Below are 144,179 nucleotides of genomic sequence, written 5' to 3'. Positions count from 1 at the left end.
CTTTGTCACCTCATGGCTCAGGCTGAGTAATTGCAACCTGAGATCCTATAAGTAGAGAGATCCTATAAGGCTCACAATGCCTAAAATATATACTATTTGGCCCTTTTAAAGAAAAGTGGGATGACTCCTGATCTAGACCATAAAGGAACTTCAACAAATCAACAAAACTAAGTCTAGGGCCTAACTAGAAAAACAGGCATCTGACAAGTCACACAATAGGTGAACTACAAAGAAGCAAACCAAACAGCTACAAAGCAATTGTAGAGATACTCCAACCTACTAAGGATTAGAGAAAATATTTCCAAACCAAAAAAGATATTACATTTGTCAGCTTGACAAAATTTAATTTAAAGCTATTATTTAAAACAGAATTTGGAGAAAATTAGTTATAATATTAATCTGACTCAGATACTAACTTATTTGGCTTATTTTTACTTTAACATGGGAAAAGAAAAGAAGGAGATAAACTTGGTTGCAATTATTACTTTCAGAATGAAGAAAACCCCACATATTACAAATTCTAAGAGCACATTTCCTTATCAGATGAATATAACCTTTAGGGATTTGTAAATCTGTCAGAACTGATTTTGCAAACCTAAATAGCTAAATGAAACTTGAAACAATAAAATTCTATCTGAATTCATGTCAACAAGATATCAGATAAATGCTTTGGTAAAGAATCAGCTTGCATATATTTTCAGAGATGATATCAGAGATGATAGTGTATTAAGTCAGGGCTTAATCCACCTGCTAAAACTTGTTATAAGACTCTTCTGACCCAGTTCTATCTAGCTTCACCCATCATCACCCACTCCCACCATATTGCTCTACTCTAGCCTAGGAAGGGAAGTTTTGATTCAATAAGAATATAATGTATACCTGTGGCGGATTCATTTTGATATTTGGCAAAACCAATACAATATTGTAAAGTTTAAAAATAAAATAAATAAATAAGTTCCAGGGAACAGAAAAAAAAAAAAGAATATAATGATGCTGCTGTTGCCTTTATCTATGTTCTATAAGTCATCTTTATAAACAATAAATAAAATTATAGAGCAAGGACAAAACCCTCTACTATTAGATTATCCACTCATTTATTCATATCACACACATTTATTTTATGCCAGTATCCTCAATTTGGATCGTAGAAAAGGCAAAAGAATTTCAGAAAAATATCTACTTCTGCTTCATTGACTATGCTAAAGACTTTGACTGTGTGGATCACAACAAACTATGGAAAATTCTTAAAGAGATGGGAATACCAGACCATCTTACCTGCCTCCTGAGAAATCTGTGTGCAGGTCAAGAAACAACAGTTAGACTGGACATGGAAAAAGAGACTGGTTCCAAATTGGGAAAGGAGTACGTCAAGGCTGTATATTGTCACCCTGCTTATTTAACTTATATGCAGAGAACATCACGTGAAATGTCAGGCTGAAGGAAGCACAAGCTGGAATCAAGATTGCCGGGAGAAATATCAATAACCTCAGATATGCAAATGACACCAGCCTTATGGCAGAACGCAAAGAGGAACTAAAGAGCCTCTTGATGAAAGTGAAAGAGAAGAGTGAAAATGTTAGCTTAAAACTCAACATTCAAAAAACGAAGATCATGGCATCTGGTCCCATCATTTCATGGCAGATAGATGGGGAAACAGTGGAAACAGTGTCAGACTTTATTTTCTTGGGCTCCAAAATGCCTGGAGATAATGACTGCAGCCATGAAATTAGAAGATCCTTGCTCCTTGGAAGAAAAGCTATGAAAAACCTAGATAGCATATTAAAAAACAGAGACATTACTTTGCCAATAAAGGTCTGTCTAGTCAAAGCATGGTTTTTCCAGTAGTCATGTATGGATGTGAGAGTTGGACTGTAAAGGAAGCTGAGTGCCAAAGAATTGTTGCTTTTGAACTGTAGTGTTGGAAGATTCTTGAGAATCCCGTAGACTGCAATGCGATCCAACCAGTCAATTCTACAGGAAATCAGTCCTGAATATTCATTGGAAGGTCTGATGCTGAAGCTGAAGCTCTAATACTTTGGCCACCTGATGTGAAGAACTGACTCATTGGAAAATACCCTGATGCTGGGAAAGATTGAAGGCAGGAGGACAAGGGGACAACAGAGGATGAGATGGTTGGATGTCATCCCTGACTCGATGGACATGAGTTTGAGCAAGATCCGGAAGTTGGTGATGGACAGGGAAGCCTGGCATGCTGCAGTCCATGGGGTCACAAAGAGTCAGACACAACTAAGCTACTGAACAGAACAGACCCCCAACTTATAAAAACACTCCTTGACCACAAAGAAATGTGTAATCTTATTAACCAGTAATTACAGGATAGCCTGTACTCAGAGAGGAGTATAAAAAAAAATGCTACTGAAGCATAGAAAAAAGATATCTAGACCAGCCAGGTTTTGAGAAGGGAGAATATCAAAGAAAACTAAAGTGGTGCCTGAGGTAAGACCTGAAACATGTGGAATTGTCTCTGATACAAGTGTCCAGGAAGTAGAGAGGTGAGTCAATGGTGGCATGAGATAAATAGATGCATTCAATTAATAAGTTAAATGTGTATGTCACTTATGCTAATAGCTCATTGACTAGTGGCATATAAATACATCTTTTGTTACATGAATGTCATTGACTGGAAATGTTTCAACATTCACTTACACAATAATTCGCCAGCCATAGGTATTAGTGTCTGCAAGAAAACCCCAGTCAATAAGGTGTTAAGGTGGTAGGGGGAAGAAGGAGAGAGTGAGATGTATGCAGAGAGTAACATGGAAAATTACATTACCATATGTAAAATAGATAGCCAATGGAAATTTGTCGTATGACTCAGGGAACTCAAACAGGGACTCTGCCACAACCTAGAGGGGTGGGATGAGGAAGGAGATGGGAAGGAGTTTCAAGAGGGAGGGGACATATGTATATCTATGGCTGATTCATGTTGATGTTTGGCAGAAACCAACAAAATTTTGTAAAGCAATTATCCTTCAATTAAAAAGTAAATAAATTTTTAAAAATAATAATAATGTATTAAAACTTCTACACAGGTCAGGTACAGCTAGTATAGATCATTATCATATAAAAATGGTAGTGTATTCCATATATCTGGGAGGAGAAATGCCTGCTGTCTCTTCTCTGTTGTGGTAGAAGGCACCCAATTATCACACAGATGGAAACCTCTTTAAGGAGGCTCTTTCCAAACTTTCTCAAATGGCTTAAACCTTATGTTACTCAGGATGCCTTTTCTCATACCAAAGCTTATAAACAAAAGAAAATATGAAGGACTCTAGCAACAGCAACAAAATGTCTAAGACCTTTACGATATTTTGAGAGTTAGTTTTAACCTATTCAGATACACTTTGGAGAATTATGAACTACTTGGGTATAGGTCATGTAATGTGACCTATTATTTAATTATTTAAATTATATTATATTATAATTTATTTAATTATAATTTAATTATTTAATTATAATTATTATAATTATAGTTTGGTCATATGAAGATTAGAATGTCAGGTAGAATTAGGAACATCTGTTGCATTTGTTGGTTTTCTCTTTGCAATGACTCTCTAATAAATACAAATGTGCAGTCATATTGAAAGTGAAAAGTGAAAGTGAAGTCTCTAAGTCATGTCCATCTCTTTGCTACCCTATGGACTGTAACCTGCAAGTCTCCTGCGTCCATGGGATTCTCCAGGCAAGAATACTGGAGTGGGTTGCCATTTCCTTCTCCAGGGGCTCTTCCGACCCAGAGATTGAACCAGGTCTCCCACATTGCAGGCAGACTCTTTGCCTTCTGAGCCACCAGGGAATATCCAAGTTATATTGGTAGCTATAAATAAAGTAAGGAAACAAAGATGATTTTGTATTTCAGTTGATGATATTAATTCTGTTTTGAATAAATCTGAAAATTTGAAATATGAACAATTCATCACTTCCTTCCTATTTTTCCCCCATTTCAGTAGATGGCCCACTTTCCACCTACTTGTTCAATCTAAAAACCTGGAAGTGACACATGTTTCTTTGCTTTTCTTCCCCTCCTTCCCCTATGCTCTCATTCCCCATCTCTCACCCCCACAAATGGCAGTGTACATGTTTACACATACAGCTATAGTTACTTCTTCATCTGCACTGTCACCTCTCCTGTGGACTGTTAGAATAACTGCCTCTCTGCTTTACTCTTTAATTTTCCTTTCCTTCCACCAGTTTCCATACTGTAGGTTGTATCTTTTAAATACATGCATTATCTCATATCACTTCTTGGCTGAACTCTTTCTGAGGCTTTCTATTGCATGGATAATAAAATCCAGTCATTTTACCATCATCAAAAAGTCCCAAATAATCTGATACGTGCATACTTTTCCAATTACTTTCTCACTTGTCAGTTCATGTGCCTGCTTTCAGCAACTTGAAATTGCAAGTTTTTCTAGTCTTAATATATGTAGTTTCCTTTGCCTGGGAAGTTCATTCATCTCTGCATGGCTGACTTTTAATTCTTTATGTCTAAATTTCCATGTCACCTCTTGAGTCCTTGCTGACAACTCTATCTCCTGGCTCCTGTTCATCTCTATCACAAAGGCTTTTATTTCTTTCATAACTTGTCACATTTTGTAACTACTCATTTCATGTTGATATGTTATCTATTTAGCTCTGACTTAGTATTATAAGATCTATGAGGGCAGAGACTATATTTGTTTAATTCATCATTGCATACTATGATGACAGATTTGGTACAATCTTGCTGAGTGAGTAAGTGGATGAATCAGTTGATGAATGGACCTGTGTCCTTTGCTTGGCCTGTACTGATAATAGAAACGATGGAATAAAATATCTATTAAGTTAATCTATCATCCATGCCTGTATGGATAAGAGAGTTTGAATAGCAACAAATGTCTTGAATAAAGGGAAGTAGCATAACACTTTTAGTGCTAATCCCTAGGAGGTTTGGATATTATTTTTAGCGTAGGGATTTTAAGTAAAAAAATAAAAGCATAAAGGATAGAACAGAAGAGAAATAAAATGCCATGCTCTTCTTTCAATTATATAAACCAAATACTTTAATTTGGACCAAACTAACAACTGAGATAGAGTTGGCAGAGACGTTCCAGATAGTTTAGGTATCAGATGAATTGTTCAGAAATGGTGACATAGATGTTTTAATTTTAGTTGTCATGTTTACTGTCTTCCAGCCTGAAAAATAAGTACTTCAAGATGCCTATCCTATAGGGGATAGACAAGAACTGTAACACAAGGGAAACTAAAGAAGATATCATGTATTTAGAGCTTCTGAAATGAAAAATCTATGTAGCTAAATAAAAATAGTGGACCAAGCTACAAATTTTCAGAAGTTGGTGTGACTAAGAATAAAACATCTATGCAGAACAAACACCCCTTCTTGGACAATTGAACTTCTTAAAGAAATGAAAGTGATGCCCTCAGAAAAAATTGTCACAATACTTAAGCTTATAAATCTAGAAACTCATTTAGGTTTCTGAAGAATATACAGACAAGATAAAAAATATGTACTCAGCACCAAACAGCTTTTAGTGCATCATGTTTGAACTAAAACTAGTCTAGTTTTGAAGAATTTATGTCTAGTTATTTTAAATAATTGATCTCACCTTGAGTCTTTTCAAATTTTCCCTTCTTTTCTGAATTTCTCTTTAACACTATAACATATTTAAGATTTTTCCAAAATGTGGGTTCTAATTAACAATCTAGAAGGCAATGGAGAATCCCGACTAACACAGACATGCAGGACCTTAAGGTCTACCACAGGCTTAAGGCAAAGAGATTATTTCTAGATCCATCTACTGTTAGGAATGGAACTGGAGGAAAGAAGCCAGAAAAGGCTGATGGTAGGTGAAGAGGGGCTCTTCCATTCAGGTAGATCTCATTCTACCTGAATGAGATCAAACAGGGGCTGACACCTGAAGTCATGCAAACTCTGCTGTGTCACTGAGGACAATTTGAAAAACACAAGGGGCAACAGCATCTGGAATTACTTGCAGGGTTTTCTGGTGACATACATGCAGGTAGCATCATTCTGAAGTCAGCAAGTACTAGTCTGTCTAGTTTTTCTCAGCTGAAAGAAAGAAAAAGAACATATATTGGACTTACTGTAGGCCATCTGGGCTTCCCTAGTGGCCCAGTGATAAAGAATCCACCTGCAACACAGGAGACATGGGTGTGATCCCTAGGTCATGTTCAACTCATAACACATTGAGTCAGACATGATTGAAGCGACTGAGCACAGCACAGCACAGCACAAAGGCCATCTATAGGCACTTTGTTTCTATTTCATCTTATCTTTACTTATTGTTCATGTTTTCATAACAAGAAATCATGAAACGGAAGCTCAGAAAAATTGGCACTTACAGCTCATAGACTTAGTCATCAGAGTTAAGAATTAAACTTGGGTCTTTTTCCAACAATGGTATTCTTTCTAGAATTCTGCAAGGCAATGGGGCAGTTTTTCTGAGTACATAAAAAATTGATTAAAGCTTTAAGGACAGATTCATACTAATAAAATTCATGGGGGACTGATTTATTTAAAGATTTCTAATTGATAAATATACAATGAGATATAAAACTGATGAGAAAGACTAGAGTGCTTGAATCAAAAATTCAGTGCATTCTCTCACAGAATTGGAAGCAAATTTATATTTGCTGGAAAGCAAAATTAAATTCAAAATATAGCTGGGACAGTATAAGTAAGAAATAAAGGACTGGCATGTTCATCTTTAGTATGAAATGCCTCTTTTAAGAGAGATGGAGACAGTCCTCCTCCCTAGTTTAGAACTGTGATTGCTATTAGTGATGTCCCTTGGTCATTACTCACTATCCAATGGGCAGTGCTGAGAACAGACTACCACTGCCATATTACACACTGTACACACCACATGAAAATGTTTGTTTCAAAATCTTTTACATTCATTCATTCAATATACATTGTGCGTCTCTAATGGTCGGACTGTTTCAGGCACTCCAAATTTAATAGTATAGAAATAAAAAGAGTTAAAATCCTTGCCTTTGATGGAAGGAGTATTAAAGTAGTTCTCAGGCAGCTTTTATCTTGTAACATTCACGAGTGTTTCTATAGCTCTTCTTTACTCATCGGCCACTGAATTTTTGCAGAGTTACTAAATCTCTGAAGAAGCCTTGTAAGCCAGAGGCACAGTCGCATTTATTGTACTCATATAGCAAATGTCATCCATTGTGTGTGCTATCTATTCCTGGGAGATCGCTAGCTTGGTTCTCAACTACCTTTAATGCTTGGACCTTTCAGAGACTCTGTCTCTACAGTGATTAATATCAATGAAAATTCTTCTATAAATTCACACCAGGTCATCTGGGGATTTCATATGGCATTATTATCCTCATCACTAAGAGGACTCCATGCCCTTGATTCTGTCTTATTTACTTTTTATTCTAGGATTGAGTTACATAAAATACCAGGAGAAATAAGTGGGCTGGTGGCTAAAAATGGAAACTCTTATGATTATACAAGAATTTTGATTCAAATGCTACTTGTAAAAGAATTTATTCTAAGTATGAAAACAGCCTTTTTTCTCTGCTCCCTAACCCCTGCCAAAGTAAAATCTACAAAACCAATCTGTAATATAATAGAAAGTTTTGCTTCTACTAGTGATTAGGTAGATTTCATACATAGGTTTAAATCGAACAGCTTTCAGCTTGAAGCAGCTTTCACTCAAGGCTGAATGGTGTGCAGCAATGCCTCAGTCATGTCCTGGGGAATGGTTTACATCCTGCCTCTCTCATTAACTGCCTATGCGAAAGCTCTGTTATGACAGAGGAGCACAGGGGTTGAGTGTGTGGCATCCTCAGGCAGCCTGCAGGTTTTACACCCCAGCATGGCAGTTATGGGGCTTCTCAAATGGCTCAGAAAGTAAAGAATCCATCTGCAATACAGAAGACCTGTGTTCGATCCCAGAGTCAGGAAGCTCCCCTGGAGAAGGGAATGGCTACCCACTCGCATATACATTCCATGGATAGAGGAGCCTGGCAGGCTAGTCCATGGGGGTCACAAAAAGTCAAACATGACTGAGCGACTAACATGGCAGTTACTACCTGGATGATCACCAGTAAGTTATTTAACCCCTCTATGCCTCAGTTGTCTTGTTTATATAAACTAAGGGGTCGTCATCCATTCAGGCTGCTGTGAAAGGAAACTACAGACTGGATAACTTCCATAACAAAGCCTTTTATTTCTCACAGTTCTGGAAGCTATAAAGTCTAAGATCAAGGTGCCAACAGATTCTATACTTGGTGAGAGCCTGTTTCCTGGCTCATAGAGAGCCGTCTTCTTTTGTCCTTATTTGGAGGAAGCGCTCTTGGAGGAGCTCTCTTGCCATCTGAATTAGCGTGCTTATCACACTCATGACCTAATCACCTTCCAGTCCTCACCTCCAAATACAATCCCACTGGGGATTAGGTTTCAACATACGAGTGGGGGGGGCATTGTGTATTGTGTGTTAGTATGTATTGTGCATTAGTGTACTGCATGAGAATAATAACAATACATATCTCATGGGATTTTTGCAAGGGTGAAGGGAGTTATTACTCCTAAAATCCTTAGTGCCTGGCAAAGAAGATGCTCTCAATAAATGTCAGGTTGCTACACAGCAGTGGCTGACTCAGTAACATATTCAATAGTTCTCGTCACTCTTCTTTCTAACTTTCCTTTCCCTCCCTCTTGCTTCCCTGTGATGAAACCTTACACATGCACCATTGCCTGAGGTTTGCTTTCTGGATGCTGTGCAGGATGACCTCTAAAATTCTTTAACAATAAGAAGATCACATGCAGTGAGGTGAAGAGTGGACTCGCAATCAGAGGACCTAGTTTTCTGTCCTGGTTTTAACCATGATATCTGTGTGACCTTGGGTTAGCCATTTAACCTCCTCAAATGATGGTTTTCTTTTTAATAAATGGAGATAAAATGTACTAGATTCTGTGAAAAACAGCTTCCTTCACCAAATGATTGCAAGGGTTGACTGGAATGTTTATTTGAAAACAGTTCGAAAATGTGATGCTATATAAATCTACTGTTGGGGTCAGTTCTTATCCATCTGCCTTACGTTTGCCTAACCAAGACTTCTGTCCCAACCTACAAGGGGTGAGTATTGGGGGGACCTCTTTGAGCCCCTATTCTTCCTCCCTGTAGGAAGCAGAATGGCCCAGGTTTTCAGTGAGTAGAAGATACAGTTCCTGACTTCTAGACATTTCCAGGAAATTAGAGGAGGTTCATGCTCATTTACTCTAGTCCTCCTCTTAATTTCCTGTTACCCTGTTACCATAAGCATATCTATCCTCCACATGTACAGGCTTATTATTTGTTATTCTCTCCCTGTTCTACAGGTGACCAGGTACAATGGAGCCATCCTGCTAATTTTTTTTGCAGCAGGTAAGAATATACAAGTGTACTTGATATCTTCCCTACAAGTTCAGCTGTCCTCACAGCCAGTCTAAATATGGGGAGTAAGGTCTTATTAGTCTAACCTACATATACCACCACAGTCTACAGAAGCCATAAAGTCTAGAGCTACAGTCCATGGGGGTAGCAGGGAGTCAGATATGGCTGAATGACTAAGCACAGCACCCAACCACTAATGGAGCTGACAGTTTGTGAACTTATCCTCTGATTGCAATTTGGAAAGGAAGAGGGGTGTTTCTTCATGGCTCCACTATTCATTCAACTTCTAGCAATATCTTTAACATGGGATCAACCTTGTCTTCAAATATTCACCACTCTTATCTTTTTACTGATGCTAAATCTTCACAAAGGAAGAGTAAATTGAGGAAGGTAAGTTTACAATCACTTTCCCTTTGAAAATGAAACAAGAGAGAAAAAATATCTGCTTAGAGAGCTAGATATAAAAACCTTTACCAAGAAACAGATCCTATCAGCATAGGACTATATTTAGATGGAAAGCCAGCTGGCCACAGTCCGACTGCATTTCCATGTTCTGTACAAAACTCAGCATACTCTGTTCCACAAAATATACCACAAGCCATAGACACTGGTTATTTAATATATTTTTACTGCTCAAAAATAGCAGTTTTTAAAATAATCAAGAATTCAGTGTACCTCAATGACTATTTGTAGGATAGAAGAAGTGCTAAATAGGACAGAAAAGAGTGAAACCAGCATACCCTTCCTATCTCAAAGTTCAGAAAGACTGCTGTAATTGTTTCCTGGGGTCAGTTTCTGTTCACAGTGTTACCTACAATGATTACATATTCTGATGAATTTGTATTATTCCAAAAGTGGAGCTGTATCTCCCAATTCTCCTGCCTTGAATAGTTCCATGTTAGCATAGGCCATAAGAAATACTTTGATATTTGGGAGGTAGTTATGGAGCAGCAGCCATATTCTTTTATGCTGGGAGATTTGTGGGACCAAGCTCTTGCATATAATAACTTACCTACTGGCTCCCCTTGTAGGTTTGGGGCCTGTAGCTACTCCAACTCCTGCAAGATCCTCCTTTAGCATCTCTGACTTCTGAGGCAAGTGTATGTTTAGCTCCCATGGTACACCCATGTCACTTAAGTTGGAGGCTTACAGTCAGTTAAAGACCATCACAGTTTCTAATCTAACCTTGTAGGGTCTGTGTTTTCTTCTCTCCCTCCCTCTTCACAGTCATTTTCCCTTCTCACTGGCCTCAAACTCTAGTTCAGTTCAGTTCAGTCGCTCAGTCATGTCCGACTCTTTGCGACCCCATGAACCACAGCAGTTCAGGCCTCCCTGTCCATCACCAACTCCCGGAATCTACCCAAACCCATGTCCATTGAGTCAGTGATGCCATCCAACTATCTCATCCTCTGTCATTCCCTTCTCCTGCCCTCAATCTTTTCTATCCTCAGGGTCTTTTCAAATGAGTCAGCTATTCGCATCAGGTGGCCAAAGTATTGGAGTTTCAGCTTCAACATCAGTCCTTCCAATGAACAGCCAGGACTGATTTTCTTTAGGATGGACTTGTTGGATCTCCTTGCAGTCCAAGGGACTCTCAAGAGTCTTCTCCAACACCACAGTGCAAAAGCATCAATTCTTTGGTGCTCAACTTTCTTTATAGTGCAACTCTCACATCCATACATGACCACTGGAAAAACCATAATCTTGACTAGACAGACCTTTGTTGGCAAAGTAATGTCTCTGCTTTTGAATATGCTATCTAGGTTGGTCATAACTTTCCTTCCAAGGAGTAAGCATCTTTTAATTTCATGGCTGCAATCACCATCTGCAGTGATTTTTGAGCCCAGAAAAATAAAGTCAGCCACTGTTTCCACTGTTTCCCCTTCTATTTCCCATGAAGTGATGGGACCGGATGCCATGATCTTCGTTTTCTGAATGTTGAGCTTTAAGCCAACTTTTTCACTTTCCTCTTTCACTTTCATCAAGAGGCTCTTTAGTTCTTTTTTGCTTTCTGCCATAAGGGTGGGTCATCTGCATATCTGAGGTTATTGACATTTCTCCCGGAAATCTTGATTCCAGCTTGTGCTTCCTCCAGCCCAGCATTTCTCATGATGTACTTTGCATAGAAGTTAAATAAGCAGGGTGACAATATACAGCCTTCATGCCCTTCTTTTCCTATTTGGAACCAGTCTGTTGTTCCATGTCCAGTTCTAACTGTTGCTTCCTGACCTGCATACAGATTTCTCAAGAGGCAGGTCAGGTGGTCTGGTATTCCCATCTCTTTCAGAATTTTCCACAGTTTCTTGTGATCCACACAGTCAAAGGCTTTGGCATAGTCAATAAAGCAGAAATAGATGTTTTTCTGGAACTCTCTTGCTTTTTCCATGATCCAGTGGATGTTGGCAATTTGTTCTCTGGTTCCTCTGCCTTTTCTAAAACCAGCTTGAACATCAGGAAGTTCACGGTTCACATATTGCTAAAACCTGGCTTGGAGAATTTTGAGCATTACTTTACTAGCATGTGAGATGAGTGCAATTGTGTGGTAATTTGAGCATTCTTTGGCATTACCTTTCTTTGGGATTGGAATGAAAACTGACCTTTTCCAGTCCTGTGGCCACTGCTGAGTTTTCCAAGTTTGCTGGCATATTGAGTGCAGCACTTTCACAGCATCATCTTTCAGGATTTGAAATAGCTCAACTGGAATTTGACCTTACATAACCTTATTTAACAAGGTCCCAGAAATATGTAGTGTTGAATGGTTTTAATAAATTCCAATGCTGTTCCTTTGATTGAAACTTGACTGATATAGATGTTGGTACTAGAAGTGCTTCCATAGGAACAGAACCTTACGGGTAGTTTCTCTGAATTGGTTTTGCATTATCTGGGGTTGATTCTCTGATTTGATTTGATTTGAAGTCATTGGGGCTTCCATGATAGTTTATTTGGTAAATAATCCTCCTGCAATGCAGGAGACCCTGGTTCAATTTCTGGGTCAGGAAGATCCATTGAAGAAGGGATAGGCTATCCACTCCAGTATTCTTGGGCTTCCCTTGTGACTCAGCTGGTAAAGAATCTGCATGCAATGTGGGAGAACTAGGTTCAATCCCTGGGTTGGGAAGATCCTCTGGAGTAGGAAATGGCAACCCACTACAGTATTCTTGCCTGGAGAATCCCAAGGACTGAGGAGCCTGGTGAGCTATAGTCCATGGGGTCACAAAGAGTCAGACATGACCAAGCAATAAAGAAAGAGGGCCACTTACATACACCTCAGTTTCCAGACTTTTTTTTTTTCTTTACTGACATCCAGTCTATTACATACAAAGAAAAACAGAAACTTTGCAGGAAGATTTAAAGACAAACTACACAGCATGAGCCACTGGTGGGAGAATTAAAAAATTTAAAAGCAGCTGTAATATCCTGCTGCCATTACCCATCAGAGGTCTCCTCCAAACTCAGAATTTAATAGCAATGGTCAAATTCTATCTTTTCCAAACCAGAGGCTATCAATGCTGATAACTGAGTCTATAAAGCGAGACGTGTTTAATACATTTTTAGGAATTAAAATAGAGTAAGTTAATTAAAAACATAATTGCAAAATGAATTAATCATATTGCAGGTACTAGATTTTTCCACTATGGCAGACATGCACAGAAGCTTCAATTTTCTTGCTTTGTGCATTTCAATAACTCAAAATCAATTGTGCTGTTTCAGCAAAGGGCCACTGGTAACAATTGTCTCCTCTTAACTATATATTTTGGAAGCTAAATATAGCACAATTCTCTCTGATCTACAGCCCACACAGATCACACACATGGACCATATAAAAGGCTTTTGTGCCCCCCGCATCACTTACACTTGGACTTGTCACATGACCCATTCTCTTAATCGTCAGAGAAATCAACTGAAAATGTCTTTGTATTTTTTGCTAATAAATCTTATTGTTTTATGACTCAGAAAAATTTCAATGACTTCTATTAATAGTAAGAAACCAGGAAGAGCTTCACCCAGGACTAAAAACAGGAAGTGATCTGCTGAATTAAACATAAAATCATGAGGTGTTTTCACAGCTTGTGAGAACATTCCATGTCATTTACCCATTAATGGAAGGACTGATGATGGGCAGGGAGCAGGGTCTTCAGCCACAGGCAAGCTCATTCTCCCCCAGCTCCTCATTATCACTTCCAACACTCTGGCCCAGGTCCTCATTACCTCTCATCCAGACTGCAGGAAGAGCCCTTTAACTGGTTTCCTCCAGTTTTCTCCTTCTGGACCTGTGCCTTCAAAGATTTATTTTCCTTAAGCCCTTAGCTGACCATTTCACCACTGTGCTGACCATGTCACCTCTCTGCTCAGTAGCCCCACTACTTATTAGATTAAATCCCAGCCCCCCATCTAAGTACCTTCCTCTTCTAGAATCCTCTCTCACTCCTCACTTAACTCTCCTCCAAATATCCACCAGATTCAATCTTCTTCCCATTCACTGAACAACCCCCATCCCTTTCTTGCCTCTGTAACTTTATATCTTCCATATGAATCGTTTTCCCTTTTTGATTTGTGCCAATTTTATGCCATTTTTGTGGAAAAAAAAAAAAAAATGCCACCAGCCTTGCAAAATCTCTCTCCATAGAAACCTCTTTAATTAAGATTTTTTTTTTCTGACCACTACCTTCCCCTTGTTGAACTGGAAGAGATCTTCTGTTCGTGCATTCTTCGTGACATTTATTTTATTCTGTTTTGTATTATAGTCATTTGTTACTTCAGAACAATCTGTCCCAGATTCATTATTCCATGCTCCCCTAGGGAAAAAAATCCCCCCAAATTAATGTTTTGGGGATTTCACAAGATATGAGTTATCATGACTGAAGTACACATTTACAAAACAAATAAGTGAGGGAGTGTCCTGTAATCCAAGCTTGAGATATTGTGTGAACTTACAAACAGCAGAAATTTACAAAGATGCCTTTTTCCTAAAGCTGAGAATTAAATGATACCAATAAACCTTATTTTTAAACAAGAAGAAAATAAATTATCATGATTAATAAAGAAATAAAATTAATTATAGTACTGATTATGCTTAATAAAATTCTAATAGCCCTGACAGAATCTCTCCACTAGTTGATAATCATAGCCCTAGTGGATTATGCTGGAAATATTTGTAAAAGCTAAGCATAGTACCTGTCACATGATAGGTGTACAATAAAGGTTCAGTTCAGTTCAGTCGCTCAGTCGTGTCCGACTCTTTGCGACCCCATGAATTGCAGCACTCCAGGCTTCCCTGTCCATCACCAACTCCCGGAGTTCGCCCAAACTCATCTGTCTTATAATTATGATTAGCTCCTTGTGAGTAGGACTGTCAACTTTTGTGATATTCATAACAAGTTGGTCCTTTAAATGATACAATTTTTACTTCACAGCAAATTTAAAATTATGTCTTCTCAGTAATGATAATGGTAACAATCACTTCACATTTTATATGACACAACTTATGTGCTTGAAGAATAAATGAAATGGTGGCACAGAGAAGACAATGTATGTTAGTGCTGAGTGAGTAAGTGGTAAGTTGACTGCACCTTTCAGGGCATCACTGTGGGTACAGGATTGGATTGTTTTCACATTGAAAGACATACACAAGATACTTTGATCAATAGTTCAGCAAATCAGGTGAATAACCATTTCAGAACTTTAAATTGATCAACTGTAATCCCCGATGTGTCATCTTGTAGGAAACATGTCGTATGATTCAAATGACTTGTTGAGTTCACACGAGAGAAAAATCTTCAATGTTTCTAACTCAGTGACATTAAATGGGGGTTATGTAACAAAATGACTAATTAATGATGTCAAACACCCACTTAAAATTAGTGAAAAATCATCTATGGTAAAATATTTATGAACCTTGAATCACCAAAAATGAGACTTTTCTGAAGTTTTTCAGTTATCAGTTCAGTTCAGTTCACTTGCTCAGTAGTGTCCGACTCTTTGCGACCCCATGAATTGCAGCATGCCAGGCCTCCCTGTCCATCACCAACTCTTGAAATTCACTCAAACTCATGTCCATCGAGTTGGTGATGCTATCCAGCCATCTCATCCTCTGTCGTCCCCTTCTCCTCTTGCCCCCAATCCCTCCCAGCATCAGAGTCTTTTCCAATGAGTCAATTCTTCGCATGAGGTGGCCAAAGTACTGGAGTTTCAGCTTCAACATCAGTCCTTCCAATGAACATCCAGGACTGATCTCCTTTAGAATGGACTGGTTGGATCTCCTTGCAGTCCAAGGGACTCTCAAGAGTCTTCTCCAACACCACAGTTCAAAAGCATCAATTCTTTGGTGCTCAACTTTCTTTATAGTGCAACTCTCACATCCATACATGACCATTAGAAAAACCATAGCCTTGACTAGACGGACCTTTGTTGGCAAAGTAATGTCTCTGCTTTTGAATATGCTATCTAGGTTGGTCATACCTTTCCTTCCAAGGAGTAAGCATCTTTTAATTTCATGGCGGCAGTCACCATCTGCAGTGATTTTGGAGCCCAAAAAAATTAAGTCTGACGCTGTTTCCCCAACTATTTCCCATGAAGTGATGGGACCAGATGCCATGATCTTCGTTTTCTGAATGTTGAGCTTTAAGCCAACTTTTTCACTCTCCTCTTTCACTTTCATCAAGAGGCTTTTGAGTTCCTCTTCACTTTCTGCCATAATGGTGGTGTCATCTGCATATCTGAGGTTATTGATATTTCTCCTGGCAATCTTGATTCCAGCTTGTGCTTCCTCCAGCCCAGTGTTTCTCATCATGTACTCTACATAGAAGTTAAATAAGCAGCATGACAATATACAGCCTTGATGTACTCCTTTTCCTGTTTGGAACCAGTCTGTTATTCCATGTCCAGTTCTAACTGTTGCTTCCTGACCTGCATATAGGTTTCTCAAGAGGCAGGTCAGGTTTTCAGTTATAATTATTAGGAAATGAGGCTCAGAAATTGAGTCAACATCCAAAGATAAAGTTGAAGACTAAATTCAATCACCTATGTTTAGAAAACATTACAAACACTTCCTTGTCAGATGCCTTAGAAGGATAGATACAAACAAGAAAGCATTGTCACATAGTATAATGTCATTAAAGACTGATGAAAGTATCACCAAATAGTGCAGAAAACATTGCACTGTTCCTTAAAATTAATCTTATTGTCTGTTATTAACAAAAACAAACTGCATTCTACAAAAAAATGAGGCAGCCCATCCATGAATATTTTTTTAATTAATGCAGGTATATATATGGCTGTAGCCCTGGATAAAGAACTAAGGAGTTCATTGTAACCCATTAACTTAGTTTTGAATCTTACAAAAAAAAAAGAATGAGGTCTTGACATAATTTTTCACTCTCTTATCTTTAAATTGTAACATACTTTTCATTAACGTAAGACTTTTAAGCTAATTCCCAAGCTGTTTCCCAGGCATTTACCAGTGTCATCTATATTTATGCTTGGCCCACGTAATTACAGATGGTAGGTGATGTCTTTATGACAACAGGCTGAAGTTGAAGTAAAGAGTCCCCATCCTATCTGCTAATGGAAGAGACAGTCTAAAGGTATCCACCCGATCTTTAGTTAGAAAGACCTAGCCTGAGATCTGCAAGATCAAGGAGTGCTTCCAAGGGGAGCGGACCCATGAGCTGATGCCTCAGTGATGTGGAGGTGCTGGGGGAGGGGAAGCAGTGAAGAATACCTTTAGACTGTCTCCTGGAGCTAAAAGATGTTAGCCATGATTGGCATGACCAGTTATAGAACTCTCCCTTGCATTGTAGGGATATTTGCAGTCACTCCAGCAGCCCCACCTGAGACTGGTGTGGAGCTCTCCGAGGAGAGGAGGCAGGACAGTTCTTACTCAAAGGACAATTGATATTCCCAGGTTCTGTTTTAAGATATGATAACATGAACATATTAGTTTGAGAAAGCACCTTTCTAACTGCAAGTCTAGTACCTGGTGGTTGCAGAGGGTAGGTAAAACACAATGTGACCACATAGTAAAACCACGGAGGACCACGAACACTTTAGGCGGAATAGATTCATTGAGGTTAGAGGAATAAAAACATTTGTCAAGAAAAAAAAATTAACAAAAGAGATAAGTTTTGGGTAAAGAAAGGTACAAGATGTTCCATAGTGTGAAACCATAAATAGTTAGGAAATGAAAGCCTGCAGGTATGTGAAGTGAGAGTTGGGTCCCCTGACAATGGACTCCAGAGAGGAGAGGAAACAAGAGTCTGCAAGAACCAGGTAAAAAGTGGGGCATGCATCTGTTAACTGAATCACAGGACGGCATGCCCCCATGAGATTGATTTCAGTGTCTCAGAGAAGCCTTGGAATTATCTCACTCCCTTCTAGCACATTACTTTAGCTTTGTTTGCAGGACAAATAAATCCACTTATATGGCTTCCCTTCCGCTTTTCAGAAGAACACTTGCCAGTAAATTTTCTTTGATGTTTGCAATTTGCCTCCAAAACATAAGTACGCCTTCTCACTACTAGACTTAACTCTCCAATAACTTTTTTTCTGATTTAAAAAAACCAGTGGTTCCTTACCTTATACTCTGTAAGATTTTCCCAGTCTCTGTAGAGTTGTGGGATATTGCTTTGCCATTAAACATCAGCTAATTGGCAGAGCAGGCACAATTTCTAGCATGAAACTTAGGTAAGCCTCTGGAGGGAAGCATTTTGCTTCATGATTTGGCTGCCAGCTCCCTTGAGATCTTTTTTCTGATTTTGGTTATGCTATGTTATCTTGCTCCATAAGTGTTTGAAAACAGGGTTGAAATTTGACAGGTGGGAAGATGAATCGTGTCTGACAATGTCTTTCCAATGAGCGCTGGAGGCATTTTAAGAAAATTGAGCTGGATGCTCTTACGTACTCTCTATCTATGACTAACCATGATAATGACAACAAACAAAAGGACTCGCTGTCCTGTAGATACAAGCCAATATTATATTATAACAGCTAAAAAGCACAGTTCCTTCTGTTATATAAAAACGAGCTATAATCAAGGCCCCCTGGTGTAGTCATCACACAGACACAGGTATTTTTAAAAGCTGGAAAACTAGGCAGGATAACAAACATCATACGGATTTTTTTCCCTCCCACTACTTTTTCTGTGGGTGGCAATCAGCAGTGGATATTATGTGGCAATTGACCTTTATATAAATGAATGAGCATTAGGCTAAAGCATCGATTGGTAAGAATTTTGCTTTCATTAAGCAGTAGGAATCATCCCTTAGCTATTTGGGTTAGAAGAGCTTGACGCAATTAGAGTTTTAATTAGAAACATGCTAGACTTAATTACCTGTTTGTCACCCTTATTTGATGTCAGTGGGAATGGTCTTACTTTTGATTCATAGTCTCTCATTCCACCTCCAACCTACCCTCTATGACCAGTTAAATTGGTTTGACTAAAACCTAGAAAATGTGAAAAATCACCCTAACAGTGGAGAAAGGCCATCAGAGGCTAAGAACAAAAGTAATTATGCTGTGGACTTCTGAACACCATCTCCTTTTGTGGGCGCATCTGCGGTGTCCTTTGTGGTCCCATGGTGAAGTGAAGTGAAGTCACTCAGTCATGTCTGACTCTGAAATCCCATGAACTGCAGCCCTCCAGGCTCCTCCATCCATGGGATTTTCTAGGCAAGAGTACTGGAGTGGGCTGCCATTTCCTTCTCCAGGGGATCTTCCCAACCCAGGAATCGAACCCAGGTCTCCCACATTGCAGGCAGACACTTTACCACCTGAGCCACCAAGGGAGCCCCCGTCCCATGGTAGGTAGGTGATAAAACTGATTTGCACAAAGCAGACCCAGTTCTGTTCCTGCCATCGAGTTCCAAATGTAGTAGGTTGCTTCCCAGCTGCCTCACTGCAGCCTGAATGATCATCTTCCCTCACCCCCCTACCCAGGCCACTAGATGATCTAGCAGACAGGACAACCCTGGCGGAAGAAGCCCAGATGGCCTGTGACACAGTAAACTCCCAGAGAGATGTTCTTATTCATCTGTGCTTCCTCGCCACACACACACACACACACACACACACACACACACACACACACAAATACAAACACTTACAGGGCTTACTACATCAGTAAGCACATTGAAGATGCCTAATGCACAACCTAGATAGCATTTTCAAAAGCAGAGACATTACTTTGCCAACAAAGGTCTGTCTAGTTAAGGCTATGGTTTTTCCAGTGGTTATGTATAGATGTGAGAGTTGGACTGTGAAGAAAGCTGAGCGCCGAAGAATTGATGTTTTTGAACTGTGGTGTTGGAGAAGACTCTTGAGAGTCCCTTGGACTGCAAGGAGATCCAATCAGTCCATCCTAAAGATTAATCCTGGGTGTTCATTGGAAGGACTGATGCTGATGCTGAAACTCCAATACTTTGGCCACCTCATGCAAAGAGTAGACTCATTGGAAAAGACCCTGATGCTGGGAAGGATTGGGGGAAAGAGGAGAAGGGGACGACAGAGGATGAGATGGCTGGATGGCATCACCGACTCAATGGACATGAGTTTGGGTAAACTCCAGGAGTTGGTGGTGGACAGGGAGGCCTGGTGTGCTGTGGTTCATGGGGTCTCAAAGAGTCGGGCACGACTGAGTGACTGAACTAAACTGAACTGAACTGAAATCATAGTTACAGATTGTCCAGTTGATGAGATGGGCCACAGAACACCTTCCTGGGCCCCAATATCACCCAAACTAATGTGTTGTAATAAGGGAAATTTTGTAATAAAAAATGAAATGATTTGTGTTAAGGTGTTATTCTTGAAAAAGCCCTTTTTAAACTCCAAATGACTTTGAATGAAATAACCCTAAGTCATCAACATTCATTGCTAATGTTTGCTGAGAGTTACTATGTGCCCTAGACACTTCACAAATATTCAAACCTCCACCCTATCCCTGTAAGGTATTTGTTCTTATAACTGTTTAATAACAGTTATAAGAAATCAGTTAGAAGAAAACTACTGCATTACACAAGCCCACATGCTAGTAAATCTTAGCAGTCAAATTTCCAAGCTGGGATTCCTCACCTTACCTTATATTAGAGAATTCATTTATGACAAGTGTACAAGAGGAGGCTAAATTATCTGAGGAAATGGGGCAGAGAACACATGTTAAGAGGGAAGAAAAAGAAACCTGAGACACAGAGAGTAGGCGAGAAAGGCCAGGGACATCTGGGGTACCTGCGGAGAGAAAGGGTAGGACGCAGGTAAAGGGAGACTTCTGAAACAAGCCCACCTGCCTTGCACTTTAAAACTGCCTGATTATTCACAACAGCCCCAATGTGGAAACAACCTATGTGCCCATCATTGTCTTTATCCATCCATTTTCACACAGTGGCATATTATTCAACCAAGAAGAAGGAAATCCTGTCTTCTGTGACAGCATGGATGAGCCTTGAGGTGTTATGCTATTTGAAATATATCAGACAGAGGAAGACGAATATCGTATTTTCTCACATCTCTCTAGAATCTAATAAAAGTTGAATAGATAGAGAAGATGGTTGCAGGGGCTGGTGGGGTGGAAGAAATGAGGTGATGTTGGTCAAACAGTTCAAACTCCCAGCTATAATACAAATAGAATCTGAGGATCCAATGCATAGTATGATTGTAATCAACAATACTGTATTATATTCTTGAGAGTTGTTAAGAGAATAGATCTTCAGTGTTATCACCCAAATTGTAACTATGTGAGGAGACCACGGTGTTAACTAACTTTATTGTGATAATCATTTTGTAATATATGCATATATCCAATAATCACAATATACATCTTAAACTTATGTATGTCATATGTCAATAATATCTCAAAAGTGGGAAAACAAAACAAAAATGCAAATTTTATCCCAAGTATTTCTCAACCCACCCACCTCCACCCCCCCCCCCCACAAAAAAACCTGTCTGAGCTTCACCATGGAGATCACTTATTGCCAGCTTGCTATGGTCAAGTAGACTCTTCTGAGGTGCAAAAGTCCTGTGTATTCATTTCCTACTACTACCGTAACAAATGCCTACAAATTTAATGGCTTGAAACAATACAGATTTGCTATCTTATAGTTCTGGAGGTCACAAGTACTAAAATCAAGGTGTTGGCAGGGCTTGATTCTTCTTGTTTCCTCTTCCATTAGTTTGCCTGTTCTAGCTTGGTAAGGATGCCTGCATTCCTTGGCTTATGGCCCCATCTTTCATCTTCAAAACCAGCAACATAGCATCACCCACTCTCTGCTTATGTCATAACACGGACTTTTTATGACTCTGAACCTTTTGTCTCTCTCTTATAAGGACCCTTGTGATTACATTGAGCTTATGCAGATAACCTGGAGAAGGCAATGGCACCCCACTCCAGTACTCTTGCCTGGAAAATCCCATGGATGGAGAAGTCTGGTAGGCTGCAGTCCATGGGGTCGCTAAGAGTCGGGCACGACTGAGTGACTTCACTTTCACTTTTCACTTTCATGCATTGGAGAAGGAGATGGCAACCCACTCCAGTATTCTTGCCTGGAGAATCCCAGGGACAGAGGAGCCTAGTGGGCTGCCGTCTATGGGGTCGCACAGAGTCGGACACGACTGAAGCAACTTAGCAGCAGCAGCAGCATGCAGATAACCTAGGTAGGAAGTAACCCATCTTAAGTTCCTTCTTCCAAGATCCTGAACTTGGTCATATCTGTAAAGTTCATTTTACTAGGGAACATTTACTAGGTTCTAAGGGTTAGAATCTGGAGAAGGCAACGGCACCCCACTCCAGTACTCTTGCCTGGAAAATCCCATGGGCAGAGGAGCCTGGTAGACTGCAGTAAGTCCATGGGGTCGCTAAGAGTCGAACATGACTGAGCAACTTCACTTTCACTTTTCACTTTCATGCATTGGAGAAGGAAATGGCAACCCACTCCAGTATTCTTGCCTGGAGAATCCCAGGGACAGAGGAGCCTAGTGGGCTGCCGTCTATGGGGTTGCACAGAGTCGGACACGACTGAAGCGACTTAGCAGCAGCAGCAGCATGCAGATAACCTAGGTAGGAAGTAACCCATCTTAAGTTCCTTCTTCCAAGATCCTGAACTTGGTCATATCTGTAAAGTTCATTTTACTAGGGAACATTTACTAGGTTCTAAGGGTTAGAATCTGGAGAAGGCAATGGCACCCCACAGAGCCTGGTAGGCTGCAGTAAGCCCATGGGGTCGCTAAGAGTCAAACACGACTGAGCGACTTCACTTTCACTTTTCACTTTTCACTTTCATGCATTGGAGAAGGAAATGGCAACCCACTCCACTGTTCTTGCCTGGAGAATCCCAGGGATGAGGGAGCCTGGTGGGCTGTCGCACAGAGTCAGACACGACTGAAGCGACTTAGCAGCAGTAGCAGCAGCAAGGGTTAGAATGTGAACGTCTTTGAGGCCTATCATAGTGAATAAAAATCTAAGGTGCTGGTTGGAAAAAAAAAAACCCACAATGATTGGAAATCATCTGTGTTGTTGAGAATGTGGAGATATGAGAATTATCCTACACAACCCATAAGTAGTGATGGATAGAGAGGAAATGTTATAATCAGTCTTAAAAACTTGTATTCCCTTTCAACCAACAATTTAAAAACACATTCCTCTGACTGTTCTGCCATTTTAGGTGCATGGAAGGGAAGGAAGAGCAAGACCATTTTCCTCACTTCTCTCAGGAGGCACCTCATCATTGTTTTCCTTCACTTCTCTTGTGGCTTTGTGGCTTTGCTCCTCATCTTCTCTAAAAAGCAGTGGCATTCTCTGCAGTTCTGTTTGTGACTGTTCTTGCTCTCACCATGTATACCTAAAAATCTGTGGTTTTGGATAATAGCACTGTGTGTAGTGGTCCAAATTTCTTTGTCCCTTTTCTCCACTTTAAGCCATACAAGTTAGAGCCCTGTTTTGACACTGTCCACAGAGTCCATATGTACTAGTTAGACTGTATTTGGCTACAAGCGATAGGACACTGAAAGCTTCAACCAATCAGGATTTTATTACCCCCAACAAGGAATCTGGGGTAGATTAATTTGGATAATAGCTCAGAGATACTATCTGGCCCAGATTCCTATTGGCTGCTCCTCCCTCCTCAGCATGTGGCCTTAGCCTTATGGTGGCTGGAGGACTACCGCACTTCTCAGCTTCTGAGTCCAGGTCTCAGGTGGGAGGGACATGAGCCAAAGGACAAAAGAGAGAACCAGCTTGCCTGTCTCTTCTGTAAGTGTCCCCAAAGCTCTTCTCAGTGATTTCTTTCTGATTTTCACTGGCCAGAACTGGATCATATTGTCAGTTCGGATAGAAGAAAGCCTGGCTAGGTGAATGTTTGGCTTTCTGGATTCTCATGTGGTGGTTAGTCACTAAGTCATGTCCCTTGGTAACCATAAGTTTGTTTTCTATGTCTGTGAATCTTTTTCTATTTTTTAAATGTTTATTTCTATTGTTTTTAAAGATTCAACATACAAGTGATATCATATGATATTTCTCTCTGTCTTATTTCACTTAGTATGATAATCTTTAGGTCCATCCATATTACTGAAAATGGCATTTTTTCATTCTGAAATTTTATTATTATTATTTTTATTATTATAATTTTATTTTATATTATTATTAGGGCTATTGTACTGGTATAGATATACTCCTCTAATTTATGTAATTATAATTCTGACATATTTCTAGATACTTTGGCAATGATTATCAAAAACTGATTTTTTTCTAGGCATCTATGATGGAGGCAGGATGACCATCAGAGTAGCCTTTGGTCTAAGATAAATTTAGCTGCATTTCAGAAAAAGTTGTAGAGCATGCTGATGCAGATGCTATGATTTGGCTACCCACAGCCATTCACAGCCCACTGCCCTTTCCTTTTTACCCTCTATCATGAGAATCCAGGAGACCCAGGTTCGATTCCTGGGTCAGCAAGATCCCCTGGAGAAGGAAATGGCAACCCACTCCAGTATTCTTGCCTGGAAAATCCCATGGACAGAGCAGCCTGGCAGGCTACAGTCCATGGGGCTGCAAAAGAATTGGGCACGACTTGGTGACTGAACAACAACAAGATAAGGAAAAAGAATCTGATGTATATGTATATATACATACATATATATATGACATATATATATGAGAGAGAGGACTGAATCACAGTGCTGTATACCTGAAACTAACACAACATTGTAAACTATAAGTTTTAAAAATTCATTTATACCATTATGCTATGTCTTGGCACAACACAAAAATGAGATTTAAGGAGAGAAAGGTGTTTCAGAGGTTATCCAGATGTACTCTCTTCTTTTGCAGATGAGGAAACAGATTAGAATTTGAAGGGGGGACATGATTTTCCCAGGATCACCTCAGGGTGGGTAGCCGGAGCTCCTTCTCCTAGTCATGAGTCGCCTGAGAATAAGCCGCACATACCAATGTGGAGGACGCTGGGCTCCACATCTTATCTGGGAGTTGTACAAACAATGTGTTGCATGAACTCTGTCTTTCTTTTCTTTCATACCCAGGAAATAATTTCATGCAACTACCGCCATTTCAATCAAGACATATCCTATTTATATTTTCATCAATGCAAATTTTGTCTTAAGGGGGAAATTTCAAAGCTAGAAGTGAGGAAATTCCACTGTTAGTGACTCTCTTAATGACAGCTAAAATATGCTCCATAGACTACATATCTACTTGCTAAAAATATAAATAGGAACATCTTGAGACTGTTTATTTTTAAATATTGAAGATGCTAATGTCTTCCGTGAACCACAAAGTTAATACATATAATTTTTCTAAGCAATGTTTCCATAGTTACTTTAGATTCAGGATCAACTTTGATGTTCTCATATGCTCAATTTTTTTTTCACTCTAATAACTTTTATTATTGTTTTTTTAAATTAGATTCAGCACCTGTATGATATGCCATCTAGCTTCCTGTCAGTTATTAAGCAGAATAATCATTACAGTTCTCTGTTTTCTAAAAGAATGATCCAAGCAGTGTCAAAGTACTAATTTGTGCTTTGACACATCTTTTTTTCTTTTTTTTTTAAGCAAACTGACTCAATAGTCATTTATTTAAAATATGGCTATAGTCACTGTTGAGAAAAGAATCGAAACTGTATAAATCGGTAATCTGAGTTCTGTTCCCATGTCTGCCAGTGTAGCTGTGACCTCGATGGATGATGGTTGTAACTTCATATCACTGGGTTTCAGTATTTCATCAGTAAATGAGATTGGCAGATAGATTGACTCAACTGTGCCCACAATCAGTGTTTCAAAGAGAATGATTTGTGTCATCTTTTGATCTTGAACACTGTTCTCATGGTGTCAATCCCAGAAGCTGAACCTCTTAAGAATTAAGGGACAGTAGACTTATTACCTGAATTAGAGCTTTCACGGGGATCCCCAGGTGGCACTAGTGGTAAAGAATCTGCCTGCTAATGCAGGTGACGTGGGAGATGGATCCCTGTGTCAGAAGATTCCCCTGGAGAAGGGAATGACAACCCATTCCAGTATTCTTGCCTATAAAATCCCACGGACAGAGGAGTCTGGCGGCATACAGTCCTTGGGATTGCAAAGAATCAGATGTGACTGAGTGACTGAGCACACAGACCTTTCACAATTGTGGAAAGGGAGAGGGCACTGGGTAAGTGATGGTCTCAAAGGGAAGCAGAAGATGACAGAGTGCCTGACCTGTTTACTTGAGAAGCCAAACACAGGCAGGCACAGAAGAAGCCAGCAGAGGGGGAGCTGTTGGAGGAGTCTATGGGAGAAGTCGATGGGGCGCAGCAAGTGCCTGGAGATAGACTTGGGCCGCAGGGTGAAAAGTTGGTCAACAGGGTGAAAAGTCAGGAAGGACAGTTGAAGAAGAAGCAGAAAAGAGTGAGTTGAAACTGGAACTGGCTGCCACCTCTGATCACAAAACATCCAGAGAGGGAGGCTGTTGCTAAAGCCTACCCCTCATATTTTATACCCAGTTCTCTTACAGCCAATTCTAACCTGGAACCATCAAACAATGGGAGTTCTAGGAAATACAGCTGCAGTTTAATTAAGCTGATAGCAGAATGATTTAATACAAACCCAGCCCAATAAAGTGATGGGATCTTTGTTCTGACTCTCTCAACTATTTATTCAATCTTGCTATAGTCTACATGTTTTTATAATTACTCTCAAATCCTTGGTGCAGAAAGTTAGGTAATGAACACTTTAAAGAAGTATGGCTATGAAAACATCTGAGGATTTGGGGACCATGTGGACAATCTCAAAGTGAAGCTTTTGGTCTAGAATTAACCTGACTGCCTGCTCACACCAGCCCCTCCCTCCTCACAGATGCCCAGGCTGTGGGAGGAAAGAGTAGGAGGTTCTGCAGAAATGGGACACAGAGCCAGACGGGGAGAGGAGGCAGTGGGAGGAAGTGGCAGGTGGGGATACAGGATTGAGAACGACAGAGAGGGAGTTCAGGAGCAGGGAAAAGGAGGTAGAGGAACAGGAAGAAGCAGAGAAGAAGGATGAATGTTGGAGAAATGACACTGAATGTACATCTGGCTGATTGTAAGATTTACCTTGGGAACTTCTGTTTTCCATTACAATGAAATAGTTTATATATCCCAAGGAATATGAGTCACAAATATTTTTTAAAAATGATGCACTACACTACACTAAATGTCCACCACCCAGCTTAAAAAAAAGAATACTGCCCACAGTTGAAGCTCCATGGGTACCCTCCTCAGGCTGCCTTTCTTGACCTGGAAAAGAAGCTTCTATCCTGAACCTAGAGCCCAGAAACATGAACCTTTCAAAAACTGCAAAGGAGAGTAAATGATGTGACTGAAAGTGGAATGGGTGGGGTTTCATTGAACCCTTCTTTCTCAAAAATTGTCATGGAGGTTTTGTATAGTCTGACCATAGCCCACTGGGTGGGCTGGCAGGGGTCATTCTTCTCACGCTGACTCCAGTATATTACACTTCAATGTCTTTTGCATTTTTCCCTCAGCAAAACTCAAGTCCTAGGGTTATTCCACATAAGCAAGCAGAGTAACCTTATTTGCAAATAGAAACTGTCTAGAAATTAGAGACATTTGCTGAGATAGTTCTTGTATATAGAAACTCAGTATTTAATAGCCCCATTGAAGGCTGTTTATTTGTTAATGATAAATTGCCAGAACCTTCCTATAAAGAGGGATATTTTTCTGTTGCCCTTTCTGGGACTTCTAGATTAGTCTCTTTGGGTCATTTTTAGCTTCTTAGGTCTTAAGCAGCCCATAAATAGAAGTCCGTCATAAGAAAAGGCTTTTCAGGTGTTTGAGGGGGAAGGTAAACCACAGAGAGAAGAGAGACAGAGGGAGCTGAGGCTGTGACTCCTTGAGGAAGGAACAATATTATGCAATTTTCAATCCTTCCCTGTGTCTTACACTTTGTCTGGCACAGAACCCTTTGTTGAATTGTTGAGCTGAAATGAAACAGACTTAATTGGTCAGCAAAGCCTCCACAGCTTCCTTGTTTAACCATGCTTTTCGATCATCTACTTTGATTCCACACTATTTCCGAACTGCAAGTGGAGTTGAAATCCACAGAGAAGTCTTCCCAGCATCACTGTGTCCGCCAACGGCAGCGATGGCTCAGGAGTGGCTGCAGAGGGGGCCCCTCGTCCTTCAAGCCTCTGAAGATAGTTGCCTCCACAGGGTCAGAGTTGGGCCAGCATTTCCACCCTACATCTTTGTACCCAGGTTGTCAGAATGCTCTGTAGTAAACTCCTAAGACTAAGTGGACACGGAGGAAAGTGGAGCGAGTGATGAGCAACCACCAACACCAGCTTGACTTGTAGGGAAACCGCAAACTGAAAGCAGAATATTCTAAGTTTGGGCCCCAAGTCTGCCGAGGTCAGTGTGGTTATAGAGCAGAGCCAGTATCATTTTGAATCGTAACTCTTTGTTGTGGGGAACAGGGCTGTGCGTTGTAGCATGTATAGCAGCATCTTTGACTTGCATCCAGTAGACGCCAGTAGTGCTGCTCCCCACTCCCACCTCACCAAGTTGTGACAATCAAAAATACCTCTGCATGTGTGCATGCTAAGTTGCTTCAGTCACGTCCGACTCTTTGCATCCCAATGGACTGTATGTAGCCTGCCAGGCTCCTCTGTCCATGGGATTCTCCAGACAAGAATACTGGACTGGGTTCCCATGCCCTCCTCCAGGGGATCTTCCCGACCCAGGGATAGAACCCAGGTCTCTTATGTCTCCTGCATTGGTGGGCAGGTTCTTTACCACTAGCCCCACCTGGGAAGCCCAAAATAGCTCTGCTGCTGCTGCTAAGTCGCTTCAGTCGTGTCTGACTCTGTGCAACCCCATGGACAGCAGCCCACCAGGCTTCCCCGTCCCTGGGATTCTCTAGGCAAGAACACTGGAGTGAATTGCCATTTTCTTCTCCAATGCATGAAAGTGAAAAGTGAAAGTGAAGTCGGTCAGTTGTGTCTGACTCTTCGCGACCCCATGGACTGCAGCCCACCAGGCTCCTCCGTCCATGGGATTTTCCAGGCAAGAGTACTGGAGTGGGGTGCCATAGCCTTCTCCCAAAATAGCTCTTCTGCTGCTGCTGCTAAGTCACTTCAGTCGTATCCGACTCTGTGTGACCCCATAGACGGCAGCCACCAGGCTCCCCCATCCCTGGGATTCTCCAGGCAAGAACACTGGAGTGAGTTGCCATTTCCTTCTCCAATGCAGGGAAGTGAAAAGTGAAAGTGAAGTTGCTCAGTTGTGTCCGACTCTTTGCGACCCCATGGACTGCAGCCCACCAGGCTCCTCCATCCATGGGATTTTCCAGGCAAGAGTACTGGAGTGGGGTGCCATCGCCTTCTCCCAAAATAGCTCTGGACATTGTCAAATGTTCCCTGAGGGAAAAATTCACCTCCAATTGAGAATGCCTGAGTATAGAATGTGTCTACAGCAGTGTTTCTCAAAACATTTTTCTAACCCATTTTTCTCAGAAACACCTGGTATGCTCATTAGAATACAGAGTCCCACAGACCATTCCAGAATCACTGGGACGGTAGCATTTGTATGTTTGATGAGTGTTCTAAGAAATTCTTATACACATGAAATTTGTACTGTGTGGTTTTCACTAATATTTGAAATGGGGATTTGTTTTGATAATTCAATAATATATGGCCTGTAACTAAAACTGGCTTAATGAATTTCTTTTAAATATAGGATTTTGGTTAAGAAGACATTTCCATGTCTCAAGGTCAGGGCTTGTTGATATCATAACTAATCCTTGCACAGTCCCTTAACATATTTTCTAAAATAAAATGCTGCTATCTGGCTCTAACATTCCTTACCGCACTAGTCAACATCTCTCCTACTCTAGTTGCCCATCATAGCCTGCAAATCCCCTACCACTGGACTCATGTCTGTGAATTTGGGCAGGGAAATTCCCTGTTATTATGAAAGAAACTCTGTAAAACTTAGTCCCATTTCGTTTTAAGGCTGCAGTCCATGGGGTCACTAAGAGACGGACACGACTGAACAATTTCACTTTCACTTTTCACTTTCATGCATTGGAGAAGGAAATGGCAACCCCCTCCAGTGTTCTTGCATGGAGAATCCCAGGGACAGGGGAGCCTGGTGGGTTGCTGTCTATGGGGTCGCACAGAGTCGGACACGACGGAAGTGACTTAGCAGCAGCAGCAGTGCATGGAAGGATATAAAAACAGATCTTTAAATCTAGATGAGATGTTTTCTGAGCTTTGAACAAAACTTAAACTTTGGAGACTTAGACAATCTCTGGAGATACTTCTGTGGAGACCACTTCAGTCTGAACCTTCTTTGATTCATGGAGGCCGGGTGCTGTGTGCCTAATTAACTCGGGGAAGGAGCTTATGTTATGAGGCTTGGATGTGGCGGTTACTGGGAACGTAGTATACAGACATTCTTCTGGACATCGGAGGTTAAAAGCTGCCTACTAAGGTGTGGGAGAACTGAAAGTAGAACAAAAAGGCTCTAAAAGTTAACAGAGCCTGCCTTCCTTTTTTGCTTAAGGCTGACTCTGCCAATAATAACAGGTAACATTTGTGATGCCTTTACTGCATGTTTAATGGGTATCATCTCATTTAATCTTCTCAACAGCCCTAGGAGGCAGGCACTCTTCTTATTTCCTATGGCAGATGAGAAAACTCCAATTTAGAGGTGGAACCATGACCTGGATGCAGACCTCTCTTATCAAATCAGTCCTCTCACTAGACATCAAAGAATTAGACTTGAAAAACACCCTGGAGGGAAGAGAGGTTCACAGGCTTCTGTGGATCCAGCAGTCACTCTAGTATATGAGCCTGGCTTTTGATTTGGTTCACAATCGGGGTTTCTATTGTATCTGCATCATATCTGCCTGCCCAGATTGCCGTGGGTGGTGGGATGAAGGAGCAGAGCAGTCCCAGGGCTGAGGCAGGGACTGGAGGAATGCGAATGGGGTCAGCTGGACCATCCCCCAGGGATGGTCAGCAAGTCAGGCACCCCAGGGCCTGTGGAACAGAAGGCAGTTCTCCCAGAGGCTGCAAGCATAGGTTGGAGCTCTTCACACAATTCAGAGTCCTCCAATTGCTTTTTTTGTGCTCTGCCTTTCTGCTGGAGGCTTCATTTTGTGCGTTCTTTTCCCCTCTAAGACACCCTCTTTCATTTGAATTCACTCAGTTAAAAATGAAAAGGAAATGAGGATGATTCCAACTGATTTTTCTAGCTCTGTGTCCCCACAGGGAAAGCTGTGTCTCTGGTTCTATGGAGACCCCAGAGGAGTCTGTGAGCCGCCAGTCACCACTGGGGAGAGATTAGGTGAGGGCTGAAAGGGAGTCAGCTGTCAGAGCCGAGTGTCTGAACAGAAGTGACTGCAGGCTTAGCTGTATTTAAAACGGGAGCCAGAGAGAGAACATGTGATGTTCTTATGAGACCACAGAATCTTAAACTCCATGAAGTGGATTAACATTAGAATTTATTTGTGTTGGTATACTCTGTGCCTCCCTGATTCGGTTATCTTTTCTGTCCTTTGTGTTCGTTCTCTCTTCTCACTTGGTCTGAGAAACTGGTCTGGAAAACTGGTACCTCCAGAGGCAGGAACTTAAGACCTTGACAAGGGGACTTTTCCAGTTACCAGCACAGAGTTACCTGGTTATCCTGCCTGCAGTCCCTCAAGTCCCATCTCCTCAAGTCGTGTAGGGAATGTCAGTCAGAACATAAAATTGAGATATATCTGTCTTCAGAACCTATTGTGCCCCTAAAGTAGGACATAGGGCTTTCTGGGTGGCTCAGTGGTAAAGAACCTGCCTGCCAGTGCAGGTGACGCAGGAGATGCGGATTTGATTCTTGGGTCAGGAAGATCCCCCTCCGGAGGAAATGACAACCCACTCCGATACTCTTGCCTAGGAAATCCCATGGACAGGGCTGTAGTCCATGGGGTCGCTAAGGAGTCAGACAGGACTTAGTGACTAAACAAGACAAAAGTAGGACACACCCCAGAGAGGACCAGCACTGGCCAGAGGTCACAGACAGACCTGCCGAGGAAGAGGGCCACCCAAAGGCTCCTTTTCTCCTTCATCCTGTAAGCCACCTGCAAAATCCAAAATGCTGCGATTGAAGGCTTTTCTAGCACTTCCTTCAGGGTCTCTTGACACTTCAGGCTGGTGCACTTATGTTTATTGTTGGGGAGGATTTAGCTCAAAATAAACCACTAATACCTGTTTTCCTTTGCAAAGTGCCAATTGGTGGGAAGGATAAGCTTTCATGCCAAGGCTCTTATGTCCTGTGCTGTGTGAGCTCTTTACTCCAATGTCAAGTATATTCATGCTTCCATGTTTGGGATGCAGAATGCCCGTTACACAAGGAGAAAAATGCTTAAAGTCGAAGAGAAATATAGGAGGCAAAACCTGACTTCCACACAGGAAGTGACTTGTTTTCTGTGTGTGTGCGCGCACACACACACACAAATGAAAGTAGAAACCTTAGTTTCCATTCATCCAGAAGAGAGCAGCCACTACCAGGAACCCAGACACTGAAGCTTGCATTCATAAAACAACATGCTTTTAAAGAATCATATCAATCTTGTTTATTGCAAAGGCTTTGCTCAGGGAGTGTCCACTCTGAATAGCCACTTCAAAGATAAAGTGCTCCCTCTAAGAGAACTGAGCTAATTACATGCATGTCTAATTCAAATGATTTCTTTTATCATGATGACAGAAGACTTTGAAATCAGTTTGAGATTCTATGGGGATTTTCCATAATGTGAGCACAAAAACATCACAGAGAAGCAGACCTAATTACTGTATCCCAACACTGGCAGTGTTTTCTTGTCCTCCCCATGTCCCCTTATTGTGGAAGCACTGAAAGACAAAATAGAGTCTCTTAATTGTTGAGCTCCCAATTTTGGAGGAAGGAGCAGGGACTCAGTATGGAATTCATTTTGTATGGCCCTATTTTCATATTTGGAGATATCCACTGTATCTGAATTATGGAATACAGTAGAAAAATTCAAAAGTTTGAATATATGCCACCTAGGAGATCGCTCTTTGTTTTGTTTTTTTGTTTCCAGTTTTTTTTTAATTGTTGCTGTTTCTGCTATGTTTTAGCTAGTTCTTTGGGATCACTTTTCTTTTTTAAAACTTTTTATTGTAGTTGATTTACAGTGTTGTTAGTTTCAGGTGTACAGCAAAGATAACCAGTTATAAGTATACATATATCCTCTCTTTTTTAGATTCTTTCTCCATGTAGCCCATTACAGGGTATTGAGCAGAGTTCCCTGTGCTGTACAGTAGGTTATTATTAGTTATCCATTGCATATATAGTAGTGTGTATATGTCAATCCCAATATTCCAATTTAAAAGCTCTCTGTTTAAAACTGTGCCGTTCGGCTGGACTAAAGTTTTCCTTTGATATTGCACAGTGTCCTCTGAGCACCTGGTGTGTAAAGACTCTCTTCCGAGTGCTCAACTTCACTAAACTTTGTCTCCTCAGCCGCCAGGCATGAGGTATGGACACTTCTGAACTTAGTGGAGGTACCGCTAGTTAGAGGACAGTCTAGGAGTCCTGGTGCACACAGCAGTGAGACCCCACAAAGTGACTCAATGTTAATGGTTCATTCTCTGTCCTCATCCTTTCCCCTCTCTGCCCCCCACCCCCTGCAGCTTTCCCTGCCTCCTATCCCAGAGATGATAAAAACAGGTTTCTAGGAGGATAGTGCATCATTCTGTGGTACCATTGACATCCTTTGGCCAAAGAAAGAGACGGGGCCAATTTTGTGCATGATCAGGATGGAAGATGCTTCCATGGCATGATTTTTTTTAAAGCCTAAGAGAACTATTATTTTAAAATTTATCAGTCTAATGGGTTAATCGTATATTTTAGAAGACATGCAGGATGAAAAGAACTTGAAGAAAGGATGCAGGGATACTGACATCATTAATTCAAGGGACCAAGAATCTATAATTTTGCTCCAGGCCATCTTTCAGAAAAGACTTTCTCCCACCCTTGAATCCCCCTAGGTGTAAGACAGTCTGCTTGATTTCATTGTTCTGAAAACTCTTTCTAGGAAAATCCTGATAACTGATACAATATTTATGATTTCTGATGAAGGCAGGAAAGATCAGAGACTTTTTCTCGTGGACAATTCACTCTTGATTCTTTTTAATTTTGACATAATTCAGAAACTTTAATTCACTGTCTGTTGGGCTTAATTGATATCTCTGTTTTAAAGAATATATAAAGTTATACTTAATATTTATTTTCTTTTCCCTTTAGGGAGTTATACTAGACCTACTCAATCTATTTCCATAGATTATATATGTATATATTCTAAATATTATATATTTCCATAATGATATATTATGTATGTTTAAAGTTATCATGAAAATATGGATGAAAATACCAGGAACTTATTTAGTCAGCAAAAACCCATTGGACCGAAAAGCCTAGTAACATAGAAAAAAAGGACAGAGTTGTCTCAGAACACTTTTGTTTGTAATTCACTTATCTGAATACAGATCAGTAATAATACTTGAAAGTGGTGAACTGGTTTTCTAATAACAGCAATGAGAAATTTATGACTGAGACTTACTGTTTCAGGATTACCCTGCCCTTCCAACCATTGGAGACCAGCCAGTGCTACAGCGAAAACATAAATATTACAGTTGCCATGGAAACCGAGATCACCTAGGAGATGATTAATACCCATAGGGCTAACAGTGGAGGCTGCAATCACATCATTTCTGGCCAAATTAATCATGATCAAACAAAGAGCAACAAACACTTTTATAAAGGCACATAAGCCCAAATCCTCTTTTCCAGACCACTTAAGTATTATTGAAACGGAGCAAGACCCTATAGTCCTTGTCCCCTGTGTCCTCTGCTTGCCTTTTGTCTATGGAAAAACTTTAGCCAAAGAATAAGTTTAATCAGAGAAGTGATAAAATGCAGAAACAAAGAAAAACAGTCCAACAGACTAAATAATAATCATTTAATCATTAAGCATAGTCAAGGACCTTTAGTTCCTTCTCAAGGGCTTTAGATAATATTCTGAGCTAATCCTCTGAGCCGTGTTATACATACTGAAACCTCTATCCTGTAGAAGTTAACTACATGATGACCAGACTGTAGCTATGACAGAAGCTGCCACAATTCCAAGATCTGACCTCAAGAATATGGGAACAAACTGATCCTAGAACTGAAGAGTAACTATACCTAAAACAATCAGAATGATGCTGATCAGATCACCGAAGAACAACTTCAAGATGACTGTCAGAGTTAACTGTTCTGTTTCTAGACATAATCCCCCCACCCCAGCAACCAACTGGCTAGAAAAGCTCTTGACCCCTGATTTCTAGGGCAGCATAGAGGGTTGATCTTTTGACAGGCGTCTGTCCTTTCTCCCCCACCCTCAGTTGCCCACATCCAAAATAAAGCAAATTTCCCTTTCCACTAACCTTAAGTGGCAAGGGGCTGGACCCCACTTTTGATTACATTATCAAATTTTGTTCTCTATAAGTAAAGAAGTCTCCTGGTAAACAATTATATTTCCATCGACTGAACAACTATTTTCTAGTTCAAATGTAGGGGGTATTTATTAAATGGTGCAGAAAAGGAAGTCCACCTCATAAAGGAAAACTCTCAAGCTTATTTTTCCTATTATTGTTTTCCTTTTGCTATGAAACCTCATCTTTTGAGAATCAGGTGAATTTAAATTATTATGATCCTTGAGGTTTTAAAAAATTTCTGACTTTTCCAGAGGTCGCCCTGCTTGAGAGAACTTTACCAGAACCATCAAATACATGATGATGTTATCAAGAAAGTTTATTATGGAAATTATTATTGTGTAATAGTAATGTTCAAAATTCTCCAAGCCTGGCTTCAGCAATAAGTGAACTGTGAACTTCTACATGTTCAAGCTGCTTTTAGAAAAGGCAGAGGAACCAGAGATCAAATTGCCAACACTCACTGGATCATGGAAAAAGCAAGAGAGTTCCAGAAAAACATCTATTTCTGCTTTATTGACTATGCCAAAGCCTTTGACTGTGTGGATCACAATCAACTGTGGAAAATTCTTCAAGAGATGGGAATACCAGACCACCTGACCTGCCTCTTGAGAAATCTGTATGCAGGTCAAGAAGCAACAGTTAGAACTGGACATGGAACAACAGACTGGTTCCAAATAGGAAAAGAAGGGCATGAAGGCTGTATATTGTCACCCTGCTTATTTAACTTCTATGCAGAGTACATCATGAGAAATGCTGGGCTGGAGGAAGCACAAGCTGGAATCAAGATTGCCGGGAGAAATGTCAATAACCTCAGATATGCAGATGACCCACCCTTATGGCAGAAAGCAAAAAAGAACTAAAGAGCCTCTTGATGAAAGTGAAAGAGGAAAGTGAAAAAGTTGGCTTAAGTCTCAACATTCAGAAAACGAAGATCATGGCATCTGGTCCCACCACTTCATGGGAGATAGATGGGGAAACAGTGGAAACAGTGGCTGACTTTATTTTTCTGGGCTCCAAAATCACTGCAGATGGTGACTGCAGCCATGAAATTAAAAGATGCTTACTCCTTGGAAGGAAAGTTATGACCAACCTAGATAGCATATTCAAAAGCAGAGACATTACTTTGCCAACAAAGTTCTATCTAGTCAAAGCTATGGTTTTTCCAGTAGTCATGTATGTATGTGAAAGTTGGACTATAAAGAAAGCTGAGTGCCTAAGAACTGATGCTTTTGAACTATGGTGTTGGAGAAGACTCTTGAGAATCTCTTGGACTGCAAGGAGATCCAATCAGTCCATCCTAAAGGAGATCAGTCCTGGGTGTTCATTGGAAGGACTGATGCTGAAGCTGAAACTCCAATACTTTGGCCACCTGATGGGAAGAAGTGACTCACTGGAAAAGACCCTGATGCTGGGAAAGATTGATGGTGGGAGGAGAAGGGGATGACAGAGGACAAGATGGCTGGATGGCATCACCGACTCAATGGACATGAGTTTGAGTAAGCTCCGGGAGATGGTGATGGACAGGGAGGCCTGGCGTGCTGCAGTCCATGGGATCACAGAGTCAAACACAACTGAGTGACTGAACTGAACTAAACTGAAATAAAAAAATTCTTAACAGGATGTTGAGACAAAAAAAAAAAGTCTTTGTCACTGGGCATCAGGGGTTGAATATTAGAATGTCCTAACTTTAGAGGACATTAAAGTCATTATCAATAATGTTTCAGTCATATATTCCTCTCAGAAATTTAAATATCAGAAAGAGAAATAATAACAGAAATAGTTGTGCTTTTCAGGCAAAGAAGGCTACATTAGGAAAATAGTATTAAAATTGATAATGTCAAAGATGATTATTGAGATGCCTGTAATTTACTTTATAGTACTTTCTCCTGGACAAAGTGATATTACTATAGGTATATTAATAGTGGTAAGTAACATGGCTTCTGTAGCAGATAATCCGATCAATCACAGAGTTTAATTCAATGAAGATTTTTTCTCAATCCCTACACAATCCAATTTTAACTGTTCACTTCATCTTAAAGTCACTATTTGGCTAAAACTCAGTTTTTTCCCTGTCTATGTAAGGAAAAACTGAGTTCTTCCCTGCAGTGTTTCTCTCCCCTGTGAGTTGACTTTTATGACTTAATAAAACACTTTACTCCTGATTAACAAATCTGTGGAGGTTTTCCCCACACCAATAATTCTCTGCAACAACAGCCAAGTGTACTACAGTTTAACATAATTCCGAACCTATCTACCTGGAGATGGTGTCAGATACCACAGGTAATATCTCAGTCTTACAAGACCTCCATCACCTCCCCCATACACATTTTGGATGCCTGTGTTTCTAACCAACCAGCTGTAGGTCAGAGGTTCCAAAGACCCCCCTGGGGCTCGACTAATTTGCTAGAGAAATTCGCAGAACTCAGGGAAACACTCAAGCTTACCAGTTTTTGTAAAGAAATGATAAAAGACACAGATGAACAGCCAGATGAAGTGATATATAGGAAGACATCTGGGAAGGTCCTGAGTGCAGGAGTTTCTGTCTTCCTGGAGTCAGGATGTGTCCCCTTGGTGCGGATGTGTTCAACCAACCTGGAAGCTCTGAATGCCCCACTATGGGAATTTTATAGAGGTTTCTTCATGCAGCCCTGATCGATTATTACCTCCATTTTCACCTCCTTCTTTCCTCTCTAGAAAATGAGGATTGGGGTTGAAAATTCCAAGCTTCTGATCATGACTTGGTCTTTCTGGTGACCAGTCCCCACCCAGGAGTCATCCAGGAACCCACCCAGAGTTGCATCATTAGAACAAAAGATGCTTTTAGTGTTCTTATCACTTGGGAAATCGTAACACTTTAAGGAGCCCTGTGTCAGGAATGAGGTCAAGTCAAAGATAAATATTAGACTAAGAGATGCTCTTAGTACTCTTATCACTTAGGAAATGATAAGGGTTTCAGGAGCTTGCTGCCAGGAACTGGGAGTAAAGATCATTACCTATATTTCTTGTTATTGCAATTCACAAAAAAGTGTCCATGCATTTCATGTGCCTCCTTAAGGGGATCCAAGAAAAACCTCACTCCTAACAACCCATACACAGGGCATATGGGGCAGAGAAACTTGTCAAATAACGCCAGAGGGATGTAGTCAGCTAAATCCAGAATGTGGAAAACAATATGGGACAAATGGTTTATTTCTTTCAACAAAGAAATTGCAAGAGGGGAAAAAAGGAGAAATCTAAAGATTAAAGGAAACTTAAAAGACACTATTCACTTGTAAGGTGTGGATCTTATTTGGATCCTGATATGAGGAAATTGACAGAAAAATCTATGAAACAACTGGTGAAATTTTAATATCAAGTGAGCATTTGATAATATTAAGACATTCCTGTTACGCTTTTGGTTATGATAATGATGTTATCAGATTAAGATGAGATAAGACTCCTTTAGAGATAGATGCTGAAACATTTACAGAAGAACTGGTGTATCTGGGATCCTCTCCAAGGTAGTATAGAGGTGGGGTAGTTGCGGTGAGACCTTTGCCTTTTTGTTTTTTCAGTCTCTAGCAACAACAGAGACTTTGTTAACTAGTATTATGATATTAGAAAGGAGCTTCCATTGTTAAAATCAGTGACTTTCTAAAAGCAAAATGGCTGTGAAAGATGAGCTCTTATTTACGAAATCTGTGATATTCAAGACAAGGAGATTGGCTAAAACATTTTGGAGTTTCTCCTACACTTTTATGAACAGGTTCTAAAGACTTGAGATACCTTTTATCTCATTCTTCATCTTTTACTCATAGGGATGGTGCCTGAGAATTTTATTTTTCAACATCCAAGATATTGATTCAGAAGATTCTAGCTGCATCTGTTCTTTTACTGAACTGTAACCGCAGATGAGTGATTCTGAAAGTATAGTTCATGGGCTTGCCTGGTGTTCCTGTAGTTAAGAGTTCACCTTGCAATGCAGGGGACACACGTGTTCGATCCCTGGTCTGGAAAGATCCTACATGCCATGTAGCAAATAAGCCTGTGAGCCACAACTTCTGAGGCCTTGCATTGCAACTACTGAAGCTGGAGCAGTGTAGAGCCTGTGCTCTGCAATAAGAGAAGCCACTGTAATGAGGAGCCTGTGCCCGTGACAATGAAGAGTAGCCCCTTCTCACTGCAACTGTGAAGACTCACCACAGCCAAAAAACAAAAATACATAAATAATAAATACATAAACCTTTTTTTTAGGAAAAAAAAGTACAGTTTGGGGACTTCTGGCGGCTCTAGAGACTGGAAAGAGGTCCATGAGGTCAAAATTATTTCCCTCATAATAAGGTTCTATTTGCTTTTCTCATTCTCATTCTTTGATGAGTACACAGTGGAGTTTTCCAGAGACTCCATATGTGAAAGCATCATTGCTCTGACAACTAGAGGGAGATGTTTTTATATTTATTTAAGTTCTCAGTTTTATCTTCCAATGCAACAAATAGCCACAAATATAAGACACATAAACAAAATGTCTTTGGAGTGTTCAATAAATTTAGAGAATGTAAAGGATTCTTGAACCCCAAAAGTTTTGGAACCCCTTCTTTAGATAACCACGTCTGCCTTGAGTGAAATTGTCATGGAGGATATTGAGGGGGTTCAGGACATGCTACCCCAAAATATGGCACCTTGGTGTTTTAAATATCTTAAGATGGAGAAATTTGAGAAAATGGCAGAAACAGGCAGGTCACTATGATATTCCCCACTCACATTATTTTCCCTGTAAGCAAGAGATAAATGTCCCATGTGAAACACATCCTCCTTGTTTCTGGAGGAAGGGGGAAGGATAGGGAATACTGAGCTGAGAAAGCTAAATAAACAAACTTGTTACTTTATCATTTACTACCCCAGTCCAAACCCCTTTGTCGTGTCAATTTTTCACACATTCATTGTTTCTTTGTCTAATAGGCTATGAAGGCTTCTTGCTCTGATCAGATCTTCAGGTGCCTTCATTTTCTGGTGAAGGTTCCCATGCATATATAAAAATGTATTAAAACGTCTGTGCTTTTCTCCTGCTTGTCTGCCTTTGTCAGTTTAATTTCAGACCCAACCAAGGACTCTCAGAAAATGGAGGGACACTTATTTTCTGCTATGGTGTAATAGGAACATATATATTTTGGAAAAAATTTGAACTTTATCCAACTTACAGAACAGTTTTTCCTCTTATTTGCTAATTAATGTCTATCTTGTCACACAACTTGGTAAGAGACTTGCCTTCATTATAACTTGGTAGCAAGAAAGAGACTAGTTGCTTGGATCTGTAGCTGTTGGTGAGAACTTCATGGTTATTTGTTCCCATAGCGGCTCAGATCCGCTATGTAGGAATAATGAAAACCATAAAGCTAATGCTCAGGAGACTTGGAATAGAGACTTAGGAAGTTGGAGGAAAAAATAAGGCGAAAGGATGAGAAGAAAGAATGGAGTCCAAACTCAAGAAGAGAGGAGGAGGAGTTCAGGGAGGGGCAGTTCTAGGTCCTAGAGGGAATGCGGAGGCTGTTCTAGATCCTAGAAATAGCACATATTCTGGGACTTCAGCTCTTTCATTCCCAGGAATTCCTGGACAAGTTCTCTGGTAGCTAGCCAGCCTGGCTTTTTCTTCTTGAGAAAGAAGTTTCCATAAGAAGAATAGAGCCTGCAGAAGTATTATTTTCCTCTGCCCCAACTTCTTGCAAAGACTGGGATACTTCAACTGTAGAACCAAGACATTCATCCTACAGTTCATCAAAGTGTCATCAATTATTAATAGTTAAATAGCATGAATTGTCATTTTAGATCTTCTCCTCTTTGAAGCTCAGAGGCTGGAGGAAGTTGTTCCAAAGAGCCATGTGTAGAGATAGGAAGAGGAGAGTCACAAAGGCTGAATTGCAAACAGACATATACTACAAATTTCCTAGGATCCTCTTGGGTTGGGTCAAATAGCCCTCCTTGCCTGGCTTCTTTTTCAAGTGTAGTTAAGACAATGCATTCCTCTTCTTCTCAAGTTTTGAGAATATTTTGCTTGAGACTAAGGGACTTAAAAAATATAATTTTAAAAGTTCTGAGAAGATCTGTCACTGAGAAAGAAACAAACAGGGTATACTCAAATCCATTTAAGCGTAGGTGACATGACAATAATTTTTCAGTTTCTGGATCATCTCAGAAACAGTCTTTTCAAAACTGTTTGCATTTGGTCTTCCTGGTCTCATCCAGCTTCTTCACTCTGGGTCCATTGTTTCCACCTCCTCAGCCTTCATGCTGTCCGCAGGGGGTTCTGTGCATCTGCAGGGCCAGAGCAGGCATCCAGAGTGGATGGTTAGTGTCCAGAGCAAGGTATGAGCTAAAGGTCACAGCGCAGTGGCTATTCCTATGCAGCAAAGAGGTATTTGGTTATTTGAGCTTGTAAACTCCTTGAAGGTCAGACCATGCTTATTTTGCTTTGTTTCCATAGTACTTATCACAATGCCTGGTGCCCAGTAGGCTCTCTAAAAGTGATTTTTGCTGTGGCTATCTGAGGATAGGATCATGGGAGACATTTCACTTTCTATTTATACAGTTTCTTCTTTTGGGGATATGTGTGTTTTTTACCACAATGACTGCAGATTATTTCCAAACCAGTAATGTCATGCAAATAATTTTAGATGTATGAATAATAGTTGAAGAAAGTCTTGAAAGCAAAGGTGAAGCAGTAGCTTGGGGTGCTCAAAGCTAAGGGAAAAACCTTAGACAATGTTGAGAGATTAAATAGACAGAAACTAATAAGTGGCAGAAAGAGTAAGAGAAAGAGATGTGGAAGACAGAGCTCTGGTTGGAATCAGCATCCATTGTAAAATGAGTCAGAGAGGTAAATTCAAGTTATGCCTTGCGGGGCAGAAAAGGAAGAGAGCATGAGACAAGTTCAGTTCAGTTCAGTTCAGTTCAGTCACTCAGTCGTGTCCGACTCTTTGGGACTCCATGAATCGCAGCAAGCCAGGCCTCCCTGTTCATCACCAAATCCCGGAGTTCACTCAGACTCACGTCCATCGAGTCAGTGATGCCATCCAGCCATCTCATCCTCTGTCGTCCCCTTCTCCTCCTGCCCCCAATCCCTCCCAGCATCAGAGTCCTTTCCAGTGAGTCAACTCTTCGCATGAGGCAGCCAAAGTACTGGAGTTTCAGCTTTAGCATCATTTCTTCCAAAGAAATCCCAGGGCTGATCTCCTTCAGAATGGACTGGTTGGATCTCCTGGCAGTCCAAGGGACTCTCAAGAGTCTTCTCCAACAACACAGTTCAAAAGCATCAATTCTTCAGTGCTCAGCTTTCTTCACAGTCCAACTCTCACATCCAAACATGACCACTGGAAAAACCATAGCCTTGACTAGATGGACCTTTGTTGGCAAAGTAATGTCTCTGCTTTTGAATATGCTATCTAGGTTGGTCATAACTTTCCTTCCAAGGAGTAAGCGTCTTTTAATTTCATGGCTGCAATCACCATCTGCCGTGATTTTGGAGCCCAAAAAAATAAAGCCTGACACTGTTTCCACTGTTTCCCCATCTATCTCCCATGAAGTGATGGGACTGGATGCCATGATCTTCGTTTTCTGAATGTTGAGCTTTAAGCCAACTTTTTCACTCTCCTCTTTCACTTTCATCAAGAGGCTTTTTAGTTCCTCTTCACTTTCCGCCATAAGGGTGGTGTCATTTGCATATCTGAGGTTATTGACATTTCTCCCAGCCATCTTGATTCCAGCTTGTGCTTCTTCCAGCCCAGCGTTTCTCATGATGTACTCTGCATAGAAGTTAAATAAGCAGGGTGACAATATACAGCCTTCATGCCCTTCTTTTCCTATTTGGAACCAGTCTGTTGTTCCATGTCCAGTTCTAACTGTTGCTTCCTGACCTGCATACAAATTTCTCAAGAGGCAGGTCAGGTGTCTGGTATTCCCATCTCTTTCAGAATTTTCCACAGTTTATTGTGATCCACACAGTCAAAGGCTTTGGCATAGTCAATAAACCAGAAATAGATGTTTTTCTGGAACTCTCTTGCTTTTTCCATGATCCAGCGGATGTTGGCAATTTGATCTCTGGTTCCTCTGCCTTTTCTAAAACCAGCTTGAATATCTGGAAGTTCACAGTTCACATATTGATGAAGCCTGGCTTGGAGAATTTTGAGCATTACTTTACTAGCGTGTGAGATGAGTGCAATTGTGCGGTAGTTTGAGCATTCTTTGGCATTGCCTTTCTTTGGGATTGGAATGAAAACAGACCTTTTCCAGGCCTGTGGCCACTGCTGAGTTTTCCAAATTTGCTGGCATATTGAGTGCAGCACTTTCACAGCATCATCTTTCAGGATTTGGAATAGCTCAACTGGAATTCCATCACCTCCACTAGCTTTGTTCATAGTTATGCTTTCTAAGGCCCACTTGACTTCACATTCCAGGATATCAGGCTCTAGGTGAGTGATCACACCATCGTGATTATCTGGGTCATGAAGATCTTTTTTGTACAGTTCTTCTGTGTATTCTTGCCACCTCTTTTTAATATCTTCTGCTTCTGTTAGGTCCATACCATTTCTGTCCTTTATCGAGCCCATCTTTGCATGAAATGTTCCCTTGGTATCTCTAATTTTCTTGAAGAGATCTCTAGTCTTTCCCCTTCTGTTGTTTTCCTCTATTTCTTTGCATTGATCACTTTCTTATCTCTCCTTGCTCTTCTTTGGAACACTGCATTCAGATGCTTATATCTTTCCTTTTCTCCTTTGCTTTTTGCTTCTCTTCTTTTCACAACTATTGTAAGGCCTCCCCAGACAACCATTTTGCTTTTTTGCATTTCTTTTCCATGGGGATGGTCTTGATCCCTATCTCCTGTACAATGTCAGGAACCTCAGTCCATAGTTCATCAGGCACCCTATCTATCAGATCTAGTCCCTTAAATCTATTTCTCACTTACACTGTATAATCATAAGGGATTTGATTTAGGTCATACTTGAATGGTCTAGTGGTTTTCCCTACTTTCTTCAATTTCAGTCTGAATTTGGCAATAAGGAGTTCATGATCTGGGCTGCAGTCAGGTCCTGGTCTTGTTTTTGCTGACTGTATACAGCTTCTCCATCTTTGGCTGCAAAGAATATAATCAATCTGATTTTGGTGTTGACCATCTGGTGATGTCCATGTGTAGAGTCTTCTCTTGTATTGTTGGAAGAGGGTGTTTGCTATGACCAGTGCGATCTCTTGGAAAAACTCTATTAGTCTTTGCCCTGCTTCATTCGGTATTCCAAGGCCAAATTTGCCTGTTACTCCAGGTGTTTCTTGACTTCCTACTTTTGCATTCCAGTTCCCTATAATGAAAAGGACATCTTTTTTGGGTGTTAGTCCTAAAAGGTCTTGTAGGTCTTCATAAAACCATTCAACTTCAGCTTCTTCAGCGTTACTGGTTGGGGCATAGACTTGGATTACTGTGATATTGAATGGTTTGCCATGGAAACGAACAGAGATCATTCTGTCATTTTTGAAATTGCATCCAACTACTGCATTTCAGACTCTTTTGTTGACCATGATGGCTACTCCATTTCTTCTGAGGGACTCCTTCCCGCAGTAGTAGATATAGTGGTCATCTGAGTTAAATTCACCCATTCCAGTCCATTTTAGTTCGCTGATTCCTAGAATGTTGATGTTCACTCTTGCCATCTCTTGTTTGACCACTTCCAATTTGTCTTGATTCATGGACCTAACATTCCAGGTTCCTATGCAATATTGCTCTTTACAGCATCAGACCTTGCTTCTATTACCAGTCATATCCACAACTGGGTATTGTTTTTGCTTTGGCTCTATCCCTTCATTCTTTCTGGAGTTATTTCTCCACTGATCTCCTGTAGCATATTGGGCACCTACTGACCTGGGGAGTTCCTCTTTCAGTATCCTATCATTTTGCCTTTTCATACTGTTCATGGGGTTCTCAAGGCAAGAATACTGAAGTGGTTTGCCATTCCCTTCTCCAGTGGTCCACATTCTGTCAGACCTCTCCACCATGACCCGCCCATCCTGGGTGGCCCCATGGGCATGGCTTAGTTTCATTGAGTTAGACAAGGCTGTGGTCCTAGTGTGATTAGATTAACTAGTTTCCTGTGAGTATGGTTTCAGTGTGTCTGCCCTCTGATGCCCTCTTGCAACACCTACCGTCTTACTTGGGTTTCTCTTACCTTGGGCGTGGAGTATCTCTTCACGGCTGCTCCAGCAAAGCACAGCCACAGCTCCTTACCTTGGACGAGGGGTATCTCCTCAGCGCTGCCCCTTCTGACCTTGTATGTGGTCAGAACATGAAACAAGAGTAAACCATAAATATTTATCTCAGGCTCTGAAATGAAGAAGTGGCTCAATGGTTCCCCAGGCGTGCCATTTGATGTTGGGCAGGGACAGGTATCTGAAGGAACAACATCTAGAAAAAAAGGCACACACTGTGGAAAACCTTGAAACAGGCAAATGCCTGTTGTGTTCAGTGATCAGAAGGAAAATGAATGAGTGTAGCTGAGCAAGCCAGGTAGTAATAGATGAAGATTGGAGGCATTTAACAAAGTGCAGGCTATGTAGGTCCTGCCAGGGTTGAAAAGCCACTGCAGGGCATGAGGAGACAGGTGACAAGATTCATTCAGCTGCCACGTTGAGAGCAGACTACAGTGAAGGATGGAAGTAGGAAGACTAGTTATGTGAGTATTTCAGATTTCCAGGTGAGATATTATGATGAATTGAAACAGTGGAGGTGGGTATGAAATGTCAGGATTATAGATATTTTTTGAAAGCAGAGCCAATAGCATTTGCTGAAACATTGGATGTGGGGAAACCAGAGTCAGTGAAGGTGGTAAGGTTGTGAGTCCAAGCAATTGGAATGATGGAGTCACCAACAACTGAGAAGGGGAAGACTACAGATAGATCAGGTTTAGAGAGAAAAACAGGAGTTCAGTTCTGATATGCTAAATTTAATTTTTCTAGTAGGTATCCAAGTGGAAAAGGGAGACTGTAGGAGTCATGGACATGAGATGATTTAAAAAGCTATCTGATCACTAAGTAAGTGAGGATAGATCCAGAAGAGAGAAGAACCAGGGACAGCCCTAGGGCACTCCAGTGTTAGTGAAGAAAGGGAAAGACCAGCCATGGAGATTTAGGAGAAGGAGCTAATGAAGCAGGAAAAAAAAAAAAAAAAAAAATCAAGCTATGGTGTCCAAGGAACCAAAGATGAGGGAGAGAAAAACAGACAAGTAAAGCTAGCAAATTAATAATATGATGACTAAGAATTGATGCTTCCCCATTTTCCTTGCTATTACCTTGATCTAGGTCCCAAGGTCTTTCTCTCCTTGCTTCCAATATTTCCCAAACCTCTCTGCATATCACCACTAAGCATATATTCCTAGGAAACCTTCCTCAGTGTATTTCTCTTATTCTTAGGAGGTCTTATCATGAGTCTAGAAACCAGTTCCTTGGCCTGGCTTTTGAAGTTACTGTGAATGTGAACTCTGTTCCTTTGCAACTTATCTTCTGTTCTCTTCAGTTCAAACTCAGTACTTCAGACAGGCCATGTGTCTTGCAGGCTTTACTCTCCCTGGTTCTAAGTCTTAACCGTGGCTGCTATTTTCCTCTAAATGATTTTTCTTGAGATAGTTCTTTGTTTTATACAAATCTTTCAAAGTCTACCTCAAGCTGTTTCTTCCAGAGAGCATTACCTTCTCTTTGATATTCTTTCAGGGTGTTAAGGATAATGCAGTTCTCATAATTGTTTCCCAAGGCCATCAACAGCATCCCAAGAATGCAATATAAAATATTTGCATGTATGCATGCTAAGTCACTTTAGTAGTGTCCAGCTGTTTGCAAAACTATGGACTGTAGCCCACCAGGCTCCAGGGAATTCTCCAGGCAAGAAAACTGGAGTGGTTTTCCATGCCCTCCTCCAGAGGATCTTCCCAACCCAGGGATCAAACCCATGTCTCTTTTCATTACCTGCATTGGCAGGTGGGTTCTTTACCACTAGCGCCACCTGGGAAGCCCATGCAATACTTGAGATTTTTTTTAAAAGTCAATTTCTTGACCTTTTTAATAAAATGAGTAACATCTGAATTTTTTCTCACATAACTTGGAAGAGGGATATTTGCATCTTAAATTTTGATTTTCCCACATTTCTGGTATTTGCTGTTAGCTCACAGGTATAAAATCTCATTAAGAGCAAGTTTCTATTTCAGGTTTATATCTATGAAATGAAGATAATTTGCACGTTGAGGTAACGCTGGAATTCCTGGGAAACTTGAGAATGAGGAAGATGTGCCATACCAATCACAAGACCCTGGTAAATGGATTATAACCTCTGGTTCTCTAGAAACACTAACTGCAAATGATCATTTTGACATATAAATTCATGAAATTGAATTATTATGTACACCAGGGAACTGCTCCATTGATCAAATGGAAATATCTGCTTTATTTCAAATAGAGCTTGGGCATTAAAATTAAAAAGCAAGTATATGGCAGAGAGATAATAAAAAGTTAATTTTCAAAAAGGCCATTGACCAGCTCTGCAGGTACTGAATTGCTTTTGCATTTCTAAAATAGCTTTTCTATGTTCTTTGTTTTTGGAAAGATAACCTAGCTTTTAAAATTACTTTCCTTATTCATCCTAGGATTAAAGGACCAAGAATTCCACTGGACTAATTCCTTCTTCACTTCTAGCAACTGGTTTACAGGCCAGTTCATGCTTTATTTTCCAGTAAATATTGAAACTTAAAATTTAATTTAAAGTTAAATTAAAAGTTAACATTTTATAATCATTCTCCCTTTCTTATCATAGGGTCTTTTGGGAACTGACCCTCAAGTGTAGGACACTGAAATATAACCTTTATTTTTCACCTGTGAAAAAAAATTTAAATTAATTCTATCAGTGTCCACTGGGAGTCATAAGTACCAACACTGTGCAAGACTCTGAGGCATCTTGATGAATAAAGTCTAAAGTCTAGAAAATTAGAAATATTGAGAAGAGTCTACAAAGAATATGTTAAAATCAGTTCCAGAATTTCCCAAACTTTCCCATATATAAATAATTCAGTGACATACCTGAATTGACAATAACTTCTATTCTGACCAAGAGTCAACTCCTGGTAGACTGTGGCAACAAGAGTGAAAGAACAAAAATAACAAATATAAAATACATATTTTGAGATATCCCCATTTTCTCAGATGTTCTCTCTTTGCTTCTACTATGAACCCATGGCAGTGTTACTACTCTGTTGCAGAATGGTCAGTATTCATTGTTACCTCTCCTTTAACCTGCAGTCCAAAGAGAACATAACCATAACATAATGTTAGCAAAAGTAAATAATAAAACATACAGATATATTTTAAAAGTTGAAAGAGAAGAATGTGAATAATCCACAGATTAAACACTAAATAAATACTTGAGAGTAGGCTATGCTTGTTGATGGCATCACTGACTCGATGGACATAAGTTTGAGCAAGCCCTGGGAGGTGGTGACGGACAGGGAAGCTGGCATGCTGCAGTCCACGGGGTTGCAAAGAGTCAGACACGACTGAGCAACTGAATGACTGACTGAGGCTGTACTTGTAGGACTAGGCCCTTTTGGTACAATTTTATAAACACATAATAATTTTGTGTCCGAATTTCTTAGTGCATATCATTGCCAGACCTCTAGAGTAAGAAAAGAATGGTTTATATGAAATTTATTTTGGAAGCTGCTGCATATTTTGTTAGCCAATATAAAATACAAGGTAGTATTCACATGCCAAAGTGAATATATTTCACTTAGATTAGTTCATAATTTTTTCCCTATCTGTCAAATAATAATGAACATGGTACAGTGTACAGGACAATTATTTATAGCCTATATTGAATATGATCCAGTTTCTAAATGTTCTCCATATTTTTTGCTCATATATATTTTATTTGACCCTCTTAGTGCCCTGAAACAGTAAGAAACTATAATAGTGAACTCATAAAATGTAAGCGCCTTTGAAAGATATTTCCCTAACTCTTCAACTAACTGGCTGGAAAGTCAATATGCCGTCTCAAGATATTAACATTATAACTGATAACAGAAAGTAACACATTGGAAGTTCGGAAATGCTTTAAGGAAAAATACATACTTAACGAACACAGAAAATTATCTGAGTGCAGAAAAAAGTGATTTTGTTTTTAGAATAATAATTTCTGAACATCTTCTAGTTATTGATGACTCATTAGTTGACAACCTCAAATTAATGCTTAATTCACAAACCCTGAGGGTGACTGATTCAAATGAGCTGTATAACAAACACTATTAATGTGTACTAAAATGTGTTTAAAATCAACTAAGAATATTTCCTCACTGCTTCAGTGATTAAAAATTATAAGCTTTCTTTTATTCCAAAATAAAGTATAAATGGAATGCCTTTTGCTGGGCATGAGTTTTTAATAAGCAGAAAAAACATATGGCATTTTCTCCTCTCCCCCAAGTCCCATACTTCTTCCTGCCCTCCTCCTTATCTTCCTGTCTTTCCTCTAGTACATGTGGTTTATTGAATATGGATGCAAATGACTCATTTTAGTTCCATAGATCTTGTTCAAAGATAAAATAATGGCTCAGAAGGGCTTAATGGCATAATTTTCATGGCAGAGTTACAAAGTTAATAAATCAAACACAAGAAGTCAAACTATAAAATAGGTATTGAAAATTCTCATTTCAAACACTGTGCTTTCTCTAATGTTAGTCTCTGGTATATCACCACACCCCCAATAACCCCGCACAGACTTCTAAGATGTAATGAAAATTTCAAACTATAGATTCTGGCTGAAATTTTAACCAGTTCTAATAAACCCAAAATCTATTCATCAGATTTTGAATGTATGTTTTTTAAAAAATCTTTATTTTTAATTGGAGGATAATCACTTTAGTTTTGTGTTGGTTTCTGTCATACAAAAATGTGAATCAATCATAAGTATATATATATATTCCCTCCCTCTTGAGCCTCTTTTCCACCCCACCATCCCACCCCTTTAGGTCATTACAAAGCACCAGGCTGAGCTCCCTGTGTTATACAGCAACTTCCGCTAGCTAGCTATTTTACACCTGGTAATGTGTATATTTCACAGCTACTCTCTCAGTTCATCCCACTCTCCCCTTCTCCAGCTATGTCTACAAGTCCATTCTCTACATCTGCATCTCTATTCGTGCCCTGCACACAGGTTCATCAGTACCATTTTTCTAGATTCCATATATGTGCATTAATATATGATATTTGCTTTTTCTCTTTTTGACTTACTTTCCTCTGTAAGACAGACTCTAGGTTTGCCCCTCTCTCTGTGTGTGTGTGTGTGTGTGTGTGTGTGTGTGTTAGTTGCTCAATTGTGTCTGACTCTTTGTAACTCCATGGACTGTAGCTCCCCAGGCTCCTCTGTCCATGGAATTCTCTAGGCAAGACTACTAGAATGGGTTGCCATTCCATTCTCCAGGGGACCTTCCCATCCCAGGGATTGAACCTGGGTCTCCTGCATTACAGGCAGATTCTTTACCAACTGAACCACCAGGGAAGCCTTATATATGTTCATTAATATACTCATCAATATATGATATTTGGATTTCTCTTTCTGACTTACTTCATTCCATGTAACAGGCTCTAGGTTTGCCTACCTCAGTTCAACTAATTTTTTTAAAAAGCTGGATTTGATTTTAATTGACGTTGATACTGGGAATCAGTAGTCCTGGATTCAAGTCTTGATGCTGACATGAACTTGTGCATTCCACTGTGCGTTAACTCTTATGTTCTTATTGCTTCTTGATTTTAGATTTGCATGTTTCTATTAGCAAGTATTTTATCTTTTGTACCACAAATACTGTGACCTTGTCTAGATTGTAAACCATTACACTGCTAACAAAATCTCTACATTTAATTTCTAGAGAATACATGTTCCTGGAGAGTCTATAGTGAAGTGAAAGTCACCCAGTTGTGTCTGATTCTTTGAGACCCCAAGGACTATAGAGTTCATGAAATTCTCTAAGCCAGAATACTGGAGTGGCTAGCCTTTCCCTTCTCCAGGGGATCTTCCCAACCCAGAGATCGAATCAAGGTCTCCTGCATTGCAGGCAGATTCTTTACCGGCTTGAGCCACAAGGGAAGCCCAAGAATACTGGAGTGGGTAGCCTATCCCTTCTTCAGTGGATCTTCCTGACCCAGGAATTGAACCGGGGTCTCCTGCATTGCAAGCAGATTCTTTACCAACTGAGCTATCAGGAGAGCCCTTGGAGAATCAATATTACTTGGTAATGAGAAAGAAATAGAAAATTAATACAAAATCTCAAACTACTAAATAGTGAATTAATAGGGGAAGAGACAAAAATAAAAGTAATTTTCTCAAGCATTTGTGGTATAAAACAATTGCTGAGTCAACCAGTAGTAGAGGGAAACAAAAAAAAAAAAAGAGAGAATAAATGAATTTTAAGATTATGGAAAAAGCCAACCTGAGGTGAGAATTACAAGATACTATGTACAGAGGTTTCCTATATCTTCTTTATGGCTTATTTTCTCTTTTCTTATACTATCTTAGATATATATATATATGTATATATGCATACATATATTTTACATACAGGTTTACTAAATTTGTGTTTCAAGAATATGAATTGACCTATTAACACATGAAGGTTGAGTGACCAAATTCTGTCATGTTAATGAGCCCTATTCTTGGGCAAGTTTGACTTTTATTACTAAAAAAAAAAAGTTTTAATTGAAATAAAGTTCATTGAAAAAACTGGCTTAAGACTCAACATTCAGAAAACTAAGATCATGGCATCCGGCCCCATCACTTCAGGGCAAATAGATGGGGAAACAGTGGAAACAGTGAGAGACTTTATTTTGGGGGGCTCCAAAATCACTGCAGATGGTGACTGCAGCCATGAAATTAAAAGACACTTGCTCCTTGGAAGAAAAGCTATGACCAAGCTAGACAGCATATTAAAAAGCAGAGACATTACTTTACCAACAAAGGTCCATCTAGTCAAAGCTATGGTTTTTCCCGTAGTCATGTATGTATGTGAGAGTTGGACTATAAAGAAAGCTGAGCACAGAAGAATTGATGCTTTTGAACTGTGGTGTTGGAAAAGACTCTTGAGAGTCCTTTGGACTGCCAGGAGATCCAACCAGTCCATCCTAAAGGAGGTAAGTCCTGGGTGTTCACTGGAAGGACTGATGTTGAAGCTGAAACTCCAATCTTTGGCCACCTGATGTGAAGAACTGACTCATTGGAAAAGACCTTGATGCTGGGAAAGATTGAAGACAGGAGGAGAAGGGGATGACAGAGGATGAGATGATTGGAGGGCATCACTGACTCAATGGGCATGAGTTTGAACAAGCTCCGGGAGTTGGTGATAGACAGGGAATCCCAGCGTGCTGCAGTTCATGGGGTCTCAAAGAGTCGGACATGACTGAGTGAACTGAACTGAACTGAACTGTTCATTAACAATATTGTGTTAGTTTCAGGTATACAGCAAAATGACTCAAATACATGTATGTGTGCATATATATATATATATATATATTTCAGATTCTTTTCCATTATAGGTTATTATAAGATACTGAAGATACTTCCCAGTGTTATACAGTAGGTCCTTGTTGTTTATTTTATATATAGTAGTGTGTATCTTTTAATCCTAAACTTCTAGTCTATCCCCTCTTCACCTTTGGTAACCATAAGGTTGCTTTCTATGTCTGTGAGTCTGTTTCTCTTTTGCAAATAAATTCATTTAATAGATTTCACAAATAATTGATATCACATAACATTTGTCTTTCTCTGTTTGACTTCCTTCATTTAGTACGATATTCTCCAGATTCATCCATGTTGCCGTAAATGGCAATATTTCATTCTTTGATTTTTAAATTATTATATCAAGATGACATCAACTATTTTATAAAAGGCACTTCAAATAAGTGGGCCTTTACGCCCACTTACTTCTCTGGGAGAAAGAGCATATACAGAGAAACCAACTGAATTATTTCAGTTTGAATTCAGATCACAAAGGATTAAAATCATCAAATGGGGATCTAATATCAAGTTTATGTGCCTTATAATTGATACAATGTCTTAAACAGAATTACATGTAAGGTGGGTGAAGGGGAACAGGGCAATTCATTGAAAGTATGAGACAGAGTAATCTATTATGGCTTTTATGGTTCCTACTTAGAGAACTAGTGATTAAGACCTTTGAACAAGCTAAATACCATAGAAGTTGAATATATTCTACTGGACAGGTCAATGTTTTAATATTTAAAACACTATAAAATTTTGGCAAACTGGTGGATATTTTTAAGAATCTATTTTACTTTTTTTTAGTTTTTCATGGTGTGTTCCCATAAGGATTAAAAAGATTACATTTGTACTGCTAAAACAAGTAGCTAAAAACTCATCTTCATCTAGCAAATTGTTAAGTTCTGGCATAATATCCATTCTGAAACAAAGTTTCAGTAAAATGTTTTTCTTTTTACTGATTTCTACTGACTACCACTGTTTCTTCTAAAATTATGTAGATGGAAACACTAATTTGAGCCTGAAAGCTTTTATAATTGATGGTTGCTCCTAAGCAACTATTGTATTTTTTGTTATGTATCAAAATCAGTAATTCCTGCTTCAAAAAAGCTCTACTACTTTTGTTTAAATGATTACACTTATATTATCAGTGTTGACATAAACCTAAAATTGATCATACATTGATCACATATGCCACATATGCATAAGGCCATCTGCCATCTCCTGGTATGAGTCTGCTTATGACCCTGCTTCTGAGTTTGCTGGAAGAAGGAAATTGCAGTGCACTCCAGTATCCTTGCCTGGGAAATCCTATGGACAGAGGACACTGGCAGGTTAGTCTATAAGGTTGCAAAGAATCAGACAGAACTTACACATACACATACACATCTGGTAATTAGCCGCCGCCGCCGCTGCTGCTAAGTCGCTTCAGTCGTATCCAACTCTGTGTGACCCCATAGATGGCAGCCCACCAGGCTCCCCCATCCCTGGGATTCTCCAGGCTAGAGCACTGGAGTGGATTGCCATTTCCTTCTCCAATGCATGAAAGTGAAAGGTGAAACTAGTCCACACAAAATCAGTGGGTTATAAGAACATGTATGTACTCTCTTACAATTCCTGAGGCCAGAAGTCCAAAGTTATTTTCACTGGGCTAAAGTCAAGGCCAACCAGCAGGGCTGGTTCCTAGAGAGGCACTGAGGGCAGAATCCATTTCCTTGCATTTAGCAGCTTCTAGAGTTTTTTTCCTTGCATTTTTTGGCTGGTGGCTCCTCTCTCCACCTTTAAAGCCCAATCTTAGCATCTTCTGTTCTCTGGCTGCTTTGGTCATCTCAGCTTCTCCTCTGCCTCCTCCTTACAAAGACCTTTTCATTACACTGGTCGCACCTGAATAGTCCAGGATAACTTCCCTTGCTTTAAGATCCTTAATTTAGAGTTGTAAGTCCATTTTGCTATATGGGACACGGACATGTTTAAAGGCCTTTTATTCACCCTACCACAGGGGCATAGGGTGGGGGCAGCATGAAGGTTGAAAAGCTCTTGGGTGATACTTTCAGGCAGTAATAGTTTATTTATGTTGAATGTTCACTATGGGCCCATTCAAGCACCATCCTGGATTCTCTCTGAGCATTGAACCATTTAATATATAACAATGGATCTTTATCGCATGGCACCAAAAACCCTGGACGTTTAGAGATAGAAAGTACTTTATAGTTTATGTTCTTACTCATCTCCACTACCCATTTGAGGAACGAAGTCTTGAAATTAAGAAATTAGTTAAAATTTTATTTATCAAGATGCAGAGATTAAGTGACTTATTCAAAGCTACACAGCAGGTGTGACAAAGCCATCGGGGGCATACTGTGTTCTTGTCATCTATTCCAGGCTAAGAGCACTCAGCTGTCCTGCTTCTTAAGGGCACACCTCAGTTGATGGGCACACCCCCCAAATTCATATGTTTAGTCCTAACCCCCTGTACATCAGAATGTAACCATATTTGGGGACAGGGCCTTTCAAAATGTAATTAAGGTGAAATAATGTCTTGAGGGTAGGGCCTGAATCCAACATGGCTGGTATGGTCATAAGAAGGCAGAGACACACGAGAGACGCACAGTGAAAGGGTGGCCTTCTGTAAGCCAAGGAGACCAGCCAAACACCTTGATCTTAGACCTCAGACTTGTGAGAAAATAAAGTTCTATTTTTTAAGCCACTCAATCTGTGGTACTTTGTATGGCAGCCTGAGCAAACTAATATAACCCAGATAGGCCACAGGCCTTAAAACCTTTTTAAGCTGGAGGCAGCTAGTTCATGGTCCAGATTTACTAGAAGAGGACATGGGTTTACTAGAAGAAGATGTGGAATTTATGAGTAATCTGCAGTATTTGTAGAAGACTAAGGGAAATGTTCAACATATAGTCTAACTAAAATTCCAGTTTCATTGCTTTGGGGTGGAATGACATCAAGTCAATATGGCAACATTAGCTATTTCACATTTATTGAAAGCTTTACTTGGCAATATGCATTTTTGATTAATATAAAATAAAATTATTTGTTGCTTAATAAATTGATTTGTTTGGAAGTAAAAACTCAGGCTTTTTGACGGAGAGGAGGTTGAATGGAAATCACTGCTTGAGCTCCCAATTCCTTTTTTTAAGTCTTCCAAGACCCATGCTGTTTAATCCTCTTCAAATTGCTAGAGCTCGTTCAGGGGTGAGCTGAGCAAATTATATTGCTTTAGTCATTTGTCACATCAGGGGTGTTGTGAGCCATTGTTTTCAAATCTAGGAGTATCACTGACATTTGCTGGATGCTATGTATCTGGTTATTTTCCTGAAAGTCAGAGAAATTTTAAGTGAAAATGATCCTCAGTGTTTTAGTCAGGGTTCTCCAGAGAAACCAAACCAATAGGAGATATTAACAGATATATATTTTTAGATATATATACATATATTTATTATGAAAGATTACCTCTGGAGCCAAGAAGTCCCACTATCTGCCAGCTGCCTGCAAGCTAGAGAGGCCTAGGAAATCAGGTGGTAGTTCTAGCCCAACCCAAAGGCCTAAAAACCAAGGAGCCTTTGGTTTAAGCCAATGGTATAAGTCCCAGTCTGAGTTCCCAGGAGCACTGATTTCTTAGGGCAGGAGAAAACGATGCCCCAGCTCAAGTAGAGAGAGGGAATTCATCCTTCCTCTGCCTTTTTGTCCTATTCAGGCCTTCAGTGGGTTAGATTATATCCATCTGCATTGGTAAGGGCAATTTACTTGGTCTACCAATTGAAACGGTAGTCTGTTTGCGAGACACCTTAATAGACACACTTAGAAATCTGAACATCCTTTAGTCTAGCTAACTTGACACATAAAATTAAACATCACATCCAAATAACAAAATATCAAAATAGCTTAATTTAATAGATGGATGGACCTAGCTCATTAATCTAAATAAAATAAAAAAATTTTTAATGAAAATAAAGAAGCCACAGTACCCAGTACAGATGTTAGGGTATCAAGCACCTTCAGTAGAATGTATCTGAAAGTTTGAAAAGCAGTACTTTAAGCAGAAATGTATTTCATTCAAAAAATAATAGCAAATGTATGAAGAGCACACACTTATATTAAGACTGGAGGTTTATTAAATGCTTTATCATAAAATATTAAGCCCACACTATTACAATACACAGGCTTGATGTTCTAACAAGTAACACTGTGCCTCAATCGAGGGAAGTTCATGATGCCAATACAAGGTGGAATTGTGGGGAATTACAAATACAGAGATATTTTCCTTTTTCTCTTCTACAACTGCAATACTGATGTTCAGAAATGTTTACACATTGAGAAAAACTTGTAAAATTTCCTGAGTGTTCCATTAAACAATTTTTTTTAATTAGGTTACCCTAATGGAAAACATGAAAATTTCCTGGTGGAAAATCTATTTTACTATTTATTATCTTCAATAACTGAGAACCATAATCCTAAATATTTATTATGCCATAAGAAAGTCTTTGGAATTATCATAAGGCTTTCTAGAACAAGATAAATTTCAAGGCAATGTACCAAGGACTAAATTTTATTCAACCACCAACTTAGTGATACGCAAAGATAAAAGAAAAGTCAAGGTTAGCTGATTTTCTTCCAAATAACAGGAACTAAGAAATATTAGAGGAAAACAAGGATGTAAGAATGAGTGGATATTAGATGAGGAGAGAGATGGCTAGGGAAAGGTACTGAGACTAGTTAGCATTTACTAGCATATATTTTCATTCATTAGTCAACATTTTCTTCATATACATAATTATTTCAAGATAGCACTTCTAAACACTAAATTGGTTCATTCATTTTTCAAGTCAGTTGCAAATAAATTTCAATCCAGAATATCTAAAGTTAAAGCTAAGAGCATTTTGATACTTACCCCTAAGAATATCTGGCATTCTCAGCTGTAGCTCTTGAATACATGGTTTCTTATTAAAATATCACTAAAACAGAACTGATGTTGAAAAAAATACAACCTACCTAGAGCTCAGGGTACTAGTCACAACCAACTTTACCGATTCATACCAGTTACTCACACAGAACTAAACAAGTTTAACCAATTCAATTATTTAGTTTGAACAGAAGCCAGATATTTTGCCTTTTAAAAATTTAACCAATCCTAAAGCAATTTTTCAGAAAATGACACCTAAGATTTGCATTGAATTTATATTTCCAGTCTACACTTTGGTACCCTGGCTTTTCTAAATTGGACACTTTGCTCTATGTGTGATCATCAAGATGAAAGAATATGATCATCAATGAAAGAACTTTAAAGTAAAGAAAAGGAACTTTAATTTGGATGGAAATACTTTGTATTCATATTAATAAAAGAGACCATGCTTTTGGAAAAAAATAAAATCCCATGTAGTATACAGAATATTGCAATCGTAAGTAATCCAAACATATAACCATCTCCATTACACAGTTAAGCAGCCAGGTCTAATATACTACAAACCATTTGATTAAAAAGGCTTGTAACCAAAATTTTAACAAGGAAACGCCAGTGAAAATAGGTTTAAAATATATATATCCTTGTAAAATAAGATATGTTTTCCACATTAAAACCTTGTTTCAGAAGTTCCCCGCTTCAAGTTGTTACTCAAAAACTCATCATGTTCAAAACTCAAATTATTGTGAGATCTTGAGATCATAAGAAGCTTCTCCTTATTAGTAAAGTCTTTCTTGATTGCAGCCTGGGGCACAAGCAGCCTCTCCATTGGGTCCTCTTTGTTCTCCAGTTTCACATATCCTTTGCTGTTGCTTCGATCCAACCGAGGCCAGCTTGGATGTTTTCGTTGTTCTGCCTGAACGGTTAATGTGGAGTGACCCCGCTCTAAGTCTAAGGATTTTGAGTGTGATGAGAGCAAATGCAAGGATGTGTTGGAACCAAACTGTCTTCTAGCAGCCCCAGGAGACAAGAGCTGTCCAGCTCCAGGTCCAAGGGCCACAGAGGACTTGTACTGACTTGACAATGACTCCCCAATGGAATTATTCCTTGGGAGCATCAGACTGACTGGCTGGAAGGGCTGACTGGGATTGGGCAAAGGGACCATAAGGGAGTCCATTGACAAATTCCTTGACCTACTTTTGAGGTTATCAGCATCCTCAGTGATGTTATCTACACTGGGCTCATCAATCACACAATTATTAAGTTTGATCACAGGTAATGTAAAAGCGCTGATGGACGATGACACAATTGACTTGGTTTCACATTTCTTAGGGCCACTGGTTTTATCATCAGTTGTCTTGGAAGGAGGTGGATAGAGGCCACAAACAGAGGCAGAGCTGTCAGAGAGCAAAGGTGGCACAAGATGCCCAAATCTCTTACTTTCATTCACCACAAGCTCATCCTCCTCGACAGAGCTGTCCATCCGAAAACTGCTCCTGAAACCTGAAAAAGAAGCAATGGTATTTGCTGCCAGTCTCGAAGCACAGGAGTTCCCATTCTGCTTTACTTCCGTTTCTCCCATTAAACCAGTGTAGATGCCATTCATGTGTTTTTGCTCCTTGATTCTCAGAGTGTGGATGTCGATGACTGTGGAGTAGATGTCCCTCATGTGTATGATTTTGGTTTCTTTGTCACGGTTCTCGTGAAGAATGGCATTAGCACAAATGAAAATGAAAATGCCAATCCCCATTGTGAAAGGGCCAAGCATTTTCATTTTATCAGAATGCAAATGTTGCTCAAAGAAGCGAACCACTACACCGCCTTGGTTCCGGATGACCTGAGTTTCGTTTGTTGACAATGTCGTCTCAGCATCGATAAAATGTTCTTTTTGAGGCCAATATCCAAGGACTGCCATTGCGATTCCTACAATGGAGATAAGGACTCCTAAAATGAGGAAAAAACCAGATGGGGAATAAAGCCGGATTTTGCCTCGAACAACCACAACATCAGCCCGAGGTCGACGCCTGACTGGTTTCTTCTCCTGGGCAGCAGGCGACGGGCTAAGGTTGACATGATGCTGTGATCTGGCAGAGTCTTGCCTTTTCAAGGCGGCCAGGCCAGTTATCACTCCACCAGTTGCTATCATAGCTCGGTCTTTTATTCTGGAAAGAAGAGAAAATGATGATAAATCTGTGTTCTGAGGTACGCTCATTATTTCAGCAAGTGTTTCTATATTTTTGTTGTTGCTGTTTCGTGTAATGCAATGGGGCAGAAGAATGTCTTTTTTTTTTTTTTTTTCATTTCATACATGATATTTTACATGTTTCAATGCCATTCTCCCAAATCTTCCCACCCTCTCCCTCTCCCACAGAGTCCATAAGACTGTTCTATACATCAGTGTCTCTTTTGCTGTCTCGTACACAGGGTTATTGTTACCATCTTTCTAAATTCCATATATATGCGTTAGTATACTGTATTGGTGTTTTTCTTTCTGGCTTACTTCACTCTGTATAATAGGCTCCAGTTTCATCCACCTCATTAGAACTGATTCAAATGTCTTTTTAATCAACATAATTTGGGTAGAAGTTTTGTTTATCGGCTAATATAAAATTCTAGAGATTTCCTTTTTTGGCTGAATTAGTGTTTCTATTATTAGGGAAATGTGAGCTCAAGGAACATTTTCCTTAAGTAACTTTATCAGTTAAAATTATATTTTATTGCTTAAAATTATAAAACGGTTTGCTGGTCACAAGATACACATATTCTCTTTTTTTTTCTCTCTCTCTCTCTGTTACACATACACACACACACACACGCACACACCATCCTTCATTATCTATTATTTTAAAGAAATGAAAACACCCAAAACACCTAATAGGCCCCAAACAAACCTTAGGTTTACAAATAGAATACATTCCATCAGCTCACAGTTCTAAGATTACTCTTGCAAAAGCCACCCATGAACTCTCAACTATCAAATTTAATTTCTCCTGCTCAATTCTCATCTTCCTGACTTCTCTGTTTCCATGATATTACCTGAGCCCTCCTTTCTTGAAACTTTCTCTTGTCCAGCTTTTTTTATGATACTATGTCTCCATGGCTCTTTCCTGACCTCACTGACTATTTCGATTTGAGCTTATTTTTCCTCACCTAAAAGTAGACAAGCTTCCCCCAAGTGTCCTGTCCGTGGCCATCTTCTGTTTATGCTCTCCCTTGGCATTCGTATTCCCTCCTACACCTTCCACTATTTCCTTAATGCTAATGAGTCCCAAGTCTGTATTTTGAACTGTAGCCTGAGTTTTAGTTTCACACTTCCAGCTCCCCATTGGGGAACATATTTATGTACAATCATGCTTCTCCAGCAAAGTTGAGCTCCCCTCCATCCCATACCACCCAGGGGTGGACTCACCTTCTACCCTGCCACTTGACTTGTCTGACTTTTTCAATGGCCTCAGTTCTTGTGCTTGACTCTTCATAGTTATCTTTACGTCCTCCTTTTCTTCTGCCTCTTATCTTCTAATCAGGTTCTAAATCCTAAAAATTTTCACTATAGAATGTCTCTGAATTCTACTCCTTCATTCCAATCTTATTCTTCCCAGCTTAGTGCTATTCTTATTAACACTTACTAGACTATTATAATAACCTCCCAACTGGTCTTCCAAACTCCATTTCTCTTCCTCCGCAATCAAGCTTAGATTAATTATCTAAAAATATGGTTCTGAAGTTGTTTACAGAGTGGAAGAATAGGTAAAATATTTCTCACTACTCACCAAAGTTTTAATCTGGGTTTTCAGACCCATGGAATTTAGCTTCATCTCCAACTACTCTCTTTCAGTTACATAAAACTAAAACCAAATAATACTGCCTATACTCCATACAATGTTTCTGAGACTTCATTAATAATGTTTCATCTGTCTAGATCCTCCTTTACCTCTTTCACATATTTGATGTATTATCCTTTGGCTAATCTATAAAGCTAATATTCCATTTCTTTATAAAGCCTTCTCTGGTTAAGCAAATCCTGCATGAGTTCGTGCCTCAGAGCATTTTAGCAAATTTTCTATGGCACTCACCATATTACAGTGTCTTAGTTCTTCCACTACTTGTGGTCAAACATTAAGTTTAACTCTTATTTTTGTTACCAGAAATATTTGATATAATACCTTACACATAGTTAGTGTCAAGAAATATTTGCTAAAATGCTCAGTATGGGAATAATACTTCTCCTGAGATTTCTGTATGACCACAGGATTTTTGTACTAACTTTCCTAGTTTAAAATTTGAACAAATGTAAATGCCAAAACAAAAAGCAACATTTTGTGAGTTGGTAAAATATTTGTCATTATTTGTAATGAATAGTTCTCAAGCTGCCAAATCTGGCTAGTAGAAAGCAGAGAATATTTTAAGACCCGCAAGGTCTCTGGCAAATTTCTACAAGATTTTCTTTGTGGTATCAAATTCTGTCTTGTGAAATCAAGCTCTCCTTTTGGATTTCTATTTATGATTTCTGAATTGTGTTTAAATAACATGGTGGCGGATGGTACCTACAGTTTTAGTTAGCTGAACAAGCTGGTGAATAAATCCATCCTTCATTGGAATTATAGCTTGGATTAAAATAGTCGAATGTTGGAAGAACAAACCATGATCTAACCCACAGCTCTAGCCTATGAAGTTTATCGAAGTATGCACACTACAGTTGAGGACATCCACTAAACCTTGGGTAAAACAAAGCTGTGTCCATCTATGTTTTCTTGAACCCAATACCAGTTCGAGTGTTTGGAAAAAAATGCTTAGATTAGATAGCAGCCATCTAACTCAGTTATTTCCATTTAGGAGGATAAGGATTTAGTCTGAAATCTTTCTGAATAGAATGAAAACAAGGGCAAAAGGCTTGCATCTGGTTTAAAAGCAACCACGGTGAATTCCCACTCCATATACATTCTGAGTCCTCCCCAACTTGTTAAAACATTTTCTCCTTATGATGCCATTTTCTATTCCTAAAGTTGATAGAAGAAAGGGGGATGGAAGAGAAAAAAAAATATTTTGAGAAATACAGATGAGGAGATAAAGCTGGAAAAGAGCAGTGGGGGACTGGGTTCTTTTAGGTAGAACCAATGCTGGTTAGAAAGGACAGGAAGAAAAAGCACAGGCTGAGTAACAGTGTGACTGAGAGAAGGAAAGACACCTGGAGGAGTACAGAAATCAAGTCTAGAATGAGGGGAAAATAGAAGCTCACACAGTTTCTTCAGCCAGACCACCCTGACCAGCCAGCCAGAGGCACCAAGACGCCCAAGGATTAGCAAGTTCAGGTTGGATGTCAATGTCCTCCCTTGATTCCATTCAAAACAATTCAACACTAAATGAGCTTCTTTCAGGACTCAGAGCACCAAACTGACCCTAAAGGAGGAGCAAAAATGCGCACACTCAGTCACTGCTGCAAAGAGCTTGAAAGCTAATGAAGGGGCTGGTATATCTACATAGAACAGAATGTGATAACCCCTAGAATAAAAATTTCCATCAGGCAGGACTTTTACAGCAGGCTTCATACAGATGAGAGCATTCTAACATTCATCAGAGTGAAAGAAAGCAAGTGAATGGCATTTCAGATAAGGTCAAGAAAGAAAGAAAGACTGGGGAACAGAGCTCTGGCTGGCCTTAGCACACAGCACCAAGGGAGGGAACCAGGCTGGCCTAGAGAGAGACAGAGGGCCAGGTCTTGAAAGGTAGCAATAGTCATTCCCAAATGCTTGAATGCTAGACTCATGCTCAGTGGAGTTAGAGGAAGATGCAAAATACATTTGTTGTCATCTTAGGAAAATTAATCTCAACTTGTACATGAGGGGCTGATATTGGAAAATCACAGTTCAGTTCAGTTCAGTTCAGTCACCCAGTCATGTCAGACTCTGCAACCCCATGGACTGCAACATGCCAGGCCTCCCTGTCCATCACCAACTCCCAGAGTTTACTCAAACTCATGTCCATTGAGTCGGTGATGCCATCCAGCCATCTCATCCTCTGTCATCCCCTATTCCTCCTGCCTTCCATCTTTCCCAGCATCAGGGTCTTTTCATATGAGTCAACTCTTCGCATCAGGTGGCCAAAGTATTGGAGTTTCAGCTTCAGCACCAGTCCTAAAAATGAACACCCAGGACTGATTTCCTTTAGGATGGACTGGTGTGATCTCCTTGCAGTCCAAGGGACTCTCAAGAGTCTTTTCCAACACCACAGTTCAAAAGCATCAGTTCTTCGGCACTCAGCTTTCCTTATAGTCCAACTCTCACATCCATACATGACTACCAGAAAAACCATAGAAACCTAATGAAACTATAAAATCCAGAAGCAGTGAATACACAAGCCTCAGCAGCATCAAACTGCACTGTCAACTTGATCCAAAGTATTCAGTATACACAAAATAGCCTAAGTCTACTTGTTTATTTATTCTGCAAAGCCACATCTCCTCCATTCTACATTTTACCACATTTTTGGCTGGAGGTGAAGGGATGGGAGAATAGGGATCCTGTAAACTACAGCCTTCTTACCATAACAAATCATAGCATTCTTCTAGGTTTTAATAATAATACTAGTAATAATAGCTAACACAGGGGTCACAGTCTGGCACCATTCTAAGTGTTTTGGTATAAGAACATACTTATTATCACAGCAGTTCTGGAAGTGGACACAATCTTTATGATCTCTATTTTGCAGATGAGAAAACTAAGGCTCAGGGAGTCTAGGTAAGTTGCCTAAGGTTGCACAGCTCAGAGGTGGCTACAAAGCCTGTGCTCTTACAGAATTTGAGATGACATGGGCCTCCACATTTGCTTTCACTTGAGGTCTTCTTTACCTGCCCATTTTTCTTATTTTGATTCCTGTTTCTATCAGAACACCAGACCCTAAAGAATGCTTTGTGCCTTTAGAACAGTGATTGCAGGCTCAGTTGCTCAGTTGTGTCCTTCTCTTTGCAATCCCATGGACAGCCCACCAGGCTCCTCTGTCCATGGAATTTTCCAGGCAAGAATACTGGAATGGGTTACAATAGCCTTCTCCAGGGGATCTTCCCAACCCAGGGATGGAACTGCATCTCCTGCATTGGCAGGATTCTTTACCACTATGCCACCTAGGAAGCCCCCTTTAGAATGGTGACTATGAAACAACTGACTTCCATTTCCATTTTTATTGGGAATAGATGAGAGTGAAGGTGTGTCCTTGGGTGAGCATTGACCTCTCACATCTGTCTAGATCCCTTTCAGGATATGAAGGGGCAGACTCAGAACAAACCAATCACCACCCCAACTCTCCTCCTTTCTCTACCATCCTGGATAGAGTAGGGCTGGGACTTTTCTCAAAGATCCAAGTGAAGAAATTTTCTACACTGAATTTCACTTTGTTAACCTGGGAACAGAGGTTTTTTTTTTTTTTTTTTTTTTTTTTGGTTTTTTTAATCTATCTCTCTGGATCCAAGGCTTCACCCAAACTTCTGAAACTTGAATTACACCCTGTGATATTCCACTCGAGACCTCCTCCTAGGTGGGCATTTTTAATTTATATAGATATTCATTCAAGCAACTAGTAAAAACTGGTATCTGGTACTATAGTAGATATAGGCCTCAAAATATGCATCCTGGCCTGAAGAATATAATGATTAGAAGCTATTTTTTTTAGGTGATCATTCAACTAGTTATAAATAAGTCTAGCAAGAGAGTCCGCTACACTCGGTGCTTCCATATTCTCCCAAGAGATATGATTTTGTGAAATGACAAGCTGACAGATATTCTTCTGTAAGTAACCCAAAACAACAACAACAAAATTAGCTTGGGTTAACTTTTAGCTTTTAGAAAGGCAATGCCAAAGAATGCTCGAACTACCGCACAATTGCTCTCATCTCACAGGCTAGTAAAGTAATGCTCAAAATTCTCCAAGCCAGGCTTCAGCAATACGTGAACCATGAACTTCCAGATGTTCAAGCTGCTTTTAGAAAAGGCAGAGGAACCAGAGATCAAATTTCCAACATCTGCTGGATCATGGAAAAGCAAGAGAGTTCCAGAAAAACATCTATTTCTGCTTTATTGACTATGCCAAAGCCTCTGACTGTGTGGATCACAATAAACTGTGGAAAATTCTGAAAGAGATGGGAATACCAGACCATCTGACCTGTCTCTTGAGAAACCTGTATGCAGGTCAGGAAGCAACAGTTAGAACTGGATATGGAACAGACTGGTTCCAAATAGGAAAAGGAGTACGTCAAGGATGTATATTGTCACCCTGCTTATTTAACTTATATGCAGAGTACATCATGAGAAACACTGGGCTGGAGGAAGCACAAGCTGGAATCAAGATTGCCGGGAGAAATATCAATAACCTCAGATATACAGATGACACCATCCTTATGGCAGAAAGTGAAGAGGAACTAAAAGGCTCTTGAAAGTGAAGGAGGACAATTAAACTAAATAAATTTAAAAAGCGAAGAAGGAGAGTGAAAAAGCTGTCTTAAAGCTCAACATTCAGAAAACTTAGATCATGGCATCCAGTCCCATCATTTCATGGCAAATAGATGGGGAAACAGTGGAAACAGTGTCAGACTTTATTTTTGGGGGCTCCAAAATTACTGCAGATGGTGATTGCAGCCATGAAATTAAAAGACAGTTCTCCTTGGAAGGAAAGTTATGACCAACCTAGATAGCATATTCAAAAGCAGAGACATTACTTTGCCAACAAAGGTCCATCTAGTCAAGGCTATGGTTTTTCCAGTAGTCATGTATGGACGTTAGAATTGGATGGTGAAGAAAGCTGACCACCGAAGAACTGATGCTTTTGTACTGTGGTGCTGGAGAAGACTCTTGAGAGTCCCTTGGACTGCAAGAAGATCCAACCAGTCCATCCTAAAGGAGATCAGTCCTGGGTGTTCATTGAAAGGACTGATGTTGAAGCTGAAACTCCAATACTTTGGCCACCTGATGCAAAGAGTTGACTCATTGGAAAAGACCCTAATGCTGGGAAGGATTGGGGGCAGGAGAAGGGGACGACAGAGGATGAGATGGCTGAATGGGATCACTGACTCAATGGACACGGGTTTGGATAGACTCCGGGAGTTGTTGATGGACAGGGAGGCCTGGCGTGCTGTGATTCATGGGGTCTCAAAGAGGTGGACACGACTGAGCGACTGAACTGAACTGAACTTTTAGTTATATATCAATTATCCTATTTTTCATTCTCAGTGTTCATAAATCAGTTACAATTTTGCTAGCAAAACTGCTAGCTATTAGGATCAGAAGCTTCAACTTCACACAACATGCTTGCTTCTTCACTGTGCAAACCAGGATGCCATTGGGCCATCTCCAGGCCTCTGTGATCATACCCATTCATTGGAGATCTCAGAAATCATCAGTAGGAATTCAATCTTATTGGCTACTTTTCTTGCTAGAAATGCAGACTCTTGCATTGTTTCAGGGACTCCATTACCATCTACTCATCACCTTGAGCTCATATCCCCTCTGGACCATTTTTATTCTACACATCTTAGCCAAAAGCTCTTTCTCCTTGACCAAGAAGATTTCTGCCTGTGTGTTACATATAAACACTACACCATCTCATCTAACCATCAGGTTTATCCTCTCCTATCCTTGCTCTGATTGTAATTCTAAAAACCTTATTTCTGTTCTCCTTTACTCTTTTTTTTTTACAAGTTTAAGCACATCCTAGATTTGCTTTTCATAGCCCTAAATCTGGTTTTTAATATTTACACCTTCATGAAAATTTATTCCTGTACACTTAAGTCTTCTGTTGACCATACTGACCTACTATTTTGACCACACATGAGCCTACTATCCACCAGACGTGATTCTAGATGCATTCATATCCTTATATATGAGTTAATGGTAAGTAACTAGATTTGGAGAGTTAAAAGCTCTAGAAGACTCTGAATCCGGACATTCCTTCTAGCCAACTAAGAACCAAGAATGTTGTCTAAGATCCAACAATGAAGTAGCAGAAAACAAGACTGGAATTCAAGTTTTCCGACTCCAAGTCCAATGTTCATTCTTGGTTAGACGCCCTGTTTTCTATTATTTTTCACGCTATCTTCCAAGGCCTCACACAGTGCCTAGAATGTAATTAGTGCTTAGCAAGTTTATCTATTGACTGTGAACTGCCTTGATGAAAGCTTAAATACAACTGAAATATGCTAGATACTAGGGACACAAAGATAATAACACTCAGTCCCTGATTTCAAAGAGTATGCAGTCCAGTGGGAACACAGACTATACATTTAAAATTGAATGAATGAACAGCTCTGATAGAGTTATAACAGAATGCTCTTCCATACTATCTGGAGGAATCAGGGAGGCTTCCAAGAAGCAGCAGCAGGTCATAGACACCTGGTGCATCCGTAGGAGTTTGCCACACAGATTCAAAGTTATTATTATTTCTCACTGTTTCACAAGGGTCCTTGCTCCATGGTTTTTCTTCATCTTCTCAGCTGAAGTCTGCCTATTATTTTAAAAATACTTGATATAGCCTTGCTTTTTTGTTTGAATTTTTATTCTTATCTCAAGGTTTAACAAGTTGCCAGACGGTAAGGCTATCTGCCAAAGGGAAGTAAAAATTAATCTATGCCTTCAGGACCAAACAAAAGCATTATATAAAAACCCCATGTGGTATCCACAAATGTGACAGATGGAAATATTTTCTGTTCAAGCTAGAACAGTTTTAGGACTTTCTTCCCTGTAGAGACGTTTGAAACTTTTTTAGAAGAGTATTTCTAATCTACATACTTCCCAGAGTTGAAAGAGAAAATGCCTATGGGTGACTGATAGCTCAATCATATTAAAGTTTAAAAAGTAAGGATAGAATAGAAATCATTTTTTAATGTGTAGCATAATGGTTTCGCACGTGGGCCTTGAAATCAGAAAGACAAGACTTCACATCCTTGCTTCATCACTTGATAGCCATGCAACTTTGGACATGTTGTTTTAAACTTCTGTTACATTGGTTCCTCCATGTGTAAAATGACAAAACCTGTCCTGAATAGAGAGGATACAGTACACTGGTGGCAGAAGACCCGAGGGAACTTGAAACCCTGCATATCGCTTAACAACTATCCTTGAAAAACTGGTTCATCTTCTTGCAGCCTCAGTTTCCTTGCCTGTAAAATGAGGATAATACCGATAGGGTTGTTAATAGGCAGAGGAAATAATACAGTTCAGCGTCTGGGAGCTACAGTCAGCATCTGTGTCTGACTTTAAGATCTTCTTAGGGATAAAGCTAAGTTTTATACACACACACACACACACATTTATACATGAATAGGCTTCCCTGGTGGCTCAGATGGTAAAAAATCTGTCTGCAGTGCAGGAGACCTGGGTTCGATCCCTGGGTTGGGAAGATCCCCTAGAGGAGGGCATGGCAACCCACTCCAGTATTCTTGCCTGGAGAATTCCCATGGACAGAGGAGCCTGGCAGGCTATAGTTCATAAGGTTGCAAAGAGTTGGACATGGCTGAGCAACTAAGCACAGCATATATATATGTGTGTATATGCATATATATATATAAACTGTCCACTATAGTATTGGTTAAAATAACTTCTCAATAAACAGTAGCTATTATTATTAATTCATTGTTCAATATTATTAACCCTTTCATTGCTCAGGTAGACAAACTAAAAACATATTTTAATATATTGAGTTAAATAATTAGTGATGGGTCACTCTACATGGGAAGGAAATTATGACTGCAAGTTTGTTCTGGAATTTACAGTCAAAAACTATCTGAGTGGAGTCTGCGTATTTTAGTGCTAGAAGCATTAAAAATTTGGTAGTTGCAAGAAGAATTGAGTGTATATAAGAGAGAGACAGGTGGGAAATATACTACCAAAAGAATAAAGCATGATTTCCTTTTTCAATTCATTCTATTTGTTGAGATTTAGATACATCTGTGTCAAAAAATAATATTAGCAATAATAAAAACAAAGTAGACAAACCCAAAGCAGTTCATCTGATATTTTTACTTATTTTAATGACACAATTAAATCAAATGCCTGAGTAATCTGATCAATTCTGCAAGCACCATTCTGTTCCCACTGGGACACCTGAACATAAAACAGATTGAAAATGAAGAATATGGGTTGGGAATATGAGAACTAGGGAAGATATTGATAGAAAGTGAAAATTCAAGAAATGTGAATTTTGTGACAAATTTAAGCTATGATTTTATGTACATTCTGAAGACCTTTGCTGGTCTGCCCTGGAGAGAATGGTTTCTTTATACTTCAGTTCAGTTCAGTTCAGTTCAGTCGCTCAGTCATGTCCGACTCTTTGCGACCCTGTGAATTGCAGCATGGCAGGCCTCCTGTCCATCAACAAGTCCCAGAGTTCACTCAGACTCACATCCACTGAGTCAGTGATGCCATCCAGCCATCTCATCCTCTGTTGTCCCCTTCTCCTCTTGTCCCCCAATCCCTCCCAGCATCAGAATCTTTTCCAATGAGTCAACTCTTTGCACGAGGTAGCCAAAGTACTGGAGTTTCAGCTTTAGCATCATTCGTTCCAAAGAGCACCCAGGACTGATCTCCTTTAGAATGGACTAGTTGGATCTCCTTGCAGTCCAAGGGACTCTCAAGAGTCTTCTCCAAAACCACAGTTCAAAAGCATCAATTCTTATACTTAGTATAGTTCAACTTCCACATGAACACTGGAACTAAGGGGATATACAGAATTTTTTATAATTATCAACACGATACCCAGAAAAAAATGTCACTTTATGGTCAAGTACCTTCTAAACATACAGAAAATGCTAAGAATGTAGAATGCACTTGGAAATCTTTATATATTCTTTGTAACTGATGCTTCCATAACCTGCCGGCCTGACAAACTATAAAATATGGGCCTAAACCCATCATGAGCTGTGCAACAATGACATGGAACAATTTTCTCCAAGAGCTACAAGCCAGGAAGCCCACAGAACACAAAAATCTTCAGGAGGCCAAATAACAGCTCCATAATGAGCTGTTAGGTAAAACCCTGCGGAGAGACAGTGAGAGACATTTTCTGCAGGAACAGAAGATATCAGAACTTATTTTCCCCAAAGTAGAAATATACTTCTCACCCTGGACCCCAGTTCTTCAAATCTGAAAAAGGTTTTGTAGGATTGTAATGACCCATGTTCACTGCATTTCCTGGCAGGATGTGGACTTGGGATTGGTATAAAGAAGCTAAAGAAACCACAAACTTACTAAGGTGCACGAAATTAGCTGAGACACTCCTGGAAAAAGAGCTGAAGTATCTAAATCACAAACTGGATCTTTTATATGGATTCTTCCTCTGCAGGAGAACATATCTGGTAACTTTACTTACAGGTAGCATGACCATGTTTTTGAAGACGGTTTTGGAAAGTGAAACTCTAAGTAGTAATAATGTCTTTCCAGTGATTTTAAATGCCTGGAAAATCCAAACACAGGCTGATATTCCTATAAGACGAGGGGGAAAGCTAGAGTGCACTAGGAAGTTTCAATTTCAGCTGCTCCACTTTGAAGCCAGTGTCTCGATACATCTATCAGCTTTGTGTGTGACACAGCTGTGCCAATATCATTAATAAGGCAAAAGGTCTTACCTTCTTCTCTACTGTAAAGAAGGAACATCTCTCACTAGAGGACAGTGAAAGTGAAAGTGAAGTCGCTCAGTTGTGTCCAACTCTTTGCGACCCCATGAACTGTAGCCTACCAGGCTCCTCCCTCCCTAGGATTCTCCAGGCAAGAGTACTAGAGTGGGTTGCCATTTCCTTCTCCAGGGGATCTTCCCGACCCAGGGATCGAACCCGGGTCTCCTGCATTCCAGGCAGACGCTTTAACCTCTGAGCCACCAGGGAAGCAAAAACACCATTTAAATTAGAGGTGAGCCATGTCATCTTTCAGGCTTCCCAGGTGGCATTAGTGGTAAAGAATCCACCTGTCAAGGCAGGAGACAAAAGAGATGCGGGTTTGATCCCTGGGTTGGGAAGATCCCATGGAGGAGGGCACAGCAACCTACTCCAGTATTCTTACCTGGAGAATCCCATGGACAGAGGAGCCTGGAAGGCTACAGTGTATGGGGGCACAGAGTCGGACACACACATGCCATCTTTTTAATCCTCAGTAACAAGATAGTACATCAAATTTCAGTAGCTCTAAGCTACGTAGCATTTTTAAAATCCTAGAAAAACACTAGGAAATAGTTCAAAGTCCATCATTCCCTCTAGAGAACATACTTATTTTTCCCGTAAGTAAAATCTGAGCAGGAATGCTTTTCAGGCCAGATACAAAGTGGTATGAAGAGAGGCCTTGTGAGGGATGGCAAGATCAAACTCCTCTTGACTCACACACACACACACACACACAAAGCAATCTATTAAGCCTGGAAATACAAAAGTCCTTCAGCATTTAGAGGATATGTAATCAGGAAGGGTTAATTTTGAATTCATACTGAATTTGCTTCTGTGACTGGATCCCTAATCTAGCCACTTTTGTTTTTGTAGGTATACATCATGGCCTGCCTCAAGGAGATAGCCTGACCCTGCCCACCAGTGAAGGATTGTACGGAAGTGAAACTAACACATCCCCCTGCCTGAAGTTTGCTGGTCTAGAAGTTATCTGTAAGAAGTGTTTTTTTGTTTGTTTCCTCACCTCCTGTCTCCTCTCTGATCCCTAAAAGAACCATCCAGGCCTCGACAAGTGCTTATTTTGAGGCTCTAGCCTGCCATCTTCTCTGTCAGCTGCCTCCCAAATAAAGTCCCTTTGTCTCAATACCTTGTCTCAGATTTACTGGCCTATCCTGCGGTGAGTAGAGCAAGACATTTTCCATAGGTCCTTTAGAGAAAAGCTGCTAATGGTGTGTGTGTGTCTGTTGCTCAGTTGTGTCTGACTCTTTGCGGCCCCATGGACTGTGTAGCCCGCCAGGCTCTTCTGTGCATGGGATTCTCCAGGCAAGAATACTGGAGTGGATTGCCGTTCCCTTCTCCAGGGGATCTTTCCAACCCAGGGATCAAACCCACATCTCCCACATTGTGGGCAGATTCTTTACCATCTGAGCCACCAGGGAAGCCTCTGCTAATGGTAAATGTATTTAAAGAGAAAAAAAAAAAAAAAAAAACAGAAGGCAGTGGAAATGCATGTAACTATTTCTATTTTCGTTTTCTTCCCCTTCTCCTACTTGTACAGGTTGGTGGCAGGCAGCAAGGGGAATTGGGGAAAACAGATTTTGAAGCTTCCAGCTTCAAAAAGTACTCGGTGCCCAATCTGTCTTTCTCTCATCTTCTTTATTTGGGAACTACTTGTGCTCAAGGTATTATAAAAACCCCACAGTACAAAGAGGAAATCTCTCCCACTCATGGTTTCTCTAGTTCCCCTTCCCAGAGGTAAGCCCAGTGTTGGATTTCTCATACTACTTTCCATAGAAGGGGGAGAATTTTTTCTCATTTGGTTTTTTAGAATTGATTTATACAAGCTGTTTATATGCCAAAGAAATCAGCTCTCTGGTAGTGATACGCTGGCAACCATAGTTAATTTATATTTTTTACTTTTTTTGATTGTATCTTTAAGCAAATAGAAAATATCAGTATGTTGATTGATGGCCTTGAGGCAGGAGGTAGATGCCGCCCCACCCCAGGGTAAAGCAATTGGAGATTCGTTCCCTGTGGAGGAAACTCCAAGGTGAGAATAGCAGGACAATTAAGGGAGGTGGCTGGGCTTTGCCCAGACCACATATTTCTCATTCTCAAGTCAGAAGACCTCCCTGACCACACATGCAGAAAGGCTCCTTGTTGGTCAAATGGGTGTGATGTCAAGAGATGCACGCACACACAAGGGAGGATCCTGAGATCTACCAAATATGGACAGAGCTGTGCTGTGCTCAGTCACTCAGTCCTGTCTAACTCTGTGACCCCATGGACTGCAGCCCGCCAGGCTCCTCTGCCCATGGGGATCCTCCAGGCAAGAATACTGGAGTGGGTTGCCTGCCCTCCTCCAGGGGATCTTCCCAACCCAGGGATTGAACCCCGGTCTCCCGCACTGCAGGGGGATTCTTTATCAACTGAGCCACCAAGGAAGCCCAGATATAGGCTGTGAAACAGGCAAACCAAAATGACTGGCCAAAGAAAAGTCAGAAGGAATGTCCCATATAAGTGATTTAAACTACCACAAGGGCACGTCTCTCCCTCTCTCTGTGTGCGAGTTCACCTGTGTCCTGTGTGTCTATCCACAGGTACTATCCTCTCTTTTCCTCCTAGTAAATACTTGCTTCACTACTTTCCTCCCTTGTGTAAATTCTTTTCTGAAGGGCCAAGGCCCTTGTCACTGACCACTGGTCTAGTGGCTAGGATCTGGTGCTCTCTCCAACATGACCCAGTCTCTGCCTGGAAAGCTAAGCTCCACTTCAAGCCGTGGCAGGTCAAGGCCCCTCATATGATCATTAGAAAGATCTTCAAGATTAGATTATATTTTAAAATTTTCCCATGTTTTCTTTCAATAATTCTATGTTCCAATTCTCTTCCATTTTAATTTTCTAATGTATCTGGAATTTCTTTTTGTATAAGAACTGAGATAAAGATCTACTTTGTTGAACAGGTAACCAATCTCTCCTTCTTTGGTTTAAAATGCTACTTCCATCACATTTTAATTTCATATATTTGTACTATATACCAAATCTCATGTGCATATGGGTCAAAATTAAGACTTACCATTTCGTTCCATTGATTGGTCTATTAATTTGCCAGAACCAAACTGATTTAATTAGCATTTGTATTAAAGTATATATTTGAATATCTGATAAGATTAGCCCATTCTCATTCTGTTTAGCCAAAAGTTTCTTGTCTATTGTTACATATTTTATGTTGCCTATGAACTTACAAATTTTGTTTTTAAAAATCTGGTTAGTATTTTTATGGGATCATGCCAAAGGAAACTTGGCTTTGTTATACCACTGCAACATTTTATCTAAAAAGTTTTATGTCATAGTTTTTTTGGGTATTTTGTCACTGGATTTCTGTTGCACACTGGTATGTTTTCTGTCAGTATCATTTCTATCTTCAGGTAGCTGTTTGGATGTAGGAAGCCTACTGATGTTTGTACATTAATTTTGAACTAAGCTACTTCTACTGAACTTGCTCACTTAGTAATAAAAAAGAAAAAACTTTCCAGTTCATTCTCTTAGGTGTTTTAGAAATATAATTATATCATCCAGATATATTTTAGCTTCCTTTTTCCCAAGTTTAAATCTCCACTCAGTCATGTCTGACTCTATGCAACCCTATGGACTGTAGCCCACCAGGCTCCTCTGTCCATAGAATTCTCTAGGCAAGAATACTGGAGGGTGTAACCATTTCCTTCTCCAAGAGTCTTCCCAACCCAGGGATCAAACCAGGTCTCCTGCACTGCAGGTGGGCTCATTACCATCTAAGCCACCAGGGAAGCCCAAGTTTAAACTTACAATTGCTATTACCCATCTATATCCCCTATCACCCAGAGCGCAAAGGCAAACAAGTAAACAACAGGATAAGTGGACATCCTTGCCTCTCTCTGGTCTACTGAATGGGGACAACCACTGTTTCACCATTGAAGAATTACCAGTAGATACCTATTTTACTGACAGTTTCTATCTAGAATTCCAGGAGACAAAAATTAATGGATTTGGAGCTGGTGCTGGAGAAGAGAGACAGAGAAAATGGGCAAAAGGCAGAAAAGAAGGAAGAGGGAAAGGTGGGAAAAGTGGCGGAGGAGAAATGTACTGGGGGAGAAAACTATGGATTATTATTGCAAACATTAACTATCTGAAGGCATAAACAACTCCCGTATATTTCCTTAAAGTCCTTACTTCTTTTCATCTCTTTAAAAAACATTCATATAAGGACTGGACTTGTCCTCTGAGGGTTGCTGGGATGACTGAATCTTCCACAAATCCTGGCTCTAAACAGATTAGCTAAAAAGGGAAAACTGAGAATAATGATAGACTACATGAAATGTCAGGAATATGAAAAAGACTGGAAAGAATGCCTAGCAGTAAAAATGATTCAAGGGAGACCTAACCTAAAATCAACGGGGCATAACACCGTGTTTCTAAAAACATTATACTTGAGCATTATGATTTTCTACAGGGGCAGGGCATATTGGGATCATGCCTGAAATATTTTTAGCTTCAACTATCTGTTATACTTTACAATGGTTTGCTTCATTGGTAGTTTCCCGTGAGAGATAGCAATTCAAGAGAAAAATGGACAAAAAACATTCATAGTCAATTCACAGAAGAAAAAATTCAAATGTCCAGTTAACAACTGAAAAGGGCAGTAGGACAGAGGAACTGGGAGAGTAGGATTGAGATGTATATTACACTGCTGCTGCTAAGTCGCTTCAGTCGTGTCCGACTCTGTGCGACCCCATAGACGGCAGCCCACCAGGCTCCCCCGTCCCCGGGATTCTCCAGGCAAGAACACTGGAGTGGGTTGCCATTTCCTTCTCCAATGCATGAAAGTGAAAAGTAAAAGGGAAGTCGCTCAGTCGTGTCTGACCCTCAGCAACTCCATGGACTGCAGCCTTCCAGGCTCCTCCGTCCATGGGATTTTCCAGGCAAGAGTACTGGAGTGGGGTGTCATTGCCTTCTCCGGTATATTACACTGCTACGTGTCAAATAGATAGCAAGCAGAAAGCGGCTGTAGCGCACAGGGAGCTCATCTCAGTGCTCTGTGATGACCTAGAGGGATGGGATGGTGGGGATGGGTGGGAGGCTCCAGAGGGAGCAGATGTTTGTTTACACTGATTCACTTTGTTGTACAGCAGAAACTAACACAACACTGTAAAGCAATTATACTCCAATAAAAAAAGGGGGGGGGCAATTCAGTAGTAAGTAAAGAAATGCAAACAAAAGCTACTTCAGAAGTAAAGTAGCTAATTGATAAACATGAGGGGGGAAAAAAGAGGGATTAATTATGCCCCTTACTGGTGAGGTGCAAGAAAACAAACTCTAACAAGCTGGCATGAGAGGACAAATTGCTATTTTTTTGAGGTTAATATGGGAATGACTTTCCAAAGTTTAAATGTTCATTTTCTTTGTGATGCCCCCCATTTCACTTCTAAGAAGACATCCTTTAGAAAGACTTGCAGAAGTACATAGAAAATCATGCATTCGGTGCTACAATAATAGAAAATGCTTGGAAACAACTTAAGACTCATCAACAGAGGACTGTGCTGGATCTGTACAATAGAGTATTATTCAGATATTCAAAATGATTAACATGGACCAATAAGGAAAAACATTCACATCATATTTTTGAGATTTTATAACAACTGTAAGAGTAAGGTCTTGTTTACATCAAACATACAGATATGTGTTTGGATATTCACTGAATTGATGTGGGAAGCAGCATCACCATTAACAAGGTTTATGCTTGAAGAGTGGGGTTGTGGAGAATATGAAACAGAACACTCACTTTCTGCATATCTAATTATTCACCTCTGCATGAAGCATGCATTACTTTTATTTCATTTCCATTGTGGGACTCTAATTAAATATAGACCAACAGCAACAAAAAAGATTCTGAAACTTGGAAAACAGAGTAAAAGGTAGACCTGCTAGATCTTTGGGTAATTCAGTGGACTTGCTAATTTAAAAGCAGGTGTAATATAACCTTTGAGGCCAAAATGCAGAGCTTGAAAAAGTAGAAAATGGCTAAAATCACTAACCCGACTAAACCAGAAATTCAGGAATGAAAGGTTTACTTACAGTACATCACAATCTTGAAACACAGAAAACAATTCTACCTTTTCTGGCAACACCTGCATTTACTGGATACAAGGCAATATAAAGGATGAATTAAGAACCGGTGTCTGTCTTGAAGAAATTTATAATCTAGAATATTCTCAAGGATAATGCTGTGTATTGTAAAGCAAATCTTTCATCAGGATTGATCAGCTATCTCTGTGCCTGGGTTATCCTAACTTATTCACACAACTCCCTTCTGGCTTTCGGAGGTGGTGAGGTTTGCTTCCTTTGCCCAAAGCCCAGTCCTTGCTCACAGCCTTCAGTTACTCTGACCTCTAGTTTTGATTCAGTTATGCAAATGAGCTTCTTACAGAGAAGTACTCTGAAACTTCAAAATTATTATTCTCATAAAGCATGCAGCCACCAAGGCTGGATGGAGATCTTTAGCTTCATTATGAGAGGGAAACTGGGCTGGGGCTCCGGAAAGGGGTCTTCCATTTAACCTGAGTTACATTCATCTTCTCCTAAAGATGATGGAGCAAGACTAAACTTTATTTAATTTTCAAACTCTGCAATGAACTCTCTCTTCTGCCCCCTCCATTTACTGTTTCATCCTTCATGTGCAGCACAGCTTATGTCTACAGAGACCCATGAATTATCCCAGTGCATGGGTCTGACTTGGCAGGTCCTTATGGCAGGAGCTACGTGGAAACCATCCATGCACTCAAGGGTTACCTCATATGTGCCTTTTCCACACTTAATCTAATGTCTCAGATGGTAAAGAATCCGCCTGCAATGCAAGAGACTCAAGTTCTATCCCTGGATCCGGAAGAACCCTGGGAGAAGGGAATGGCTTCCTACTCTAGTATTCTTGCCTGGAGAATCCCATGAATGGAACAGACTGGTGGGCTACAGTCCACAGGGTCTCAAAGATTCAGACATGACTGAGTAACTAGTTTATTAATATTTACATTTAACTTTTCTTCAAGGCATTAACATCCTTGGGGCTTATTTAAGATGAGTTTATGCCAAGGTTGGGCTTTTTGATCAGTTCACTTGACTTCAATCTGAGTTTTAAAATGTCTTCAAGGGAGGGAGGCTCCAGAGGGAGGGGACCCATATATATAATTATGACTGATTCACCTTGTTGTTCACAGAAGCCAACATAACATTGTAAAGGAATTTTCCTCCAGATAAATGAATAAAATGCTTTCAACCTTGATTTTTTTTCATCAAAATCAAATACTAGTAGGGTTATAATGGTAAATTTTCATTTGTGTACTGAGTATATATATATATATATATTTTTTTTTTTTTTTTTTTTCTGTAGTTACATGCTTATACCACAGATTTTATTTATAGCTTCTTGGAGTTTAACCAAACATAGGTTGGCTTATTCTCATATTGTCTCCTTAAATCCTCAATAACTATGAAAAGCTGTTATCAATATCCTCATCATACCAATGAACAAAGAGTCCAAGAACACATGTAATTTATATGTAAGTTTTGATCCCTGGGTTGGGAAGATGTACATGGCAACCCATTCCAGCATTCCTGCCTGGGAAATATGGACAGAGGAGCCTGGAGGGCTAGCATCCATGGGGTCACAAAGAATTGAACACAACAACTGTTTTGTAGGATCTCCAACTCCAGTTCTGACTATACAACTATACAACTGACTATACAACTATACAAGTGATGTAGCCATGACATCACTTCCTGAAGAACTGGTTGTATCTTTAAAACAAAAACAGTGTAGAGAATTGATCACCCAGCTTATTCAGGATTCAGTATCCTTTGCTTTAAACCGTGTATTTATAGGGTGTCTGGATTATTTTGTTTTATTACTTTTTGAATGATGAAGAGGACTTTTCATCATTTCTTCTTAAAATCTGTGTAAGATAATGAAATCAAGTAATTAAGTAAATCAAATAACATTCCTAATTCTTCCAATTGAACACAGATTCTGTTCAGAGCTTCAAAGTAAATCTGACATCCTCTGTGCTCTTATCGGGCTGAGTGCCTGGAGCAGGAGGACAAGCAAGTACTGAAAAATGTTCTTGGCACGATGATGTGAGTATTCAAGGGGTATGGAGAGGGTCAAAAGGAGATAATGACCTTGGGGTTGGGGAGGAGAAGGAATGAGTAGGAGAGATTTCATAAAGAAGATGACCCTCAAGCTGTCTTAAAAGAAGGGAAGAGCAAAAGCAGACAGGCAGAGGAATTCCCAACAGAGGAAACAGAAGGAAGATAAGCCACAAGTGGACTCGCGAGAATTTAGACTGGCTGGAAGTTTAGACCCAAGAAGTATCACTTTCTGTCAGCAATTCCCAAGCAGAACACAGAATTCAGTGGTAACATACTTAAGCCTTGCTTGTTGGAGACACTAGTCACCATCATAGCTCCCTGCTTGATCTGTGATCTCAGATAGTAATTCCTTCTTATAAAAGACTTGAGGACTATGTCCTGCTTAAAAACTCATTTTAGGATTCATTCAGACTTTAATGGAATAAAGTTGACTAAACTAAACTCTATGGACTTACTGAGATCAAAGTAAATGTTAGTTAAATGGTGACTTTTTAATACTGATGAATCCCAGAAAGAAGGGGAAAAGGTTTATCCTAAATCTCTTCCAAGAGAACTGCCAAGAGGTTCAAATGAGTCATCTGGAGACTCTGGGGGAGGGATGCATGCAACTTGAGAAGAAAGAATAAAAAATTTAAGATGAGAAAGGTATTAGTGTTTACTGAGTTTTTTAAGGAACTTAATACATATCACCATATTTAATCTTCAGAAAAAATCTGTGAGGGAGAAAAACTGTACCATTTCACTGAGGCTCAGAGAGGGTAATTTGCTCAACAGCACACAGTGAAGAAGTAGAAAAGCAAGATTTCAAGTCCAGAGCTGTTTAGCTTGAAATCATGTGATTCCTCCTTCAAATGTACTGCTTGTTAACAGAAACAGAATTAGGGGAAGGAGGTCTAAGTGGAAAGGCTGAGAGAAAACAAGGAGATAAAGGGGAGAAAGAAGAGTTTATGATCATGAATTTAGAATGTAGTGAGGAAAAATATATTATTTAAAGAAAGAACAAAGTTTATCCTTTAAAGAAAGAATACATTAAAGAATGAAATCATATGCATCTCTGAATTGAATGGCACAGTGGCATGCCCTCAATCACTTCCAAGTGTTGTAATGACAAAATGAGCTCAGCTTCTAACCTTTATAAGAACTAGTTACATAAAAATTATCAAGATGGTATGTGAGAAGTAATCAAGTTTCTCAAAACAAAAAACAAATACCATATCACCCAATGCATAGATGAAATAAAGATCAAATATTCCCCAAAGAAAGTAACAGATGGTAACACTCAATCTATTTAGTTTCTTATGTATCTCATTACTTTGGGGCATAATTTTTGGTATTTCATCTTTTTATTGCTACAGATTGGACTATCTATTTCCCAAACTGAAAAGAATATAAAAAATTGACTCCTATTTACCCTAAACTCATAGATAATATTTTAGCACCCAATCAATATAAAGACTTCACTTTTTACCTAAAGTATCAGATAAGAAGTATAAACCAAGGAAATATCAGCAAAAAGTTTTTTGCTAGTAATGTTTATACAAAAGTTTTTTCTCTCTTTCCAGAGGGTAATCTGGCAACATGGTTTTCTTTTTTCTTTTGACTATATTAGCACAATGATTTGATCTACTAATTAGGATACATTCACATAAATTATGTAGTCAGTTTTTAAAATGTAGAAAATCATTTAATGACAGGAAGACATGTTCAATAAATATGCTAATTAATATAAAAAGAAAAATGTAGTAAGCTCTCATTTATTCAAAAAATATATTTTATATACTACACACATACACCGCTGGAGAACGGACACCAAAATGTACACAGCTGTTCATAATTTACCAATTGAGGTATACAAATGCCCCGCTTGTAACTAGAGATATACACAGAGAAAAGATATACATAAAGAAAATACCCAGATAAGCCATCTGGAAAAAGTTGACTTTATGGTCTCATTAAATGTAACTTCTAGTTTACTCATTTATTAACAAACATTTTTTTAAATTTTATTTTATTTTTTAACTTTACAATATTGTAATGGTTTTGCCATACATCGAAATGAATCCGCCACGGGTATACATGTGTTCCCCATCTCGAACCCTCCTCCCTTCTCCCTCCCCATACCAAAGATCACTCAAACTTTCTTTTTTTCTGAGAATTTTATTTGTGTATTTATCTTTGACTGTGCTGGGTCTTCACTGCTGCACAGGTTGTTCTCTAGTTGAGGCGGGTAGGGCTACTCTCGAGCTGCAGTGTGAGGGCTTCTCTCTGCAGTGGCTTCTCTTGTTCAGGGCTCTAGGGAGTGCCAGCTTCAGTAGCTGCAGCACGTGGGGTCAGTAGTTGTGGCTCCTGGGCTCTAGAGAACAGGCTCAATAGTCGTGGCACATGGGCTTAGTTGCTCCGCATCACGTGGAATCTTCCTGGATCGGGGATCGAACTCATGTCTCCTGCATCAGCAGGTGGATTCTTTACCACTGAGCCACCAGGGAAGCCCCTGGACTTTCATTTCTTTAGGCTCACATGTGTCTTTATTCTTAAAAGTCAAATTGCTCTGTTGTTATGCCAAGCTCAACTTAAGAGCTACAACCATGAATTTAAAGCTTGAAGCAGTCAACTAAATGACAAAACTCCTTGTGCAAAATTGCAGACACATTAATTTTATCTTTCACCAATATACTGAAGTGATTCTTTTTTTAATGATTTCTAAAAGGCCGACCAGCTAATAAGCTAGATACCAGGAGTATAACAACAACAACAAAAATGATACATTTCTTAAATAATTAGTTAAAGGGCCTAAATGTTTGCTATAAGGAAACCATCCCTTTACTGACCAAATACAGCCTTCATATGAGCTGGGCAGGCAACTCCCTCAGATTTCTCTCTCTAGAAAGTCTTCTGGGATAAGACAGTTCACAAGAGTAAGAATTCATAATCCATAACAATCAAAACAACATTTGGGTAGACACATAAAATATCAGAAAGCGAAATAATCAGGAACATTGCAGTAGTTCAAAAGCAATATGAAAAAGCAAAACCAATACCTGGAGAAAAACTAGCACCGGGAAATTTGGGGGTGGGTTGGGGAAGGAGCCCTGGAAGAGTTCAGATGGAGTAGTGTGCTCAACATAGGGCAGCATTAGTATAACTCGTGAGCTTGTTAGAAATGCAGATTAATGGGCCTACTGCTACCTACCGCATCAGGAACCCTGGGGATGGGCCCAGCAATCTGTTTTCACAAGCCCTCTAGGTGATGTGGATGCTACTGAAGTTTGAGAGCCACTGAAATGAAGGGATTTTCTTAACAGACCCAGCCTTTACGCTGATCAAACAGTGGCAGAGGACTGCTGACTATTTCTTCTAAAACAGATGCTTTTTCAGGGGTGGAAAGAAGCGGGGAAGGGAATGTTGTTATTAGAGAAATATGGCTTGAGGCAACAGTGTCCAGCAGTGCTGGAGGATCAAGCATTTTTGTTTCCCTAATGGTCACCACCAGCCATGAGGACAAAAGAAATGAGAACGGATAAATACAATTAGCAAAGGATTTCAGGGGCCTGGCACTAAGAAAATGCCCCCTTGTTCTCTCTTGATGCCCAAAATAGCTTTAATTGGGAACAATACCTTTGTTGTACAGTCATTCTGTTCTTCACTCAGTTAATGAAGACCAAGTTCCAGATGATTCTGGGCACTGGGGACCCACGCCCAAGGATGACAGAATCTTCACTGTAGAGAAGCTCACAGGCCAGAATAACGCATTTAAGACTAAAGAGCCAACTAACACACAAAGTCATTTGTGCTAAAATGTAGCCAATCAACCATCCATCAACAATGACCCAAAGAGAGAAAGGTCCCCCCCAAGAAGAAAGGGAAATGAAGGAAGACTCTAAAACCTAAGAGGACCTATTTTTGCCTAAATGAATTTGACTATGATCTGACCTGCCTATCTTCAACTTGGAAGAACCCCTGAACCATAAGCAAGGCTTTGCAGCTTTACATTCAGCTTTATATATCCACAATTTTAATACACATTACCTTTACAAGGAATGTGTAGAAACAGGGTTAGACACTCAAAAATGATGAAGTTGGTTTCATAACATGAAATGTATAATTTCAAATTTCTTTGTAATTTAGCAGTTTATAAATAGCAAATTTCCCAATTGGACAGAAAGAATAACTGACTACTGTAACATCTAAGTCATCCAAGGCCTGATGCTGAGTTTGTCCAGCACACTGAGGCATTTCCTTCATGCCAGGTTATGAAGGAATGCGTAATGCTTCCTTATGCAGCTCTATTTTTTCCCAGACACAGGGTTTATTTAAAAATTTTCATTTCAGTTCAGTTCAGTCACTCAGTCGTGTCCAACTCTTTGTGATCCCATGAACTGCAGCACGCCAGGCCTCCCTGTCCATCACCAACTCCCGGAGTTCACCCAAACCCATGCCCATTGTGTTGGTGATGCCATCCAACCATCTCATCCTCTGTCGTCCCCTTCTCCTCCTGCCCTCAATCTTTCCCAGCATCAGGGTCTTTTCAAATGAGTCAGCTCTTCACATCAGGTGGCCAAAGTATTGGAGTTTCAGCTTCAGCATCGGTCCTTCCAATGAACACCCAGGACTGATTTCCTTTAGGATGGACTGATTGGATCTCCTTGCAGTCCAAGGGACTTTCAAGAGTCTTCTCCAACACAATTCAAAAGCATCAATTCTTCAGCACTCAGCTATCTTTATAGTCCAACTTTCACATCCATACATGACCATTGGAAAAACCATAGCCTTGACTAGACGGACCTTTGTTGACAAAGTAATGTCTCTGCTTTTTAATATGTCTAGGTTGGTCATAACTTTCTTTCAAAGGAGTAAGCATCTTTTAATTTCATGGCTGCAATCACCATCTGTAGTGATCTTGGAGCCCAAAAAAATAAAGTCTGACACTGTTTCGACTGTTTCCCCATCTATTTCCCATGAAGTGATGGGACCAGATGACATGATCTTCGTTTTCTGAATGTTGAGCTTTAAGCCAACTTTTTCACTCTCCTTCACTTTCATCAAGAGGCTCTTTAGTTCTTCACTTTCTGCCATAAGGGTGGTGTCATCTGCATATCTGAGGTTATTGATATTTCTCCCGGCAATCTTGATTCCAGTTTGTGCTTCCTCCAGCCCAGCATTTCTCATGATGTACTCTGCATAGAAGTTAAATAAGCAGGGTGACAATATACAGCCTTGACGTACTCCTTTTCCTACTTGGAACCAGTCTGTGGTTCCATGTCTAGTTCTAACTGTTGCTTCCTGACCTGCATACAGGTTTCTCAAGAGGCAGGTCAAGTGGTCTGGTATTCCCATCTCTTGAAGAATTTTCCACAGTTTATTGTGATCCACACAGTCAAAGGCTTTGGCATAGTCAATAAAGCAGAAATAGATGTTTTTCTGGAACTCTCTTGCTTTTTCGATGATCCAGCGGATGTTGGCAATTTGATCTCTGGTTCTTCTGCCTTATCCAAGTCTATGTCCCGACCACTAACACTGAAGAAGCTGAAGTTGAACAGTTCTATGAAGATCTACAAGACCTTCTAGAACACCCCAAAAAGATGTCCTTTTCATTATAGGGGACTGGAATGCAAAAGTAGGAAGTCAAGAAGCACCTGGAGTAACAGGCAACTTTGGCCTTGGAGTACAGAATGAAGAAGGGCAAAGGCTAATAGAGTTCTGCCAAGAGAATACACTGGTCATAGCAATCACCCTTTTCCAACAACACAGAGGAGACTCTACACATGGACATCACCAGATGGTCAACACCGAAATCAGATTGATTATATTCTTTGCAGCCAAAGATGGAGAAGCTTTATACAGTCAGCAAAGACAAGACTGGGAGCTGACTGTGGCTCAGATCATGAACTCCTTATTGCCAAATTCAGACTTAAATTGAAGAATGTGGGGAAAACCACTAGACCATTCAAGTATGACCTAATTCAAATCCCTTATGACTATACAGTGGAAGTGAGAAATAGATTTAAAGGACTAGATCTGATCGAGTGCCTGATGAACTATGGACAGAGGTTCGTGACACTGTACAGAAGATAGGACTCAAGACCATCCCCAAGAAAAAGAAATGCAAAAAAGCAAAATGGCTGTCTGAGGAGGCTTTACAAATAGCTGTGAAAAGAAGGAAGCAAAAAGCAAAAGAGAAAAGGAAAAATATACCCATTTGAATGCAGAGTTCCAAAGAATAGCAAGGAGAGATAGGAAAGCCTTCCTCAGTGATCAATGCAAAGATACAGAGGAAAATAATAGAATGGGAAAGACTAGAGATCTCTTCAAGAAAATTAGAGATACCAAGGGAACATTTTCATGTAAAGATGGGCTCAATAAAAGACAGAAATGGTAGGGACATAACAGAAGCAGAAGATATTAAGAAGAGGTGGCAAGAATACACAGAAGAACTGTACAAAAAAGATCTTCATGACCCAGATAATCACGATGGTGTGATAACTCACCTAGAGCCAGACATCCTGGAATGTGAAGTCAAGTGGGCCTTAGGAAACATCACTACAAACAAAGCTAGTGGAGATGATGAAAATCCAATTGAGCTATTTCAAATCCTGGAAGATCATGCTATGAAAGTGCTGCACTCAATATGCCAGCAAATTTGGAAAACTCAGCAGTGGCCACAGGACTGGAAAAGGTCAGGTTTCATTCCAATCCCAAAGAAAAGCAATGCAAAGAATGCTCAAAATTTTTTTTATTTAAGGGACACTAAAATAAAGTTCAAGTCATCATTATGAATAAAGTTTGTAATCAATGTACGTCATAACAGTCCCTAACATTTACTTAGTTCTTGTAAGGTATCAGGGATGAGCCTTATTATTTGCATCACTAAATGAACCCTCCTGACAATCCTAATAAATCCAGGTGGTGATCATTAGGGCTGTTCATCAATAGTTCACTTCTCTTTCCAGACCTATTGGCCCATTGCTGGATTTCATTGTCCCAACTCCATAATGTCAGGCAAGAGAGATGAATTGCCATGGTTTGTCAAATGTAAGTGGAGAGATATATGCCTTTTTCTGGCAAAAACCTTTAAGAATCAGTGTGTGATTTGCTATGATCTCTTCCCCTTGGCCATGATGACAACCTTCTAGATAAAAAACGTCAATCACTCCAGGTTCTCATATAAGGATGATGTGAAAGAGCTACTGGCCAAGCCACAACTGACATGAGTGAATGAGAAATACATTTTGTTATTTTAAATCATTGAGATTTGGGGACTGTTTGTTATTGTACATGATCTATTCTGACTGATACAGATAGGTACTACTGTTATTCCAATGTTATACTCAGAGAAACTGAGGGTCAGATGAACTAAAAAATAACTTACTAAAACACACAGGGTTGGTGTCATTGGGAAATGTCTTTTTATTTAATATCTGATCCTTGGGCTTCCCTGGTGTTTCAGACAGTAAAGAATTGGCCTACAATGCAGGAAACTCAGGTTCAATCCCTGGGAAGGGAAGATCCCCTGGAGAAGGAAATGGCAAACCACTCTGGTATTCTTGCCCAGAGAATACCATGGACAGAAGAGCCTGGTGGGCCACAGTCCACGGGGTCACAAAGAGTCAGACAAGACTGAGCGACTAATACACACACACACACACACACACACACACACACACAGGCTTCAAAACCCAAAGGAAATTCATTAGCTGATTTCTCAAAGATTTCCCCCCTCCTGGCTCCAGTTCATACTTTGCCACACTGATAAGTGATAATATCACATGACTAATAGTTGCTGTTCTCCAGCACCACAATTCAAAAGCATCAATTCTTCAGCACTTAGCCTTCCTTATAGTCCAACTCTCACATCCGTACATGACTACTGGAAAAACCATAGCTTTGACAATATGGATCTTTGTTGGCAAAGTGATGTCTCTGCCTTTTAATACATTGCCTAGGCTTGTCATAGCTTCAGAGTCCCTTAGACTGCAAGGAGATCAAACCAGTCAATCCTAAAGGAAATCAACCCTTAAAATTCATTGAAAGGACTGATGCTGAAGCTGAAGCTCCAGTACTTTGGCCACCTGATGCTAAGAGCTGACTCAGTGGAAAAGACCTTGATGCTGGGCAAGACTGAGGACAGGAGGAGAAGGGGAAGATAGAGGAAGAGATGGTTAGATGGCATCACCACAACTCATGACTCAATGAACACGAGTTTCAGCAAACTCCAGGAGATAGGGAACAACAGAGAAGCCTGGCATGCTGCAGTCCATGGGGTTGCAAAGAGTCGGACATGACTTAGCAACTAAATAACAACAACAAACAGTAGTTGCTCAGTTTTCTCTCACCTAAAGAGATTAAGCACATTGCCCACTATGCCTCAGTTGGTATTGATCAAAGGAAAGATACAAACCAGGATGTTTCTGACTAAAGCTTGTGATTTTACCACAATGCTACATTGTTTTTATGGCTAAGTGTATCCAAAAAGACCAAACATTTCTGGTCTTTAATAGCTGTGATCTTGAGATAATAATTTAAGTTAGAGCTTCAGGTTTTTACTTGTATGAACACTTACCTCTCTTCTTCATAGGTTGCTATCAGCTAGGTTGTTTAAGGGGTTTCTGAACTAAACATCAATAGAATTAGAAGTAGTAAATAATAAAACTTTAGCTCTGAGACACTCCATGATTTATGAATGGCTCTAAAAAATGGAAGCAATAACTATATTCAGCTCCTTTAGAAGAAAAGCTTTTTATTTCCATTATTAGAGAAGAAAACATTTCTAAAATATAGTATTTCTTTCCAGGCTCCTCAAACAATATTGAACATAATTTAATTTTCTCTTGATGACTCAGAGTTGTCTTGCTTTGTTTTGATTATGAATATCAAATATGACATGGTTTTGTGTGATTCTCTGAAAGCCTTGTAAAAAGTCAAGGTTTTTCCTTACAAGCTTATGATCAAGGATGGAAAATGACCTTTTAAAAGCATAATCATGCCACTAGGTGAATGTGGTGAGTGCTGCCATGCAGTCAATTTCCGCAGAAGTCTGGAGGAGGGCGAGATGACTCTGCTGTCTGCTAACCCTGCTATTGGGAACAGTGGATTCCTACAACTTCTTTCCCTCTCCAGTTCCTGTTTGGGGCTTTGGTTTTAGAAATGAAAAAGCCAAGCAATAGGTGTATTGATACTATGTGCAAAATAAGAGCAATCAAAGTTGGAATAAAGACTTTGAGGATACATACACTTTGGGCTTTATGACATCTATTTGACTTTCTTTTTGACTTTTGGGTATGTGCCTATTTCTTCTTTTGCTGCATTCTTGATACATCTGCAAATTTCCAGTGAGTCTAAAATTATTATGTAATGATCCTTCATATGTTTGAGAGTTGTTTAGATGACTGGACTGAACAGCTATAAGAAAACGCCTATGGGAAAACAAATCTCTTCTAGATTTTACATTCCATGTGTATTCTCAAAGGGAATCCTTTTCACTTGTTCAGGGCTTACAAATATATTTAAGTTTCTTCACCTGAAAGATTCTTTCTATATGTACCCATACATTGCCAAGAACCCTAGTAGACATGACTGGTGATGATACTTTCAAATAAACTTTTAAAAAGCACCACTCACCTGGGCTCAAATGTTCATTATTTGATTTTTTTGAACTTCAATTGTCACAATTCGACATCAAAAGTAAATATCTGAGTGATATTCATATACGTCTTCCATTCATTCATTTTCATTCACTCAACAAATGCTTACTGTGCATTCACGATGTGTCAAGCACTCAGCTGGGGTAAGGAATAAAATGATGAACAACTCAGACTTGATCTTCACCTCCTGTTGAATGGAAAAGCTAGACTTTGAATAAGTAATTATGTATTACATGTGTTAAGAAGGGGAAATGTAGGATGGCATGGAAGTGAATGTCACGGTGGCCTATCTTAGTCTGAGAAGTATAAGGATCTGACTTCACATTGAGACAGTGTACAGAAGAGAGGGGGAAACAGCACGTTCTAAGATGCTGAAAGGGTCAAGTACCCAGTTCTCAAAGAAATGAACAGAAGCAGTGGCACTCTGGCAAAGGGATGAGTGAAAAGGCAGTAGGGTCAAGATCACATGAAGTTTCACAGATCGTAAAGCTTTGAACTTTCCCTTAGGAGACAGAGTGAATGGGCTTCATGCAGAGACAGACTAGGACCATGCGTGCTCAGTTGTGTTCAACTGTTTGCGACCCCATGAACTGTGGCCCACCAGGTTCCTCTGTCTATGGGATTTTTCAGGCAAGGATACTGGAGTGGGAATACTGAAGTGGGTTGCCATTTCCTCCTCCAGGGGATCTTCCCAACCTAGGGATCAAATCTGAGTCTCTTACATCTTCTGCACTGGTAGGCAGATTCTTTACCACTGAGCCTCCTGGGAAGCCCAGACTAGGATCAGATCTGCATTATTATAAGATTCCTGCTGCTATATGGAAAGGAGGCAAAAACAGTCTCAGAAGAACAGTTAAGAAGCCCGACAGCAATCTAGGTAAGAGATGATCATAACTTGAACCAAGCTGGCAGCTATGGGATCAATGAGTGGAAAAACTAAGAAGGCAGTTTAGAAGGTAGAATAAACAGATCTGGGCATTAGAGTAGATGTGGAAGGTAAAGGAGACAAAATTATCAAGACAATGCCCAGTGGCTGGCTTGCGCAAATAGGTGTGGATGATGGCAACTTTTAGAGAAATAAGGAACAAATGAAATGAAGCTGTTGGAAAGTAAATTTAAGTTTTGAACATGTTATTGGATCTTACATTCCTAAAGATTTATTGTTAATTGACAATGCATATACACACAGACATATACACATGATAATCAAAAGCTGAAAATTCAATCCATAAAATAAGCATGAAGCTTAATGACTATGAATCATAAAAATGTTGTTTTCCTTAGTGAAATAGAATCTTGGTGTTTTGACACTAGTCAAATACTACATGATAAATGTGATTTTGGAACTAGTTTCTGTTCTCTTACAATATTATTTATAACTTGAAAGAGAATCTCAGTAGCAATTAGTATGGAATAATTGTGAAGCTTAATTTACTATTAAGAAAACAACAACCCAAAAAAGCTTGATTCCAAAATAAATGTCTTAATAAAAATCATTGTAATTATGACATTTAAAATGCAAAAAGAAAAAAGGCTGCAATATCTATAAAATATTCAGTATATGAAATACTTTGCCTTGGAAGAAAAGGGAATTCAGTGTATTATTGTTAACTAAATATTTCCAGTTAATTTTCAAATGATTTGTTTCAATAAAGATGATAAATTTTCATTTCCTTACACACACACAGCACAGTAACTCATTGACACATCAGATTGCAGTTGCCCTTTTTAAGGGCACAATCTCAGACACCCTCCAAGAACTGTCTTGTGGGCAGTGGAAAGGAGACATCTAATGACACCTAAGTAGAGAAAAATAGATCTCATGAGCAGGAAAGGGGGGCACATTTATTATAATTATTTAGTAAACTACAAAAATGGGGTTCCAAGGAGTACCAATGTCCTTTCAAAAGTTAAGGATCTATTATGTTATGGCAACTTTGGTTCTCTTTTTTGCTAACTACTGTCGTGTGTTTTCTTTAAATTATAAAGAGCTGACTTCTTCACCAAGTAATGGTGCAATTCATTAATAATGAAGCTTGCTGTTGGTAAGTCAAGCACACAGAATTGAGAAGCACATACTAAATGGTTCATCTCTTCGGCTTCCAGTTTTATCCTGTCCTCTCTACAGGGTGCACAATATTTGTTGTTCCGTCACTCAGTCATGTCCAACTCTTTGCAACCCCATGGACTGCAGCACACCAGGCTTCTCTGTCCTTCATTATCTCCTGGAGTTTGCTCAAACTCATGTCCATTGAGTCAGTGATGCCATCCAACCATCTCATCCTCTCTCGTCCCCTTCTCCTCCTGCTTCCGTCGTTCCCAGCATCACAGCTTTTTCCAGTGAGTCAGTTCTTCGCATCAGGTGGCCAAAGTATTGGAGCTTCAACTTCAGCATCAGTCCTTCCAATGAACATTCAGGATTGATTTCCTTTAGTATTGACTGGTTGGATCTCCTTGTTGTCCAAGAGACTTTCAAAAGTTTTCTCCAGCACCACACTTTGTAGGTATAAATTTTTTGGTGCTCAGTCTTTTTTATTGTCCAGCTCTCATATCCATACATAACTACTGCAAAAACCATAGCTTTGACTATATGGACCTTTGTAGGCAAAGTAGCACAGTATACTTCCAGATAATATTTCTTGAATGAAGATGAAGTCTAAAGAACTGGACTTGGCCAAGTGATGCTACAAGTCACTTCTTTGTGCTCATGAGTCAGAATTCAAGAAAAATAATGTGTGCACACACTGGATTGTGCAATGTACATATAAGGAATTATTTTATGGTATTTATGAACACCATTAATAAAAATTCACCATCTTTACTGAAATGAGTCTTATGAAAATTAAACTAGTAATAATTTGGTAACAATAATACTTTGAATTCTCTTTCCTTCTAAGGTTTCAAAGTGTTTCATATACTGAATATTTTATAGACACAGTTCCTTTTTTTCTTTTTTACATTTTAAATGTCATAATTACATTGACTTTTATTAAGATTTTTATTTTGGAAGCAGTTGGAAGCAACTTTAATGTTATTTTCTTAATAGTAAATTAAGTTTAACAATTATCTCATACTGTCACTGAAATTCTCCTTTGAGTACAAAATAAGTACTATGTAAAAGAACAGAAATTGGTCCCCAAATCATACTCATCAGTAAGCATTTGGCTGTAGTATAAAGATACAAAGGTTCTATTTGGAACAAGGAAGTTAATGATATTTTACGGAGATGATATTCAAAAGTTCTAAGGTAGCAAAATATTTGATATGTTCTAGGAACAGAAAGAAGGCCAAGTGCTTGGGAATGAAGAACACAAGATGAAGCTAGAGAGATGAGCAGGGGGCTGGTCGTGCAGGTGTATATAAGAATTGTGGGATTTGTTAAGTGTGTTTAAGTGGGTTAGAAAGATGATCCAATATACAGACATCACTTTGGCAGCTGTGAGGATAATGAATCACAAGGTGGCAAGAATGGAGTAAGAAGCACACCAGGTGAGAGATGTTGGTGGGTTGGACTAGGCTCGAGACAGGAAGTGCTGAAAAAAACAGAACAGACCACAGAATACACTGATCTATTCTCCATAAAAGAAAAGAAGAACCAAGAACATTTCCAGATTTCTGGCCAGGTTGGGTGGGGGTGGTTCTGCCATTCGCTGACACTGGAAAGAAGATTTGTGCTCAGAGGGCAGTATCAAGAGTCAAAAGTTCAGATATGGACATGTTGAGTTAGTCATTCCCTTTTCCAAGGGATCTTCCCGACACAGGGTTTGAACCTGAGTCTGCTGTACTGCAGGCAGATTCTTTATCTGGGAGTCACCAGGAAGCCCATGAGATGCCCGTGACACATCAAAAGGCAGATGTCACGTAGGCACTGGCTATAGGAGCATGAAGCACAGGGGATGCCTACTTGACATCTGCATTTTATGTCACTGGTATCTTAGTGCACAACTGAAACTAAACGGTAGTCGAAAACAGAGGGAGTTTGAAGGTAGTTATAGGGTCAAGATCTGGGTTGGAAATATAAATTCCATGTCCTAAGTATACATTCCATGTGTAAAACAAAATAACTTAGACCTTTTCGTCTAATTTAAAAGGCCATAAAATCTGATGGAATGTAAATGAGGAACTCGTTGCTACTTGGGATTCTGAAATTTTCATCATGGGTTTTGAACACAAAATTCTCTGAAGACAACTTATTTCTAAGTAATTAATGAATGTGTACATTTTCGAGAAGATAAGCTGTAAATGTGTCCGTTTCTCATTGATTGCAGACTTGATTAAACATCAGAGCTTTGCCTTATTAAAATATGTACCTTTACATTAAAAATATATATTAAAAAAACTGACACACAGAGACTCATATAATAATTTATTTTCAATTATATGTTCCAGAGTCTTGGTTAAAAAATATGACTGCAGATCTTCCAAGTTTGGTAAATTATTAGGTAACTTCTAAATCCACACTTTAAAATGTAATTGAGCTCCATTTCCCTTCATGAACAATTTATTTCTGAAGTCATTTGGTGAAGCTGAGCAAGACAGAAATCCACACAGAAGTAGAGGAACCATGATGACCAAGAGTGGAGTACTGGATCCTGGTTAGGATGAGGACGATGAACATTCAGAGGGGTGGCAGCTCCAACCAAGGCATCAAACTTTGAGTGGAGGAAAGAAGGCATCCCCAGGGGAGGCAGGAGGGGCAGGTGTCCAGTTACAGAGTTTCAGAGCCCAAGTGAAGCAGAGTATTTCTACCTGGGGCTGTGACCCAGCACATGGTATCAGAGCCTGAACAACATGATGTAGGACTCCCTGTGGGAGGGGGCAAGATGGTCTGCTGTGGGTGTTGAGATCTGGGCAACATGAGGTAAGAGTGTTATTGCACAGGAGCCCAATGAAGAGAATCAGAGCCCTGATAATGAAGAGGGTGTCCCCAAGAGATAGAGTGGGAGCAGCAGTGATGAGAGATTATGAACTCTAGGAGTTGGTGATGGACAGGGAGGCCTGGCATGCTGCGATTCATGGGGTCGCAAAGAGTTGGACATGACTGAGCGACTGATCTGATCTGATCTGATCTGAAGAGGGTCTGTGAGCAGCAGCCAACACCCTGATAGCAATGAGCACACCTGTCATCCAGATCTTGGTTTCTAAGAATCAGGGCTTCTGGGAAAATGGCTAATTTCAGACCTAAGGCAAGGAAAGTATAAGACGATCTCAAAACAACATGTGCTTTCCAAAAAAAGCAAGGAAATGCTCAAAGAATAATGGGGGTGTGTCAACAGAAAAGTCAGTTTGAATAAGCTACCACTAGCCAAATATGGGATAACTGAGCATCAAAATAAATGACAGTAGAAATTATAGGGCTTCCCTGGTAGCCCAGCAGGTAAAGAATCAGCCTGCAATACAGGAGACCCGGGTTCGATTCCTGGGTCGGGAAGATCCCCTGAAGAAGAGATAGGCTACCCACCACAGTATTCTTGGGCTTCCCTAGTGGCTCAGATGGTAAAGAATCTTTCTGCAATGAGGGAAACCTAGGTTCAATCCCTGGGTCGGGAAGATCCCTTGGAGAAGGGCATGACAAGCCACTCCACTATTCTTGCCTGGAGAATCCCCATGGACAAAGGAGCCTAGTGGGCTAATGGGGTCACAAAGAGTCAGACATGACTAAGCACAGCACAGCACAGCAGATTATAACCTATTAAACCAGGTGACCATAATAACAAAAACTCACATATTTGTAAATTTAAAGATATTTGCATAAATTCAAAGTACCCCTCACAAACTACTTTTTAACTAAAAATGAAAAACAATGTGAAACTTTACAATGGCAGATATCCCTTTATCAAGGGATCAAAGTGAGCATCATTATCATGAGATGAACTGAAATTGTACATTAAATGACACAATGAGAATACAGTGTCAGGAAGGGATCCAGAATAAGCCACTGTGGCATAAAAATGATTTTAAGCTAAAGCCATCTGAGTTTCTAAAATCCCTTATCTGCCTAAAAGCAGAGCCTCTCAAAAGAACTAAAAAATTCAATTGTCATAAATCCCATCCCTGGGAACAACTTCTCTTTCAGAAGAAGTTAGTATTACAACCAACCAGTCACAAAACTATTATATATCCCATCTATTCTCCTAAGGTCCACTTAGCTTTCAAAAAGTCATTTTTTCCTTAAGTGCTCTTTCTTTCTACTCCCCTTCTAGGAAGTTATTTGTTCTCCTGGAAGTGTCCCTCTGGCCCTCCCCATTCCCTATTAAGATGGTATAAAAGCTCCAAATCCTAACTTCCTCTTTGAGTCACATTTCTTTCTGAACTCCTATGCATACGTGCATTAAATTCATTTTTCTTTCCTCTTCTAATCTGTCTTTTGTCAGAACTAAAGATGTTAAAGAAGTTATTTTCCACCCCCAAAACTGCTTCTTTGATATTCCCACCAAACTTGAATCTAACAAAGAAGCATCAGACAAACCCACACTAAAAGACATCCTACAATAACTGGCCTTTCAAGATCAAGAAAGTCTGGGATAGACTAAAGAAGCATTCCAGATTGAAGGAGACTAAAGAGACAGGACTATTGAATCCAACACACGATTCCAGACTGGATCCTTTACTGAGATAACTGGCAAAACTTGGGTAAAGCCTGAAAATTAGATGGTGGTAATGTACCAATGTGAAAGTTTTGAATTCAGTGGTTATAATGTAAGTTATGTAGAAAATGTCTTTGTTTATAAGAAATGCACATTAGAGTCCTTGAAGGTGAGGATATCATGCCAACAAGTACTTAGGAAAAAATGTTCTTTGTACTATACTTGCAAAAATTCCCTAAGCATAAGATTAAAAAATAAATAAATAAACACTTCCAAAAATGGCACTGGTTTGCTTTATTGCCTTATCCGCTTATCCCAACACGGTCCATTGCTGGTTTAAAACAAATTTCTAGTGTCAATGGGAGGTGCATTTTGACTTTTCCAAAACTTCCACTTGACAAATGCAGCCTCCCAACAGTAGCCAAGTCTACAGTCCACTGTGGTTTCTCTAGAGCAACAGTGATAACCTATTCTTAGTTGAATAAGAAGGTCATGCCCCCCCCCAAATTCAATCTTATCAGAATTAAGACATGAGTTCATTAGCATTTCACTTGGGCTTTTGAAATAATCACTCTTCTCATGTTCATTGATTATAATCTAGCTTTGTTTAAGCAAGGAATGTGTCACATGAACAGGAACAATATCTCAATTGTGCATGGGTCTTAATACTATAAAATTATATCAAATGAAATCCTTCTACCAGATAGACTTCCTAGTACTATTAAACAAATTCAAATAAATAGGAGATCTTTTGTCATATGGTTCATTTCACTTTTAAGCAACTACTATGTATTCTCTTTAAATGAAAACGTACTAGAAAATGCCCACAATTACAGTTATATCATTAGGACTTAATAGATATATATATTTAATGTAAAAGTTAATGTTAAAGATATTTAACATTTTATCATTTCACATATTCTGAATCCATTTGAATTTCTCTCAGCCTTAGTTGTTACTTACTGAAGAGATCTTAATGTATAAATTGAGAGTAACGCAGTACACCCAAAACCATGAGATTGGTCTTCCATCCCTCCCTAAATCCTGAACCACACCAGGAATCCCCATTCACAGAGAATTCACAGAAGAGCTCTGACCACAGGGACACTTGAAAGTCTGCCCAGGAGATTAAATAACACTCAATTCTACAACTTAAACAAATTCACTTTAGTTTCAAAAATCTTGATACTCAGCCTAGCATTTTATTTTAAATAAATATAGTGCACAGTTTTGCCATTAGTCATATTATATAAACTGCAATATGACAGACATTCTAAAAACAAAAAGGTTAATGTACATGCTTTTCTCATGTTTGAAGATCACAATCTACTTCAAGAACATGATTCACTGTTTTTACTGAAAGTGACTTTTTATTAAAGAAACAGAGAGGAATTGCTCTTCATCCATAAGGCATAATATTCCAGAGAGAAACACTGCAGCAAAAATCATACAGTGATTTGCTGTAATTAATCCTGTCTTCCCAAATGCTAGGTCATAGGCTTTTAAGATGCTAAATTATCTTCCTCCTTTATCTAACCACCTGCTAGTCATGAGATATCAAAATACTTTATAAGAATGACAGTCAATAAAAAAAAAAAATCCCTTCTGTCTGAAGCATTTCCTGTCCATCAACTCATTGAACTTGAGCCAATCCTGCCATGATGGGATGTGGGAAATACATTATTAAGTAGAACTAAGTAAGGCTGGCAGTTCTGCCCTAGTCCCCCAGAAGCCTGTCAGATCCCAAGTAGTTGTAACGATAAACTTGTGCAGAGAAGCTTGGCATGCCCGGGGGTCCAAACTGTCCTGAGATAATTTATTTAAGATTACCTCTGACTTCATAAAACAGTGTATTTCATATAAAGAAAGCATGTTAGTTCAGAGGGTAAAAATGTAAACAACCAGTTAAAGGTACATACTAAAATTTAAAAATAGGCTTTGAGGCATCATATGTCAGTTCATACTCTATGAAAGGCCAATGTCAAGACAGAATTAGAACTAAAAGAGATTATTGGGAAAAACACCTGTGACAGATAAAGAGGGAGGGTTCGGGAAGAAAGAGAGGAACCCACAGACCACCATAAACCCTTGGCAACCATGAAAAGAAAGAGAAGGATTGAATAAGAGGAGACTCCTGTGTTCGGCTCTGAGAAAGTCTGCCAGCTTCGCCTCAAGCGTACTGCTCACTAGAATGAGTCCCCTCTGGGCAGAACTGGCCTAGCCCCAGTCCCTTGCCATGCTCAGTCATCACCCCTGAAGCCCTGTGGGCATGCAGTGGCAGAGCAGAAGATATGGCACCTGCAGGCTGCTGGCCAACTATTAATACCCCCACAGAAGTTCCTTCCTGAAAGTAGGTCAGAACAGCAACCTCATCAATGGCTTCAACGCAGAAACAATAAAACTAGCTAAACAGTACACATATACTTACTACACAAACCTTTCATGTCATTCTGCTACTTGGAAAGCCTTTCAGAGTTTTCTCATTTTGAACATGATAATGTCCAAACTCCTCAGCAAAGCACATATGTTGCTTTGGGTTCTGGACCCTGCTTTCTCTGGTCAACTCCATTCCCACCTCTTCTCCATAAGCATCCCACCTATGCTCTAGTCAGGCATATTCACTCCTGCTCCCCACGTGCCACACACCCATTTTGCTTCCCTGACTCTTCTCAGGCTCCTTTCTTTCCTGTTGTGTCTGGTTCCCCAGCCTTATCCAAACCAACAACACCTGACAAATGCTAACTGGACCATTCATAGCCTAGAGTCAGAATTCAGGGAAAGTAGATTTAAAAAAAAAAACAATAGGAGGCTGGGATCAGAGGATGGAGGGTGGAGACTGGAGCAATGCTAGAACGAATCACAGGGTCTCAGAAGAGGTCTATCATAGACTTTTGCCAGTTCCATGCATAGTTGGAGAAAAATCCTTGAAAAATATCCACCTGGGCAGAAAACCTGGAACACTCTTTTTTGTGTGTCCCTCTGCTAAGTTTCTGAGGGATTCCCTGGTGGCTCAGAGGTTAAAGCGTCTGCCTGCAATGCAGGAGACCTAGGTTCTATCCCTGGGTCAGGAAGATCCCCTGGAGAAGGAAATAGCAACCCACTCCAGTGTTCTTGCCTGGAGAATCCCTTGGATGGAGGAGCCTGGTGGGCTACAGCCCACGGGGTCGCAAAGAGTCGGACACAACTGAGCAAATAGTAGTCTGCTAAGTTTCTACTCATCCTTCAAGAGTCCCACTGGGTCTGGAAGCCTGTGCACCTGTTTTATCTAATCAGTCAGAGATCCTGCCTGCCTCTCTCCATCACAGTACTGTACACATTGGAGCACTTTTTATATTGTACTGAGAATACTGTTTCTTTTTTTTTTTTTGAAACTTTGCAATATTGTATTAGTTCCTTGAAGCACAGTTGATCTACAATGCTGTGTTTCATTTCTGCTGTACACAAAAGTGACTCAGTTATACATATATATATATATATAAATTCTTTTTCATATTCTCTTTTATTATGCTTTATGCTGTGCTGTACTAAGTTGCTTCAGTCATGTGTGATGCTTTGCCACCCCGTGAACTGTAGCCCACCAGGCTCCTCTGCCCATGGGGATTCTCTAGGCAAGAATACTGGAGTGGGTTGCCATGTCCTCCTCCAGGGGATCTTCCCAACCCAGGGATCAAATCCAGGTCTCCCACATTGCAGGTGAATTGTTTACCAGCTGAGCTTCCAGGGAAGCCCATTGTTATGAATTATCACAGGATATTGAATATAGTTCCCTGTGCTATACAGTACGACCTTGTTGCTTATTCATCCTATATATAATATTTTGCATCTGTCAATCTCAAATTTCTAATGCTTCCTTCCCTTACCCCATGGTCCATATCTACCTCCTTACTACCCTAAACTTCTCAACTACATCGTATCAGGCTCTGTGTGCCTGTTCTTTGTAGTGGAAGATAGTTTAGTAGCAACACAGGTTTGATGAATGAAATAAATTTATCATGTATTAGAATACAGATGATATGCAAATAACCCATCAATACAGTGGCTATATAAAAATAAAAGGAATTTCATATATCAGGTTTGAGATGTAGTCTCTTAAATCTGCTCCAAAAGAAAATTATCATACAGTTTGTGAGAGTCAAGTTCCCTTTTCACATGAATCCTTATATACCTTTTCTGTTCTGTAAATGCCATTTGTAGGCTGATCTGCAATATAAATTATTTCTCTACTTTGATTTTTTTTTCTCCTCTCAATTGGCAGCAACTTGAGGGCTATCTCTGCTATTCATCACTCGCTTGCAGCCCCACGGTAGGTGGTGGTTCAGTCGCTAAGTCTTGTCTGACTCCTACAGCCCCATGGACTGTAGCCTGCCAGGCTCCTCTGTTCATGGGATTTCCCAAGCAAGAATACTGGAGTGGGTTGCCATTTCCTTCTCCATGCAGCCCCATGATATTGACCAAATTGGGTATTTTCATGAACATAGGTGTAAAGGTATAATCAATATTAAATTATTGAGATAATTATTTGAATAGAGATATTAGTAATTTAGGCAACAAAGTTCTTGGTTTTGAATTACCTATTTCATTGTTTTAATATCTTTGCTAAACTTTGCAAATGCAGACAAAGATATGTCTTAAGCACAATAATCCTACTAGTAATCTCCTGGTCTAAATGAGAAGAAACTATTAATCCTGCTGCCAAACATCTGTGATATTTCAGAGTCTTGATAACTGTCACATTCCAAAGTGAACTGAATCCCTGGATAAAAGAAAATATTCCATTAGAATTTTTTCCAATTTTACTTCTATCACTATTATTCAGAAGGTATTTAAAATATGTTTAAGCACTTTCTGATGCAAAGTTGTTTCTCCTCCTTCTCTTACCACGTCACCCACACTGTCTTAATATGAGACTTTAAGAGCATAATTATAATTCCAGGAGCCTTTTACATTATGTAAGGGAGTCTTTACGCCATCAATATGAAAATAAAAGGAATGCTTATTAAAATCAGGTACAGTGCGCTCAAACCAAGAAAATCTGATTATACACTCTTGGAGGCTTACATTTAACATTAAGTAGAAAAAGGGGGTAAAAAGAGCCTGTCATGAGCTTTGTCACAAAGATTAAAGAAAAATAAAAACGTGGAGAAGCCAACCATCAAGAGGTCAAACGAAGCCTGGCTGGGAGGCCAAGACATAGAGACAATCAATGTGCACTACTCTGAGATTTTAGTCTTGAAGTAAAAGAGAAAGGATAGCAGTGAGAAATAGAGACATAATTAAGCAGAGGGTTTTGCCTTTCTGTTTAAGACAGTAGAGTTTTCTTTCTGGCAACAAAACTGACAAAGTGAAACAAAATAAGCTAAAGTCAGGGAATAAAAAGTGAGAAGTTACTTTGTTTGGAATTCAGGACATGCAGCAGGTATAGCTCTACTGGTAGTCATGTATGGATGTGAGAGTTGGAAATAATGAAGGCAAAGGGCTGAAGAATTGTTTTTGAATTGTGTTGCTGGAGAAGACTCTCGAGGGTCCCTTTGAAAGCAGGGAGATCAAACCAGTGAATCCTAAAGGAAATCAACCCTGAATACTCTTTGGAAGGACTGATGCTAAAGCTGAAGCTCCAATATTTTGGCCACCTGATGTGAACAGCTGACTCATTGAAAAAGACCCTGATGCTGGGAAAGATTGAAGGCAGAAAGAGAGGGTGACAGAGGATGAGATGGTTGGATGGCATCATCGATTCAACAGACATGAACTTGGGCACTCTCCAGAGGATGGTGAGGGACAGGGAAACCTGGCATGCTGCAGTCCATGGGGTCACGAAGAGTCAGACACAACTTGGTGACTGAACAATAACAACGATCAGGTATAGAGTCTCCAACAGCACACCTGGAAAATGGAAATCAGATGAGAGAAAACTACATGTTAATGTAGATTAATCTCACAAATGTGAGTGAAAAGCCTGGTTTCAGAAGATATTATCACAGCATTTATATTTTTTAAAGACTCTATATTTTATTTAAGGACTTCTTGTAGAATATACTTGTTGTTGTTTAGTCTCTAAGTCGTGTCTGACTCTTTTGCAACCTCATGGAATGTAGCCCACTAGGCCCCTCTGTCCATGGGCATTTCCCAGGCAAGAATACTGGAGTGGGTTTCCATTCCTTCTCCAGTAGCATTTATATTAAATAGCATGTGAAGTTATTACAAAAGATTTTTAAAGAGACATACATATGTGATTAAACTATAAAGAAAAGGGGGAAAATAATATAAAATTTAGGATATTGTTTGGAGGAGATAAGGAAGAGTGATCAGAGCACATAACTGTTCAGAAGATCAGAAAGGATCTAGTGTTAAGCTAAACTAATTGTGTTTGTTATACAATTATTCTTTACACTGCACACACATTTTATATTTCTTGTTTATACATGTGGAATGTTGTCTATAGTTTTTAAAATCAAATATAAAGACAGAAATTACTTGGTTATGTTATATGTTAATGAAAGGAGCCAAGGTGAATGTTAGAAGTGGAAGCTATGAAAAGAAAAGGATAACCGATGGAGGTGGACGTGGATCCCAGAAGAGAAATAGTTTAAAGGAAATAGATGGGGAAACAGTGGAAACAGTGTCAGGCTTTATTTTTGGGGGTTCCAAAATCACTGCAGATGGTGATTGCAGCCATGAAATTAAAAGATGCTTACTCCTTGGAAGGAAAGTTATGACCAACCTAGATAGCATATTGAAAAGCAGAGACATTACTTTGCCAACAAAGGTCCGTCTAGTCAAGGCTATGGTTTTTCCTGTGGTCATGTATGGATGTGAGAGTTGGACTGTGAAGAAAGATGAGCACTGAAGAATTGATGCTTTTGAACTGTGGTGTTGGATAAGACTCTTGAGAGTCCCTTGGACTGCAAGGAGATCCAACCAGTCCATTCTGAAGGAGATCAGCCCTGGGATTTCTTTGGAAAGAATGATGCTAAAGCTGAAACTCCAGTACTTTGGCCACCTCATGCGAAGAATTGACTCATTGGAAAAGACCCTGATGCTGGGAGGGATTGGGGGCAGGAGGGGAAGGGGACAACAGAGGATGAGATGGCTGGATGGCATCACTGACTCGATGGACGTGAGTCTGAGTGAACTCCGGGAGTTGGTGATGGACAGGGAGGCCTGGCGTGCTGTGGTTCATGGGGTCGCAAAGAGTTGGACACAACTGAGTGACTGAACTGAACTGAGATGGACGAATGAACCTTTCAGGGAAGGGTCGACTATTCCCAGAAGTGAGGGAACGGTTGCTGCTGCTGCTGCTGCTGCTGCGTCGATTCAGTTGTGTCCGACTCTGTGCGACCCCATAGACAGCAGCCAACCAGGCTTCCCCTCCCTTGGATTCTCCAGGCAAGAACACTGGAGTGGGTTGCCATTTCCTTCTCCAATGCGTGAAAGTGAAAAGAGAAAGTGAAGCCGCTCAGTCGTGTCCGACTCTAGCGACCCCATGAACTGCAGCCTACCAGGCTCCTCCATCCATGGGATTTTCTAGGCAAAAGTACTGGAGTGGGTTGCCATTGCCTTCTCCATAGGGAACGGTAGAAGGATGAAAACATGAAAACAAGCATGCAGTGGCTTGAAGCAGATGTGACTGCTGATTTTGCAAGTCAAAACCAGTCAAACATTGACAATTTCATGTCCGTTCAATATTATTGTTCAATATGTGGAAAGGCTGTGGTACAGTGAGGTGGTAAGCATTGCAGGTTTGTCATCTGGACCAGGAAACAGGAGATGAGGACACCTGAGGAGGACAGTGTGAGCCAGCACATGGAGAGCACAAGAGACTCCCAAGAGGGCCTCGAGGCAGTGCTGAAAGCAAGCTCCAGGCTGCAAACCTCAACTGAGTAAGGGCAGTGATTTGGAAAGTTGCGGCATTGTCTCCAGCAGCCCTGAGCAATCCAGTTGTCAGAGGTGAGTGACTGTTCACATGAATGTGAGTGCACATCCTTTCTCCCCCTTAGAATGACTCTCCTACCATGAGACAAAATCAGCTAATGGAAAGTAAATGGTATGAAGAAATCAAAACAAATTCTGCCGTAGTGGATTTAAGTGAGTAGAGCAATTCTTCAAAGTTTCTTTTATAAGAATGATTCACTGAAAAACCATAAAATGACCCATGCTTTTGCAGTTCAAATATAAGCTATCAAAGATTATACATTTTTCTTTCAAAATTCAGTAATATTAAATATACATTTGCTTCTCCCAATAACATTAATCATATAAGTGATAACCAGTGTAAATTAGCAGGAAAAAAAAGTCTTCAAATTAAAAAAAGAGAGAGAGCAGTATGTCTGGACACCATTTATCAAAATAATAACAATAATAAAGAAGATTCCACTACTCAACTTAATCTAGAATTTTCTCGGTATGAAAGTGATACCTTCCTTGATCATACATTCTGTCTGAACAAGGAGAAAGGAAATCTGTGATCTACTGTCAACAGAATTCAAATAAGTAATTAGTGATCACTACTCTTGAGGTCCCTTGGACTGCAAGGAGATCCAACCAGTCCATTCTGAAGGAGATCAGCCCTGGGTCCTGGGTGTTCTTTGGAAGGAATGATGCTAAAGCTGAAACTCCAGTACTTTGGCCACCTCATGCGAAGAGTTGACTCATTGGAAAAGACTCTGATGCTGGGAGGGATTGGGGGCAGGAGGAGAAGGGGACGACAGAGGATGAGATGGCTGGATGGCATCACTGACTCGATGGACGTGAGTCTGAGTGAACTCCAGGAGGTGGTGATGAACAGGGAGGCCTGGCATGCTGGGATTCATGGGGTCGCAAAGAGTCGGACACGACTGAGCGACTGAACTGAACTGAACTGAATGCAGTCACATGTCAGATACCTCTCAGCATGGAGGGGATCATCAGTGTGAGGAATTCGACAGATGTTCCATCCATGTATTTTTTGCAAATTTTTTACCTGGTGCAGCTGCACCTAGTGATAGAAAAAGAGATGCAAGGCAAGGCTGCCAGTGACAGAGATAATATGAAATTAAGCTGTGGCAGATTTGGAAGATGAAGGGTGCACTGATGGGTATTTATTTCTTTATACTTTCCTAAATTATATGATTTTTTTAAAGGGAAAAGATTGCTGGGAGAAATATCAATAACATCAGGTATGAAGATGACACCACCCTTATAGCAGAAAGTGAAGAAGAACTAAATAGCCTCTTGATGAAAGTGAAACAGGAGAGTGAAAAAGTTGGCTTAAAACTCAACATTCAAAAAACTAAGATCATGGCATCCCATCCCATCACTTCATGGCAAATAGATGGGGAAACAATGGAAACAGTGAGATACTTTATTTTGGGGGACTTCAAAATCACTGCAGATGGTGACTGCAGCCATGAAATTAAAAGACACTTGCTCCTTGGAAGAAAAGCTATGACCAACCTAGTCAGCATATTAAAATGCAGAGACATTACTTTACCAACAAAGGTCCATCTAGTGAAAGCTATGGTTTTTCCATATTCATGTATGGATGTGAGAGTTGGACTATAAAGAAAGCTGAGTGCTGAAGAACTGATGCTTTTGAACTGTGGTGTTAGAGAAGACTCTTGAGAGTCCCTTGGTTAGCAAGGAGATCCATCCTGTCAATACTAATATTCATTGGAAGGACTGATGATGAAGCTGAAACTCCAATAGTTTGGCCACCTGATGAGAAGAATTGACTCATTGGAAAAGACCCTGATGGTGGGAAAGATTGAAGGCGGGAGGAGAAGGGGACGACAGAGGATGAGATGGCTGGATGGCATCACCGACGTGATGAATATGAGTTTGAGTAGGCTTCAGGAGTTGGTTAAGGACACGGAAGCCTGGCATGCTGAAGTCCATGGGGTCACAAAGAGTCAGACACGACTGAGTGACAGAACTGAACTGAACTTTCCTAAATTATATGATTTTTTAAAGAGAAAAGTTGAGTATTATATTCACAAAACCATCACCAACAAAACAGCCCTCTCATTTCCTCTTGGGAAATTTGAACTTTTATCATATCTTTTAGAATAACTTTTATCATATCAATTTAGAATATTATTAATTTAAAAGAACTGGTAAAATCCAAAATGTCTGAGGATTTTCTCAAAATTATAATACAATTCTAAGCAAACAAAAATATATAAATAATGCAGCTAAGACATGGAAACAACTTAAATGTCCATCAAGAGATGAATGTTTAAACAAGATGTGGTGCATACATACAATAGAAAACTACTCAGCCATAAAATACAAAAAAATAATGACATCTGCAGCAACCTTTATGGACCTAGAGGCTTATCATACTAAATAAAGTAAGTCAGAAAGAAAAAAACAAATACCCTATGATATCACATATATGTAGTATCTAAACTTAGACACAAATGAGCTTATTTATAAAATAGAAACAAACTCATAGACCTAGAAAACAGATTTGTGGTTTCCAAAGGGGGACAGGAGAATGATGGAGTGGGAGTATGGGATTAGCAGATGAAAATAATTATATATAGAATGAATAAACAACAAGGTCCTACTATTTAGCACAAGGAAGTTAAATTTGATATCCTATTATGAATCATAATGGAAAATATGAAAAAGAATATATATATATGTATATGCAAAACTGAATCCCTTTGTTGTACAACTGAAACTAACACAAGATTGTAAATCAACTGTACTTCAAAAATAAATTTTTAAAACACATAAATAAAAAGTTGATACAAAAATTTTCCTTAAAAATTTTAATCTTCTATACTATGACCTGCCAGTATCTGCAGAGCACTCACTGTGTGTAAGAAACTGTCAGTCCCATGACCATAAATGTCAGAAATACTAATAAATATAAAGTCTAAGAGTAGAGAACTAAGAAACTGTCAGTCCCATGACCATAAATGTCAGAAATACTAATAAATATAAAGTCTAAGAGTAGAGAACATTTTTTAAAGCTTTAGTTGTTTTATTAAGCTCCCCCCAAAATGTAAACTGTACTGATTTTGCACACAAGTTCATAACGTATGTCTGATACTTTCATTTGAAAATGACTCCAACACCAAATGTCCTTTATCACCGTTTTCTTATTTAAATGTTAAAGTGTTAAGTTTTAGCCACTAATGACACCATCACAAGTTTTATATCCCTGCCCTTTTAATAACTGCTGTCAAAAAAAAAAAAAAGACCACTTTGTTACGGGCTCTGGATTTTAACCACCATTATGTGCAGTATTTCCTTGAAATTCAATCACAGGACTTTCCTAGGTGTCCAGTGATTAATACTCCAGGCTTCCAATGCAGGGGATTCAAATTTCCTTTAAATTTAATCACAGGACTTCCCTGTGCGTCCAGTGGTTAATACTCCAGGTTTCCAATGCAGGGGGTTCAAATTTGAGCTCTGGTCAGGAAACTAAGACCCCACATGTTGTGTAGCACAGCCAAAACAAAATAAATAAAATAATGGGCTGTAAGGTAAAGGGCACTAAAATTCGAGTTAGAAGATCAGTGCTTAAAAGAAAAAAAAATTCAATCAGACTCTGATCCAGCTAGTAACCTTCTGGTATAACACAATCCAGTCAAGAAATGTGTGGTGAGTCTCTTCTAACATCATTACCAGAAAAACCTTCCCCATCTGACCAGTGAATTTAAAAGCAATTGTTCTGAACAGATACCGTGTTCATTAACTTTTTATTTAAAAAAAAAAAAGCACTTCCTAACATCAAGTTTCATAAGAGATTTGTAAAAATTACTTAATTAAGCATATAGGAGTCTCAGCCAGAACCTGAAATATTTTCTGAGCCACTTTCACTCAAATTAATTGTTTATTATAATCACTCCCTCTGAAGAAACAATTTGTGAGCTCTGTTCTTCCTGAGTATGCCTTCACAAATGCACTATTAATGTTTCAGATAGTATAATAGAACAGACTGTCCAGGGCAGGCAACAGGAGCTGCTTTTCCACAGCCTCCAAAATTACAGATTGATTTTGACATGTTTCAGCTGGCTGGCATTTCCACAAAGGGTTCCAACCACTTGGGAGAGGAGAAAACTACTGACATGACCCTTTTTCCAGGCAACTCAAGCTAGTTGCAAGAATTATAGCCAATCCATCGAGAATGGCTATACAGCTAGTCAGAATTGTTTTGGTGGGGAAAGGGGCAAGGTTTTCTCTTTTTTTCCCCATCCTACACAGAAGGAACTATGAAGATAAATTTGCTGTACCTAATACAATGTACTAAGTGACCAGTACTTTCAAAGCATTGAAATATAGGGAAAATAATGCAAGACAAGGACAGAAGACTGGTATTCTGGCATAGCTTCTAGCACTGGCCAGCTGGGTGGCCTAGGGTGAGTCACTTAAGTGTTTGGGGGCTTTAACTTCCTTAGCAGGGAAATGGAGGCAATGACGAACATGAATCTTCAAATCCTGACCCACTTACAAGTTTAGGATTCTGTGATTCACTCTTCACTAAAAGGTCATGAGACTTTTGCAAGAAGACAAGTAAATCACACACGATACCCTATATTTGGACTGCCCTGGTGGTTCAGATGGCAAAGAATCTGCCTTCAATATGGGAGACCTGGGTTCGATTCTTGGGTGGGGAAGATCTCCTGGAGAAGGGAATGGCTACCCACTTACTCCAGTATTTTTGTCTGGAGAATTCCAAGGACAGAGGAGCCTGGTGGGCTACAGTCCATGGGATCCCAAAGAGACCCAACTGAATGACTTTTAACACCCTCTATTTACCCAGTACTATAACTTCTATTCCAAAGAGAACTTCCAACATCCCATACTTACTGCAAGCTCCAGGATGTAAACTCAGCCTTCACTCCAAAGGTCTGTGCGTACCATTTGACATCTTAACAAATGCATAAAAAATGCCAAAAAAATAAATTAGCAAGGGCGCTGTCAGCCAGACATGAAGCGAAAAGGATAATCTGTGCCAAAAAATGTCCTCCCTCGTGTAAAGAAACTGGTAATTGGAAGTAAGAGGAATCCCCCACCTCCAGGAACAGACTGTGCAGAGGCGGGGCGCCCCTGCCAATATCCAAACCTTTGCCAGAAGCAGAGGCAGCGTGGGGAGAGAAGAAAGCTCTTCCACCCCCTTACTCCAACTATTTACAGGGAAGCATTCCAACTTCTGGCAGGAAGCTGCTGGCAGAAGTAAGTATTCCCTTCTGTAGGAGCGGAAGGGATTTCAGTGTGACAGTTGTGGAACAGCAAAATCAGATCAAGTCTTGATAAAGGGTCTTTCTTGCACATCAGTTCAGCACTTCCCTTGAAACAGTCCCAGGCTTTACAGACTCTAGACTGGGTAGAGGGCAAGGGTGGTGGCGCCTTTCCCACAAAGCAGTCAAGAGCCAAATCTTCTGGGGTTGGTAAAAGGTTTCTGAAAAATGGACAAATATTGACTTCAAACGCTAACAACTGGCTTGAAAATACAGTTTATTGAATCCTGAAACACAACCAGGGGTGTGATTCACTGCTATTTCACCTCAACGATGAAGCGGTGTACACATAACAGGAGTGGAAACTGTTTACATTACCCTAATTGAAGGGCAGCATGTGATACTCAATCTGTCAAACAAAAAAAAAGGAAGAGAAATCCTCCCCAAGAAGATGAGCTGACAATTCAAAAGATAAAACATGATTAGAGATTTTCCCAATATAATTTATAAAGGCACATATTTGAACAACAAAGAAATGCATTCCTTGACCCAACCAGAACAACATGGTTCCTTCAAGGAAATCATGGATTAAAATGGTTTATCGTTGCTGTTCAGTCGCTCAGTCATGTCCGACACTTTTGTGACCCCATGGATGGTAGCTCTCCAGTTTCCTCTGTCCATGGGATTTCCCAGGCAAGAATACTGGAGTGAGTTGCCATTTCTCCAAGGATCTTCCCGATTAGTGACACTAAATGATGTTTTGGCCATCTCCTTAGTGTTGAGAAAGTATCCTATGCTCCCCCACTTTACATGTCAGGTCTGAAAAATAATCTTCCTGAAAAAAGGATGTACTTTTACGCACGCACACAGAGGATGTGCTGAACATTCATACTTTTGATGCTGTTGTAATTATTAAAATCAAATCAGAAGAGTCCCCTTCCTCCCTGCAACCGGGCCCCTGTCAGATCAGGGATATTTCAGCTGCACCGAAGACTGCATGGGCTTCCTTCCTTCTTCCCTCTGGAGCCTGAGATAGAACTCTAGCTCATCCCCGGCTATCTGATGATTTGAGGGGGCCGGCAGGGTTGCGGGGGAGTGGGACTGCCCATGGAGGCGCACAAAGGAGGCACTGTTCCCTTGCTCTGCCTAAATTCCCAGCTTCCTGGGCAAACACTGCTTGGTCCTGTTCTCAGCCAGCATTTCAAGTAGAGAGGCTGAAGGTTCCCGAAGAACCAGGGCTGCTTCTGAGCAAAAGATGGAGTGGGCTCAGAAGCCTGGGACAGGTGCTCTTGCAGTCCAGGGGTTGTTCTCAAGGTTCTACCATGCTGCCCTCCGGACTTGGAGACCACATGTATCCCGCAGAGTGGCCATTTCCGAGCACGTGCTGTGCTCTGACCCAACTCCCCTGGCTAGTCCAAGGATTTGAGAGCCTCGGGCTGCGTTGTAGGCAGAGACTATTAGGAGGTAACATAAGTTGCGAGTAATCTTTTAGCAGAACAGTTTGAGTTAAAATAAAGGGATTGAAAGAAGGAAAAAAAAAAAAAAAAAAAAAAAAGGACATGCTTTTAGCAGCAAACTAGTCCAAAAAACACTTAGGTAGAAAATGACGAAACACTGGCATCTTTTGTGGCTCAGGCCATGTGATCCCAAGGCTGAACATGATATTTGATCAGGCTCTTTATATGAAGCTGTTACTGGCACCAGAGGCTTGGATATGATGTAAAACATCTGCCCACTGCACATGTGCCTTTGATGTTTGAGCTGGTCATTTCTGGCCCCCAGGCAATGACGTGACCCCATTTGTTGAAAAATTACTTCATCTCTGTTGCCATAACACTAGGTGTGTACCTTTTTAAATAGTACCCTATTGTAAGAAATGATTCACTTTTTCCTCTGGGGTTTCTCCCTTATGAGATCAAACTCTTTGAAAGCAGGGACAGTAAAAGAAGGTAGCACGCCTTAACCCCCAGGCCCCTAGGTATTCCTCCCTCTATTATCTATTACAGATGACCTTTTTCTGTCAAGGCTTCTAACTCGATCTCAGCTTTAAGATTCTGTATCTACTGGCCTCTGTATTCTATCCATTAGAGATACCTACATGTTTTCTTCACTCTTAATTTTGCTGCTTAGTTCTGTCAATTTATTCTGATTCAGTTTTATTCCTGCAGTTCTATAAGGCTGCACTGGCTGATTCAGTCTTATGGAATCATAGCTTTACTAAACTATAAATGGTTTTTAAATCCTACTGTGTGCCAAGAGATGAGCTACTCACTATAGAAACCAAAATGAATGAGAAATCAAAATGAGTACAATGTCAAAAATTCACAATTTAGGGAATTATGGGGCTTTGACTGAAAGATGAATAGATGTTAACTTAACAAAGAAAAGAGGGAAAACAAGGAGGCAGGAACAGCTGCCAGAAAGGTATGAAAATATGAGTGAATCTGGCATGTTGGAGTTTGAGTGCTAAAGCATGTTGGGATACCACCCATCGTGAGCCTAAAAGATAAGCAGGTCACCGAGAGCCATCTACATCATGCTAGAGAGGCTGACCTTCATTATAAAGGCCGTGAAAGACACTAGGAAGCAAGACAATGAACAGACAAGCTGGAGATGAAACTGGAAGCAAAACGGCTGGTTTTAAGGACAGCTGTAATAATCTAAGCAAGAAAGGATCAAAACCTTCATGGAAGCCATTGCACTTGAAATGGATAAGAATGGACCATATTGAATAAAATGACAGGTGGGATTAACAAAAGGGATTCATAGGGATTTGCCGGGTGGCAACAGGGAAATGGTGAGGGGAGGAGTAAGAGATGAGAATCATTCTGATTTCTCATTCATTTTGGTTTCTATAGTGAGTAGCTCATCTCTTGGCACATAATATGATTTAATAACCACTTACAGTTGAGTAATGTAAACATAAGTAAACGTGGAAGGCATGTTTTTAGACAATAACAACACTTCGCATTTATTAAGCAGTTCAGGCAATATTTTCTAAGTGGCTTACATGCATTACCTAATTTAATCTTCTCAAGAACCCTGGAAGACAAGTATCCGTTTATCAGATGAGGACAATGGTGCAACAAAAGGAGAAATCATCTGCACAAGGTCACTGAGTTATCAAGGAACAAAGGAAGACTCTGACTCCAGAGCCCTGCTCCAGAAAACGGACAAAGAAGTAAGATCATGAGTTCAACTGTACCCACATGGGGGTTTTGTTTCAGGAGTTTGTGAAATATGTAAGAGAAGATACCTTAGTAGGGCTAGGATACATGATTCTGGAATTCATTGGGAGGTTCTAAGCTAAGAATTTAGGAATCTTCAGGGTATAGGTGGTCTTTGGAACCGGGGGTGGAAGGTGTTATGAAGTTTTTAAAAAGAGGTGGAGAGAAAGAGAGAAGGAGGAACCTTTGATCTCTGCCTGGACCTTGAAGCCTAAAGTCTCAAGTAGCCAATGCCACTTAGAGTGAACACACTGAATAATTCTGTCAGCAATCAGGGCATGGGAAAAGGAAGCTTGAGGGAAAGGTGGTGGCAAGAGTCCTTGCCCTTTGGGTCCAGAAGAAAACAAAAAATCCATATAACGAACCAATACAATTACTATAATGACTGAGTAGTTCTTTAAGTGCTTTCCTTTTCTTTCCATATTCAGTGTACTTCTGCCTGGTGTGGGACATGGGTTCAGAGAAAGACAAAGTGCTGTCCTCTAGGGGTTGGCAGTCTGGTGGGGAGCGGGCACAGGCAAGCTATTAATAATGATTACACCCTGGTGGCTCAGCTGATAAAGAATTCACCTGCAATGTGGGAGATCTGGCTTCGATCCCTGGGTTGGGAAGATCCCCTGGCGAAGGAAATGGCTACCCACTCCAGTATTTTGGCCTGGAGAATTCCATGGACTGTATAGTCCATGGGGTCACAAAGAGTTAGACACGACTGAGCAACTTTCACTCTCACACATTTGAGGCTGTTGTATGACTGTTGTATACAGTGATTTTTCAACTGTGGGCAATTTTGTCCTCAGAGGACAAAGGCAACATCCGGAGATATTTTTTATTGTTCAACTTGGTCTGCTCTTAAGGCTGAAGTTACTGGCAAGAGGTGACTCAGTGGTAAAGAATCCATCTGCCAAGAAGGAGATGTAGAAGACGGGAGTTCAATCCTTGGGTTGGGAAGATCCCTGGAGGAAGGAAATGGTAACCCACTCCAGTATTTTTGAATGGAAAATCCCATGGACAAGAGGAGCCTTGGGGGCTACAGTCCAAGTGGTTGCAAAGAGTCAGACATGACTGAGCACAGCACAGAAAGAGAAGTAGAGACTACAGACGTAACTAAACATCGTACAATGCACAGGACAATCTGCCACAACAAAGGATTATCTGATTCAAGCTTTCAATAGTGAGAGGTCTGAGAAATCCTGTTGTAATGAGGGGGAGCAGACAAAGCCCAGGGCAGACGGACAAAAACTCAAGGCTGCCTTGGAGGATCAAGCAACCTCAACATTGGAGCAGATTCCAAGAGAAGAAATTTGCCAGGAAATGAGTGGATATCTGATCTTAGTGCACCCATGTCCCTTGATGAGCAGTATTCATTTTTCTTTTTTTTACAGTCCCAATCCATTACCAGCATTTATTAAGCACTTACTATATGCATGGACAGAGGAGGCTGGTGAGCTACAGTCCACGGGGTTGCAAAGAGTTGGAAACGACTGAGAGACTAACACATATTGCAATGCAATCCCCCCATGATATGGAGGAGAAATATTCATAAGAAAGATGGGTTCGCACCCTTAAGGGTATAAAGAATACTAACTCTTAGCAAGCTTTTTCACATCCTTCATCATTTAAATCTCAGAGTAATTCCTGTGAAGCAGGTAGTACTTGGTGCACTTTGTAAATTCAGAAATGGCTCACCGAGATTAAATGACATACTTCAGACCACACAGAAAGTGGTGGTACTACTCCAAACACTGACACATCCTTATCCTCCTGCACCTTCTGCTCTCTGCATGACAGCACCCTGCAGGATGTGGGTCACACTCACCTGACATGACAAAAGACACCTATTATTTCACCAAAATGGGACACAGAAAGTTTGCTCTATAGCTACAGTGAAGAACTTCAGAGTGCTTCTTGGTTAAAACTAGATGACTGCGGGGGTAGGGGGAAGGATAAATTAGGAGTTTGGAATTAACAAATACATACTGCTATACATAAAATGGACTTTCCTGGTAGCTCAGCTGCTAAAGAATCTGCCTGCAATGCAGGAAACACCAGTTTGATTCCTGGGTCAAGAAGATCTGCTGGAGAAGAGAAGGGCTTCCCACTCTAGTATTCTTGGGCTTCTCTGGTGGCTCAGTTGGTAAAGAATCCACCTGCAATGTGGGAGACCTGAATTCAATCCCTGGGTTGGGAAGATCCCCTGGAGAAGAGAAAGGCTACCCACTCCAGTATTCTGGCCTGGAGAATTCCGTGGACTGTATAGTCCTTGGGGTCTCAAAGAGTCAGACACGACTGAGTGACTTTCACTTTCACACATAAAATAGATAAACAACAAGGACCTGCTGTATGGCACAGGGAATTATACTCAACACCTTGTAATAAGCTATAATGAAAAAGAATCTGAAAAAATATATATATGTGTGTGTGAGTGTGTGTGTTACTGAATCACTTTACTGTACACCTGAAACTATAATAACATTGTAAATCAACTATGAAAGAAAGTGAAAGTGAAAGCCACTCAGTCCTGTCTGATTCTTTTTGACCCCATGGAATTTCTCCAGGCCAGAATACTGGTGTGGGTAGCCTTCCCCTTCTCCAGAGGATCTTCCCAACCCAGGGATCAAATCCAGGTCTCCTGCATTGCAGGCAGATTCTTTACAAGCTGAGGCACCAGGAAAGCCCTTAAATCAACTATATGTTAATGAAAATAAAATAAAATCTTAAAAAAGAACACACTAGATAACTGAGAGGTATAAGATATCGTTTCTCCAAACAACTGAGATAAAATAAATAAAATTATATGATTTATAATTATGTCTATCAGGCCTGAAATCTTATAATCAAAGAAAATTAAATTATAGTCAAAAATAGTTTGAAGGCTGTTGGGCATTTAATGTTTTACACTTTTTTGGAAACTGATAAAGCATTCATAGCATTACTTGATGAACAACAAAGAACAAGTTCCTTCACTTTAATAGAATATTCTTAGGTAGAGAATTGTTACTTCACATGGTCCAGTGAGAATCAAGGGAGAAGGTATGAACAAAGTACCTAGCAAGGTCCACAGAGTACATACTAACAAATGTTAGACATTTTCCTTCACAGAAAGATGAAGTTCAAGTTCTAAAGTGATTACCTCATACAGCCCTTTATATTTGGAAAGGCCACCTTTCACAGGGGTCATTACAGTGAAGCTGGCTTGGTGAGATGCAGTTCCTGCTCAAGTGTGCATCCTAAGTTGCTTCAGTCGTGTCCAACTCTTTGTGATCCTACGAGCTGTATAGCCCACCAGACTCCTCTGTCCATGGGGTTCTCCAGGCAAGAATTCTGGAGTGGGTCGCCATACCCTCTTCCAAGGGGATCTTCCTACCTCAGGAATCGAATGCGCATTTCTTGTCTCCTGCACTGGTAGGCAGGTTCTTTACCACTAGCACCACCTGGGAAGCCCAGTTCCTGCTCCTAGCTTTCCTTAATCCTGTTCTGCGAGCTTATACCTCCCTCTTCCCTTAACGGTACAGACACTGACATATCTACTTCCCTCATCTTTATTCCCATCACAGGCCTTCACTGCCCTTTTCAAAATCTACACTTAGCATTCTGAACAGCACACTTCAGTAGAACATGCCCTGGGCTAGGAACCAGAAGACCCTTTCCCCACTTCTCAGTCTGCTTCCTGCTTTCACTAATATTCTACTAATATCTTGCTGTATGACCAGATCCTAATTCGATTTCTTTGTTCTCTGATATGTAAAAATTAGATGAATTTATTAGAAGATTTTCTATTATCTATAATCTATGATAGCCTATAGTAGTATTTTCATATTTTATTTTATTTTTATATTCAGTATAAAATATTAGATGAATGATGAACAGTTTTTTTATAAGCATTTTTGTCTTCTCCTTAAATATAATGATCATAATAAATTACTATAATAATTAAAATTATTGCCATTCAGTGATATGCTGAATGACATGAGTCATACGGTTTTGTAAGCATATATACCTTTAATGGTTGATGTAACTTACAGAAACTGAATGTGCAATTTATGTTTTCTGTAAGGATACTGAAATGCTTCCTTTTTTTAGTCTCAGTAATTTTAGTGTTTATAATCAAGTGATGCAAGTATTTTTTAGGTACTGGAATTATTTTAAAGATCAAATATATGCTTACATATTTGATTTTTTGATAATTTTTATTTCCATAAATAAATAAATTTTATTCATTTTAATTTTATTTTATTAATTATAATTATTAATTGTTATTGATTATCATTATTATTAATATAATAAATATCATTATTTGATTTTTTAAACGTAAAAATTAATTGCCTTTGTTTCTGGTAACAAGATTGAGAAAGCATGATTACCTAATCATGCCACTTACAAAAAAATTCATTAGTAGGAAAAATAGACAAACTATATGAACTTAGATTATGGAGTGAAAACACACGTCACAGCAACAGACGCTGCACTTATCCAGGCAATGAGTCGTCACACTCTGAAGACATGATTAGGTCCCATTTTCCCTGAGTACATATATAATACCTCTCTTGAGAATGCATTCTGGGGATTATTTAATTTAGGAAATATCCAGGTAGCTAATTTCCTAATACCATTATTTAAATGTATTTCCTTTTTAATTTTTTTTCTTAAGGAGGAGATATCTGATCCTTATATTTGAAAGCATTTAATGTAAACTTTCTCTTCTCCAGAATAACTCTAGTTCCTTTCGCATTTTGCAACATCTTAATCAGGCCTTATGGCTCACCTAAACTTTGATTTCCCTCATATCCCTCTTCATTTGGACACCACTGAAGTGGACACAATAATCTCCATGGGCCATCCACGAGGGTACAGCAGAAGGTAGTTACTGACATTTAAAGTTTCACTCTCCTCTTTCTCCCTTCCACTCCCATACTACTCACTGTGAAAACATCCACCTGTGAGAAAAACTATTCAAGAAGCAGAAACTAAATTTTCAGTTCTCTAAGACACTGGCATACCTACTCCTCACATCTCTGTACCCTTTCCTACTTTCACAAAGGCAAACAGGATTTTTGAAACTTCCAAAGAGAAAACCCCCAGCAATTGGACAGGGCTCTGAGCTGCTCTAGTCAGAAAGTTTAAACTTGAATATTCCCAGGGCTTCCCAGATGGCACCTGCCTGCCATTGCAGGAGATGTGGGTTTGATCCCTGAGTAGGGAAGATCCCCTGGAGTAGGAAGTGGCAACCCACTTCAGTATTTGTGCCTGGAGAATCCCCATAGACAGAGGAGCCTGGCGGGTTACAGTCCATTGGGTCACAAAGAGTTGGACATGACTGACAAGACTTAGCATAACACATTCTCAAGTCTGGCTGCCAAAGAGCCTCACATAACTGTTCCAAGAAAACATAGTTAAGGGTATTGAAACTGTGTTATGATTTTGCTCTAGAATTCCCTCTACAGATTTGAGTCCGCTCGGCTCAACCACTTGTAAACAAACTTGAAAAGTCATGTGGTTGAATCCACTCAAAACACGAAGGGTCACCTACCCTTTTAAAACCCTTTGCAAACAAACATCCCTTCTGATACAAAGGAATTATGGGCTTCTAATGTATTTTTTTTCTAAATACAATAGGTCTAGGGGACAGTTACAGATAGGTAACTCCCCCTTCTTTCTTTTCATGCATTTCAGTCTTGCACCACCAACTTCACCAAAGATATACTATCACAAGATAATAGAAGAGGATCATAAAGGTCAAATCTTCTTATAATCGATAATTAAAGGGCCCTCTTCTATCCACTCATTTTAACAGCATTAAAGGATTATCGATGAATGAGCTGTGTTGTGTGACTGCCTTCATCAGAAAGGAAAGGTTTCCGGTTTAGAAATAGGTCCTCCAGAAGGGAGTGTCTGGGAATCCTTCAGGGGAATCTATAAAAGGACTTGGCTTTCAACTGCTGCTGATGGAAAAATAGAAATGTTGACTTTTGAGCACGGTTTTAAATTAACAAGACAAAATTTGCAAAGCAAATTTATTATAATATGTTCCAAGGTCATATCTGCTGAGATTACATTTTTACTAGTTTCTTTTTTCTTTCTTTTTTTGATGGGGGGTGCAGTGAAAAAGTATTTCAATGCCAATGACCTAGAGTAGCTTTTAAAGACCTGTGGTTTCCTTTCTGCCCTAAAATGTTGATGTTCAGAAGGGACAGAGATTGGGCACTGTTATATCTGTAGTGGGGGCAGTAGAATTGGAATTCTCCAAGCCAGAATACTGGAGTGGGTAGTCATTTCCTTCTCCAGAGGATCTTCCCATCCCAGGGATTGAACGCAGATCTCCCACATTGCAGGTGAATTCTTTACCAGCTGAGCTACCAGGGAAGGTTGATGAGGCTAGAAGGGTTTTCTAATCACTTTCCCAGATTCTCTCTACTGTTCTGAAAAGATCATCGATTCCCACGTGCCAGTGTTTATGGCTGACAATACAAGATTTCCTCAGCGGCTGTAAAAAGCAGACTGTAAATGTACACTATTAGGGCCTCATAGCTTGCTCTGACACACAGAATCTGGGTCCCGTGCAACTTTCAGCTCCGCCAAAACTTAGCCACTACCCTTTCGGCACAGAAGATTTCAAAACACCCAAGTGCCATGGATATCACACACCTTTCCTCTGAGCTTTGGTGAAGAAACAGGACAGGGTGGAACTACTGTTTTACTTTATTAGAGATCATTTCAAGGATGGGAACCAAATCCTGCAGAAACCCCCCAAATCTCTTTTAATACATTAGATACTGAAATACTTTCCCATACTTTATAGATTTTTTTTCCCAATGACTATACAGTCACTGTATAAACCCAGATACAAACACAAGTGAAATAAAAAATGATAGGAGAATTCTAGATAATGTAAATTTAAAAGCCCTCTGCTCACAAATATATTAACAGTTTTCCTTAGAATAGCAATAGGATTTCAGAAAAAGTGGAATTTCTTCCTCAACTGAAGGATAATTTTCTCAACTGTTTATTTTGCATTTCAAAGCACAACCAAGGGGCAACAGGTCACCTTTAAAAACTCATCTGAAAATTCTTCTTGCAGTTTATTTATAATAATGTGAGATTACATAGTGTTATGAGTTTGTTGATGCTAAGGTTTTCAAAAGGAAAAGGACAGGCAAGATCAGTGGTTGCAAGGTTATAAACCTCCTTTAATCTCAAGCAGAACATAATGTAATTTTAAAATTACACAAGTGCAAAGAAATTAATTTTTCCTTTCAACAATGAGCTTCTAATTAAGGGTATTTTCTTTTGGGGAGGAATGAGGAACAATCCTGCTAAAAAAGCCTCCCCAACAAAACAATCTGTAAACTCGTTTATAGAGTAAGTGTTTTTCCAGAGTAGTGGTCTATCTTTACTGTGTGTTATAAGTATTTATTGGAGAAACTTTGATTTGGCAAAATAATACAACTGTTTTATATAATAAGGTTAACAAAAGAAACAGCCTGCCAAATCCCTGACAATAAACTGTTAGGAATTTAAAGGAACTCTGTTAGATCCTTGGAAGAATAAACAGGATATAAAAATAATCATAAAAAGCCACCTTCAGGGTGCCAACAGTCCACTAGGGCCCTGACTTCAGCCCACACTGTTGCTCACTCACCTCCAGGCACATGGTCCCAGTAGGGAGCCCTGGTCCCCATCAAACCTTGCAGAGGCTTAAGGCTAATGGAAATCAAAAGTTTTATCATGTGGTCTCTGTAACTGATAACTCCCTCAGAATGCATGCATGGAGCATAATGTTAACAAAGAAAATCCCATTTCTAGATAAAGACATTTTTCTTCCATATTTATATTCAAAAGATTGTCTTCCTGTGTTTCTGTCTACCACTGGATGAGATGGTAAAAAGATACATCCTTTTACAAAAAAGATAATAAATGTACTTCAAATGTTAACTGTTGTAATATTAAAAGAAAAGCAAAAAATAATGCCAAAGTGTCTGACACGGTGAACCTTCTAAGAAGAGAAAAAAATTCCATCAGAACGCCTTAGGGAATGGCTATCTGCCCTCTGACAAGTTAACAAGCACGATCTGATCATCACTTTAAAGGTTAAGCTTCATTTAAAAAATACCAAAGTGTCCGATGATACAGCTGAAAATCATGTTTTTCTTTCCCAAGACTGCAAAGAAATTGCAAAGTTTTAAACATCAGAAGAATCAATATTTCCTTTTTAATTAATTAAAAACTATAATTTAGAAATGCGGGTAACAGACCATCATGTGGTCTTTAGAAAGGTATGTTTATCAAAACTTAAGTAACAAGACAGATATTTATAGTAAAATAAAATTTTTAATAAATAATAAACTTATTTTATATATGTGCTCATAAAAACAACTTATAATGTTGAGAAAGTAATTAAGAAATGATTTCTTCTTTTTTCACATTTTTAATAAATTATTCCTATTGAATTCTTTGAGTCCATTGGCCCTCAAAATTTTAATATTTGTCAGAATTATTCAAAAAAATTTTTAAATACATTAATAATCCTTTGTACTAATAATGAAGATAGTATTCACACTTTTGGATATTCATTTTTATCTCTATGCCAACAAAATGTGATTTACTGAAACACTAAAAATTAAAACTGAAGACATTTATTGGGTTTTGAACTTGACAGCTCATAATTTATTGATCAGTGTTTTCAGAGAGATCCAGGAAGTAATATCTAGATACACAGCTGAGTTATGAACTATGTTTGGGAAGCAGATTATCTGTCACCGCCAGGCATTCCAAGTGTTCAACTTTGAATTTTACTAAGATAGCTTCACGGATATTTCAAAACATCAAAATGAAAAAGGCCAAGAAAAGGCCTGGTTATCTATTATCATTTAATACTCTCCATCTGGCTATGAGTTGGAATGCCAGGACGCCCAGACTTGCTGCCTCATACTGTTTCATTCGACTCAGGATGCCACTGCTGACTTCTCAGCTATCAGGAAAAAGTCAACCTCTAAGTCTAGGGTAGCTCTTCCTCTGAACTAGTTAATACCTTAGACTTGATAAGACCTGCCCATCAATCAAGGTGACATTATCCCACCTGATGTTACAGACACCTCTGAACCCCTCAGAGCTTCTGTCTTAATTCAACTGAATTATACCATCCAAAAACTAGAGAGGAGTCTTAAACACAATAGATAAAATACCACATCCGGCCTTAAGGAGCTCACACCATTCATCAGGTAAGAGGGTGCACTTCCAGTCTGGAGTCCCTACAGGGCCAGAGCAGGTGCCAGGAGCCTGGCCACAGGAGAAACTTAATAGCAGGACCTTAGCAAACTTAGGAGAGAAGCTTCCCTGCCTAGTGTATCTACTTTGCCCCTGCCCCCAGAAGAGAGAGAGAGAAGCTTCCTGGGGATGGGAAGGAGGTGCTTCTACTGTTTTGTTTTTTTTCTGAATAGTTGACTTTCCTAAAGGAAATTAACCCTGAATATTCATTGGAAGAACTGATGCTGAAGCTGAAGCTCCAATACTTTGACCACCTAATGTGAAGAGCCAACTCATTGGAAAAGACCCTGATGCTGGGAAAGACTGAGGGCAAAAAGAGAAGAGGGTGGCAGAGCACGAGATGGTTGGATAGCATCACCAATTCAATGGACATGAATTTGAGCAAATTCCAGGAGATAGTGAAGGACAGGAAAGCTTGGCATGCTGTAGCCCACTGGGTCACAAAGAGTCAGACACGATTTAGCAACTAAACACAATAGTTCATTTACAATGTTGTTTTAGTTTCAGAATTTCAGGTGTACAGCACAGCAAAACAGTATTTTTATAGATTATGCTCCATTATAATTTATTATAAGATAATGGCTATAATTCCTTGTGCTATAGAGTATATCCTGGTGGCTGTTCTATGTTATACACAGTAGTTCGTTTGTAACTCTTCATGGCATACCCCGACTTATTTCAGGGCTGCAGCCCTTCTTGAGACCCCTGTCCACTGGTCTCCAAACTGCAAGTGCTCAAGCCAGTATCCTTAGAGCTGAAGTAGTTCCTTTTTTTTTTTTTTTCGGTAACATTGCTGGTGATAATACCACCAGTGGAAGAAAATAATTCCCCTTTCACTCTCCATTCAACTCTTTTTGTTGTCCTGAGGGAGACATTAGGTCCACTTTTACTACTCATGCTCTTAGGTCTGCAACAGAGACAGCAGAGAAGTCACTCTTTATGTATCAGTTTTAACTGCTGGCATGAGCAAAGCATCTCAAAGGTGCTGGAAAGTACAACTACTCTCCCTGGAAAGGCAGAGGAAGACTACAGAAGAGGTGCAGTCAAAGTGGGTCTAGAATGAGAAGTGCTTCCCCCACCCCAAGAAAGAATTTCAGCTTAAGTAGCATGCAGAGAAAACAGCTGTTTCACACAGAGCATATGTGCAAACCGAGGCATGGTGGTGGGAGCCAGTGGAGAAAAAGGACAAGTAAAGGACTGGATTATCTATTGTCATTGAATACTCCCCCTCTTATGGGCTTCCCAGGTGGCCCAGTGGTAAAGAATCTGCCTGCCAATGCAGGAGACGCAAGGGACATGGGTTTGATCCCCGGGTCAGGAAGATCCCCTGGAGTAGGAAGTGGTAAACCATTCTAGTATTCTTGCCTGGAGAATCCCATGGACACAGGAGCCTGGCAGGATACAGTCCATAGGGTCGCAAAGGGTCGGACACAACTGAGCACGAGTTGAGGAGACAGCACTCCCCCTCTGGCCTCATTCTGGAACACTAGGGCGCCCACACTGGCTGCCTCATACCGTTTCCACTTCGTGCTTCCCCCTGTGCCAGACCCTTTACCTATCTCACCATTTATGACCCAACTACCTTTCTAAGGAGGTTACACTGTCCCAGGCTAAGCAGAGTGAACTAAGGCTCAGCAAGCTTAAGTAACCTCAACAAAATCACATGGCTCTTGAGGGCAAAGTTCAAATTCTCCAGTGACTATTAAATTATCCCAGGCAATGGGACTCTTTTTCAAACAAAATCTGATTTAAATCAATAGCCCAGATAATCAAAGATTGACTATATATTTAAAAATGTCTTTGAACTGAACTGAACTTGAAGGGGAGCCACCTCAGCTACATAGCCAAGTGGTAGGGATTCTGGAATGAATGGAAGAGAGAGTGCAGATAAGACAGGGCATCCCACTCAGATATGGGAACCAGACTATCAAAGGTTAACCTTTAATTAGCAATTCCTCAAATCTCATTGGCTAAGCTATAAAAATAAAGGATGCCTTCAGTTCAGTTCAGTTCAGTCCCTCAGTCGTGTCCGACTCTTTGCGACCCCACGGACTGCAGCACACCAGGCTTCCCTGTTCATCACCAACTTTCGGAGCTTACTCAAACTCATGGCCATTGAGTTGGTGATGCCATCCAACCATCTCATCCTCTGCCATCCCCTTCTCCTGACTTTAATCTTTCCCACAATCAGGGTCTTTTCAAACAAGTCAGTTCTGCCCATCAGGTGGCCAGAGTATTGGAGTTTCAGCTTCAGCATCAGTCCTTCCAAAGAATATTCAGGACTGATTTCCTTTAGGATGGACTGGTTACATCTCTTTGTTGTCCAAGAGACTCTCAAGAGTCTTCTCTAACACCACAGTTCAGAAGCATCAATTCTTCAGTGCTCAGCTTTCTTTATAGTCCAACTCTCACATCCATACATGACTACTGGAAAAACCATAGTTTTCACTAGTCGGACCTTTGTTGGCAAAGGATGCACACCTGTGTGCTAAGTTGCTTCAATTGTGTCAGACTCTTTGCAAACCTATGGACCATAGCCCACCAGGCTCCTCGGTCCATGGGATTCTCCAGGCAAGAATACTAGAGTGGGTTGCCATGCCCTCCTCCAGGGGATCTTCCCCACCCAGGGATCAAACTCGAGTCTCTCATGTCTCCTGCATTGGGAGGCAGGTTCTTTACCACTAGCACCACCTAAGAAGCCCAGAAATAAAAGATAAGAACCAAATAAACCTTTCTGGTACTTACACTTAAATTTTAAAATGGCACTCTCTTTCCACAAACTGCTTTTTAAATGGGTACCTCAACAGAAAAAAAAAGTTTATCTCCCGCTTTTCAGGAATAATATGCTGTAATGTGTGTCTAACATTGCACAAGACAGCTTAGGGACTGTCATTCAATTTACTGCAGTCATACAGAAAAAAATGACTGACATTCCAAAAGCACCGCACTTGTAGGAAAGCTACTGGAGTCCCCAGCACAGTATCCCTTGGGCTGAGAGTTATCTTTCACTCAACTTCTGCACCAGACATAGTTATCCAAGGGGAGTCAACTTCCACAAATTCTTACAGAAGTCCTCTCTGAAGCTGAAAGCAGCCCTACTTCCCTCCTCAAAGATTATCAGCAATGGTTCACCCAAAGGCACAGATTTGGGGGGAAATTCTTTTTTTTTTTTTTGGTTAAGTGCAAGCAAGAAGATGGATCATCAAATATAGCCAGCAAGTACCTAGTACTACTTCTTAGAACACACTGCTGTGAAGGTCTCATATAACTACAGACACTTATGCCAAGACACCTAAAACCATTGGTAGGCTCACCTTCTAAGCATTCAGGTAAGAAGAGAAAGGTGCCCGAGGAGGTCTGGAGGATTCTCACTGATCCAGGGGATCCTGAGCAAACTCCCCAAACACTCAAAGTCCAGGAGAGTTTTTTATTATATATTTTTCAATCATAGGTTAAGAAAGTACTATGGACATAATACAGGCTTCCCTGGTAGCTCAGTAGTAAAGAATCCGCTTGCCAATGCAGGAGACATGAGTTTAATCCCTCTCGGTCAAAAGGATCCCCTGGAGAAGGAACTGGCAACCCACTGTAGTATTCTTGCCTGGGAAATCCCACGGACAGAAGAGCCTGGTGGGCTACAGTCCATGGGGTCACAAAAGAGTCAGAGGCGACTTAGCGACTAAAACAACGATGGACATAATAAGCACTACTAAGTGCTTTTATAAACTCCTCTTATAAATAAGGTTATTCCTGAATCTTAAACAGTCTTTTAATATGATGAAACATATTTAAAAAATGAAAAGACTACATTAGAAGATTAGAGAAAATGTAAATGTAGTTAATCCCTTCTAATCTGAAAATGCACACACAGGATGGTTTTCGATTTTTGTACATTCGTTTCATGTACTACTAGTGACTTTCTGCTGTGTCTTTTCCTGTAGGAAAATACGAGAACAAAGATATGATGCTCCCTCAGGGTCCACTGTCACATACAGGATGGGCTAAGCTCCCAAGGGGAGAGGCGAAAGGCAATCTCAATTAACAGGTGTCTTTTCTCTTCAGTTTTAATGAGCTAAAATGCATTTTAATAATAAGAGCCAGGGTAATCCTCTGAGTCTTTTGCTAGTTATCCAAGCAACTTGCTTTTACATGATATATTTTCCTCATACTGTCCTGGAAAAGAAAATAGCTTAAACTTCTATTTGTGGTTTTAAAAAAATGCCTATCACATAGATAATATATTAAATATGATGTAGTAATGGTTTAAAATAAAGTTATAAAATAAATGTCCTAGGGAATGTAATGTACAGCATAGTGACTTAGAGTTAATAACACTGTATTGCATATTTGAAAGTTGCTGAAAGTAGTTCTTAAAAATTCTCATCACAAGAAAAAAAGTTGTAACTATGTGTTGTGATAGATGCTAATTTAGAAAGACTTATTGGGGTAAGTATCTCACAATACACACATATATTAAATCACGGTGTTGTGTACCCAAAACCAATGTATTACACATCAATTATATTTCTTTTTTTTTTTTTTTTTTAATTTTATTTTATTTTTAAACTTAACATAACTGTATTAGATTTGCCAAATATCAAAATGAATCCGCCACAGGTATCAATTATATTTCAATCACTTCAGTCGTGTCCAACTCTGTGTGACCCCATGGACAGCAGCCCACCAGTCTCCTCCGTCCACAGGATTCTCCAGGCAAGAATACTGGAGTGGGGTGCCATTTCCTTCTCCACCTACTAAATTGGAAGGCAGCCATGGAATTGATAGCAGAAATAGAAGAGTAATGAACATGATAATGATGAAACTGACCTTCAGATACGCTATTTTATCATCATTTTATTGTGAAGGTATGATTTGAGCATTTATTCTATTCTAATTTAATATCAACAACTATGCCCATGGAATAAAAAAAAAGATTTTCAGTAACTTCTAATCTCATCTCACCCAAAACTTACAGGCTACTCTATGGTTGCACCAGTAGGTTAAATTGGAGAAAGAGACTGAACCCAAATCTTCAGAAAGGGCTCAGTAAGGAACATGTGCAAACAAACTTTTTCACTAATATTATGTGACTTTCATCAATGACATCACACCCCTGGCTTTTCTCCTACTTCCAGGGCTGCTATTAATACTTCTCTGTATGTTTCTTTGACCACCCTTTAAGGTGGAAATCCCAAAGCATGCTCCTCAGTCACCTTCTTTGTTCAGTCTCTAGTCTCTGCATGACTTTATTACCAACTACAGGCTAAAGACTCTCAAATTTAGGTGCCCTTTCTAAATTTATTATCTAAGCTCCACACCCATCTGTCCAAACGCCTACTTGCCCTTTCCTCTGAGATATCTCACCTATAACTCAAATGTTATGTGTCCAAAACTGAACTCATGAACGGAACTTGGGAAAAGTCTTCCTCACCTATGTGAATGTTACCACCATCCCTGCTAAAGTCTTGGAGCATCCTGGACCACAATTTCCCATGTGCTATCAGTTACCAAGCTCCACTGGTTCTGCCTTCAAAACCTCCCTTTTCTCTCTCCACTTCTTTCATCTCTGCCACCACCCAATCCAATGCCCTGTTATCTCCTTTATGCATTCTTGCTTCCTCCAGCCCCTTCACCAGAAAACTCCTAGAATGATATTCAAATGCAATTCATTTGTCAATCCTCTTTTTCTCAAAGCTGGCTCTTTGGATTTCCATTTCCCTCAGTACACTACATGATGCCGCTGGCCCAGCTTACAACTTTTCCTTCCACTCTCTCTCCTAGGCTCACTTTGATCCAATAACACAACTTGCTCCCTGTTTCTCAAAAACAACCCAACTCCTTCCTTTTTCAACCTTCCTGCCTGGGTTTTTCTCTCTGGCAAGGATCTTGTCCAGACAAGCTCCTCTGGTCTCTGGTCCTATCTTAACAAGACATTTCTCAGGGGAACCTTCATTTCCCCTCTGACTCATGACCCTCTCTCCTAGCAGCCTGTGTCTTCATGTTACGAACCACACGTACTACTTATGACTTATTATTATTATTTGCCTCTATTACTACAGTACAAGCTTCCTGTTCCCCCTGTGAACACAGCTCCCTGTTCCCCCAGCATCACAAACAGTCATACCGAGAACACAGCAGTTGCTCCATGGGCATCTGTTGACCAAACAAATGCTGATGTTTATGGGCATGTTTATGCTGATGCTGATGGGCATGCTCCAAGTCAGTAACCCTGACAGTTCTGGTTCTTATTAGGTAGCTAATCTCAGGCCAAATATCACATTGTTTCTCTTTCTTAACCCATGTGCATCACCCTTTTTCTCAAGAGTCAAGATCAAGAGGAGAAAGGCCTGGATTTTAATCTTGTATCTGCATCAAATACTTAGCAAGTGAACTTTAGCAAAAGTAGACGGGTTCTCCAGTCTTCAGATTTCTTACTGTATGAAAAAGTCTCCTCAGGGCACTGAATCTGTGAATGCATACTGTTTTCTATCCACAACCAAATTTTGCTCACACTCAAAGTAAAACATCCCCTTTGAAATTCTCTGGGTTATCCTTGATTCAAAGTCTTTGTCAATGGCACTCTCATTTGATCACATCACTTTCAAGAATCTTGAGTTGGAGTTCAGGCCCATTAGGCAGGGCCTACAGGAGATGAACAGGCCTCCACTCACTGCATATTCCTTCCTGAAACTAGTTAATTCTATTAGGATTGGGCCTAACAAAGTTTCGGGTAGGTTAGGATCCTGGCAGATGCTTCCTTGCTTCTCAGAGTAAAGTCCAAAGTTCCCTCAAGGTCCCAAGGCCCTCTATAAACCCGTGCATTGTTTTAATCACACCAGCCTCTTTGCTATTCAAACATTCCAAACCTACTCCCACCTCTCCAGCTGCCTCCTCTGGCCTTTGCACTTCCTGCTCTCAGCCTGGAGCTCTCCTCCCACCCAGACATTCTAATGACTCCTTCCCTCCCTTTCAATCACGTCTTTGCTCTAATTTCAGACCTGATCCCTGAGGCTTTCTGTGTCTAGGCTATACTACCCGCCCCTCTACCCCTATCCCAGTGCTCTCTGTTCCTGAGCTGGGCTTCATTCTTCTTAATATTTGTCATTACAACTATACACACATTGGCTGCCTCCTCCAACTGGAACGTAGGGATCATAAGGAGAAGAACTTGGCTTTGTTTTCCGTTATATAGCCAGTGTTTAAATAAGTAGATACTCAAAAAAATAGTTATTGAAAGAATGAATGAGTGAATGAACGAATAAAGCAATGAATAAGTGATGCTCTGCTAGCAACCAAGAAGGCAGCAGAATCAAGAATCTGCCAATCTAAAGCTGCAGGAATATGTGGGGGCTTCCCCTAGTGGTCCAGTGTTTAAGACTCTGTACTTCCAATGCAGGGATATGGTTCAATCCCTGGTCAGGGAACTAAGATGCCATGTGCTGCACAGTGCAGTCAAAAAAAATAAAATAAAGCTGCAGGAGTATGTGAGGGTCAGCAGGAGTGGAGGCCATGAGGTAGATCCCAAGGCTTGTGAGCCAAGGGGGCGGGCTTCATGGGGCCTGGTGTTGAGCGAGGAGGATGTTGCAGTCAGTGCCAAATGAACACTGAGTCACTGACAGCCGGGGAATCCCCACGGGAATCTCAACAGAAATGAGAATCAGGACGCAGGTGGCCCTGTTACCTAAAGATGCAAGGCACATGCTGCCTTTTTCATCTTTGTCTTCTTTTTGTAATCTGTCTTTGAAAAAAACACTTAACCAAATTCTACTTCTGTGAAATAATGCACAGCTTCACTCACTACTCTCTCCTTTCCCCAAGCTTAGACTCAGGGACACTACCCAAAGATCATCTTTCAAAACTCTCCTCTTTGCTCTAAGTACTGACCAGATTGCCCACTGGACTGTGAGTTCCTTGTAAGATGCCTGTTAACTCCCAGAACTGACCACAATGGACGGCACTTGGTACGCTCTCCATAAATGATGACTCAGAGAGGATATTTTGAACTCAATCTCCTGGAAGACACTGAGTTAAACATTCATTAACAAACATCACTAATTATATGCTATCACCATCTATATCCCATTCTGTGGGGGCTGGCAGAAGAGTTCTGAACAGAGGTTGGTTCAACAATTGGGAGATTCATAAAATAAATAAGGAATGTGCTTATTTTCACATGTGCTAAATAGAGTGTGAAAAAAACAACCGATACTAGCAAAACCTTTATCTAATGTGTGGACTTTGCAGAGATTTCCACCTATACTGTGTGGTGAGAGGTATTTAAAGAAGATAATTATAGCTGTGTATTAGATATTTATATTCAATATTTTAACTGTTAATTTGACTCTAATTGAAAATCATTAATATTCATAGTACAGTTAACATGTTATCTAATTTTTTTCCAAAGATATTATTTGGTCTTTTCATAAAAATACTGTGATTTCAATGTGATTCTATATCCTAGGATGATACTTTACTGACAGTATAGAAGATTCACTATAACTGATTCAGCAAACATTTACTGAATGCATACCATACACAAGTCACTATGCTGTGCTGTGCTTGGTTGCTCAGTCGTGTCCGACTCTATGACCCATGGCCTGTAGCTCACCAGGCTCCCTTGTCCATGTGGATTCTCCAGGCAAGAATACTGGAGTGGGTTGCCATGCCATCCTCCAGGGGATCTTCCTAACCCAGGGACTGAACCCAGGTCTCCCTCATTGCAGGCGGATTCTTTACCATCTGAGCCACAAGGGAAGCCCTAGAATACTAGAGTGGGTAACCTATCTCTTCTCCAAGGGATCTTCCAGACCCAGGATTAGAACCAGGGTCTCCTGCATTGCAGATGGCTTCTTTACCAGCTGAGCTACCATGGAAGCCCCACTATGCTAGGAACAGTTTTTTTTGTTTGTTTTTTTTAAAAAAAAGCTTTACATAAGAACTTCGTGGCAGACTCATTAAGCTGCTTATATTCTTTGGATAAATAAATATTTGTATTTATATTAAAAACTTTTTGAAGGGACTCATTTGAAAAGATCCTGATGCTGGGAAAGATTGAGGGCAGGTGGAGAAGGGGACGACAGAGGATGAGATGGTTGAATGGCATCACTGACTCGATGGACATAGGTTTGTGTAGACTCCAGGGTTGGTGATGGACAGGGAGGCCTGGCGTGCTGCAGTTCATGGGGTTGCAAAGAGTCGGACACGACTGAGCGACTGAACTGAACACTTTATGGAGGGTGATATAGTGTTAAAGGTGGATATACTGTTTATGGAGGTGGTGCTAGTGATAGAGAACCAGCCTGCCAATGAAGGGACATAAGAGACATGGGTTCAATCCCTGGGTCTAGAAGATCCCCTGGAGGAGGGCACAGCAATCTACTCCAGTATTCTTGCCTGGAGAATCCCATGGACCGAGGAGCCTAGCGGGCTATAGTCCATAGGGTCACAGTCAGACACTACTGAAGTGACTTAGCATGCACACACATATGCATACTGTTTATGGAATGTTTTCAGCCACTTAGTGATACAGGGCACACCTTGAACAGAACAACCCAAGACGTTTCTAAGTGCGAATGCCACTTTTGTTCCCACTTTCAATACGATCATCACAGTGAGGAACTGCTTAACATTCTTAATCTCAACCCCTGTGATTAGGTTTTTGATTTTTGGCTGTACCCTAGTGGTGTGTGGTACCTTAGTCCTCCAACAAGGGATCAAATATGCATCCCATCCATTTTAAGGCAAAGTCTTAACCACTTAGCCAGGAAACTCCCTAAACCCTATTTTTAATAAATGACCTCAAACATCATGCTCCAAAAGAAAAACTTCCTAACGGTTTCCCAGTGCCCTGAGAATAAAGCCTACTTCCCCTCCCCAATGTGCTTCCTCAGTGGCTCAGTGGTAAAGAATCCACCTGAAATGCAGGAGCTGCAGGAGACGTGGGTTCAGTCCGTGAGTTGGGAAGATCTCCTGGAGAAGGGCATGGCAGGCCATTCCAGTATTCTTGCCTGGAGAATCCCACGGACAGAGAAACCTGGTGGGCTACAGTCCATCAGGTCGCAAAAGGTTGGACACAACTGGACATGACTGAAGTGACTTAGCATGCGTGCACACACCCCTCCCCAGTATGCAAGACTGGTCTTAGTTCAAATGTCTTCAACACAGAGAAGTCTTTCCTACCCTTCGATCTACAAAAACCCAGGAAATCTATTCATTAGATTTCCTTACTTTCCTCACAAGCACTTTCTACTCTCTGAAGCAGACCTGTCTTTCCCACTTAAACGTACACTCCACCACAACCTCTGTTTTGATGCCTACCATATCCCCAGTTACCAGCATGTAACATTTATTGAATCAATTATTAATTAATGAACTTCCTACAGAGCGTGGGTACTTTGGGTACTACTTTATGCAAGCTATGAGGACTTTTATATGTCTCATCAGAAAGCAACCAATAAATGTTTAGGTCATGATTTCCTCCCCGTTTTTCTACATTACCATGTATAAGATGACCTCACATTTGACCAAAATGGGTCATAAATATGATTCAACAGCAACTACTAAATGAATGTCACTAAATAATGATTTGGTGAACAAATGAATGAAAACAATTTTGCTCAAAATTATTGACTGAGATCCACAAAAGAAAATGGAATCATAACACTATAATAATTTTCCCCTCCAACTTTTAGAAGAAAACCAGAAGTATTTTTATTGTAGTTGTAAATTATTTCTGCAGCAAAATAGCAGTTGTGGAAAAAACTGAAATTGGAACTCAAAAACCACCTCAAACTGACTGCGGTGGTAAGTTCAATAGTTCCCTTGTAGTCTGAAGCAATGTTTTGGACAACAAAACTCCCCATGGAGGTTTGAGTAAGCTCCAAGTTCCTCCTTCTTGTGGAATAAAGCAAGGTTTATCACTCTGAAAACAAGACACTTTGATATGGTTGGCTAGTCTTTGGGAAAGGGAGTAAACCCAGAAAGTTCAAAATTCAGGATCTTTGCTTGACTTGTTTGGGGGGAGTGGATCAGTGACTAAGAGGGTAGAGGCCTTTGGGGAGGGGGTATCTCTCAGGTGTCCACATGCTACATTAGGGCACAGCCGACCTCACATTGTACCCACCAGCACAACCTGCTCCTGGGTCGCCTGCTCAGAGAACAGGGTGAACAAAATAGACACAGACCCATGCTCCCTGGGTGACAGCCCCTTCCAACAGTGTAGGGACCACAAGCACAATGATCCCAAATGTTCCAGGAGTCCAGGATTCCAAGCACCCAACTGCCAAACTACAGGGACAGAGTTGGCAGAGGATTTTGGCCTGAAAAGTGGGGCCTTTGTCCAGCATCACCTTCACTAGGAGGTGCTCCACACAAAGGTCTGAAGAGTGCCCTCACAAGATGTGCCTGCCTGTCACTGGCTTGAAGAAATCATTCACAAACTAATGTTCTCTCTGTCATGGGCCCCTATCTGGATATTCAGGACCACTCTGTGAATAATGTTTTTTAATGGAGTGACTCATTGCAACATCTGACCAATCACCATTCTAAAAGAGAGGTCTTGGTAACAAAGGAACAAAATCAGCAATTGGCAAAACTGCTATCCACTTAAGAAAAAAATAAATAACCCCTCATGCAAACAGGTGAGAGGGGATTTCTGTGCACTGGCAATCACAAGTTCACCTACTCTGAAAATCGGTTTGGCAGTAAGTACCATAGGTCTTAAAGTATTCTTACTCTTTGACCCTGGAATGACCCTTCCATGGATCTTCCTTAAAGAAGTAATCTGAAATATGAACAAAGATTTCATCAAAATGCCAGTTATAATACCAGATATTTGGAAACAGCCTAAAGGTCCAATTTTAAGGGAATAGCTAATAAATTATGGTAAATCATGCAATCAAATATTATACAACATTAATAAAGCTTTCCGAGAAGCTGGAAAATATTTAGGACATAAGGTTAAGCAAACAGAGCACATTTAACTATGGAAAAACTTCATTAAAAATAAAGAGGAAGAAAAATGCCAAAATGTTATGGGTACTTCTAGGTCATGGGATTATAGGCAAACTTTCTCCCTGATTTTTAAAAGTACATAATGTATTTTCCAAAGTTTTCATTGGAAGCATGTATACTTTTATGATTAGAAATAATAACATCCTTCAGAAATGCTAAGTAACCCTGCTGCTGCTGCTGCTGCTAAGTCGCTTCAGTCGTGTCCGACTCTGTACGACCCCATAGACAGCAGCCCACCAGGCTCCCCCGTCCCTGGGATTCTCCAGGCAAGAACACTGGAGTGGGTTGCCATTTCCTTCTCCAGTGCATGACAGTGAAAAGTGAAAGTGAAGTCGTTCAGTCGTGTCTGACTCTTCGAGACCCCATGGACTGCACCCTACCAGGCTCCTCCATCCATGGGATTTTCCAGGCAAGAGCACTGGAGTGGGGTGCCATTGCCTTCTCTGTGTTAAGGCTTAAATATGGTCAATTACATCCTCCAACCCCATTGAAGGCACACACACACATATACAAGCTGCTAAGTGGTCACACCTGTAGAATACAGATCTTTGACCTAATGGGATCATACCAGTGTTAGATTGGTTAGGGTTACCTCTAATTTGTTAACATGTCTGACCTTAAATTCATGGGAATCCCAGGCTACTCCTTCATATCCATCCCTGTAGATGTGAGGGCCATAGATTAGTGCCACAAATCCACTGAGTTACATACCAATAACTCTCTCTAAGGGTAATAATAGGCATAGTTCATAAAGCACCCAGCCTTGTCTCATAATTACCAGGTTGATCATTTTTAGTATGATTTAACAGTTCCCGACATAGAGGAGCCTTTAAACCTAAATGACCATAGCCTGGTGTTAACCATGTAGATCCTCTCCATAATTGTGGGAGTTTTCCTTTTAATAAGTAACCCTACTGTATTACAAATGCTTGCACATGTATGTTCTCATTCTTGCACTGAGCTGATCCGATACTTGGTTTGCCAAGTGAGCCAAAAATGCGTGCCTCTTCTATGCCAAGATCAGCTTAGAGAGAGGATGGAGAATCTTTGAATTCATACTGCATTTCAGCCCAAAGATGCTGATTCTCCAAACTGCAAACATACCTCAGCAGTTGCCAACCTATTCAGCACCTCTGTGATTAGCTCACTGTTTGCAGAAGAGCCTGCTTTTTCTCAGCATCACTTTCATCCCCAAAGCCCCTGTTATTCTTTACTCATTCTCATATCTCTACCAGTTTTATTTCAATGCATCATAATCACTGATTCACATGTGGTTTTCTCAATAGATTATAAGATTCTTGAGATCCTTGTTATCTTGACAGCCCTGGAATCTTACAGGGTACCTAGTAAACAGTGAGAACTTAATAAGCGCTGTTAACATTTTACAGAATGTTAACATACAATTTTACAGAATAGGGAGAAAATCACCTCAATAACCCTCAAAAGAAGTATTCACTAACAGGCTCCTATTGTAAATGGGTATCTTGGTCAGTGCATAAAATCAGATACACTGTGGAACGTAATTTCCAGTTTATGAAAAAGCACAAAAGTAGCACAGGCATCTGGGAGCTGGCCCTGGGGCTCTCTTGTTGGATGGAAATGATTTCACAGAGTATCAACACCAGATAAGGCCACTCTGTGACCATGATGGATCAGGACAAAAAGAAGACCACTGTGTAATCCTATCTGAACACAAAAACACAAATATCCAATCCCCTAAATGACCAGTAGTCTCCTAATCTGGCTAATGAATGTTTGCTGCATCTTTGCCAATTATAGTGTTAGCCTCTCTAGTCTTGCTCCTTCTAGATAAGACTTATTAAGATACAAACTCATAAGATTATTTCTGCTTCAATGCAGAGCAAAGTCCTATTTCTTTAAACCCTCTTCCAAATCACTTACAAGACCAAATCCTATAATCACTCATTTCTAACATTTACTGCAACACTCCATCTTTTCCTGTAGTGTACATTTTCCTTCACTGTAACAAGTAGAAAACATAACCTGTTCAACTACAAGTCATTTCCCAGTGGTCTCTGGCTGCAGGATATTGATAAGTTCCTGGTCATGCTACCTTGGGCTTCCCAAGGTGGCTCAGTGGTAAAGAATCCACCTGCCAAACAGGAGAAGTGCGTTCAATCCCTGGGTCAGAAAGATCCTCTGGAGAAGGAAATGACAACCCGCTCCAGTATTCTCGTTTGGGGAATCCCATAGACAGAGGAACCTGGTGGGCTACAGTCCATGGGGTCGCAAAAGAGTCGGATACAACTTAGCGACTAAACAGCAGCAGCAGCATGCTACCTGGAAACCCCTTCTGTCACATACTCATCAGAACTTGCCTCCTCTAGGAAGCCTCCCCTGATCTGTCTTCCAGGCTCAAACAGTTCCATTCTTTTTAGTTTCCATAACATTTATGTTCAACTGCTGCTAATAAGTTTGTACTTCATAGTACTGGCTAGCACTGTGATCTTGATCACTGTCTGAAAGATCCCGTCAACTCTAAAATCATACTATTCTATTGTGCTGCTTTAACATTTTAAACATGATTGTCTCACTTCTCCAAATGAGCTATGGAGTCTCAAAAACATGTCTCAAATATTTCTTCTCATATACCTTCTCATTCCCCTTCTTCTTATCATATGTATACACAGTTCACTGCACACGGCAAATGCCTACATCCAGTCAAATTTACACAGTGACCAATTTGACCTTGCATTTGTTGGGAAATGATATATCACTCATATTTCACCAGTAAATAACTCTAAATATTTCATCATTTAGAGCATCTTCAAGTATGGACATTTATAGCTGGAGTGTATTCTACATTCTTGTGACATTGAGCATGTGCTAATGCTCTTCCTCTATGTATCTATTTCTTATTTATCATATTTCTGGGAAAAGTACCTGCATGTATAAAGGTAAATTCAGGCCATAGCAGCTGGCAGAGGTCCCTTCTCTTCAACTGAAATCAGTAACTAAAATTAAGCCCTCCAAACATCTGACTTGCTGACATATCTATCCTGCGTAATGATAAAGATCCTGCACTGAGGGGAAAAATCTACTAGGTTATTGAGTTTTCTGCCAAAGCCAGATACAGTCCTGCTGGACAACTCTGTTCAGATGACCTGCTCTCAGCTCCCATTCAAATGTCTAAACATTCAACTCACAATCTCCCTTTCCAATCATATGCCTCTGCGGACTTCCCCAAGTCTATGGCCCAGACTTGAAATTGACCTTGCCCTGCAGGAACCAGGATGACTCCCTGAAGACTCAGGATAAGGTTGAGATACAGATAGATTTTGGTTTCCATGACAGCTCCTTCAACTTCCAGTCTGGCTCCAGGAGCTCGAGCAAATAATTTAACCTCTCTAAGCCTTCATTTCCTGGCTCAACAACCAAAAAAAAAAAAAAAAAAAAAAAAAGCCACAATACATCTCCTCCCAGGACGCTAATGAAGATTTGGTGAGATTATGTATAGAAGGCACATGGCAGGTGCTCTACAAATGTTAGCTCTTTTTTCCCCAATAGTGCCTGACAACTAATAGAACTCCGTCTCCCTCTAAGGAGCTGCCCATGCTGTATTTGTATTGACTTCCATCATGAAGGATATTTAAAGCGAGGCAGATGGCAGAGTTCCTGGCCTCAGATCAACAATCAAGCTCTAGTTGTTCTATTGATCTGCCCACCTGTTCAACTTCCTGAGCTGTTCCTACCCACGTTCCTTGCCGCACCCAAACCCCAAGCCAAGAATCTATGCCTCTGCCTTTCTTACTCAGGCACTAAGTTTGCTACTGAACCCCGATGCTCTACCTCTTCACTCCAATAGCCTCCATTCCATCCCCTCTGTCTGACCTGTACTCCTGGCAGTCTGGATGCCCATCGGATGGTCCAGTTTGGCACTCATCCTTCAATTTGGCCTGATGTACTGGATTTTTATCTTGACTTTGAGAGACAGTGTTGCATAGTTTAAGCACAGGCTTTTGTTTCAGATTGCCCGGGTTTGAATCCACTCATTGGAAAAGACTCTGATGCTGGGAGGGATTGGGGGCAAGAGGAGAAGGGGACGACAGAGGATGAGATGACTAGATGGCATTACTGACTCGATGGACGTGAGTCTCAGTGAACTCCGGGAGTTGGTGATAGACAGGGTGGCCTGGCGTGCTGCAATTCATGGGGTCGCAAAGAGTCGGACACAACTGAGCGACTGATCTGATCTGATCTGATCTGAATGACCGTAAAACCCTGAGCAAGTCAATTACTTCCCTTACTTTCTGTTTTCGCATCTTAGAGGGCTTTTATGAGTAATGGATGTAAAGCATGTAACATGGGACCTGGCACAGTAGGTAGGCCTTTGATAAATGTCAGTGCTACACATATAAAGGCTTTGCCCCCAGGATGTGTGGTGGCTACAGGATGCCTCTCGATACAGCCCGTTTGCTATGAACAAATGTACAACACATAGTCACTTCACCTACTGACCCAGCCTACCTTCTGGTCTTGTCCCTCCTATTTGTTTTATCCTTCCAATGCTTCTGTCAACATAAAGGCTCCTTAGTCCTCATCAGACCTTCATAAAGTTGCTCACACAAGCCAATATTTTAGCTTGGGACCAATTATCTTAGGCTTCCTAAGCAATAACCCTAATCTCTGCCCACTGCCTCCTCTCTGCCCAGTTCCCACAATCTCAACAAACCCATTTAAACAATAGTTCTATGTTCATCACTTTACTTCCTTGCTCAAACTGCCACTGTGTCACTAGATCTTGTAATGCCCAAAGTAGGGGGTCTCCAATCTCATGATCCCAGGATGACCAAGGCTTTTGAAAATAAAATCCCTAGGCTGAAAATAGGGCACAAAGGTGTTTCCTAAAAGCACATGGACATGGATAAATGATGGGTTCCTCACTCCGTAATCCTCTGGATCCTATCACCAAAGTCTAGACATGGAAGGAATTATTTCATCTCCTGACTTTGCCTTGGCTGGGAGGAAGGTCCCATTTCTGGAACTTGCATGGCCTTGGGCATCTGAGTTGCCTCTACACACAAAGTTCACATCATTGTCCAGGAGGCTATCCCCAAAAAGGAGGGAGCAATCCTCCCCAGTAATAGACATGCTGTTTTTGATTGGCAGCCTCATAAGTTTGGAGGATCTATATGATCTTGACAGAACTGTCAGTCGTGGGGCCCCTCCCAGTCCTTTGCCCCACCCCACCACCAGCACCACATACAAACAGGGTTGGGCACTCCATCCAGTACAAGACTATTTCAGCAGAACTCTTGGTTGGACATGGAGACTGAGTCAATGACCACCAAGCACAACCAATCAGAGACCTTTTAGAAGACTTCCATAAATGGGACCAGGAAGAGACAAGTCTTCTCTTCTTATGGATCAAAAGCCCAGGAATGCAGGTTTGGAACCACCAATGCTCACCTTTCTCAGCATGTGAAACACATGGAAAGGGGCCTCAGAATGAAGCTGATTCAGAAAGAAGAGAAACTGAGAAATGGGGAGAGAGAGAGGGTGTGTGTTCCAGCCATGAGGCTCTGTGTTCCAGCCATGACTAAAGCAAAGTTCACCTTTGGACTTTCCAGTCACATGAGCCAATAAATATACTTTTTTTTTTTTTTTTTTTGCTTAACACAGTTAAATGTAGGTTCCTTACGTGCATAACCAGATGAATCCTGATAACTCTTTTCTGCAAGAACACAGGGTAAAGGGGAGGGGACTTGACCTCCATTAGTGTACTTTATGTCTGGAGCAGAGTGACAAGGACACTGTAGAAAGGAACTCACATGTCCACATCTTCACACTTTGCTCACACTCCCATGAATTTTGTGTAATTTCACCTCTGGTGACAAAATTTCCAAAGAATAACTTGCTAGTGGAACATATTCCATTGATTAATAGTACAATGGCCCAAGAACGCCCATTTTTATATGAGAATTTTCTTTTTCCAATTGCACTCAAAGTTTTTGGAAGAGTTTTATCCATGACTATAATACTCAAATCACCAGAATTCCTGCTGGGGATGGGAAGGGGAATGAGATGAGGAGGAAGCCCTGAACAGGAGTAATCAAACTAAAGATTAACAATCAGAATTTCAGATGTTTCAGGTCTTAATATCACAATTGGAGATTCTTAGCTTCCAGTATAGGCTTCCCCAGTGGCTCATTAGTAAAGAATCTGCTTGCAATGTGGGAGATGTGGATTCGATCCCTGGGCAGGGCAAATCCCCTGGAGCAACCCACTCCAGTATTCTTGCCTGGTGAATTCCATGGCCAGAGGAGCCTGGCGGGCTACAGTTCATGGGATCACAAAGAGTCAGACACAACTGAAGCAACTTAGCACGCACACATCTTCCAGAATATAACCTAAACTTTTCCTCATACATTTGAAACTCCACTAAAATCTGATGCCACCCTTATTTCTGTGTCCTATTTACACAAGGTTTCCAAAGTGTGTTCTAGCTTCTCTTGATCCTGCAAAAAAAGCAATGGAGCATATTGGCACAAACATGCTCTGCAAAAAATTAGTCCTGGTTTCATCACCTTTCTACTTGAATAACCTCTCGGAAATGTAAAGAAAATCAACTGACATTATTTGTGAAAATTCACTGAAAACCATCAAGGACTAAGTGAATGTTGCTAATTCATTATTTTGTTATGTATTTTGAACTTGTAGAATCAGTGATGGGCCAGATGTCCAGTCTCCTTGACCTCCTACTATCATGATCATTACTCTTTCCCAGTGTCCAATGCAGTCTCCAGTCTGTCTTCTCCCAACCCAAACTCTGCTCACCACACTAGCCCCACCACATCCTGATTTCTCTTCATCATGCAGCATTCTACAAAGAGGATGAAAAGATCACAGTCCAAAGTCCTTGGTCTGCCAACAAGAGCAGAGAGACTGAAAAGCCTAGAAAGGTATCCAAGGCCACATAACCAGTATCTCAGCCAGGATAACAACTTGGGTTTTCCAGCTCCCCATCCAATGCCCTTGGAAATCCAGTGTGGACCAGCCCCTGATACTCAAGGACCATTGCAGATGCTCAGTGATCTGACACATTTCCCAGTCCTCTCCCTGCCAGCCTGCAAACTCCCAGAAGGAGAGGCTAGTTTGCCACCAATCAGCAAACCTAGCACCATGACAAGGGTTCACGGATGTTTTCTGAATGGTTGGACACATATCAGATCTTAGCAGACAAAGAATATCTTAAATCCTGAAACAAATACCCTGGACAAAACTGCAAATCATATATCCCTTAATAAAATGAAGGGTCCATCTTACTGCAGACACATTTTTTCCATCTCTACACAAGTTCTTTTCCCAAACGTGCTTTGTTTGACTGAACTCCTCATGCTGTCTCTCATTTAGCAAAAGTAACACAAAATGAAATTTATTTTAGAATTGCCTCCTCTTTTAGACTCTACATTCTATATGATAAGTAATAGGTATTACCACAAAGACTTAATTTTATCGTCTACCTATTTTGTTGAAGAAACATAAAAAAGTGACATCTGTTCTTATCTTTGTTCTTATCTATTTTCTTAAATTTCTGTTCCTTTATGCTGAGATTTATCATGGGAATAAGAAAATTTAAATAAACGGTTTGAATCCTCTCCCCCTATATGCTAGTAGTTATCTTTGTCCAATGAGCTGTTGTCAAAATGCTGAAGCTACAAAAGTTCAAGTATAGCAATCTCTTGGAATGTTCGAAAGCATCACTAGTAATTCCTCTAAATTGGAATAAAAAGAGCAGCCATCACACTTTACAGTGACCTTTCCTGAAGAATCCCTTCCAGAAAGCCTTTGGATATTACATATATTTCCCTGAACCTGACTCAGAAGCAACAGGTTAAATCTCTCTGTCAGCTGCCTGCAAACCGCATACAGATGCTCCCCACACAACTCTCTTTCACTGCAAGCTTACCCAGCCTAGGATACAAAGCTAATTATAACCAAGGTTACAAATTATAGTTAAATCATCTCACAATAATGAGCTCTATACTAAGACTTCATTAGAGAAAAATCATTCCTAACACTTCAGAAGATATATTTTAAGAGTTAAAAAAAAAATCTCAAACATTAATTTACTTAAGAGAAACATTATTTTCTGTTAAGAACAACTCCTTCACTTAAGCTGTCTGAGAAGCATGAAACTAAAGTGTTTCATGCTTTAGTGGCTGCTTCTGTATAGGGAAAAAGTAGTGGAAAAACAAAGTAGGGTTTGAGAAGTTTTGAAGTTCAGCCTACTTTTCACAAAATGGTGATATGTTCTGGTATTGGTGGCCAAATAACAAACTGAAGGTCATTTTACATGTTTCTGTAATGCAAGACATGACAAGCCAGCAAAGTTAATAGCTTTCACAGAGCTGTTAATATTTGTTCATAATTTTGTAGTTCTTCATAAATAACTACAAAAAGTGTACCTTAGAACTTGGTTTGACAGCAAAACCTAAAGAGTTCAATATTCTTACTGACAAATAAGAACAGTTGTCGATTCCTGAAATGCTTTCTGTTGTCCACAAGTACTTTTGAAGGTCTTTAGAAACAAAAAAAAAAACAAGGTAATAAACACTTAGGTCCAACATACATAGTCCAATACCAGGCTAAGGTGTATTTGATTTGACTTCAGTGAGTAAATTACATATATGGGAAGCACCTGACTTTCTGGCATTGTCTATGCCTGGTACTGAAAAATGAATTATTCTGATTATATATACCATTCACACACACAGACACATACTTCTCAGTGGAAAACTAGTGGCAGTAAATACCCACAGAGAGCCTGTACCTACAAAATGTGAAATGCTGGCTTGGGCAATTAATTAGAGCAAGAGAATGATTAATGGAGCAAATCTTGCAAACGCTCAGCCCTTTCTCTTAAGGACAGATTATATACAGAGAATAGCGCTGAATTGGGCAAATAATTGCTTCGCCTCTCCATTTTGTCTGTGAAGATCCTACCACATACAGATTTTGCTTTAGGAAACCCTGACCACACTTTGCTCTTGCCAAGGACTACTATAAATTAATACTGTGGACGTCTTTACAGAGAATGCTGACTCTGGAACGGAGACAAAGGAGGGTGTAGCTTGGAGAAACCCAGCCAGCCGCTCCAAGGCTCCGGGGTCCTGGGAGGCTGCCCTACACCGCTCCTCTTGCGCTCCGGATACTGGGGAGTCCAGAACTGATGGCGGGTTTGGTTTATTCCCCAAACTTCAGGAGTCAGTGTTTATCCTAACTCTGGGGGCCGAGGTGGGGCGGGGAGGGAGAGGGTGGTGAAGCAGCGCCCCGTTTCAACTGCACCGATTGCCCACCCACCTTCCCATCCCTGGCAGCATTTTTTTCTTCCCCCCTCACCTGTCCCGAGCGCGGGGCCTCGGGGGTCCAGTCGCCTCTCACGGCTCTCACTCCCGGAGCGGGTGGGACGTCGGGCGCCTCCCGAGCAGAGCGCAGGAGGCAGCGGGGTTGGGGGCGTCAGCAGAAACCTCCGCAGCCTTGGGCAGCCGCGGTCTCCCTCCCCATCCCGGCGGGGCTCGGGCAGCGGACGCGGCGCGGCCACCGCGGGCGGATGAGTCAGGCGAGGGGGCGGACGGCGAGGGCTGCCGGAGGGCCGAAGTGGGTGGGGGCGGCGGCCTCGGGGCTGGGGGCGCACCGCTGGCTGTGCCATCCGCGGGTCGCCGGGCCGCCGGCCGCAGCCATAGGACTCACGGAGTCCGAGCGCTCCTGCCCTCGGTGGTCACCCGGCGCTGTGCGCCGGGCAGCGGACAGGGACTCTCAGCCGCACAAGACAAAAGACTCACGGGGGCTGAGAAGAGAAAAGTTTTCAGCAGTGCTCAGATCCCCACTGAACAGATACCCACCGAACCTCACGCTCCAGTCGCAGAAAGAGGAGTCTGGGGGCGGCGCGTAGGATGCCCGGCGGGCTTCCAGGAGCGTGGCCACGCGATCGCGACCCGGGTGCGCGCGTCTCTCGCTGCCCACGACTGGTAGGAACTCCGCAGGCCCTGCCGCCCCCACTCTAGCCGCCAGCCTCCTCCTTGAGGATGAAGACAAAATCCAATCCCCCTTCCCCGGACTCCCAGACCCCAGGAGGCGTACCCTGGCCTCAAAGTTGTACTTGCAGTGCAGGGATCACCGCAGACAAAACCTATCGTTGGGAACAAAATACCCGCTTTCTGGGGCTCTTCTCCCTGCTGGAAGCCCAGAGAGTGGAAAAGAATACACCCACCAGCCGGGCGCGCCTCTCACTGGAGCCCCAGTATTCGGAGCCGGGGTCCCACCAGCCCCTGGACCAGTGGGGAACCCCGGCTGATTCCGGGTATTCCTGGAGCCGACGCTGCAAGACTCTCGCTCCACGCCCCTCGGACTCTCTCTTATCAGATGCTGCCTGAGCTGGTCGGGGTCCCCCTGGCGGGCTGCGCGGGCGCTGCGCGAGCGGAACCAGACCCGGTGTCTACTATCAACACGGCCCTGGAGCGCCCACCCGATCTAGCACCGAAAAGAGCCCCGCTAGAGTGGCCCGATATGAGGGTCATGGGCAGGGCGGACGAGGGCGAACCGGATCTTTGAGAGCTT

General features: G+C 40.4%; 1 protein-coding gene and 1 non-coding gene across 2 annotated transcripts; both read right to left on the bottom strand.

The window, feature by feature from the left end:
* Positions 1-58,222: 58,222 nt before the first annotated feature.
* TMEM200A (transmembrane protein 200A) lies at positions 58,223-143,068 on the bottom strand. The gene is made up of 2 exons (XM_055535620.1): positions 142,962-143,068; positions 58,223-60,059 (listed from the first exon to the last, which is right to left on the bottom strand). The coding sequence occupies exon 2, from the start codon at positions 60,041-60,043 to the stop codon at positions 58,568-58,570; it is 1,476 nt and encodes a 491-aa protein (XP_055391595.1). The 5' UTR covers positions 60,044-60,059; positions 142,962-143,068; the 3' UTR covers positions 58,223-58,567.
* On the bottom strand, positions 71,684-71,755 carry TRNAS-GGA (transfer RNA serine (anticodon GGA)). The gene has a single exon. It is a non-coding gene; the product is annotated as a tRNA-Ser (tRNA).
* Positions 143,069-144,179: the final 1,111 nt, after the last annotated feature.

Source organism: Bubalus kerabau, chromosome 9 (assembly GCF_029407905.1).
Source record: "Bubalus kerabau isolate K-KA32 ecotype Philippines breed swamp buffalo chromosome 9, PCC_UOA_SB_1v2, whole genome shotgun sequence".
NCBI classification, from domain to species: domain Eukaryota; kingdom Metazoa; phylum Chordata; class Mammalia; order Artiodactyla; family Bovidae; genus Bubalus; species Bubalus kerabau.
This window is presented reverse-complemented; position numbering and strand designations above follow the sequence as displayed.

Bases quoted from the DNA above. Each gene is read 5' to 3' on its own strand.
- TMEM200A (XM_055535620.1), bottom strand. From the start codon at position 60,043: ATGATAGCAACTGGTGGAGTGATAACTGGCCTGGCCGCCTTGAAAAGG.